Source organism: Orbicella franksi, chromosome 5 (assembly GCF_964199315.1).
Source record: "Orbicella franksi chromosome 5, jaOrbFran1.1, whole genome shotgun sequence".
NCBI lineage: Eukaryota > Metazoa > Cnidaria > Anthozoa > Scleractinia > Merulinidae > Orbicella > Orbicella franksi.
Window position 1 is genome coordinate 21304386 of NC_138149.1, and position 144179 is coordinate 21448564.

Below are 144179 nucleotides of genomic sequence, written 5' to 3' on the forward strand. Positions count from 1 at the left end.
GATCCTGTTTTTAATAATTAACAATTAGACCCGTAGCCCTTGCGGGCTACGGGTCAATAGCCCACGAGGCGAAGCCGAATGGGCTATTGACCCGTGGCCCTTGAGGGCGAAGGGTCTAATTGTTTTAGTATCACCCAACTAGTCGGACAGAAAAGTTAGTAAAATGCAAGTTGAAGAAATATTTGTTTGGGAATAAAACGAAACAAAGCGTCACGCTCGATTGCGCCAATGTCGCTACTCGAGGACTATTACTAATAGTCCTCTACTAGCGTAGCCAATTAAAATGCAGGATTTACATTAGTCCACTAGTTGGGTGATACTAAGGTAAATTATTATATAACTAATACAATATATTAAAAATAGTTCTCACAACGACGGCCCTGTTGTTGACTGAACATGTTGGGATTTCCTTTTACGCTGCTGAATAAATATAAACAGTAAGGATTGAGTTTAGCGTTTGTTTGTCCATGCAAAATATGGAGTGAGTCGTGTAAGAACGGACTTGCATGTACAGGGGTTTTTCAGACAGTTTAGCCCATGCTTGGAGACCCCGGGCGCGCATAAATGGAAAGAAGGCAAAATTTTAAGTATTAATATTTCTCACGGAAGTATGTAAAATATAGCCACTAATGAGCTTGCAAGGTTAGTAAATCTTGATATAAATGTAAACCAAACTGACTAAATAGTTTGAAATTTCTACATCACAGCTGTTAAAATTTTCAGGTACTAGAGCAGTTTTAAGGTTTTACCCCCCAAACCTAATGGCCTCAGTACAATTGGGGGGTGGGCACCATCTCTTACCAACTAAGTGTGATTAATTGTTAGCTAGAAATACACGTCAGTTGGATGAAGGCGTCTACCAAATTAACCGAGAGTCCTAAAACATGAAGTGACGGCGACTATAGCGAACTGCTAAACTGGATGAACTCATTGAATTTACATCCTTCTCTCCCGAGAGCGTGGAACTGGAATACTGTGTCTATACATCGGAAATTGTCACTCTTATCTTCTTCACCAGAAGTTGGTATTAATTATATCTTCTGTCCGATAATTCAGAAGAGAGTGCAAACAAAATAACCAAACATTTGACGCCGAAAACTTTCCTATATTTCTATCGAGTTCTAAAAATACGATTTTTAACCAATCAGCGGGTGTATTTTCTTGGGCTACTTCTATCCCATTGCCGTGCATAAATTTGGAGTTAAAAGTGTAGTTATGATATGTACCAATTAATTCCGCTAAAGATCCGTTATAAGTATTACTTTAGAAAGAGCCAAGAAGTTGTATCGAAGGGGCAAATTACTTTAGAGATTTGGTTTTCGGTGAAAGCACTAAGATTAGAAAAGAAAGTGTTTTCCTTTAGCTTTATTTCCAGCAGGCTAATGCTTCGTATTCTACAAGTACAGAATCACCTACTGTCGCTCTTTAGTGCAAAGCAAAAGGTAAAACCTTTTTAATGGATATTTTGCTTACCTTTCTTAATTCCCACCTCTTTCCACCATCATTAGTTCGACCAGAATTCCTCATAAGATAGTTCAGCATCACACATTTCGTCCGGTGGGTTTGTATTGCATCTTATCCTGTGTATAACACAGCGAATGATAAGTGACGTAAGCATGGATTAGACTTAGTAAAAAACTGCTCTATTGTATTGTATTGTAATTCTATCGTGGAGCTACCATGGCGAAAGTATCGGAAAGAACAAAAGTAAGACCCGTCAAATTTTCTCTACCCATCAAGTCCTATTCCCACGTCTTGTTCGCTGTGATATTAAGGTGGTATCTTCCCTATCGCATTTGTATAGCTTCAGTGACGTTGAAAACAATCGGGTACCTGTAACGACCATCTGATCTCCTTGTGAATTCCCACAGAGCAGGATCCTCGTGTTCAAAAGTTACAAAATGCCTTCCCATGAACGCTGTCCAAGTCAACAAGGCATCACATAGATCGTCATCGGCACAGTTGTACCGGCTGAAAATACTGAACAAGTTCTTTCCGTGAGGCACAAGTTTCCAATAAAAGTTTCTTCCAACCATAAGGATGGCCCCATGGTCTTTTTCACTAATAAGAGGTGCATCCTTCTTGTATCCGAGTCTTCTTTTTGTGTGTTGGTCTCTCAGTTACGCTTAAGAAGCCATGGAGCGATCATAACTCTCTATTTCAAACAGATAAACGTCATTAAGTTCGTATTCAGCTGGATCAAAACTACGGAACGATATTGTTACCAATTTCGGACTCGCATAGCAAACCATAAGCAGAATTTTTCACACGTAAAACAAAAGGTTTTTACTGTGGAGTACTCTTTTGATAAATTTTAGATAAAACTGCTGAGAAAATTCCGAACAAACAGTCCTACACCTTGTTTTATAGAAAATATTTCTCGTGGACGATGACAAAAAAAAGTGAAATGGGTGATATAATGCATATATTTTTGTTAAGAGTAATAATACATATATTTTTGCTATTTTTGCTAACTATATTTTCGCTGAGACAACGCCTATTCCTAAAACGTTTTTAAAAGTTGTACTACATCTTTATCTTGGTCATCGAGTGACTCAATCGAGTGGCTATAAAACTCCGCTGAATCCAAGAATGTGTACAATGGACTGGACACCGTGATGAGAGAGGGTTTTCCCCTGCAATCCAATACAGGAGAAAGTAGAGATCAGGATAGAGTCAAATGCACCTGTAATGTGGTTCTTTACTATGAATGGCTCAGTCAAAGGTCTACGATGATTCCAAATGGGCCTCGCTGGGAATGTCTGCATTTTGTTTTGTTCAGTAGGTCATTTCTAATTTTAGATGAAGTTGAATTCATAGATGGTCGATATTCTTGACATTCCACAAAAGAAATCATGACACGAAAGTGTGAATTAGAACTTATCTTTGTTCCTGTCGTTAATGTTGTTACGTTTACCAATACCTTGTAGAGCGAACATCACCAACAACACAGCAACTAAAAACAAAATCAGTGGGAATAAATCTGTCCGTTGCGAGTTTTCCAGCATCTGCCTACCATTGCATTCCACCGTACCTTCGCTTACCGCCGTTTTTTGTTCGATCTTTTCATCTGTTATCGCTGACACTCTCCGCCCGCTGGCCTTTGTCCGCTCGTTTCAACGTGATATCCTCTAAAAACGTAAGAATAAGTGCCCTGGTCGCGGAACACCTAAACATCAGAAACTCGTGCGCTCCTGCACCTGGGGTCATGCAAGACGCTCTTCTCCAAGCCATCCGATCTTTGTCGAACCGATGAAACTCTGCAGTTCGGACAACAAACACTGCGCACTCTGAGTGACTCTGCACCCAAATGAAAACCCGGGCCATTCGCGCAAAGCATTCACTTACGGGTTGCACGGACGACAACTCCTCCACTCAGTACGAACAGTACAGCAGCCTCGAACTGCCCTCAATACTGGTTCCGGCCATCCAATCGCAGTTACCGTACCTAAGGCGGGCAAAACTGGCGCTGATCTTGACTTCTCGACTTACTTCCCCGCTACTCTCTGCTCCGCAGAATAGCGGTAGCGCGCGGCAAATGCCGGAAAGGGAAGAGGGAAGAGAGGCTTCCGCCCTTTCCCCCTTCCCATCGTCCCGCGCGCGTACGCGTAGCGCCGAGTTCAAATCCTCAGCCACGCTCTTAAATAGCCAACTGGTTTGCCTCCAGCCAGTTGGAATTCTTAACAATTTTATGTTCAATTTGAATTATTTGTTTCAGTTATTTGCTCGGCCCCACTAGCCTTTGTGTCTAAATATCGCTGTATCCTTTCAGACGGACTTTTGAGACTTTCGTCGCCGGTTTCCAAGGCAGCGCGGTTTATTCTTGCAGATTAATTGTTTGCTTTTAGGTGACCTACAGGTGGCTTTTTCTCTTGCTAACACTGATAACAGCTGATTCCTCGGACGTGTGCAGAAACTGTTTGTTATTTGCTTTTATACCACAGCCGTAGAAACTTGGCAGCAACAGGACTAAACTGAATTACATCTGGTTTGCTTGTTGTCTCAATAAAGTACGTATTTCCTTTCAATGGTTACATATTTTTAAGCTTCTATTTACACATGTAACCTTGCGGAAAACAGGGAAGGAAATAACGAAAGAAACAGTAATTTGAATTTCATTGTTCAGGATAATTGTCCCTCTCCAGTTTACACCCTGAACCCCATTTGCATCGACAGCATGAGATGGAGTACGTATTAGTGAAAAACTGAGCCTAATTTTTTTAAACCTCCTCATTCTTTATCTCTTCCTCTTCCACGATATTAACTTCCGTGCTTTTTTTTTTTTCATTTATTGCTCTCGCCTCTTTAGTGTTTTCCAACTCACAATTACTGTTATGAGATTTCATACACACAAGCATTTCGTAAAACGACAAAATACGGAAATACCACAAGGTTAATGCGATATTCCTATTTCCTTAAACTCTTACTCTTGGTGTCCACTTCAGAACAACTTGATGAAGACCTAATCAAATGTAACAGTCGTCATTTTTACCAGTGATAATGACTTAACCGGGGACTTAACCACAATGACGCAAACATTGTAGGACCAACGTTTGAAATTGCAATTTGAGAAAGATAATCATATTTTCAGCAGCATCCCACCCATGATGAAACGAGCTCACGTGTAATGAAGATAATATTCAGACCAAGGAATTACGTAATGTGCGGTAGACCTCCTTGGAGACCTGTCCAATTCCTTCTCAAGTTTCTTATCATCACCAGGTTCTAAGGAGTACGATCAAAGGTTTTCGTCTGTTATTCCATAGCGCCTTTCCTGTTGACATCAGACGTCAACAAGAAGGCATTGAACACGAAGATGTTTTTCCAACTTTTTGATGCGTAGTTTAGGCAAGGTACCAGTTTAATTTTGTTTAGCACGGTGGAACCTCGCTATCTCGAAGTCGGTTGATTGTCTCGAGCTCAAGTCATTTTCCCCCGGATATGCTTTTACCAGTCATTGCCTACCGGTTCTCGAGGCCCCGACATCTCAAACTATTTTTCGTTTACCTTGAGAGTACGAGATAGCGGGACTCTACTGGTGCCTGACGCTCGAGGATGCGTGTTCAAACTGTCTTATATGCACTTCTTAATTTTTGAACTACTCACTTAAATATCAATTTTTATTTCTCTCTTGTATTATACTGTATTTGTAATTTCAGAAACAGTTTTTATATTATTTATAATTAGTTATTCTTACTTATTCCGAGTGTACCCAATTAATTTTAATTCGTATTCTTAACTGTACATTTTAAATCTCAATACATTGTAACGTAGTAGTGTCCCCAATTAGCTTCTGTAAGCTAAGTACCTACCCTGACACTTAAATAAAGTTATTATTTATTATATCTATCGCGACATGAAACACGAAAGACCGTGTTTGACCACATTTCTAAACAACGAGAAGACAGTTGAAAAACCGATACGTAGCGGAGTATTTTTGACGAACCTCGAGGTGTTTGGAAATGTGGTCAATCACTGTCTACCTTCTCAATCGAAACTAAAACCATAGTTAGTAGAGGGGACTGGCCAGTCGCTGTACTAACTATGCTGACTAAGGAGAAAAAAGTCAATGCTAATTGAGATCGCACATCCAAACACCCTCACGGTAATAATTTCCTTTAAATTTGATGAATTATCAATGAGTTTCAGAAGTAAAAAATACTTTTCTCTCTGATCATCAATTTCTTAGAAAGCGACAACGAGTTACTGATATATTTTTTAACATTTTTGATCAGATCATGTCTTTCCTTCCTTTGTTTTGTTTGTTTAGTATTTTTGTTTGGTTGTTTGTTTTCTTTTCTTTTACTTCAAGTTATGGTACCACACATTTTCACATAAACAATTCTATTAGCCTTCCAAAATCTTTTCAATCTATGACAACCAGCATGTAAAATGGCGTCATTTGGCTTTTTAATTGCCGTTGCCTTAGGTTGAGTTATCGATATCTTTGTCTTTGTTTCCGCCATGTGCGTTTTAGCAAGTGCTGATAAAAACCAAAGATGAGAATATAAAATTTATATCCGCAAATTCGAACCTGCACAGGATCTATTTCTGTCTCTTCAATAGCTATTCTTTGTATGATCATTGAGTTCACTCGAATTTCACACACAATTTATTCTTCGACCTTTCCCACGCTTTCTGGTCTCCCTAAATATACAAGCAGTGTCAAGTAGGTGTCTGCTTTCACATGAGAGAAGTATTAAATGTTTCCGTATTATGCATCGTGTAAACTGCGCGTTCTATTGAGGTCTATTAAATGTCTTTGAATAATTTGAATTTTTAGAATATTTTTTGTTTGCTATTGATTTCCTTTCACCTACGTGCAAGCTGAGGTTTAGGCCTGGTACTTACTGCAGGTTAAGAACAAAAGGTTCTCTATAAGTTCTCTGTATACTATAACTGTATTCCTCTTTACCTCCTATTGCCTTGTTTTACTCGGTGCATCTTCAGTTGCTGTTTTGTCCCAATACTTTAAAAGAGAGATCGAACCTTGTTTGCTTCCTCGATTTTATTGTGTTGGAAAGGGATTTCTTGAGAAACCTTTGTTGGGTTACGGGGAGAGTCCGTGCTAAATTGAAAATTCAACATTTCAGGAAACAACCTACGCACAAGTTCTGCTGTCTTGACCGCAATAGCGTGCAGGGCCAGAGGGGAAAAAGGAGGGAAAATATGATTAGATGTCGGTCAAGTTCCAATAAAATGAGGCACGAGGTCACCAACAGGAGATAATTTCGGCAAAAAAAACTCTTGAATTCTTTAGAAAGGTTGGCAAGTTCTACCTACAGGTTTGCCTTGTTTACACTTCAAAGAACCTGCAGTATTCCAGTAAGTTCCTGGATGGAATACAAAACAAGAAAAGTGCGGAAAATGTGTTCATAAAGAAAAATATGTAAACATTTCAAAACCTAATGGATTAGTTCGGCGCCAAATAAACATTCTCCCGCTCTGGTTTCCCTGGCGGATGCTTGATATAACTATCCAAGTTGAAAGAGGATGTAAGTTTTACGTAGATTGAGTCTGTAGACACTCTGGTCTTATCGTACACATTGTTGCCCTGGGTTTGAAATCCAATCTAAACAAGTTAAAATAGTTTCGGGCGTGAGTGTTTATTTTTAGTGGACGCATGTCTCTACCCACGCGGTGTAAAAATATGCGCTGAAGATAAACCAATTTCCTTCTGGTTGCGTCTCAATTGTATCCAGGACTTGGACGGTGAACATACGCTCTGCTTTGAAAATCAAAGTGAGGGATTTGCAGTGGGATACTTTTCCTTTTCAGCCAGGTAAGTGTTGTAACGCTGTGTGCTTTGTTTCCTTTACTATATAAAAGAAAATAAATTCTATGCTTTAAATTTCCATAATAACTATCATTTAGCTCGCTAGTCGCCAATATTACGTAAGCAATCTCTTTGTCGAGTCCTTCTATTGCGTCACAAAGAGGATTGGAGGTAGCGTTTAATATTTCGCATGATTTCAAAGCGGCGGGTTTTTATCCTTGACAAACACACTGCTCCTTCTCTTGGGCAAATCTTCATAAATAACAACTAGTTGCATGTTTATCTTCCGAATATCAAAGTTTTGCGCCCATTCATCCCTAGCCTTGCATAAATTTTCCGTGTATTTATTGAGGAGCACTATCCAGTTGAGTTTTCCTAGGAAATAACTAAGTTGCAATCTGTTTTCACTCACATGCTAATGACGAGCTTAAGGGGAACAATTTTCCACTTGCTTAGCCCCGTTGGTATGGATAGTCTACTAGTTAATCCTGGATTATATATTTTTCAAATATTCACCTTTCATATCTCAGAGAAAACTTGAGAACAAGGAGGAAAATAACAGGCCACAACCACTTTTAAATTCGGCTAGTTGTCGCGCTATCTCTTTCCGCCGCAACGTATTACACGCAGATGTCGGTCTTTTTTCCAAATATATATCATGTTACCCGATAACAAAGTGCAAAATGTTCTTGTAGAAATTGAAGTACAAAATTTAAAGTACTTAGCGGTCCCACTAGCAAGAAAGATTTATTTTCAGGCTCAACATGTCGCTTGTAGCAATGAACAGCAGGGGTTACAGGAAGTTTGTGCTTAGAAGGGTTCACGTCCTGAGTTATTTTATCCCACGTCTCATGTTATATATGAGTAACGCTTTTCAACCGTTCTCTCTCAGGAACGTATTTCCTTAGTGCCGGTACAGCTCCCATAAAATACTGGTCACTGATCAATGTTTACTTCGCTGTCATGGCTTCAAACCTTTCTCATAAAGAGCAAGTTTCGCTGATCCTGACTTCTATCTTTTTCGTAACAAGATCTTTCGACCTCGAACTAGAGACCACGAGTCCCAGCTTTTATTTTTCTCCTCAAAAACAAATAAGCATTAGTGTGTTAAGACAGTCCAAAGTCAAGGGCATGCGTCACGCGTGAACACGTGTAATTCCTAAAAGAAGCCGAACGGCAGATGGTACTGCACCGTTGTTAAACAGGAATACAGCTCAAATAAACGTCCTAGAAAAGTCCCTCAGCTTTCGTGCAGCATTCGTTTGCCAGGAAATATGGTTGCCTATTTCATAAGAGGGTTTTGATAACGCCCACTGTTTTGAGAGGTTCTCAGGTGGTTTTCAGAGGACGTTGTGCCATTAACCATAATTGTGAGAGTCAAAAGGAAATACAAATTGACGGAAAAATTTAACACTGAAGAAGTTGCTTGTTCTGAAAGTATGTTTGTCTCAGCGATTACTTTAACTTTTCACACTAATTTCTTAGATATTGGATTAATGTAAAGCTCTCGAGCTTATTTTTATGAATGACGAGGCAATGTTAATAAAACTAGCCTTGACCACCTCGAAGAACTATTAGTGCATTATACTTCATTTCAGTGAGACAAAGATTCGTTGACATTTTGCTGACTGTTCAAAATGACCTGTTAGCAATCGTCTTTTAAATGGAAATCCTTAGCTAAATAAGCTTTTGTTTCTTGGGTTTATGCTACAGAGTCCAACAGACTATGTTTTTTCCTCACCAGCCCACGGTTATGAGACATTTTTTATGTACTTATGATCACATCGAAAATCACGGACGGAATGTGGGTGTGTTAAACTATCAAGCAGTTTCTATCCATTTAAACAATATGTTATTTTGTTTTATTTCCTTCCTTTTTTTAATTAATTGCTTTGTAGCTTAATTTTAATGCATGTAACGTTAAGAAAGGAAGCAGTAGTTAAGAAAAGTATTTTTGCGACCTGGAACAATGCTAAAAGTAGTCTTTACGATATTGGCAGAGGATATTGTACTTCAATCGATATCGACGTCTTGAAAAATCTTTTTGATTGAAAACCAAAATGAAAAGTAAATCTCTATTGAATTGCTATTTGCTTACGGAGAGCTTATCACTTGTACGTGACAAAGTCACATAACTTGTTGACATAAAATAAAACCAAACAAGTTCAGTTCGAAAAAAACAAGACTCCATGTTGTGTTCCATTGGGAACCATTGACGTCAATCGGAAATGAAACTACAAATCGCCTTACGAATATTTACAACATTTTTAATTATGAAAAAGCGTGGCATCGTTGTTTTCTTTTGATGGGGTAATGCATTTCAAACCATACCTCTACTTTAGGAACACTCATTACTTGTGATCAAATGGTTTAACAAAACTCTAAGACTAATAAACCGGTGTGACTTCCTGATTTCAGCTTCACAAAGTCATGTGTAGTGACGTAATTGTTAGGAACAGGTCATTGCAAAGAGAAGAAATTTTCCACAATCATTTGACTTGTTTTCTAACGATCAACAAATTTTTGATGACCGCAAAGTTATGTATTGTGAACGAAGGAAACCGGTTACGTGTTACAAACATAGCACTGAACATTTTAGTGACAGCGGGAAATTCATTTATGAAATGAAATGTGACGTCACGTTGATTGCTGTGACCTTCGGTTTGCCGTCTAACAAGAAAGCCGCGGAGGCGTGAAAATTACGCCCCCGGCTCTATAAGAATGTTTTGAAGCTTGTTATTTCCCACTAATCAATTATACATAAAGACATTTGAACACACTTAACAACGTTCAAGCTATAAGACCCGGGGTGACGGTTCTTCCACCAGGGTGAATTTGTTATCGCAGGCACAAGAGTAAACTCTTTCAATCTTTATCCCCGGGTAATCCCGCGCTGGTACTACAAACATATGTGTCGTTGAAAGGGTTCGGGGTTTGACGAAAGCTTCCACCTTTTCCACCTTGCATGGAAAGAGTGTTTCTTTTTTATTCTTTTAAAAGATCAAAATATACCGGAAATTGAAATTTTTTGGCCTCTCGTTTTATATAACAATTACAAAGTGTTAATTCATCACCAAAACGGCAACTGAATGGATGTTAAAAGCTGCTTGGTAACTCAACGATCTCAGTGATGTACCTCTGCTATCCGGATTTTTTACAACGTGCACACTCCCCTGTACTTGTATAGCCAGAGAACGAGTAACCATAGTAACACTCCAGCAATAATATATATCAAACCCCCATCAAAAATCGACACTGTCCACAATGTTCCACTGAGTTCGACAGAAAGGGGTTATCTTTCTTCATTCAATGAGAGGCGTAATCCCTTGTTAGGTTAACTTTACGATAAAGCAAAGCTAAACTGATTGACAGAGCAGCTCCACAATTTGCGAGAGGGAAGGAACTTCTGTTGTTGTTTCACTCAGTCAAAGCAAAGTCCTTTCTTTCCTAACCCCAAGTATAACCCAAACTTAATAGGAATCTTTAAATGGTGCATATATACCCCTGTATAACTTGCCCTGACAGTTTATTTTCCAGTCAATACGTTATTCCTTAGAGTTTGTGCCCTATTTCAAGTGTTCATGACTTCCCTGATGTAATTTGTTATGCCACAGTTAAGTCTCCTTCATCATAGCGACTTCATGACATTCGGTAATGTTTATTCGTTTGTTCCTGCTTTGTCATTTTATTGTGCTGTTCACACTAGGGACATAAAACATTAGCATGAGGCTTGTCGTCATGTCGTTGGTGTGAACTGGGCCTTCGAAAAAAATTTCTGCTGAGCATTCATTTTAGCTGGACAAAGGTTCTGTCTTATTTTCACTCGGAGTTTTGTTTCGTTCTGTTTTCTTTTAAATTTTTTTCATTTAACATTGAGCCAATCGTGTCATGACTTAAATATTCATAATGCCTTTTTGCCAACCGGATGGAAATCTCTTTTGTTTTGTCGTCGGCGTCGTTGTTGTTGTTGTTGTTCAATTCGTCGTTGTGTAAAAGAACTTTGCATTACTATTCATATCATTTTTCATCCCTTGATCATCCCACTGTCATTTCCGGAACTCTTTTTTTCTGACAATGCTCCACCATGATGTTTCTGTACATCTCCCATCAAAGCAAAAATCGTAGGACAATTGTTTTCAAAGCTGTCTGTCTAGCTTAAGTAATAAATAATGTAAACCTTCCTGTTATGTTTTCTGTTAAAACTTTGCCCCATTTCCCTCAATTACAAAAGGTTTGTGGTTTCCTTTTTGTCCACGTGACCAATATTTGTGGGTTACCTAGGCAACAAACGTTAACTTTAAGGTGGTTAAATTGCTTTGGGAAAAAAAATAAAATGTATAACCCACTGGAAGCTACTGGACGAATCAAACCTGATAGCCAGTGTCTACTCACTAGTAGAATAAGCGTAACTGCCGAAAGAACATTATTGTGTCATTCAAGGTCACAAGTTATTAAGAGTCGTTGCGATTTCGGAAATCTTCGGCTCTGTTCATAACACACTCGAGCTGTCACGAATGAGTTGCTTGAAACAAAACAGTTATTCTGGTTTTTACGATCAAGTTTCGTCAGCCGCCAACTTTAATTTGTTCGTTCGACCTTCGGGTGACGTCGGTTCAAATCGTAAATTGGGCTTCCGCCATTTTGTGAGTTATTTGACGCAGAACGACTGCATCTTACACGAAACAATTCAGAAGAACAATAGACTTTGGCGCAATATATTATTGGCCTCTCGAGATTGTATCTTAATGAGATCAGAAACAAAGGAATAAACTGAAAATAAATCAAATAGAAACTTATGACGTCAAAGATGATGACATCCACCCACCCTATTAGCAGCCTTTCTTGTGCGAAATATAAAATGGTTCTCACCAAGTTGTTGCCATAATAACTCTGAACAGCGAGATGTCAACTAGTGCCCGTTATAGAACAACCGATCACAGCACTATTGCTTAGGACAAGAGGATTTCAAAAGAATATTTACAGCTATTCAAAAGGTACGAACTCATGCATTAACTCATAAATATCATTTACATTTTATAGTTCTAAGCAAACTACACGAACAAAGTTGGATAGCCTCATTGGATTTCCAACACGGACAAAGTTGGATAACTCTATGGTGTTTCTTAGATGTTTTATAGACAATAGGGTCGTGAGATATTTAAACATCGGGTAGATATTTTAATCCCTTTATTAGCTCTTGTCATCGCGTGCAGTGTCAATTCAGTCGTAAAGCGCTCATTTGTGACAGTAAATGGCACGCGTTATCCATACAGCTGCACATGAGGTCGACCTTTTCAAAATCCTAGATAAATATTTCTGGTGAAAAAGATCAAACGTTTAGAAAGCTCGTTGAGGTCTTCGTCGAAACAAACGAACCAAAGGCAGACACAGCGTTCCAGCAATTTCCAGCTTGTTGCAGAAGCAGAGCAGAAATAAATGGAAAACTCTCTACTATAAAGTCAGTATTCGTCAATGGCTACCACAACCGATTTTAAATCAGTTATAGGACAATAATTTGCCTTTTTAGCCAAGTTCATTTATACACAGTTTTAGTAAGAATTTCTTTCTAAGTATGAAACACACTGTTCAAGGATAATCACTGCTTAGGTTTATAAAGTCCTTTTTTAATATTGAGAATTAATCATTGAAAGTTACTGACAGTCAAGTGAATTGCCACTTTTAACAACAATCAGAAACTAACTGTTTGCTTCCTAGAGCCGGATTTATTAACTCATCTACAAAATAAGAAACTTTGTTGCAATCACTTTGGCTTTCCGCTTGTTGCACGGTCTGTTCAGTGAGGTAGTCAGTTTTCATGCTACATTTCACTCACGCGATGTTCTCACTTTGATGAGTCATGTAGTACAAAGTCTTCCGGTTGTTTATTGTGTGAGAAAAGTCGCAGTTGGTCTCTATTTACGACTACTGAGGTAACCCTTTATTAGCTCTTAGGACAGGTAATTCGCGATGTTTTGTTCTAAAAGTTTTTCACGCGTCTGGCGAACGTAAAATTTAACCATAACGAAAATACTCAATGGTCATGTGAGTGTCTTGTTATCAGATGATAACATACTGTGGACCGTTTCATCACACCCGAGTGTTCGTCAAATCAGATCATGTTGAATAATTTGTCTGTCCTTGCTGATGGTAAAAAAATATTGTCGACGCGGTCTTTTTTATTAATATTCGTTCGTCTGATAGGCGGTGACGTTGACTAGAAAACACTTCCGTAATAGTCTTCTAGCGCTTTTTTACCTAATTTTCCTCAAGAAACATTTTTGGCAATACTCAACTGCTCAAATTATAACTTGCTTAGAGAGTTCAAATATCTTGTGTTAAAATTGAAGGTTTATAACACATATTGACAAATATCGATTTACAACGGCGGAAATGCTTTCCGTTATTTTCGATTATGTTTCCGTGGAAACTATAGTGCTGACGAATGCTTAGTTGTGTGACGCTGTCAAAGGCTATTACAGTTTACTTACGACAGGATAAACTAGATTTCGCAGGATACAATACAAGTTTTCGCATTCTTTGTAATAGGCGGTATAAAACTTACAATAAAGAGCTACAGCTTGCTATAGTATCCAGTAAGTTCGCTTCACGCAATAATGCTTTTTATTTTTCAATGTTTTTACAAATTTTATTGACTGTTTACTTGATTCAGAATTGGGGAATAGATTTGTTGGACTACAAAACTGAAGAATAGCTATTTTCATGAAATAAATAAAGAAACTTGAACTTAAACTTGAACTTGCACTAACCATTCGAAGGCAGTTGCCCACGATCAATAAGATGAACCCATATTTTATTCGTCTTCGTCTTTAAAAACAATACCACTATTTATAGTCAGAGTGCGAAGGTAAAATCCCGCTGAGAACAAAGAGATGCTTATTAAAAACATTTTTATAAAAGAGGCCGTTTAGAGTTATTGATTTTCACTGAGCAATTTTAGGACCTAACTTTATTAAACGTTTACAAGCGGCCACGGGGTTCCACGTCAGTAAAACTGAAGAAGTTTGTTCCAACATACTCAAAACACTTCCTCCTTTTGCTCAGCAATACTTGAGTACAAGACGCCGGTTTTAAAATCACGCCTCGGAAACCGTCGTGGGTGAGGCTTTCACGAGAAACGGACGTAAGTCTCTCTATATATAAAGTGTTCTCGAATAGAATTCTTAACCAAATACCACCCTTTATAAAGCTCATATTAAAGATTTGTTTGGAGTATTAACTGTGGAGCTGGCAATATACAGGGACAGTCACCGAGCATAATATACACAGTGGAACTAACTAACGCGTCAATTCAGTGATTGACTCTCTGAATGTTATAGCATAGTTCGGTTTCGTACAAAATTACGTTCTTTCATAGCGAAATCTTTTCCAAATAAGAGGTAAGTGGATTTGAGAGGATTAAAGGGTAAAGAGGAAGGCAGAATAGAAGTTTGATACTTAAACATACAATTATTGAATTTTACAATTAAATCAAGTTTTACTTAGTATTACAAGGTCGTATGGAACGAAACAAAGCTTGACGTAGCATAAGTACCCATTCTCGAAATATTTTTGTGAGATTGTCACGATTACAGAAAAATAAAGCAATAAGGACTAAACATCTTACGCATCAGGGACTACTAGAGTACAATTTGTCAAGTTTCCATTCCGCGTTCTAAGACTTCGTGCGGGATAAGTCAGGCTAATAGTGCTACGATAACCATTCACAACTATCATGCTTATACCTGTTTTGTTGAAAAGCACCAATATTCCATTGGGCTTTATTTAGTCTTTTATTTTTAAAATCTACTATCGACGTTTGTTCGAATAATATTTGGTTTTTGTGGGAATCACTCTGGGGGCCGAAAATCTATTGCCCTTCATATAACAAGAGTTCGATGTCAATAGTTGAACGTTTTTCGCCGAAGGACATGCATTCGAGCGAAGTTACCGCAATCATTGGGGGATATGAAGGCAACGGAGATACTTTACTTATTTCTCTTTGTTTTAACACCTCAAATTGGGTAAATTTTCAAGTTTTGCCCATTTTCTGAGTGTGCGGTTGAAAATAACCTCTTGAACGAGAGTGACAGCTGATTCAATGTTCGTGGGCGTGATAAGACAAAACAAACCACACAAAGAGTGGGTTGAAAGCATCGTCCTCTTCAGCGTAGCACGATAATTGTTCAAATGAATGCCTTATTACACTAAACACGCAACAAGCAGTTGGTATTATAAAAATAACACAAATAAATTGCTTAAAGGCAAGTGTTAAAAGAGTTACGTCAAGAACGAGGCATCTTAAAAATTTAAGTTTGTTTTTAGTTTTCCGGCTTCTGGAACAATCTCTCTAAAATGTTAGCGTTCGTTTTTGGTGACCGCCTTGGCTCTTTGCTAAGTCTTTGGCGTTTTTCCATCTTAGTAAAGTGTTATCTTTAGGGTTCTCAATATTTATAAAAAATAAAAAATAAAAACACTTATAAAGAGCTAGAACAAGAATCTCTTTCGGCCATAGATAGTACTCATGACCTTAAAAGTGCTACTTTAGATTGGACTTATGAAAGCTTCTCGTATTGTCTTAGTTTGGCAGCAATAGTATTTTTGTTAATACGTAATTCGCTTTCAAATTCACCCATATCATTTTGTTGAGTCAAGTGCGAAATGTAGTGATTCTATGAAGAGAAACGTCTTTCCCGACATCACAGGAGAAGATAAATTACCACGCCCACAGACGACAAATGAGCGCTACTTAAACTGTGGACACCATAGCGTACCTATGAGCGATGGAAAAAGCTTATCAGCTCCCAGTGTTTTTTTTTTTTTTCTCTCTCTCTTCCCAACGTTAGGGTAGGCTATTGCACAACAACAAGCTAATGGCCGCGTAATAGCAAAAAGGAAAAAAAGTTTGTTTTAAGGTCAAGAATAGAATCTGAATTCCAAAGTCTTGTGACACTAATTTGCAATTTATAGGACTACATTTGTGTCAGGGTGGAGCAATATATTCACTACAGGAGAGGTGTATTTTGAAATGTGTGGGCAATTTAGACTTTGCCTCTTCTTGCTGCGCCTGGAAACGTTTTTTTATTTAGCAGAGCCTTTCAGCCTAATTACTTTTTAACAAGATTTCCGCTTGTTTTGAAGATCAAATAAATGTTCCATTTCGGCAAGTTTATTTTGCCGCGTGCCGATAGCTTGACCGATCGCCGATGCGAATCTCTGCGTGCCTATTGGTTCATTTTAAGTGATTGATACTTCAAGTTCTACAGCTTCTAATTGACTTTTTCGCCAGCACTTGCGGTGACGTAAGTGGAAAAGCCAGACAGTTGAAGTAGTGCGGTTTGCGAGGGTTTAGCTCCAAAATCACGGTAGCATCCACACCTTTTGATGAATCAGCCATACGCACGTTAGGGTCTAGGTCAACGTGAGCGTTTTCACGTTGTCCAGAGAGATTATACTCCAATCTATCTTTAGACGACACTCACTTTAAAAAGAAAAGCATTTACAAAATGGATTAGACACTGAGATCAACATTTAATCTCTGTCACTTCGATGTCTATAAGGAAATTCAAAATGTTTTGCAAATTGTACGTTCGTCTCGAGCCCATTCAAAGTGAGGGAGGTAAATATTACAAACGTTACAGCAATTCATTTTTAGAACAATAACTTTCCAAAAAAGCGTGCTTGAGGCAAACGTTTGCTCCGCTGGAAGCTTGCATTCCGCGCCTTAAAGCCACCGTAACGGCACGATCCTGAGACTACTTATGATTTCACCAATTTCAATGAGCGATAATTTACCGCAATCCACAAAATTGCTGTATATTATGTTCATTTTCTTTTTCAATTCCACAAGATTGGGCTGCGTACAAAACCTTGTTACGCGTCAGCACTTTATTCTATATATATGGACATTTGAAGGAATATTTCTTGTGATTTTGTCTTTTGACACTTCTATTGTTCTGTTGTCAATCAAGGCATTTTCCAATCAATTGATTAAGCCCTGGATATTTAACCAATTGTCACCGAGGGTATTATATTTTGCTTTTTTTTTTTTCTGCGTCCGTCACAAGACTACATAACTGTATTGCACCCGAGCTTGTCCCGGCAGACTTGGACACTCGAGAGTTGAATCATAACAGATCGAAATTCTTTATCAAAAGTACTCTTAAACAAGTTATCAGCTGTATCTCAGGTGAACAAGCTCTCGAATTTTCTCTCCTAAGTTTGCAAGGCAAATCTGCGCAGTACAGTAAGACTCCATTAGTTTTCAGCGTCGTTTACTTACGTTGTTTTGCTTATGTTTCAGTAAACAGCAAAGATTGAATTGAGTTCGCGGCATTTTGTAAAACCAATGCCGTCAGCAATGGAAACTCAGTGGTCTTCACCCAAGTTTATAACTTGCCCCGACTGCGGAGAAAGATACGACAATTCACACAAGAGAAGGCTCATTGATACCTGTGGACATCCACGATGCTATTCGTGTCTCTTTGTAGACAAACCTTGTCCACTGTGTCTGAGTGAGTATCAAGTGCAGACTGTTTGAATTTCCTTGTTACTTTATGGAATCTGCGACTGTTGATTTACTCGGGTAGACTTCTTTCGAGCCGGTCGCTTTGCTGTATGGCGGATTAGTCTGGATCTCTTGTCTCCATTGTTCAAAGGTGCCATTTGCAATTGAATTGCTAAAACAAGCATGCAAGTTTAAGCAATCTAACATTTCTGATCTTCCATTAACGCAAAAAGTTAAACTGCATTTCAATTTTGAGTCGAAGTATTCTTGTAGTTTTTGTTTACTTGCATAATTTCCACCATCACTGTAGGGAAAAACAAGGTCAGGTTCATGGTTTCGCAGCCGTTTAGTCATTCAATAACATAAGCCACGCGTGATTGCTTGTTTCATTAGGTTCAGCTGAATTTTTCTTACTGCTAAGAAGAAAGACTGAGCGCTCTCAAACATTGTACATTCTTTATTCTTCCTGACATATCACACATAAGAAATCTACTTGAGTGCTTAAAGTTAACTCCAACAGACTAGAAGTAGAGCTAGAAACCAGCGGAACAGTCTGTCACGAGAAAAAAATCGAATAAGAGAACGTGTCAAATACTTTGCATTCCTGCTATGTTCTTTCAAAGTTTACAGAGTTCGATATTGTTATCATAAACTTCATTATGACGAAGTATAGCCCATGTTACGCTCAAGCGGCGGTCTCATAGGAAAAGCGAACAAGCCTTGAACAAAGATCAATCAATGTGTTGTTGAAAACGTTACGTGACATTTCGTGTTGTAACGTTATGCTCCGCGAATCATTAAATTGTTTTACGTAAACTCTAACCACAATAACAGCTTCTAGAAGCCATCAAGACAAGGAAAGGTTGCAAATGTCGCAAACCGCAATAAACAGATTTCTTATCCACTCTTGGAGTTGTTTGTCAGCCGACAAATCGATCGCGAAATGATGCAGGGTTTGTTTAGCTTCAAGAGACTTTCAACAACATTCGCGCATAACTTGGGCACTTTACAAACGCGACAAAATTCCTGCACGCGATCGGTGGATTTTATATCCTGATGCGAGTCTCAAAAACGAACGTTTTACAACACAGTGGGAGACTAATTAAAAGGCATTCCTGGCTAGGAATGACGAGCGAGCATGTTGACAACTGCTAATTGATTCCTAAAAGGAATGTTATCACCTCTTTAGTTGTCGATAAAGAGAAAAGCACGAAAGATTAGCGCGTTGCCCTCTATCGAAGAACAACTGGATGTTTTATTTTCATAGCGCATTATTAACGATTACTTGAAAATTATCACCAAGCATTTTTTTAAAGAGGAGGTCAACATCGATGTAATTCATTGTTCCTTGAAATTTCCGGCTTTAAGAAAATAAATTGCAATCCAGTCCTTCAAGATTACATAGTTAAGACCGCTTTAAATCTGAATAATCTTGTCAGAATACATGGCACAGACCCTAACCTTGGAGACAATTAGCTACCTCACATCCACTCTGCATTTCAAAACAAACCTGGAATGCTTGCAACGCAAAGTTCTTGAACTTTAGAAATAGACATAATAACGAAGGATGAATGTCTGCCAGTCAAATTCATTCAAAATTTAAACATTCAAAATTATTCTATTGTTAAAATCAAGAAAAGAAAGAATGAAGAGATCGCTTCCGCGTAGAGTCATCATTTTTTACAGTTTTTCTCATTTTGGCAAGCAGATAAAATAGTAAGTAAATAACCCACTAAGGAAGCTGAAATTTAGACCAAGAGTGCTGTATCAGCGAGAGACATAGGGTGTTTAGTTAGCCTGTGGAGCCTCTGTTAATGACACGAATTATTGCACGTTTGTTCCTCGGTTTTAAGAAATGACACGCAACCCTCACAGCGGGACACTGGTCTGCTAAGGAGATTCAGACACGTGCTCTCACCCAACTCAGTTTGCGTCCCCTCCATTGCCGCCAAATCTGGTTCTTTGGGTCTCTCGGGGAGAGAGAGACCCTGAGAACGAGGTTGTCCATTGCCTTTAAAAGCCTTAAAATTGAGCAGCACAAGCCAAGAAATGGAGTCAAAAAATAACCATATTTATTTAAAACTGCTCCATACCGCATTTCTTTGCACTATAGCTTCTAGTGCATGGTTGAGTAGCGACTAATGTGATAACGCCCACGAGTAGCGCGTGATTCGTTTCTCGCTCTTTATACACAGATTTAGTGCATTTCATGTCGCACGGGTTTCTTCTCAGCGTGTTGTACGTTACTATGTACACTACACGTGAACTTTGTCATTTACCACTGTGCTTTGTACCTAAATGTGTACTTTGAACGGTTTCTATAATCTTCCTTTTCGCTGGCTTGCATTTAGAACTTGTTTTGTTTTCTTTAATGTGAAACTAGAGGAAGACTTGAAGAAGTCTTATTACGTAGCTTCTTGTTATAGTTAAAAATTACTCTTATTTGTTTTCTTTAACAGTTTGCCTGAGAAAATTCCAATAAAAATACTACACTTTTTCAAACCTTATGCTTTCAAGAGTATCTTGATCGAGTACCGATTGAGTTCTATTCAGCTGATTAGCGAAATTATGGAGATATGAGACCTTCGAACGGAACTAGATTGAAATTCGAAATCGTACTTTACTCAATCTCGTACTCACACTGTTATTATAAGGTCCCTCAAAACAAAACGACTATTCAACTCACACAAACAGAAACATTGTCAATGTGATTGAGTCCCTTGCAACATTTTTAAGTTATTTCTGTTTTTGTTGTTTTTTTGTCAACGCAGAACTTCCACAAGATCCCAAATCGCGTTCCAGTCAGTCGATTCAAACCGGGGGGTCTGGCTCCGATGAATCCTTGAACACCTCAAGTAACACTCTGACATCCGGGAAACTAACCAAGGATCAAAGCTCTCTCTCACACCCAGACCTCAGTGAGATTCACAAGACCCGCGCGGCCACCTTACCTGCTCGTGGCTTCAGGACAGGTAAATACTCTGAACATTTATCCTATCACACCGGGACCATAAAATTTTAATTTTTGTGTTTGGCAATGTACAAACCTAAGAAGACGAAATGTATCTTGCACAACGAACTTAAGGATAGTTCAAAGACTATTTTGTCGAGGTAAACCTTTTGAGATTAAATTCTTTTGGGATTAAAATCCCAAAAGATTTTAAGCAATTTGTTGTCTACATAATAGCTATGTGTACGTGAAAGAGAGTAGCTCATTTAGAACAGTTATAAGTTGAATTTATGAAAAGATGTTATATAGGGTGAAAAAAGAACTGTCATCCATATTTTCAGTGTTTTTCGTTCTCAAAGATTGATCGATATTATCAGATTCTTATTGAAAAAAAACAGACGGCCTGTCTCGCAGGGCCGACGGAAAAATGTCCGTATGTTCAAAACATATAATCAGTTCACTTCTGCCCGGAAATTGCCTTTCCCTGTTTCTTTTTTACCAGTTTGAGGGCGGCAAAACCCAGTTCAAAGAGAGAAAGTGCCTAACAATAACAAGACAAAAAACAACACATTCTATTGTTGTTTGGACAAAACGCGGTTTTAACTTTGTTGTTTTATTAAACGAACTAGTTAACTTATTTCCCGTGCAAAGCTTAAAAACAGAGCAGTCTCCCTCTTCTCTGCAAAAGAACTTGTCTATGATTCTTTCACTTTACTGCTTGAACTTTTGCAAGGTAACTCGTTTGATTGACGGATTGGAGGGTGAACCCAAACAGCATGACACTACTGAGTAAACAATCCTTGTTTCCGACTGGTTCCCACGCCTAAAAACGCCCCGAGGCAGCATAAAATTTACCAAACACACTTGAAAAACAAGAAAGTGAGGCCAAGAAAAACAGAAACGTCAATCAGTTTGTCATTTCGAGAGGTTGTGTTAATAGCTTAGAAACGATTCCTTCCTTGGCTTCAGGAATGTAAACGAACCGTGCCTTTTGATTGCTTTGAAAGGACCAGACCGCATGATTTGGCATAATTAGATGTAATTTGTTTAATGAAGTCAAAAGCCTATTAATATCCTTAGTTCTCGAGGCGCTCAGTCATTACATCTCTATAAATAAGTGAGGGAGAGTCCTGAACTGACCTGTGGCACTGGATACATCACTATCACGCTTCGAGTCTCGTGTACCACCCGCGAAAAGAAATCAATACAGCTACATGCCCATCGACGATTAATATCCAAGAGATCTACACTTCAATGCAAAATTCTAAAACCGCGCGGTGGATTAGAGAACGTGCCTCGGTTCAGTAGTCAATTTGCTACTGATTACTGTGGTCAAACGTCCGACGATTTAGCAATTGACTCGGCACTGCTCGTTTGTGAGAGAAGAAGAGCTGGTTGTAATTTCATTTAAGGTTTTGCTGTATTTACAATAGACTACAATAGCAACGAAGATTTGATGTCTTTGTACTCCACGACCACTGTGAACCGACAAAAGATCATTGTTAGATGGTTTGATAATGTTAAAGGAGCAGCGAAGGTTGCAATATGTTGAAGTTTAAGCGAGTGAAACCGAAGTTTTCCGATCACAATAACAACTTGGCCGTCAAGCCCGCCGTGGTCAGAGCAAGACTTATCCAAGGTTATCCTTTGAGATGTCTGTAGCGTCATTTGACAAACTAAACACCGCTACTAAAGTATTGCTACGTTGTGTGGTATATTGAAATCACTGATGTTGTTCTGTTTTCTTTCTCACAGATAACTACTTCAGGTCTCTGTATCGATACGACCCTCACGCTACAGGTAAGTTTGTAAACTTTGTGTTGTTCCTCTTTTGTTTCTTGCGTCACTAAACTTTGATAGTTCGTATCGCACCGAGTTCCATGGCTTCCTTGTCGACCCTAACACTGGTGAGTTTCTTACCGGAAAGAAAGCATGCCTTCACGTATTGTTCCATTGAACTTCAGCAAAACTTCCTCGATAGTAAAGAATTATGGCACAGAAAATGGGAAATTGGTTTTATTTACACGTGGCAGAAGAGTTACTTTAACGAACTTTACCGAACTACGCAAAGCCGTTGGTTAAGAGTCTAAAGACGATATGAGCCTTTCAAACAGTTTTTCGCTAAGCATTACGTCGGAATTGTGAATGTTCACTTGAGGTCACTATCGATGGGTATTAGATTGCAAAAAATTTCCAAATGACGACAAATCGCTCTCCGGAAATCAACATAAGCGTGTTTTCACAAAACTAGCGACAACTCAAGAAATTTTAATCTTCTTTCCTGTTGTTATTTGCGACCCCATAATTTTGATTTGTTGATTCATAGTTTATATTCCGACAGGTTCTATTTTCTGTCTTAGCAGTTTGTGTTGCTTGAAAAGCGCAATTTCCGACTTCAGTTTGCTAAAATAGTGATTATCTCAGGCTTGCCTTTCCTGTTTTCATTGTATCGTTTTAGGGATCGCAATTTGTCGAACCGTTTTTAACTTTTGTTGGCTGATATATAGCAATTACATTGTGAAAACAACGCCGAGAACATCTAAGAACAAATTTAAACGATCAGAGATCGCTATTTTCAGGCGTATGATCTGAAGGTAAACGTATTTAAGGCAATTTAGATCTGGGTATTTCTTAAGGTATTTCGTATGTAAGTTAATGGCATATTCTTCAATATGTCGGGGCCAACAATATATTTTTTTCGTTGAAACGTTATGAAAGACGTGAGGCGTTTAATTCATAAAAATTTAATATATACAGTGTACAAGGCTAATATCAGTTTATTACGCCAACAGAAAACAGTGACCTTAGAGACCCAAAGAACAGGCACAGGAACGTTCAAAATTATCATAAATCGCTTGAGAACCTTTCAGACCAGTTTTGGAAAAGTGTTGAAAGAGCTTCCAGTCCACTTGGACGAGGTGCAAGTAAGTTTCGTGACTTGTGTTTTGACTGTAGGTGACTTAATTGCCGATTGTATTGATTTGTGGAGTTCTATATCATGTGTTGGAGACAACAATACCAGCACGATGCCGCTCTGTGGCTCAATGGGTATTTTTATAAGATATTGCCCATCGTTATAGATACGTACAGTTTCACGTTAAAATAACAGAATTCCTGACAGAAGAAGGACTATTTAATTTATTGGCAGCCTACGTTTGGAGGCAAATTATGATCAAATACGTAGTCAAATTCCTATCTAATGAAGTCACGTCATTTCTGTTCATCAAATAGCTAGTATAATTTTTCACAAGTAACATGGGGCAGCGTTACTTCATGCACACTTCTCTCAGATGTTGCGAGATTAGCTTCAGACCAGGCGGGAAATAAGTTCTAAAAATAAATTTATCGCCTAGCAGGTGTTCGAACAATGCTTATTGTAACGTGTTTACGAAAACATTGTCACACTTAACAAAAAGATAACGTTGTCAGGAAGGGTTTCAAGAATAGCAAGTTCAACAAGAGATATAATGGTGAAAGCCTCGAGTCTTTTTTTTTTTAAAGAAAAACTTGGGCAGGACGTGTGAGAACCTCGCAGGGTTTCTTGTGAAGAAAAGCGGTTGCAAATTACTCATCGCTGATTTTTTGAACGGGATCGGAGAAAAGTCGTACGCATGTAAAACTGAAAGCGAGCAATATCATAACGCAAATAAATATAACCTTATCTTGCTGTTTGGCGCGTTTATACTTCGTCGTTTTTTATGGTCCTATTACAGAGTATGCTAAAAAAAATTGTCTAACCTTAGCTACAAACTAATCAGGGGTACTATACTGCACGACCTGTCGTTAATGCAAACTAAATTGACTTTGCCACTGAACAAAATATCAATCTAGCATGTGTTTCTTTATCAACAGTCTCCCCATCAAGGACTGATGACTCACCTCCTTCATCGATAAAGTCTTCTACAGACGACGTCACATCCGGTCTTGCCAGGCTTGCTGTCCCAGACCAACCAAGGCGACGTTCCGCAACGGAGGTCGCAAAAATCTCCGAGTACGTCAGCGAAAGACAGAAACGTAATTCTCTTCGGAGCGAAGGCTTACGAAAATCAGAGAATACCGAAGTCAGGCCCCGATCGCAGTCGGACCTCATTACGACCACACCTTCGGAAGGAGGCAACAAGGAAACAAGGAGTTACACGTTGCCCATTAATTTCTATGCCTCGGAATTTGAAAGAAGCCGACCATCGTCCGACAGATCGTCGGACACCTCACTGCCGTTTTCCGATTCCTGCTCGGAAAGCTCCGGTGATTCCGATCACTTGACCGTGGGTAATCCCCGCAGCCCAAATTACAGAGGTATCTCTAAGAGATGGTCATACGACGAGAATCAAAACGAACGATTAAGAATAGCTGAAGAGCGACTTCTAAATGGACTCATGGGTAGCGAAGAGGCTGCAAAGCGAAAGAAAATCACTAAAAACCCTCTAGAAAATGTCATCCACTGGGTCATAGAGCCGCCTAAACAGGATCAACCTGCAACAACGCACCCAGGTGGAGTACAAAAAGAGAGCCAGCTTCCAAGAAGGCCAGATCCACCAAAACGAGGCGACAGTAGTAAACGAATCAATGTACAGAAAATACAAGAGTACAGAGAAGTAACCAATCTTTGATGCGTGCACACGTGAGCAGATGATAAGATTAAACGTTGATAGTCTCCCGAGAGGCTAATGACTTTGAAAACGACTGACTGAAGTTTGATATTATATTAATATTATATGGAAGCGCTCTGTGGACCGCTGTTGATCGGTGGTCTGTAGGCAGGACTTGATGGGCGCGTCAGAAGACACTTTGACTTATTGAACATGATTTGAGAGCTGATTCTGCATTTTAAGTCTGTTTTATTGTTCAAAGGTTATTCTACGAAATGTGATTTTACTTGAACTTGATTCTCTTATGCACAGTTGAATCATCCATTTTAACTCTCGATATCTGCGTTAAAAATAACAATTAAGACCGCTGATGTAAGTAACTTTCTAAAGTTTCAAGTCGAATCAGTAAAGGTGTACCGCGTATGTAAGCTACAGTAAAAAAAAAAAGATGACAAGAGTAAAGTCTGTAGATAAGTATTTTGTAGCAGACCAAAGCTTCAACTTTTTTACTGGATCATTGAACTACTCTTTGAAGAACGACAGACCAAACAAGGCTGAGTTATTTAACGGTTCTGTTTAGTCTCCGTAACGATGTGCCCCACAAGTGCATTGAGCTTCGTTGTATCTTTATCTTATAGTAACCGCTTTTGCCCTCTACTTTTGCTTGTAAAATTAATGGGTAAAATAACAAAGAGTTTAATAGTATTAAACACTCGGCATTGTCAGAAACGAAAACGTGACAGACTGACAAATTCAGTACTTTTAAAGCTGATATGCATAGCTTTAGTAAGAGAACTGATAAATAATTAACATAGTAGGATCCGAATTGATCAACAATGCTTGTACATTATAAAATGGATGATTTCAATAACGTAATCGTGTAAAAAAAAAAGAATGAAAGTTGACTCAGTAACATAACTTCCTTGAAAAGTATACATTTATCAAATAAAAATCAAGTTCATTGGTGATTTGTTTTCATCGTTAATGTAATTTTCTCTTGTTTGCTTTAAGCCCTGACTTTATAGGTGATGTTGCTGAAACTTTTATCCTTTGGATTAGTTTTTTTCCATAACAATCTGAGCTTACCTTAAAGGTTATCGCTGAATCTGAAGAAACTCTTTTTAAACCATTCAGACCTGAATTCAAAACAACTGACCAATGCAAGACCTGTTTACCGCAAGTAAACTCGTCAAACTAAGGAAAGAATCAGAACTGTGGACCCCCTACATAGTTAAAGTAATTCCCTAGGAAGCACCTCGTGTTGAGACTAACATTTACACGCAAACTTAGCTCTTTTTGTCCACTCCTTTCAAAAAATGTGCATGCGAATTTTAAAAATCGTCCCAAAATTCTCAAATTTCCATGGGGCTTTTCACTTTAACCCTATGAAGCCAATTTTTGATGGCGTAAAAACTCAGGGATGGGAAAATAGTACTACCACGTTGCATTCAGGTGTACCCCCTTCTCCCCCCTTCTCCCCCCTTCCCCCCCCCCCCACCCACCCACCCACCCACACACACACACACACACACACACAAATTCAAAACCACTCAATTAGATTTTAGTACACCCTTCTTCGTCGGATTACTGTCAAATTTACTTTACTGGTCACTGAAGTTTGCCATGATCACAATATGATAGACTAAATGACCTTGTAGAAATTTCTTCATTTACCGAAACTAAATAATAGCAACGTTTTGCAGGTTAAATTTCTCAACAGACATGCAAAGCATCGTAGCTAGAGTTGAAAGTTGGCTTTGAAGTTTGCCTCGATTTTCAGAAAAATGACCTTGTTAAAGGTAATAGTACCCTGTTATCGTTGCTATGTTATTTCTATCGCATAGAAGTGAAAAGAATATAGAAGAAAAGGTCATAAAGTGCCAGTGCCCAACATGATGTGAAGTTTGCACTTCGTCACGATTAAAGAAAAAAGCCCCCTTTAGACCAACCGGACTTGTTCAATGATGAAGCATCCGTCAATATGAAAGAAAGTTACATCAACAAGACACAGCGACCCCGGCATATTAACGTAAATAATAGATCTTGCAGAGAAAACTTTTAGAATATTACATCTTTAAATATTTATAATAAACACCAAAAGTTAGCTTTTAAAACAATCGTTACGAGCCATGGGAATACCAGTTCAGTCATGCCCTTTCGATTTACGGCTGTCTCCATGGAAACTTGGGAAAGTTTACCTCTCATCCTAACCGTACGTGGACACACACGACATAATTTAAAAAAAGTTTTCACCAGGTAATAACAGCGCTACAATGGGCAAAACTGATTTTATTTCCGTGTCAATGGTTTGAAATAGAGAAGTGAAATATTACATTTACAGTACAACACAGTTTAAGTTCAAGTTCCAAAGCTGTTTACGTTGTTTCAATGGAAATAGTCTTTATCCGCGTAGTCACGCAGTTGTCACGCAACTTTACTCTCCTCTAGTAGAAACGTCCCATGACGACCAAATGACGGCTGGTGAGAATTTTCCATTTACAACACATTTATAGAAATTTCGGTTGAATTGTAAATGGAAACGGAACAACGCCAAATGAATGTCAGTGGTGGAGGCTAACTGGCATCCCGACTTCTAATTTCTTTTTCGCGGGGGAGACTGTTCCTCAACCTTGCAGGTTGAATGTCAACAAATCAGACTCCACTGCCCAAAAGTGTTAAAATATCGACTATACTTTAAAAACGATTACAAATAATAGCTTCATATTAAATGTTCTTACAATTTTAGACGAAAAAAATACTTGCAACAGCGTTAGCCATTTCAATGCATACCATGTATTCACATATTGTTTTTGTAAAAGTTGTCTTGATGAAACGCTGTTTTAGTTTTGTTAAATATTAACAAGGACATGTAACATGTTCCTCGTACATTATCTGTTCAGCGAAACTAACAGTGTTGCAATAAGGAAGGTTAAGTTAAGGATCCGATGAACCTCTGAGATGGCTCATTGGTGCTGGTACTTGCCCTAGTGTCTATAGCATGAACAGACCATATTCGCATTCTCGGTATTGGACTGGAACTAGCTTGCAACTGACGTTAATGCGGGGAGTCTTTTCAAATGCAAATAACATTTCTCTCTTTTTAATGATACTCCCCGGCATCAGCCAGCAAGCTAGTTCCAGTCCAACACTGAGAATATGAATATTGTTTACTGAGGTAACCAGCAGTATTGCTAACATCCCCCGCCCCTCGGATGAGATGTTAGTCCATCGCAGGTTACCTCCTCCTATTTTGTTAGGCTTTCCCAACTGCTCAGTTACTGAACACGTCATTTGTTGTCAGAGGAAGGAAACAGAACACAACATTCGTTGCAACAACGAACCACTAACTCCACAAAGCAAAGAGTCTGGGGACAAAGAGATTCAAAGTACTACACCTAACCTAGAAGCAATATTACAATATGTAATGTGTCACATTATTCTCACCTTTTGAGTGGTTCTTACTTATGATCAATTGGAGGACAGACGCATGGATGACGTCATTAACATTTTTGGCTTGTTTGTTTCTTTATCATATAAAACAAACAGATCCCATGTTGCCGTGTGTCTGTTCAAAAATTGACTGTCGATCACTGGATAAGCAAGCTATTTACCTTGCGACCGGTAAACATCCCTCGCCGACCAACGCCATCGAGCTAATTTCTAAAATTTCAATGTGACAAACTGAATTGCAACAGTAAAAAAAAAATGTGTGATGCTATTATTAAATAATACGACAAAATATGAGGATCCTCATATACGATTCGCTCAAATGCGAAAGATACGTCACGAGTATAATTTGTAAATCACACCAATGGATGTTTAATAAGCACGAGTGTCCTAAACGTTCATATTTTGTCCACTGAAGTGTCTTTGTATAAGCATATTCAGCATTCTGTTTGGAGTCAGAGTGGTATTCTTCAGAGGAGCATTTGTCATTGGACTTGTTGAACGTCCAGATGTCAGCCACTCGTCTATGGAGGCACGTTCGTATGTGTAACCATCTTACAAGACAAAAAATGGAATTAAAAAAATTAAACCAGCCGACTTATTGACTGTCTTCACTGACTGACTGACCAACTATAATGGGCGGAAAGAAGGACAGAGAGATGGATGGACAGACAGACAGACATACGAACAGACGGACTGACTTTCTGAGCTGAGTAAGGTCAACTGACCCTACTGATAGGCTGTTCAACGATCTTATTGGCCAGTTCACCAAGTGACTGACTGACCGACTAATGGGCGGCGAGACAGATGGGCAGATGGATGGACATACAGACTGGCTAACTGACTTGACTAAGATCGACTGACCCAGCTGATAGCCTGATCGACGACCATCTGATTGGCCAGTTAACCAAGTGACTGACAGACCAAAACAGTGACTGCTGATGGACTAAGACAATGCTGCACTGAAAGACTGACGTACGGATTGACTGACGGCCACTTGACAGATTGATAGACTCCATGACTGACATGACTGATTAATCAACCAACCAACCACACTGACAACTGACTGACTGATTGACTTCACTAACTATTTAAGAGCATAACAATCATACAAGCTCGTTAAGAATCAAAAACAAGACACACTGTCCAACAACCATTTGAAAAATAAAAACTCGCTAAAAAGAATCATAAGTGATTTAACTTTAAAATGTGATTAAAACTTTTCAACTTAAATACGAGACACATGAAAAAAGAATATACTGCAATAACCCAATTTGCAAATCCTACAAAATGTGCCAACCTGCTGCAATGACTGGGTCAGACATGATGTCTCGTGTTATAGGACACAGGAATTCATCTGGAATGTCCTCCTCTAGCTCCTCTTTCTTGATATCTTTTATTGTTCGCAAGATCTTATTGCGGTGACCAGCTGGACCTGAAGTTGTGAACATGTCAAAACAATCATAATAAACCTGTGTTTGAATGTCATAATCAGTGGTCACTTCAATTTAGGACTCTTATCTGTCATCGCTTAGGGGTTCAGTATTTTTCTGACAATAATTTTTGGAATTTGATATCTGGCCCCTTAATAGGAGGTGGCTGCTTAATAGGGGTTAGACTGTAGCTCTGAAATATCAACCTGGCATAATAATCACATCCTATCCTCAGGAATGACTAAGAAGGTGGAACTGGATAAACCATGCCCCTTGAGAGAGCCTGCAAGCAACATCACCACAGAAGCCTAGCACTGGAAACCAACAGGAACACGCAAGAGCGGGCGGCCCAGGCTGTCATGGCAACCGTCAGCCAAAAAAGAATTGAGAGAAAGACTGAGCCTCACCTGGGGTGAGGCTGCAAAGACCGCATGGGGACCTTATGCGCCACATGGTGCAGAGAGGCCAAAGTAAGTAGGTAAGTACCCTTAGGAACTGTCAGTGCATGTACGTGTGAATTCGTTAAGTAGCTGTTTCAGTAATCAGCATATAATTTCTCAACAAAATGTCAACACAAAGTAACCGGGCAGGTTGTGAGAAAAACGCGACTGAAACTGTTGAAGAACTTTAAAAAGTTCTCCCTAAACAATATTACTTTCAATATATATAAACTACTGAAGACAAATCAAAATGAACTCAAATGACCATCCAGCTTGTTCCTCACCTATCCCAAGGTCTGATGCTAGTACTTCGCCAGTCATGTTGGACAGTTCCACACCATCAATGGCATTTTCACGGAATGATTCACAGTACAATTCAAGGTCCAGTGACATTAGCCAGCTGCAAACCTCCTCAACACTCCAAGTCACAAGTTTCTTTCTCTGTTTCTTTGGTTCCTTATAAGAAAAATGGACGCTTTTTTAAAAGAAAAGGAAGACAAAGACACATGCATGCAAGGTAACTTGTCAGCGTACCTCAGTCTTTGCTTTAAAGAACAAATCAAACAGGATGTCAAGTGAACATAGTCAAACTAAAGTGAAACAAAAACATAAATATTGAACATGCAAAACAATTTTTGCAACTGCGCAGTCGAACATGTCAATTTCTAACAAGTGAAGACATTACAGTTTACTACATTTTGTTTCTTGACACAGTGAGAAGTACAAACAACATGGTATTAATTAATTGATTTCAACTTGACTGTACTGCTGTTTGTACATGGTCTAAATGTATGCCACTGAAGAAACTCTGAGTTTTTCTAAGTTACTGATGACAGTTAATAACATTATCACTTTAATAAGGCAAAGGATCCTGATTGATTAGTTTGAATAATTTTAGGAAACTTCTTCATACTGAGACCATAACAATAGTTACCATACTCCATTGATCGCATCAATATTTCTTTTTTTTTTTTAACACAGTCAGTGTCCCTTAAATTACCTGAGGTTCTTGTTTTTGCAGTGGTGGTACCTGTACGGTCTCCCTTGCACCACAATATCTGCCTGATTGGTCCAGTTCACCTTTAAAAAAACATTTATCATAATTTAAAAACTTCATCAACCTTTTTTTTAAGTCAGGCACAAAATAATCATTAAACCACTGTCCCTCCCTTACAGAGTCAAAATGGTCAATAGAACCTTGAAACAATGGCAACGTAAATTTAACAAAGGTCCTGGTACAGTTTTACACCCAGATTCCCTGTCTTGCATCAGTATTCCATGTAGCATTTCAACATTAACACATCAGTATCAGTCTGTAAGTAAAATGTAACTGATCAGCAAATAACCAGAAAGTGGAACACAGGTTTGAATGCTGTAAGGACTCATATTCTGGTGATTATACTGATTGTTTCCTTGAATTCCAATAAAACCTTTCTAAATGGGTGCTGTATTGCACAAACATTTCTTCCAAACAATTTAAAACACTTCACGTCATTTAAAGCTATTCATACTTCTTACAACAAAGCTAAAACTAACCACTTGAAGTAAGACAAACTTTCCATAGCTTCACTGTTCTGTCGTTGGATCCTGTAGCTAGCCAGTTACCATCCAAAGAAAAAGTACAGCAAGTAATATACCTGGAAGAGTAATTAAATCAACATTTTAATATAAATATCACCTCTGACATATATAGCAGAATGTCATGACATTTTTATAAGAAACTTTATGACATGTAAAGTTCTGAAAGTAATGACTCCCTGCAACAGATCCTCCATAAGTAGCAATACACTGACTGGTTGTCAGCATATATCCTCAAAAAGTGAACCCTCAAAACTAGGGGCCTCAAATCCAAGTTACCTTATTATGAGAAACAAAGGAAATAACAGATAACTTAAGTTGTAACATAACAACCCTTATTCCAATGTCAGTATGTTACTATGTTTTTGATAAAATGTGACATTTTTCCAACAAGATTTATCATTTCTGCTAGATACGTAAAACACCTTATTTTGAATAAGATGAGCTGAACAACAAAGGTTATGCATTTAGCTTAACCAAAGTGGCAACCCCACAAGACTTGCAGCCCTCCAAAAGAAGCAATTATACAAAAAATGCTGATAAATCCAAAAGTACAGAAACCAGTGAGAGGTGTTACTTCAGAACTTCAAAGTGAACCTCAAGCAGCCCAAAGGGCCACTAAGCAGAACACCAACTTATCATAATCAGACGCTCCGCTTTTAGGCTTGGCTAAATCTATATATTAGGTGTAATTATCAGGTTCAGTGAAAACTGAAATGTATTTCAAAGTCCTAGCATGTTTATTTTCCATTCAAGAAATTTAACAGCAAATAACTTAATGGAAAATAAAATATGACTAGAATTTTTTCAATGATCCTTCAACAAAAAAACTAATAGTAAATTATTTCAAATACCTAGTGTGTCCATCCAGTGTTAGTAATGATACTCCCATTACCTGTGAAAGAGAGTTTTACGCAATTACTCTAAACTCAATTAGTCACCTCATTCTGCAGGTAGCTAGAACATAGATAGATTCCAGGGCTGTTGATAAGGGCTGTAACCCACAACACTTGTTGCAGCTGACTATGTTTGATGGACCCTTGATGTTACTGGTGAACTGGCCCGTAGTTGATACAATTCACCCATAAAGTAGCAAGCTTGCTACGGATGTGAAGATCAAGGCTACAAGTGAATTAAAACTTAATGACAGCCCTGTTAGATCTTTTGCATGTTACACCTTTTGCCACAAAGGTCAAGCAATCAATCATCATATCTATCTCAACAGAACCATGGTTTGTAAAAACCTAAAGTAGTCTGAAAATAACTTTCCATTAGGTGCTGTCAGTAATGCTGGCTTTGAGCACAAGATCCACAAACCAGAAAAGAAAACTGCTCTACAGCCCCTGACTTGCCAGGCTTTTGAGCAACTGGGTTGCCTAACAATTATTGCCTAAGGCAGTTATCTACATGTACACATTTTCCACAATATACCTTACACAGGTTTCATGAAGCTAGATAATGCAAGTTTAGCAGGGTATCTACCATTCTGTATACTTACTGGATCCCAGAGGATAACTAACTTGTCTGAAGATCTGAAACATAAAGATATTCAAAGTGGCACTGATTTATATATATTACATTTTTGAGAAAGATAGAAACACATGGATGACAGGTTGTTTCTTAGGAATTAAACAGAATGAACTAGTCTGTGTAAGTGAACTGACCAACATCGCGTGCAATACAAGCATCTCTCACCCATTAACAGGAAGAGAAAAAAAACAAACATTATCATACATTATACAATGTATGGTGCAAGCTCAAACAAAGAGAGCAATCATTGCTTTCCTGTCAGAATTAATACAGGAATCTCAAGATTTTAAGTGCAATTTGGAATAAATAAGCATAAGTAAATTTTTTGAATTATAACAGGTTAATTCAATTTAATTTTTATTTCAAACACAACACTAGTCATGTGATTACTTAATAATACCCTTGAAAAATGGACAAATTGCAACCTTTGGCTATGGAATACTTTTGCAGCATGCAGTGCCCATCTTTGGAAACTTCTGAAAAAATGTTAGGGGTGGTGCATGGTCCTTCAAAAACTCTGGGTCTTGCAAAATTTTAGTCAAATTTCGTGGGTCTCACAGTCTCGTTTTTTTAGTGGTTACGTGTATCTCGCAGTCTCGATTTTTATACGAGGCTACACTTTTTGCACTGGAGCACTTTTTCCACTGGTGTTACACTAGAACTGCACTGCTCTTAACCAACCACAAGAAATAAATGCTTAAAGTGCATCATCAACGAGATAACAAGCCTGGTAATTGCTATAGAAGACTGAAGGCTCTAGTGGAATATTGCTATAAACTGTACATACATTCTGAGTTCCCGACAAGAATCTAACCCATGACCTCCCGAACACCGGGCGGGCGCTCTATCCACTGAGCTACGAGAACTCATGGAGAGCAAGGTCATTTAACTGAGTTCATATATGACAGGTGACCTGCATACTGCTAGGATCAACGCTATCGAAGTCATTGTGAGTAGTGATAAGTTAATAAAGATGGTAAATTTTAAGCTCAGTAATGAAATGTGAAGGTGAATTAATCAACATGACACGAGCGTGGGACAAAGAAAAATTCTCAGTCCCCGACAGGAATCGAATCCATGACCTCCCTTGCTCTCCATGAGTTTTCGTAGCTCAGTGGATAGAGCGCCCACCCAGTGTTCGGGAGGTCATGGGTTCGATTCCTGTCGGGAACTCAGAATTTTTCTTTGTCCCACACTTGTGTCATGTTGATTAATTCACCTTCACATTTCATTACCGAGCTTAAAATTCACCATCTTTATTAACTTATCAAACATAGTTTAGCACCCAAGTTGTTGCCACCATGTTATAAAGCTAGAGTTGCTCGAGGCGGTAGTGCTTCTTTCATGCTCTCCAAACTTCCTGCGTGCAACCATAACTTGATATAGATGAACGCATGCTAAGCATGAACCAATTCTTTAAGAGGATATTACATGGCCACGCTGAGATAAGAAATTTCTGTCTTCAAGTGTTGAAAAATATTTCCCTTGTGAGCAGAGCAAACAAGTGAAATATTTTTCAACACGAGAAGACAAATTTTGTATCTCTAAGTAGCCATGTAATGTTCTATTTATTATATAAACACCAAAGAAATGACAAACATTTCACTTTTGCTAGAAAAGGTGCCAACTATTTTGTAACCTAGCAAAAGCTTAACAAATTGATGTCAGTTTTTTATGTGTCTGTCCTCTTATTGATGATAAATTGCATCATAACACGGTCAAAGTGGCTGTGGAACCAAGAGCCACAGGCAAGTGGTTCCACAATAACAAGACCCTAAAATGGTCAAATGCCAGGAATAAATGAGGGGAAAAGACGCCATAACTTGCTGTAAACAAAGATAAGTGAATTTTATTCAAAATGACGTGAACATTGTCAATAGCTTTTCTCGCTTTTTGATTGGCTACTTAACAAAGTCAATAAAATCTCATTGGTTAAAAAGTTTACAGTTTGACAGCTGAAAGTTAAACTTAAAAGCTTGCATAAATTAAAATTTTACCTGTCTGTACTCTTATTGATGATAAAAATGAGCTAATCAGCACACAAGAAATTAGACAGCTATTGTAAAAGATCTCTCCACTTGTGAAAATAACATGTTATTTCCACACAAGGAGATATCATGTTTTTGCGTGAACGCTCACCTGGTATTTCATTGGTGTTTATATAATAAATGTGGATATCTTCCTGGCTGAAATAGTATATTTTTTAATGGTCCTTTCCCATTAGAAAGACAGCCTTGAAAGTGTACATACCCTGACGCCAGTATTTTGCCATTAGGAGACATGGCCACTCCATGAACCGGCCCTTGATGACCACTTAATGAACAACGTTTCCGTATATGGCACTCTTCTGAAAATGCTGAAATTAAGACATAGGAATTAATAAAACCAATAGAAAATACCAGCAAAATGAAAGAAGTAAGATGACAAGAACTACAAAACAAAACAAATTATACATGACATTGCTTTGATGTACCATTAATCTTTCCTTGGTGTCAATATCATGGCAGAATCAAAGCAGGACATGTATGGTATTAATACCTGACGCAGTGAAGATATCCCAAAGCTTCACAAGGTTGTCATTTCCACCAGTAGCTAGCATGAAATGTGGGGCACTACCACTTGTGTCTTGAAAAGCAGGGTCTGTCAAAAAGAAAATTGAATAAGTATAACATGTATCATTCTCTATTATTGACTGAATAACAAAAATGACTGAACAACCACTACTCTGATCTATGACTGGGGATTATGTCACAACAAGCCCCTTCTACTGTACAACCACTTAATGAAAAGTGATATCTTTGCTTCGAGGGTGAATAAAGTTTATGATGATGATGATGATGATGATGATGATGCAATCGTATCAGCTGATATGTAGCCAAAAATGACATACAGCTGTAGGCTAAGTTTGAATGATCACACAATATCTGGATTATGTGTACTAAAGTAATCCACGGTTGAGTGTCAATCAATACTCTCGATAGATACCCTTGATTGACATCTCGATCAGTACTCGATTGAGACTCAGTTGACACTCAGTGAACAGTCGGTTGAGTGTCGACCGACTCGAGTGCATCGATCAAAATTAGTTGATTGTTGACCAACTGTTGACTGAGATGTTGATGGAGTGTCGACTGAGTCAACCAAGGTGTCAATGGAGTATTGACTGAGTGTCAATCAAGGGTATCGATCAACACTCAGCCCTTTTGTGCTCTGTAGACATGATCCCAGTGTTCAACAAGATTGAAAAGGATAAGTGATTATTAAAAACAAATTGTTGACAATCAAATCAACTGTGTCTGTTCAGTGCTTTGGAAAATAACAAGTAAATCGTCTTGAGTGCACTTCTGTATTCTACAATAACATATATCACAGTATGGATGACAGATAACAAGGACTTCCTGACCAGGATAAAAATGTATGGGCACCATCACAATTTTGAGAATAAAGCCTGTAAGTATGTGTGTGGGGAAGATCAGAGAGAATACCAGTTAAGATCATAATAATATTGGTAAAATTGCCAATTTTGGAATGGCTAGCATTTATTAAGTGACAGATGTGGGCATGCAAGTTTGAAAATTCATGAAGAGTTGCATAGAAAAAAGTTGTATACTTTGTATGGGAAGGTTTACCATCCAGCAACAAAGAAAGAAAGTTTCATGAAACTTTTTTCAAACTTTCAAACCAACATAAAATCTTACACTGAATCATTTCTGGTCTCAAATTGAAAAGCTTGCTAATCACACAAACTTTCCATTTTTTGCAACCATTCTGAGCTGTACCATATATACCTGTTTGATTGATAAGGTCATGTGATAAGTTCTACAAAGGACCTCTTTAAGAAAAGTTAGAAAAATAAATTCTGCAAGACCTACTGTATGCTACTGAGTTAAGAACTGCATCCTTCAATAACATTCACAGTTATAATTAGGTATCTCAGAAAAATTCAACTTGCTTCAAATAACAACTTCCTCTGTTTAATGAAAACAGTTTAAATACATGCACTATAGCAATATACATGTATTAAGCTTACAGTCTGTGTCAAGGCCAAGACGACGCAATGTAACTTGAGTCATAAATGGAGATTCCATATTCAGTACTGTAAGAAGAATTAAAAGAAACTTTATTTGTATCATGTTAGTTAAAATGAAGAGAAGAAAGAATTAGTTTAATGTGAAATCTTTAATGTAATTATTACAAGCTATTTGAGACACATCTTGCATTATTAAAATATTTCTTAGTAATAGTACAATGCCACATAAATATTTGTCCATTAAAAAAACAAAAAAAAAGACTAACCAAGTTTAATCTTTACTGCATATTTTAAAATATTTAGAAGTGCTTTTTAACAAGAGTTAACATCCAGGTAAAGACTTAGATCATTCAAAGCTTGACATAAAAGAGTCCTATTCTCAAAAAATAGTTCTGATAATTATATTGTATATTATCCGTTAAAATTACCCATGGTTAAATTTGGAGCAATGATGCCTATGTTGTAGTTAAAAATTAATTTTAGATCAAGATAATTTTAAAATAGCTACTTCAATATAAAGAAAAATAGACATAAAACTAGTTTGAAATCATTCGACCTAAAATTTATTCTAAACTGAACAGAAAGTTTCAATGAGTTTTCTTTTTCGACAGGAATATCACTTTACTTGTTTAACCCTTCATACATGTTACTTTGGAAAATTTGGTTAGTAGAAAATTCAGAGTTAGACATTGGTCTATTATTATTATAAATATTAGTCTTCATAAGATAGGAAATGACTTTTAAAATGGCTTTGGTAATATCTTCTTGATAATTAAGTGTATTGACACTGAAAGAGAAGTTAGATGTTTACCTACTAGAGCCCTGTCTGTTCCCAAAAAAAGTATTCTTGGGGAGGCCATTACTTGACCTGGGCTTGACGCCAACAGTTGTTACAACTTGTAGCACAATGTGAGAATTCTTCAAAGCCAGTTCAACTCAAGGTGCAACTTACCTGGTCACATCGGTGACAAAAATATGGGTGTTTGAGGATTCACTATGTGCTTTTATCCAGTCAGAAAAAGATCTCAAAAGATTCTAAAGCTAGTGTCAGTCAGTGCCAGAAGTAGTTTTATTACAGGTGTGGGGGTGACAAATACTAGAAGTATTTGAGACTTTGTGAGATGGTTAGACCAATACATGAAGGTAAATGTATTTTAATAATGCTCTTTCTCATAAGCCCAGCTTTCTCATTGATGTAGAAGTAATAAAAGCCTTGAAAGGGTGTCAAAAAAACAGCTGAGATGGTAAGACCCAGGAAAGGAAGGTCTAGGAGTACTGCTACATACAATACTCCCCTTGGAAGGGATGCTAGTCTACAAATTACACACTAGAATTTAGCCATATTTCCCAAGCATTCACTGCCACCCATTTATAGCTGTTTTGAGAAATGTTACCATACAGAAATTAAAATCCTATCCAACAGTGATATTATGGGAGGTGGCAGTTCACTTTTATTTCAAGGGAATTCAATAGGCAATGAGAGCATCAATCCCAACAAGCACAGTTATTTCTCTGGCCATCATGTTGAAACTCTTAAAACTGTGATATACAAAGCTGAACTACCACTGCCTATAATAGTGATGCTGATGTTTCCAAGACTCAAATATCAAATAGGTCATATTTGTATTCACGGTATTAGACGATTAATGACGATTATTAACGATTAAAAGAGATTAATGTCATTTGCATCTAAAAAGACTCCCTGCATTAGCCTCACTTGCAAGCTAGTAGTTCTAGTCCAGTACCAAGAATATGAATACGACCTATTTCAAAGTGTCCATGACTGGCAGACTGGCTTCTAAAATTCACTGACACCAAGACAACATTCTTTGTGCCTTATTTTGAGTTCAGATCATTTAAATAAGAAAGACACCAAGAAATAATTACATGTAAGCATTCATATTGCTTTGTTTGACGCATCCACCTTATGCCACTTACCAACACTTTATACCACACAAAATTTCACCCATTGGAAAGTGAAATGTGAAATAATTTACTATCATAGAAACTGCCTTTAGTTGGAGAAATCAACGCATTATAATCACGATGTTACACCTGCATCAGAGAACAATCTTAATAAAACCAATACAATGACATAGTGCAATGAAACCACTATAACTGAATACATGTATCTAAAACACTGGACTTTATGACCATGAGTTAGTTGGCTAAAAATTATCTAATACCATAGGGAAGCACCTGAATGTGGGGAAACAATAGTCACATCCAGCCATTCTAAAGTGAATGGTTTTATCACATTCTTATCTCAAGTTTGTGAAAACACGTCATTAATAAATAACCAACTTAACAAAAGGAAATAAATTTATCTAACGAGACAAGTAGTCTAATATGGAAGGACTGTGACGTACATGTATTGACAACCTTTCTTTGACTTCTTGATTGAATTTTCTGGCGACAAGAAGCTACAAGAAGCAAGCGCCCGGGAGCAAGCGTCCGTGTTTTCAATAAAATCTAACATTTCGGTTTTTTTACGATGGACTATTTGGGCTGAAATAGTATTGAGCAGAATACGTTTATTCACAAATGAGTACAATACTTAGCTTAAGTTTCAGCTTAGGAAGTTAAGTTATAAATTATACCTTAATAATATTTGGGTCAAAAAGAAATGTCTAGAATTGACCTTTTAACAACACCAGTTACCACAAATTGAAGAACAGTGAATGGCACTTACTAGCTGATCCAAAAGTGGGCGAAAAACAACAATCTGCAACTCCCATATCATGGCCTTCTGCATACAACTTCATCAACTTTCCACTCTGGGCATCCCAGACGCACAAATCTCCCATACTTGTTCCTGTTATTATATGCAAGCTATCTGGCGTAAAGCAACAAGTCAGTACACTACTTTCCAGTCTTTCCACGCTCCGGATAAGCTTTCTCGAGGAAACATCCCAAATACAAAACGTTTCATCTGCGGAGCCGGTCACAAGAAATCGAGAGTTCGGCGAGAAGCGACAAACGCGAACACCGCTTTTGTGCCCCTGAAGAACAGCGATCACAGAGCCTGTGTTAACATCCCAAAGGTGAACATTACAGTCTGTCGAGGCTGTAGCGAGTAAAGTTCCAAACGGCGAAAAACGGCAAGAATTAACCCCGTACGAATGCCCAAGCAAAGGTGATATAGAGACTTCACTTCCATCCTCGATGTTCCACAGTCGCACGGTTTTATCGCCAGAACTGGAGGCTAAAACTTTGCTGTTAGGCGAAAAACTGCATGACGTGACGTCTGTGGCATGCTTTGAGAAGGTGTTAACTAACACAGCCATTTGTAAGCACGAAACAGCTACATTTTAGGCAAATACAGAGTTCTTCAAGGTGTCTATGACTATTCGCGATGACCAAAATAGATGGAGGTCGCAAATTACGTCACTCGACACAAATACGAGCTACGCCGACTGTAACCGATGAATTGCCGATGAGTATCCGAAAATAGACTTGTTCCCAGTCTCTACTGAAATGACTCCTCATGATGACTCGTCAAGAAATTAGGGCCTGTTTACAAGGAGAGAGGGTTACCCTAGCACTCACACATTTCCTTTTTTTTTCCCTTCGTCGTGTTTACAAGGCAGCCAGGGTTACCCGGGTAGGCAGATTACCCGGGTAGGCGGGTAACCCTATCTACGTGCTAGGGTTATGGCAGGCGGGTTAACTTTTTCCCTTGTAAATACTCCAGGTAGGGTTAACCCGCCCACCCGGGTTAACTTTCTATTTGTTTCCAGACCCTTTGAGTGTAACCGGGTTGTAGGGTTACCTAGGCTCGATTTCCACCGCTTTCTCGAGTCCGGTCTACGTTCCCCGTGAGTTCGGGGGAGGAGCGCGGGCTCCTTTCCCGAACAGCGGCTGGTTATCGAGCCTAAGGGTTACCCTACCTGTGAAATTTTGCTTGAGCTAAGAAGGGGTCAAGGGGGGAGCGTTTTTTTTTTTGTTTTTTTTTTTTTCTTGCTTGCTTGCCCTGCCGGCTTTTCTTCCTTCTGCGATTTTTTTTTCCCAAAATAAGGGGGGAGCTGGGCCTCGCGGGTCCCTCCTCCAGATCCGCCACTGACGCTTTGCTGAAACATAGCTTAAGTTACGCCTACAAAACCCGAATTCCAGGTAGAGTGAACTTGAAATGCATCTGTGAAAACGATACTTCAGTACTGTATCCTCAAGGTATGGAGGGGTCTGCTAAATCTGCGAGCCAGCGAGCCATGCGAGCCACGGTGTGAGCCATGCGAGTCATGCGAGTCATGCGAGTCATGCGAGCCATTTATGCGAGTATTTTTTTTTTCTTCAACTGGTCTGGGAGGTCGTCGACTTTTCGCCAAGAAACATAGATCTCGCGCCCGACTATCACTAAACTATCGCTATAAACCGCTCGCCCGCCATCTTGAAAGTGGAGATGACCCTGGGGACGAGTATAAACGGTACAACCTCGCTCCTAGGGTACTCTCTCTTTTCGGGCCTGGGAAATTAATTTTAAATAAAAATTTAGCTACAAAAGTGCCTACAATTGAAATATTCCCAAAAGAAAATCCTAATCTCGCTTCGGTTACCAGAACTATTGCTGGTGCGGCAAATATGAAAAATGCTCTAAACATCTGCACATCGTGCCAAGTCTTGCGTCATAGTAATGGCTACCCTGAGTGTGATGAATTTTTTTCTTTGTTTCATATTTTTGTTGTTTGGAGAAAATTTTGTGTATTCCAATCGCCCAGGATCCGCAAAAAATAAAAACGATGCGTCAAAAATTTATTAAGGTTCAGGACTAAAGTAGAGAAATTTTCTGAGAGAAACGTACGGCTCCACCGCCCCACCGCTACTCGAATGGGTAAGTGAATGGTATCCATTGGCACCTGTCATTCATTGATATCCACGTTGAAAATCATTCAAGAAAAAAGAGAACAGTACTTCAGGGCAACTCCGTGTATTGGCGTCAAGAATGGTGAGTGAATCGCGTAATTTTAACAGGTTCGCTCTTTAGTGAATCAGAGTTACCAAAACTTTGTCGGTTGGCTGACTGCTGCATGTGGTTGTCCCTTCCCTTAGAATTTAATATTGCAAGAATTTAATATTGCGATCTTATTCATCTTGTTCCGTTGCTCTTGTTCTTGTTCTCATGTGAATGTAAATGTAACAAATAAAAAATCTTAACATTTTTACTAGGGCTCGCATGACTCGCATGACTCGCATGGCTCGCCCTTTGGCTCGCATGGCTCGCTGGCTCGCAGGTTTATAAAACTCGTATGGAGCTAATTAAAAATTTAATTCTTTACTGTACGTAAATATTTCGGACCTTACAATTTTCGACGCATAAAAATTCTCCCTCCCGGTCGAACGGTTTTATTTTCGGACACGTTTCTTGTCCGAAATCAAAGTCTCATTGAATCTTTTTCGCAAGTATTATAATTTGTTTCCAAGTTGGAAAATTGGAAATGATGATGACGACGACGACGACGATGATGATGATGATGAAACAGAAGAAGGGTTACATTGCTGGGAAAGGTGTACTTCGATGATTCTGAAGCTCGAAGAGTGAAATCGGAAAATTGACGGAAAAGATTGTTTTATATTTTTTGTCGCACATTGCTTTGTCTAATAGGTGGATACAGAAGCCCATCGATGGGCCCCTGGTGGATGACGTACTAGAAATCGAAAGTCCTATAATTGAAAAATTACCAAATATATGAATTTTTTCTTAATGCGTGTGTCATGTGACCGTTGCTTATTTTGAAGCTCATTCTGGTCCACTGTATCATGTATCTCGTCTGGTAGTTGGCATGGGTTTCCTCTCTCTCTAAAGACCTCTAAAATAGTTCCCCAAACACAATTGCCTCAGATCCTGTACGTTTACAGATCTTTATACCCTTCCTACATGGGCCTGTGGGATAGGTTCTGTTCAGATGTGTATTCACTGTTCTTCTGCACGCAGAGCTCAGAAGGAAAATTCCAGTCAAACGTGTTTTCCCGGTGCAGTGATAACGCAATCCTACAGTTCGAACCACCAGGTATACATAAACAAAACAATTCTGGATGTAAGTTTCATCTGAATTTTTTATATTTAAGATATTTTTATGATAAGTTATTTCTACATATATGAATTCCTCAACGTTTTTGCAAGCCTGACCTTTTATTTTTATTTTTAGCTATTTTTGGCTCAGGAAAACCTGCCACCCTTCCCCGTGATCTAAAAAAGCGCCGAAAAACGTGACCCAGCTCATGGAGCAATTTTCCAAATTCTGATTGGTTGAACCAAATCATGTGACTTTTCCGTCGCGCCAGTGTAGACCTTCATTGATGTATTTTTAAGAGTACAAGGTTCAAACATGCCTTTATGATCACAGAAAATCTGCTGGACAAGTGTTTTAGTAACTAAGCGAAGAGAATCTACATGAAGCCAAGAAGGGAGAAGAGTATTGTTTTCACTACATAAGTACATATTTCATTATGCGGATCACAAGAGTCTTGTTTGAAGATGTCGCCAAGCTCATTCAGCGATACAGTCGCTACCAACAGTCCTCCTTGTCGATTGAGCAATTTACAACTTTCGGTACGTAGATTTACGAGTTTTATTTCAATGTACTATGCTGAACAGCAATAACTTGTCAATGATTGAGTAAGCTTGGTGGAGTTAAAAATCGTTCGTGAATACTACGGCTCCTGCAGGTTGCTTTCATGTATATAGACGGTGATCTCGAAGAATAGAGCATTTGTTGGGTAAAATTATGTAAATAGCCTAATACTTCGCCTAACAAGGAGTCAGTGATGCTTTTTTTCGCTGTTATGGATGATGAAACTTATTTGTCACGCGGCCGATTTCTGCCACCCAGGTTCTTTTCTGTAGAAGTAATAATAGCCCTTTCGATTCATAAACGCGAGATTTTTTCAAGTCAGTTCGTTAATTTTACGCGCTTAGTCGAGTGATGACTTATTCCGTGACTTTGCGCTGAAGGAGCGAACAATGTTTATGCTGTTTACTACCTACTTCAAAACTTCAGAAATTTTCCCTTGTAGTGTTGAAACTATGCAAGTTCAAATGACCGGCGAGGATTACCCTTGTTTATCTGGAGTCGTGTTTCGCTGCTCTCAAGGTCATTTGCATTCTAAACGATGGTGACGTACAGGCAGCGCCCCCAATACGCCCCCATACCCGGTAAAATAGTTGTTAACACATCCGTTTACGCTTACTCGTGAATCATGTGATAATCACAAGGTTGGAGTCGTGTCTCTGATCCTGTTTTATGTTAAAAAGTATAGTACATAATCATGCACTTTTAAATATTTCACTTTGAGTTTCTGTTGTCAGACATGGCCACTGGCATGGCTTGGAAAGTAATTCAGCTGACTTCCTACAATGTCTTTTCACAGTTTTGTCTCCAGTTTCAATCTAGCAAATTTTAGAAATGTTCTTGAATTTTTTTGCATTTAAATGGTAGTATCTGGTCAAATTTCTTGGCTCAGTTTTGGCATCTCCATAAACATCATTAAAATTTAAGTAAAAATAATGTGGGTTATTTTTGGCAGTCTTATAAAACAGGTTTTAGCCTTGAAACACTAAAATAAACAAGCCTATAAGAAAGGAAAGTTAAAGAAGAACAAATTTCAAGTGCTTGCTTCATGAGTTGACAGAAATTTTGTTTATAAATGGTAATTACTTTTGACGCAATGATATTGTTCATGTACAAAGGTCCTCCTAAGTGGCTCTTAATGTTAAATTGTGTTGTTTTTTCAACATAACTTTAGCAACATATCTATTTTTTTAAACATTGTTCTCATGAAACTAATGGATGGTCAATATAAATATTAGGCTTAAAGCTTTTCATTTTGACAACATAATTGCTTTAATCCTCATTCTAGTGTCACAATTTCATCAGCAAATCATTTTAGAATGTGCAAAATTAGGTTTAGATCAAGGAAGTGCTAAAATGTCAGAAGTAATATTATTAAGAAGGCCAATCCCATACTAGTAATCCATTCCAAGTTTCATTAGACTCTGTTTACCTTTGTTGGTAATACTAATGCTGGAAATTTTTTTTCTGTGACCGGCAAGTTTTAAATACAATAGTTGGGTTAAACAGGTGTTGGACATTTATCGCGGCTTAAATACAAAAAAGCTACTTTACTGATTCAGAGAAGTTTTTTATCTATTTTATAAATTATCTATTTTCTTATAAAATTTAAACTAATTAGATAGTGATTGGATATCAAGTCATTTTTAAGTAGTAAGAAGTGCATTGTGTTATTCTTTAGTGTACTTTTGTCTCTACTGCATGAGTTTTAGTTGTAACTTTGTGAAAACCTTTGATATGGAGAGGCAAGAGTGAAAGGTTGACAGTTTGAGAAAAGCTTTTTTCTAATCTTGTTTAATTAACATTCCATCAGACTAAAACATTGACATTCTTTCCTTTGAAAGGCAAGACTGCAAAACCAGTAGAATCTTTCCAGTTTGGTCGACATGAATTACCTGTGCGGCTTGCACACATCATCAGGGAGATTGATCTTCTTCCTAAGAACTTGTTGAAAATGCCATCTGTTGAACTTGTTAGAAGCTGGTGAGTATGATTGAAGTTTCAATATCTTTACTGTACCCTGAAGTGATGGTTTGTATTGCATGTTATTCTGAATTGAATACTGTTGATGGTTGACAAAAGTCCTTTGGACACTGATGTAATGTAGCGAATTATCCGTGTTCTGCAACTGAAGCTTGAAAAAGCACTGCCATTCATTGCTGTTCCCCTTCCCCATGTCAATACAATGTTGAAACTCAGGAGAAATTACAGGTACTCGGTTTCAACATTGTATGTGAGGTAGGGAGAGAGGCTAGGCAGTTGAAGTTGTATTTGTTCGTGACTGTTTGTCTGAGGTGTGTGCAAAAGCACCAAAAGTGTAAATTTCTCCTAAGACTTTTATTCATAAATATTGTAGTGTATTGTAGATTACTGCCAGCATTCTTATCACATTTTTCCAGCATTATTATTGGTATACTATCTGCTTATTGAATGAGCAGGAGGGCCAGATGGGAATATATTAAATCAAGTTCACAATATATAGATTTAATACAGCATGGTCAGTGTGTCCTGGCCGGTATTTTTCTGTCTGGCCTGGCCTAACTCAGTCATGTAGTAGTGAGTAACTATTTTAGTATAACAACACTTTTGCTTAGTTTCATTTGGTTATGTGATGTGAAAGTATTGTTGGTGAAAGGTTTGAATTACCTGTAGATAACAAATTACGTGTACTGCTGTGTGGGGGTTTGACGGATTTTTGTAGTAACACCAACATAGCAAGTACATGCACATTAAAGGTTGCTTATCTGATTTATTATCAGGTATGTTCAGAGTTTTAGCGAGTTGGTTGAGTTTCAAAATGAAGAAGAAACAGATGAAGTTACAAACAGGTAAAGTTTTGCTCTTAGAAAATTTGCAGTATTTTAGCTAGCTGATGAAACAGTTTACAAATTTGCATTAGTTTTTCACACTGCTTACTGGTAGGTAGATTAAGTTGAAAAGTGTGCAAAAGTAATATGAAAATGTGGATTTAATTGCTGCTTGCTAGGCTGTGAGTGTTCATCATTTTTGGTAATTGTTTTGTAGCCAAATGGTGAAAACAGAGATGGTTAATGAAATTGTGAATGACAGGGATCAATGCCTCACTTTAGTGTCAAACTTTTGTATTTCAATAGATTCACGCAAAGTTTGATGTACATCAAACAGCGCCATGACAACGTTGTAGAGACCATGGCCCAGGTAAAGATAATAATTATTATAGCCTAGTTTAGATGTCATTTCTTTAATGTATCAGTTTTATGACTGGAAAGGATTGTGCCACTTTCTTTAGTGTGTACAATGTACTTATTCTACTCATCGTAGAATGGTCCCATGGCAAATCTGAGCTTTTAAAGTTATTTCAGTCTATAACTTACAGTATTTGGAGATTTACATTCCTAAATGAGTGTTACCAGTGGTGTTGGACCTTTAGAGAAAAAGTGATTATAGCTTGTTTGGATAACATCACAGAACAACAAGCATAGATGTGTGACAGTGTGACGATGATGATGATGATCATCATCATCATCATCTTTATTTAAAACAAAATTGTCAATTTAAGGTTTTAGAAGAGGAGGTGCACTAAAAAAGGAGGCAAAGCCTAGCTAGATGATTACTGTCTTTTGTCTTTTTCCGTACATGTGAATTTGGAACTGAGGTCTTCTGTAACATTTGGTCTTCTATAATTCAGGGCATCATGGAACTTCGAGAGAAGGAGGGTGATGATGCCTTCCATCCATCAATAGAGTATTTTCTAGGTAATGTAATTAACATGACACTCTTTGTAACAGAATCATAGAATATCTTTCCATATTAGGGCTGTGCTCTAGAAGCACCCAGGTGCCACAGGTGCCTAACTTTTGACTTTAGGCGACTGAAAAAACTCACTTTTTTCATATAAGTTTAAGTGCTGGATATATATTTTTTCATGGTTAGGAACCTCTGGGCTTTTCACAATTTTTCCACAGCCTTGTATATGGAATAGATTTCTTACTCCAGACAAAAACATTAAGTTTTTTACAAGTGGAAAAATGTTAAGATTGAGTTCTATGACTAGAAAATTACATGTAACTTCAAGTTATTTGTTAAAATGGTTTTTACACCTGGATATGGTAACTGTCGTCGCATGGCTGCATTACCATTTCTTTGTTTGTTTGGTCACACAGCTGCGCGACTGGTTACCATGTGACCTGGCAACAGTTGAAAACATACAACATAATAAAAGTTGCAAGCGATGTTTCCATTTCAGCTCATTGTTTATCAAACTCAGGCTAAATTAAGGTCAGAAATCACTCTAAGTATTTTGTCAATTATGTATTCCACTAGTTTTCTCAAAGATTATTCTCGATGCTGATTTATTATCTGATGTTTCGTTGCGTGCGTTGTCTGTAGTCACCAACCGCCAAATATATGATTTGTTAAATTCAAAATAAACATCTGCTTAAAAATACTGTAGTTGTAGTCAGGCATAGTAATAAAATCTTAAAAGTTGTTGTCGCTGACTTAAAAATCTTAAAATAGACATTTCGGCTAAAATACTATAACCTTCTTCAGTGATGAAATGAATGTTAATGGCGTCTAAATGTAAATGAGATGTTTATAAGAATGTGAGGAACTCGCTAGTGATTAATTTAGCATTTTGTTAATGTCTGGAATATGCGCGTGGTCATTAATTGAGTTCGGTTCGCGAATGGAATGCCATGTTTCCAAGAACAATCTACGCGACCACAAGGGACAGCGGTCTATGACCTTGACATTATTAAAATCAAATTCGTGGTTGTTTTTCATACAGTGTTGCGCCAAAAGAGAGTTCTTGTCACATGTGAGGACGGCTCTTTTATGTTCTTTTGTTCTGGATCTCAGTGCTCTGGATGTTTGACCAATGTAAAGTTTTTCATAGTTTTTACAATTGATTTTATACACGACACCAGTTGACAGGTCTTGATCGAATTTGTCCTTCGGTTTCTTCAGGATCGAACCAACCGTCTTGACGGGTTTATGAGCAACATTTACGTCAAATTGTCCCAAAGTTCTTGCAATTTTTTCAGAGATTCCTTGGAAATATGGCAAAGTAACAAAGCCTCTGTGGCTTTGAAGCTGATTATTTTGGGGCTGATTTAATGCTTTAGGTGGTTTGGTTCTTTGGCAGCTTTTTAAGAATTGGTCTGTGTAACCATTGGTTTTGAGTGCGTCCACCATGTGTTGTACTTCGGATTTTTTGTCTTCATCAGTTGACGGAATATTCTTTGCTCTGTCAAGAAGGGTTCTGGCCACTGAGCGTTTGTGTTGCAAAGGGTGGTGAGAGTTGAAATGGAGATACTTGTCGGTATGGGTTGCTTTTCTGTAAACACTGGTTTTAATTGATCCATCAGTATTTCTAGTTGTCTTTGTGTTGAGGAATGCGATGGATCTATCACTCTCTTCTTCGACTGTGAATTTGATGTGCTGGTTGATCGAGTTAAGATGGGAGTGAAATTCAGTGAGATGCTCACGGGCAAGGCAAACATGGCCATCGTCGACATATCTGTACCACCACGTAGGGGGGTGTGGTGCAGTACTTAACGCTCTCTCTTCGACGTGTTCCATCACCAAATTTGCCAAGATGGTGCTTACAGGTGAACCCATGGGACAGCCGAATATTTGTTCGTAGAAAACGCCACCAAAGACAAAGTAGTTGTTGTCAAGCACAAATTCAAGCAACTTCATGATGTTGTCCACGGACATATTGGTTCTTTCGGGTATGGTCAAATCAGACTCAAGTCTGGTCTTAGTCACCTCGAGTGCCAGTGCCGTGGGAATAGATGTGAAAAGCGATACAACATCAAAAGACACCATGATCTCATGCGGTTGTGCAATTAGAGATTTTTCTCACGAAGTCGTTGCTGTTCGTAACAGTGAATTGGTTGCGTTGTAACGGAGACGAAATAGAAGCTAGGTATTTGGAAGCCTGATAGATGGGGCAGTTGATGGAACTGGTGATGGGTCTCAGTGGGACCTCGGGTTTATGTATCTTTGGTAATCCATAGAAAGTAGTTGATGTGGCATCAGTGCTTCGGAGTTTGTAGTACAATTTGTCGTCGAGTTGTTGCGCACCAGGATCATGGCACTGGCACTCGAGGTGACTAAGACCAGACTTGAGTCCGATTCGAAAACTAGTGGAATACATAATTGACAAAACACTTAGAGTGATTTCTGACCTTAATTTAGCCTGAGTTTGATAAACAATGAGCTGAAATGGAAACATCACTTTCAACTTTTAAGATTTTAAACATCTGCTTAAAATGCTTGTTTGCAGCCTGATAGGTATTTTCATTTACAGTAACTGATCTTAGAGACTATTTTACTGGAGATTAGACCCACAGGCAAACTTTTCTGGATCAATGTTGGAGATAGTGATTGCAGCGTGACAGGTCAAAATGTCTTGTGATTAGCTCAAGTGCCTAGTCTTCAAGATGTTCTCAATTTTTTGCAGGATCGAGCTAATTTTTGGCAGACTGACTTGTTTTGGCATGAAAAGCATTGTTGCGTAATTGTTTTTGTTGATTTGCACTTTGTTTTTGAGAAATAACGTATGCAAAAAAAACTCAGTTTTCCGAGCGGCATCTTTTGGAGCAAATCCTTCCAAGGTGGATTTTGACACATTGCAAACTTAAACGGTCACTTTTAGCAGCTTCGACAGCACAGTTTTTTTTTTTTAAAAATGTTTTGATTTTTGAAAGAAGTAGAGAAATAGACAGGAAAAAAAATCGACCAACCTCGTATCGAACCGGTTTCATGACAATCAAAGTCGAATCTGGCCTGTTCAGCACTTTATTCGCTTGCGCTAACGAAGCAACAGTAAGAAAAGTGGGTAATTATATGAATAATAAAACTAGCGGCAAATACCACGCTTTGCTGACTTCATCATTTAGCAAAACACAGGTGTCTTTTGTTTTGTGCTCAACAAAAGATCTCTAAAAGATACCCTTGGAAAACTGAGTATTTTGCATATGTTAATTCTCGAAAACGAAGCGCAAATCAACAAAAACAATTACACAACGATGCCATGTCAAAACAAGCCAGTCGGCCAAAAATTAGCTTGATCCTGCAAAAAATAAAAATCGACCCAAAATGCTACATACGCCCTTTTTGCACTAAAGCCTTCAATTATAACCTGCATAGGTATACAGTGTAGGTGACCATTAGAGAAAGTTGCTCTTACATTAGTTTGCTACTCTTCTGTAGTATCAGTATAATCACTATGAATTTTTTTTTTTTTCTCAAGGGACTTGGGGTTGCTGACCATTAGAATCCATTTCTTTGTTAATAAATAGTCCTAACATATGAAGAAGCTAGTCATAAAAGGGGCTAAGTGACGATTTTGGTTGCTTTTCTTTTTTCTTGCTCCAAATTAGCTGAATTTTTGCATGTGGTCTTCAATGTAATAGAAAAATGTGGTTCTGTATTTTTGTCGCTGGTTTTTGCTTTGTTTTCGAGTTAAAACGTAGGCAAAAAACTTGGCTTTTCCTAGCCATGTCTTTAGGAGTTTATTTGTTGAACAGCAAACAGGCAGACTGTTGTATGAAGTCAAAACCAAATCCCACAGCATATAGAGCGGAAATCTGGGAACGGATTGTTTACACCGGTTATTGTGACATGAACACAACACGTGAATCGATCGAGCGTCAAACGAAATGCCATCAAACAAAAAAGAGATGTGCCGTATTAGAGCTCTGTCAACTAATATCTTAAGCATTGTTTTAAAGTACCTTGTGTGCCTACCTGGTGGTTGAGAGGCATCATAAAGCCTCGATAAACCCGTAAGTCATCAGCACGTTTTAAAGAATCAAAATGTGTTCTGAAACTTCGAAGGCAGCTGATATACCGTAATCGTGTTATCGGCGTTCGAAGTCAGATCGAGCCAGGTAGCAAAGTCCAAGAGCAGTTCTTGCCCAAGAAAAATACCCTCTGGTGAGTTGTGGCCCATTTGCCAAACGTTGCTAGCGTCAAAGTTTGGAAAGCGAGAACTGGTTTTAGAGTGATAAAATTTGTCTTGTATCGACCGCCATGTCTTCCCGCGCACGAGGTGTAAAGACCCTTCCCGGCATGCATTGCGATTACGTTCTGCGGACGTTTCTCGAACTGGTAACTAGATTTAAACATAATAATGGCCAGCAAGTGGCGATCGATTGTAACAGATCTGTGATCCAGTTTGCGTTGATTTTATTTCAAATCGGCATGATTTGTAGTGTTTTGAGCTTCTGGGATCAGGGGACATGCAGATGTATGGAGACCCGTACGTTGCGCAGAAGGGTTAATCTGTTAATCTGTCAGCCCTATTTATAGAGCGTTTTCACGTGGAGTCATCAAATTCTTAAATCCAAAACTAAACAGCCGCCAAAGTTGTCCTCATCAGGCATAAGAGGTACCAGCGCATTTTGAACTTGGAAGTTATGGCGGTGCGTGACATAAAGCTACGATCACGTTTGTCGAAAACTATGTTTTATCTCGTGATTTTTTAGCCATTGAAGACGTTGCCGTATTTGAAAAAGTGTTTATTGAAACGTTTATTTGTTTCATTTTATTTTTATTTACACCTTTTTTTGACCTGAAATCAGCATTTTTGAGCTTATACGTTGCGTGAAATTACCATTTTCAGGAGCCCATCATGGGCTCCTACCATTTTGCTGTTTTCTAAGTGAAACCAACATCCTTGCCGTCACGCGTTAACGTCAAATTAACATTTTAACCTATTTAGACCTGAAATCAACATCATCAAGTTTATGCGCTGCATAAAATTGACATTTTGCTGGTTTCTAAGTGAAACCAACATCCTTGCCGTCACGCGTCAACGTGAAATCAACATTTAAACCTTTTTTGACCTAAAAGCAACATTTTTGAGCTTATACGTTGCGTGAAATTGACATTTTGCTGCTTTCTAAGTGAGATCAAAGTCCCTGCGGTCACGGCGGGCCGATCCTTTGTTATGATAAACCGAGGCGAGACTTCGACTTATAACAAAGGCTTGGCTTGGTTATTATAACAAAGGATCGGCTCTGTTTATCATAACAAAGGCCCGGCTTCATTTATTTGCAGCCTCGGCGGGAAAAGGGCGTTAGGTATTTTAATCAAAAGTGAACTTTGTCGAAAACGCTCCAAATTTCGCATAGAGTTTTGTTTAGGTATGTTTAGCAATGTCCCGTAGTTTTTGCGCTAAACCTTGCTTCGTTTTCAGGATATTGCGTATGCAAAAAACCACTCGGTTTTCCTAGCGGCGTCTTTATAAAGCGAAGACAAAACCAGCGGCAAAAATACAGGAACACGTTTTTCTATTACATTGAAGACCACATGCAAAAATTCAGCTAATTTGGAGCAAGAAAAAAGAAAAGCAACCAAAATCGTCACTTATCCCCTTTTATGACTAGCTTCTTCATATTTACCCCAGTCCAAGCTTTTTGACACTGATGACTGATAATTTCTCATTTTCTCACAGATCGTTTCTACATGAATCGTATTAGTATACGAATGCTTATCACCCAGCATTGTAAGTGCACTTAATAGTATTGTGTTAACAGTGTTGTGTGTTCTGGCAGTCACTTACTCCTAGTTGTTTTTCTTCTAAAGTTAGTTTTGGAAAGTTTTTGGTACAGTCAAGAAAATCCCCCTAACAAATTATTGTATTGTTTTCATCTCTACCCCTGACAATGTTTTAATTAACAATTATTCCACAAGGTCATGTTGAATATGAGACAATAGATGGTCAACGAGCTTGATAGTGCTGAGTTGGCTATAATCATCTCACATTCAGCTAGTGCAAGTGGAATAATTGTTTTATTAAAAATGCCCCCAAAATATCGAAAACTAAAACAATGCCCCAAAATTATGGAGCATGGTATAATTGCTCATACATGTATACCATGATTGCTTAACCAATGAAAACTCTTGAATTGCATAATACAATGATCCAGTGGTTAATAATAATTTTATTGTATAATACAAGTATTATAAGGGGAAGTACATGTAAGATGGTACATGTACATGTACAGTACTTTTCAAGCCTTACCAACCATGGTTTTACTTGTGACCTGTTGAACTAGTTACATACATGTACCAGTCAATTGAAGCTGCCCTTAGTTTGCAAACTAAGGTAAATTTCCTGAAATACTTGATCCTGTCTGAACCACAGCTTTTTGTATTTCAGGTGGTATAATGTGTGACTCATCTTTATGTGTTTTTTACTAGTGTTGTTATTTGGTCAGGATGCCAGAAGCTCTAAGAGTAATTTCATTGGTTGTTTTGACCCAACATGCCATGTTGCATCAGTGGTAGAAGGTATTAGTTATGTTATTTTCTCATGACCTGAATCATGTAATCCTTTATGTAACTGTAAACTAGACCATCACAAAGAAACCAATGGTCATTCAAAACACAGTTCTTTATTTTCTGTAATCTAGGAGTCGTGGGTTTTATATTTAATTGATTAAGTTAGAATAGTGTTCCATTGCCTGTTGGCATGTAAAACCAGAGCCAAAGTTATAACTTTCGTTAATCACAGAGGACACAGAAAACATAGAGAACCAATGGAAACTCAATGCAAATGTAAGTAAATAGCAAGGAAACACAGCATTGGAAAACATGTGAGCAAATCACAATTGGTTTTGAGAAAGCAGTGCAAGTTTATTAAACAATCACTAACTCTAAGTGTAGAAATGAAAAACCACAAACCATAGATGTGAATTACTCTTGACTGTAAAATGAAAACTGCTCTATTAGGGCAGGTTTTATTCACCATTTCCTTGTGTTGTTTGTTTTCCCAGATGCTATAAACAATGCCGCCTACTTGTGTGAACAGTTTTACTGTGCTTCCCCAGAGGTGGAAATTTCTGAGTGTAATGGTAAGCAATGATCCTTCAGCTCGTTTTAAGCTGGTTTGTAATTATTATCATGTATATTGTATGTGTAAGATGCAGGATACAAGTAGGGAATGGACAACTTGGAAATTACCAAAGGGGACATGTTTATATTTTAAACCGGAAGTTTGGATTTCAAAATGGGAATTGCCCACAAACAGTTCTTGTTCATATCATTTTACTTCAAAGTTCCTCAAGTGTACAATATGATCCAATGTGACCAGTTAACATGACCTGCAAGATGAAAGTTTGACTGGTTAAATCCTCAATGAGGCCAGACATTGTACGAGGACCGCCTGTTAATTCCAGTTCTACTCTTGACCCCTCTGGGATGACAACCATTAAAACTCCCTGGTGATGTACTGTATCAATACCTTGATGATTCTATAGCTACATGTATACCTGTATCTGTAATACAAATGGGTTGTTGACCAAGCATGAGGTCAAGTTGGCCGGATATCTGCCAATTTCAGTTTTAGTGTGTTTATGGACTGAGAGTTGACAGAGTTGAGGTCCATAGCCACGCAAGTTGTTCTTTGCACATCAGTGGATGCTATATCCCATTTGGCAAACTGGAATTTCTAGCCTGTAAGGAAGAGTTTATATGGTGTAGCAGAGTTCCTGCGTACGTACGCCCGTCCGTATGCCAATACCTTGAAAACTAAGAGAGTAGCACCATTACCATAGCTACACCTTTGATTTTGGGCGTCCAAGCTATTGTTGATTGACAGCTGTCACAACAAGCTATCCGCTGACCAGTATCACGTGACTACATCGCGAGCTCAGGTTTAGAGCTCATCGAGGTTGCATGTTTTTTTTTAAAGTTGACCGCTGACCAGTTACTGGTTTACTGATTGGATTGTGGGCTCAAGCCATGTTATTTCTCTGGGGGAGAAGGAAGGAGTACTCGCAAAGGCAAAATTTCGGCACAAATTAACCCCTGGCGCATTGTTGACTTTTCTTCTGACATATTCCTTTCTCTTGGAAAGCCCCTGATATACGTAATTTCTACAATCTTGGTTAGGCTTGTTGGGTATAGTTTGTTAAAATTTAACTGGAAAAAATAGCAAAACCACACGTTGAACAATTACATGCTCACAATTGATCATTTTTGAGTTTCTGATTAATGAAAAAATAATTATCTTTTTCCTTTATCGTCAGTTGTTGCCATCAGGAGCTTTGCTTTTAGGCATGGCTAAATCTATATATTAGACAAGTTCTGTTGTTTTTAAACAGTTCTAAACATTTCACATCAGTCTTCAAGCCAGTCAACCCAGACTCCTGTACTTAGCACTTGATGTGTATCATCAGTTTTAACATACTGGTATATTCTGATGAATAATTAATTATCTTTATTTCTGTGCAGCTATTGATCCCAAAAAGCCAGTTCAAATGGCATATGTTCCTGGACATTTGTATCACATGCTTTTTGAATTACTAAAGGTAGGTCCTTACTATGTGGTAGATTTTAAAAAAAAAAATGTCCATTTAAAAATTGTCCTTTTATTTTCACACAGAGAGTGTTTAATTTGCCTGGCTAGTAACACTGAACAGGACTTGTTTACAGTCCAGCTTATATATTTCATTCATCTTTCAGAATGCCATGCGAGCAGTCGTGGAGCAACATGGAAGCAGTGTTGACATTCCTCCACTAAAAGTATTGATAACCAAAGGAAGACAAGACTTGACTGTCAAGGTTTGTAATTTAACTGATAAGTCATCGAATTTCTAGCCACCAGCTTAAGATTTTTCTCAAGGTGCACTCCCAATTCTAGAACAGTCTTGGAATTCATGTTTCGCTATTTTGAGTATAATAATCAAATATTTCCCAGGTAATATTGCTTCTGATGCATTATTCTTTTTCTGCATCAGTTTTGTACATGTATTTATATTTTTAATCATTCAAACTTGTTTTTAGTCCCAAGAAGTTTAGTCACTAAGACTAAACATATTCATGTTGTAGCTATTAAAGTAAAGGCAACAATATGCATGATGTCCCTGGACTAACAGGTCAAAAAATGTTGTTTTTGAAGTCTTGTCCCTGCATCAGGAGCACTACATGCTTTATTCACAATCATATAAGAGAATGCTTGAACAATGAAAACTCTGCTGTAAAGAAACACATCTAAAAGTGCCAAAACAAAGTCTGCAAAGGCATCGAAATCAAGACCGTTGTACTGAAAAACAACCCAGCAAACTTACGCCTGTTCAAAGCACTTTACATTCGAAAATACAAATCTGCTCTCAACTCCCGAGAGGAATGCAGCGAATTTGCAGACCTTTTGTTCTAATGACTATTTTACCATATCTAGAGAGACTCTTTGTACAGTGACACTTAGATCATTTTACCATTTTTATTCATATTTGTACCTTGTTATTTATCTTATACATTTTACTCTCCACATTCATTCGCTTTTCACATGTTTTTACTTTACATTTGTATTTAAACCTTATGCGGAATATTTTTCTAATCTCTGATGATGCATGGATCAGCGAAAACTTGGATTTTAAAAGATTTTAACATCAATTTTACAGCAGTTACAGGCTTCATTTGAACCTTTGTCACTTAATTATCTTGTCCCTGCACTTTTCTTGTTTTAGATTTCTGATCAAGGAGGTGGAATACCCAAGAGTAAAATTGACCAAGTATTTGAGTACCACTACACTTCAGCCCCAGAACCACTGAGGAGTGGTTCTGCAGCCCCTATGGTAGGAAGAAAAACTTTTAACTACATGCAATTCTGTACCATGCAGGAAAAAAAACTGGCTAATTGTTTGGAATCTTTGTTTTTTTGGGGACCTTCTGCTAACACTTTACAGTCATTTTAATATTTGTACAATAGACGGTGACTACACATTCTCCTGCTTCTGTTTCTCTGTTCACAATTTTAGGGCAACATGAAGAAATGCTAGTCTACTCTTCAATTTCTGACATGAGTGTTATTTACTTGCCAATATAAAAAAATTACTGGAAAAAAAGACCTTTTTAAAAGCGTTTATCTTATCCAGAACCTACCTTTTCATTTATGCTAGTTGAGGTTTTGATAAGACTAGGGAGCTTGAGCAAACCACAACAATGACAGCAATGAGAACGTCACCAACCCAAAGGTTCAATAACCAAAACAATAGCTCTGCATGTGCTTTATAAATCTTTGTACATTTCTTTGCAAAACAGGAACGTGAAATTGCCAAGTTCTTCGTAGTCCAGGAACGCGAATGACAATGGCTAATTTTTTGTATTTCCATTTGGAACTGAACGCTGTCATTGCATATTTAGCCTGAGCACGTTTTGAGAGCCATTGGCATACTGAACAGATCTAGAAAGTTGCGAATTTTGCTCGTAAAATATAAATTCATTTTTGACAAGGCGTCGTCTTCGGCGTCACTGTTGTCGTTGCTTGAGCTCCCTACTGGTGTGATTGTAACATTTCTTCTTGTTTGCAGGCTGGTTATGGATATGGCCTGCCATTATCAAGATTATATGCCCGATATTTTGATGGAGATCTACAACTTTACTCTATGGAAGGTTTTGGCACAGATGCCGTGATCTGGTTAAAGGTATAGCAGCTTGATTCAATTTATAGTTTTGTAGTTTATACTGTGGAATCCTAATTTTTTAACCTCTGGATCAATTAATGTAGTTTTCTTGCTCCCTTGGTTAACAGGACAAGTCCACAGTCAATGTTTCGATTGAAGCAATTTCTCTTGCCTTAGGGAGTTCATAAATGAGATTCCGATGTAAATTGATAAGTTGAAGTGATCTGTGCTCTTTTGCTGATCTAATTGAATAAGTGATTGCTTGATTGTTGGCTAGTATTTCTGTTAATAAGTATATTCGTAAGCTCATTGTTATGTGTAATTACATGTATTTCCTTCCTCCCCCCAGTACCCCTTAGTGCTCTTTTTTTGGAGGCTGAGTGAATACTGAGCTCACTGGGAAATAGGATATGTTTTGCAAAATTCTTGAAATGCTTCAACTCTGTTGCTTTGGTTTCCAGGCATTATCAGCAGAAGCAAGTGAAATTCTACCCCAGTACAACAGGAGAACTCCCAAGAATTATGAAGAAGTTAGGCTATCAGCTCAACACTGCCGTGATTGGAGCTCTTCAAAATTTTATGGACACGGAAATAAATTTCTGTCAACATATCAAGGACAGGTGAAAGCTAGGAGACTGCACAACAGTCAGAGGACAGCTAACTCTACATAAACGAGTTATAGATTGTGCATTTTTGCAACACAAGGCTTAGTCATTGAAAGGAGTAGAATATCAGTTTAGAAGAAAAGCATCACTCAACTAGATCAGGAACAAAGACCCTCTTGCATTTCTTACATTGATTTTGTTCTTTTTATCTGATTGATCCTGGGTCTTCACCATATGGTCATGAATCACGTGTTCCCTTGCTATAGGTATTTGTCAATATTTATTGAAAACCAGTGCTGGGGTTTAGGACTAACACAAGTTGTTACAATACCAGACAAAACATTCTTTGTATGCTGCTTGCTCAGTTTATCAAATTGAAAAAAGATCAATATGAGCGCACAAACAACCTCCGGATTGTTCATTCATGCAAGTAGATTATATTATTAATATTTATATTCAAGAGATGGTGCTCCTCTAAGTAACATTACTCTATCTAATAATATAAATATTAGCATAACAACCATTGTAAGTTAACATCCAGATACTGGAATTTCTTTCAGTTATCTCAAATCTTTTTTTCGCGCGTCATGGTCAAGGGACAAGTTGACTATAGTATGTCAGATGTTTGAGAAATGAGCTTGAAAATCCTTTTATAATGCATTTACCAAAAAAACGTACCTTGAACAAATTTTAATTGTTTATGTAATAAGAAAAAGGTTTATTTGAAAATCCGCTCATCTCCGGTATATTTTTAACTTTGTACGTGGGTTGTTCAATACAAGACATTTAAAACTCTCAATTCATTGACATCAAGAAAAATCACTTTTGTGTTACATAGCCAGAAATAATTTATTATGTGGGTAGAGGTTGTGCCACTGGCTTACAAGTGAAGTTATGAATTTCTTGCTTTACACTGATCAGTGATATTTTGCGAATTTTCAAGAAAAGAGAAGACAATTTTCATGCTATAACTATGGAACAAAATTAGGGTGCAAATCTACAATACAATGTAATTAGGTAAAAATGTGTCCTCTTCTGTTGTTTCGCTGTGACTGAGCTCCCCCTTGTTGATGTATGATGTGCTTTTTCCCAGCAGAGGGCAGGGACCACCAGAAAAAAAATTAGTTGTTTCTTTACGACCTCCTCAAAACCCTACCCTAGGAGGGACCGTGATATGTAGCAGACTTGTCCGTTGTGTCATGAGTGAAGGTCGGCACACACGAGGGGACTTAGTCCTTGCGACTAGTCCCTGCAACTAGTCCCCTGAAGAGTTTACACGAAGGGACTGGTCGCAGGGACTTGTCCCACGAATAGTTCATACGAAGCGTTTTGAGGAACAAGTCGCAGGGACCTGTCCCAAAAATTCAAACCAGTTTGAATTCGAAGCAAAAGTGGCTAGTTCTGACGATGGGACTGGTCCCTCGTGTGTGCCGACCTTAAGACGTTTGGTTTATCCCCCGAGTCCTGTACCTTTTTCCCAAGAGAGGAGACTCTGAACGAGTCAGCTCCTTAAAGGTGACGAACCTCTCTCGCAATGCTATGTAAAAAGTCCTCCACTCCACAGGTTCACTGGGGTGTAAAGTTTAAACTCCTTGCTAATTTCTCTTCCTCATCACCTGGTAACAACAACCTGTTATTGACTGAAGAGGGAAGAAAGCCTGGTTCACACCTGTGGGATAAGCATAGCGCTAATGAAATAAGCAGGTTCCCACTTGTGAGATAAGCGTAACACTAGTGAAATATGCACAAGCGTAAGCACAAGAAAAAGAAACATGTTCCTTTTTTCTTGTGCCTGTGCCTATGCTTATCTCGCAAGTGTGAACCAGGCTCAAACATACGTGCTTTTCGAAGCTATAACACGCAATCGTTCTGATTCTTCAGGTTGCAACAAGCTCAGACCCTACATTCTCCTTACCCTTACACCACAGTGCATGGGGGCTGAAGTAAGTCTGGATTTAGATTGGATTTAGCCCTTATATGGGAATGTGCAAGGAGGGTTGAGGAATTCCGGTCCACTTCCATGCTAGGCGACCTTTCAACGAAATTATCAAGTGTACAGTGTAATTCTGCAATTTAGTTCCCAGGGCCTTTGTTGAGCCACCGGTTCGATAAGCAGCACCGATAACTTGTGAGACTCGAGCTCAGTGCATGCTGGAACCTGTTATCACTCTAAATTTGGAAACTACACTGATTTTAGCAAGGTACAAAGTCAGCGAGCTAAATGCCCATAAATCTCGCATCTAGCGAAAAAAATTGTTGGTTGTAAATCTGCGGGATTCTCAAAGGAAGACATGAATGTCGGCCACTCCTAGAGCACAAGCTGCCGCTTATATTGTCCAGTAAACGCGAAGGGTGCGTTTTGTAAAGAAAGAAATTGACGCTTACTTCGTGAACATAAATATAGAAAGGTGCCGGGTTGGCAGGTTTAAAAACCCACAGTAACTGAGATGCCTCTTATTGAAAGCGTGGAACCTAATAGTCATTAGAAGGTACTTGTTATGAAGCCCGACAAAGTGTTCTTGTTCTATGCGTTTTTTCGAGCACAAAACATAATAGCTGTTTCTGCTAGAACAACAAGCAGTTCATTGGGAGCCAATGGCAGTTGAGAAATAGTAAACGATTTTTTAGTCCAATAGTGGAGACCATAGGCGTACGAGCAATTTTTTCCGGAGGGGGGGCGGTGATTCACTTTCCCGTCACGCAATGCTCCTCCCCACTAACGGAGGAGCGTTTCGTGACGAGACTAAAAACGGCTGCGAGGGAGGATTGTGGCTTGGATTTTGCTGTGGGCTTTCCGAAAATGCTAGCAGGCCACCCAGGCCTTACTTCGCTACTAATCACTCAAACAACCATTTAGTTTAACACTTTGCGTCTAGAAGCTAAAACCTCTTTCAAACGTGTATAAATTATTTATATGATATTTAAATCTATCTATCTAGAGTATATGTTGACCTATTTACAGGCAAATGTATTGATATAAAAGGCTTCACAAACAGAGACAAAAGGAACTTAATTGAGAGCAATGCACGAGGAGCAGAAGACACGGCTAAGAACAATGATCTGAGAACCCTCTTTATGACAACACGGAAACGTAGCGGGATAAGATGCAATCAGAATTGCCCAGTTAGAAGTGAAGATGGCACTCTCTTGACAAAAATGGAAGACCAGCTTCAGCGATGGAAGAGGCATTTTGAATCCGTATTGAACAGACCAGCTCCAAGCCGATTACCAGATCTCCGACCTGCAGACGTTCCTCTAAACATCAGCACAGGACTTATTTCCAGGGGAGAAATTAGAACAGCCCTCACTTAATTGAAGAATGCCAAAGCTCCAGGGGTGGGTAACATCCCTCCTGAAGCATTGAAGGAGGGAGGTCCTTGTACTGTGGAAGCACTGCATAGAATTTTAAATTTCGTATGGAGAAAGAAGATATTCCAGACGACTGGAAGAGAGGTCTTCTAGTAAAGCTGGCAAAAAATAGGCGACGTTAGTTTGTGTGGTAACTGGAGGGGAATAATGTTGCTCTCAATACCCAGCGTGGGAGGCGCGGTGGCCTGAGTAATGTCCAGGATTGAATGCAGTTACGGAAACTGCGAAACTTGCAATAATTGTCAAGACCATCGACAAAATCTACGAAATTTATTCAAAGGGTTGCAAAGAAGGCCTCACCAAAGTTACGAAAACTGCGAAAATTACGAAATTTACGAAAACTGTGAAATTTGCAATAATTTCTTTCCAGTTAGGCTCCCGTCCACACGCATCCGGCGAACTCGGCAGCGAATCCGGATACTTTTAAACCTGCTCTCCAGAGTGGAAAGAAATAAATCTGCAATGAATCTGATACTTGTTGACGGGGAATCCGCATATTTTCGAATCCGATGATGAGCAAAATCGTGTCTGGCAGTCTCTTTTTACTATAAATCAATATGGCGGCACAATGGCAACTTATCGGTATTTTTAGTGTTTGAGTTTGATATATAACTTTCCGCATTTGAAAACAATTACTATGCCTTGTATAACTATTTATTAAAGAATACTTGGAGCTTTGGTTTTTGTTGTCCCTTAATATGGATTTAAATTTAAATTTTTTTCACTCTGAAGTGCATATTGCATATTACTTTTATCCCCAATTAGAAGTATGATAGGTTGACATTATAATTGTCACAAACCGATTTTACCCATATTTTAATGAATATGTATTGTGAAAGACAAGTTGAATACCATACAGTGTGCAGGGTAATAATTCCTTTATTGTTTACTTAACGCATTTCAGCTTGGCATATACTTACTATTGGCATATACTTGTGCAACCTATCCCTTGATACTCATGACTTATTTTCCCATAGAGAGGCGACTAGGCTATAACATAGCTGAGTGCGTTTTAGAATAAGAAGCCTACTTGTAGAACGTCAGTGCCGTGATAGTCTTGTTAATCCGCGTACAACAAGCGCTTTGAGAACGAAACATTGCAGTTTGTTATCTCTTGTGGTGTTACGTTAAGCGCATACATTTTGCTTTCGTGACCTTTCCCAAAAGTCGCTTGGAGGTCCTTGGATAGCAATAAGAAGGTTACTTGTGCAAGGTATCCTTGGATACTTACGACAGTGTGCACAGAACAAACGCTTGAGGACGACATGTGCACATTATTATCTCGTTTAGTGTTGACGTAAATGTCATATCATTTTGCTGTCGTGGCTTTGCCGAAACTGGCTTAGGAGAGTGTTAGAACAAGGTTAATAAGCCGTGTGTGACGAGCAGTGGAAAGGAATATTCTCCTTCCGCATTATGTTCCCATAGACAAGTACGCTTAAACATCGCTGTGTGCATTTTAGATGGTTTTGAATACGTAACACGCTTTTAGAACGTACAATATATTTTTAGTGAACTAGAAACGCTTATCTCATGTTATGTTTTGCCGGTGTTATGTTAATTCATTTGATTGCGTTAAATTTCTCATAACCCGTTTTACGATTCTCGGAGAAAAAGCGTGAAAAATATACAGTCTATACAAATTTACAGAAACATGCTTGTCATCTTTGGCGGTTTGTTCCTGTTATGTTAATTGCAAGAAATTGCTAATTTTGTATAATCTGAGCACCGCCACTGGTAAGTGGAATTAGCATTACAAAGAAGTGTAAAAAATCGCAATTTTCGCAATGAGTTGACGAAAAATCGTGAAGTTAGCGAGAAATCGCAAATTTTGTAAGTTTTGTAAAATCCGCAAGCCGGTGCTTGCTGATGTATTAGCATAAAGTTGTAAATTTCGCAATAATGTGCGGAAAAATCGTTGAGGCAGCGAATTTTTGTAAATCTTGTAGAGTTTAACGAAAAATCGCAAATTTTGTTAAATTTGAAACTCAAACGAAAAATCGTAAAATTTGTAAAATTTGTAACTGCGTTCGATCCTGGACATAAGTGACTTTAGCATAACCCTTTGACGGACTATCAAGGTAAGCGCAATCTGATTGGCTTTACAGACACCTACTATTGATTGATAAACGGTCTTTGCGGTTTTTACAGTTCTTTATACGTTACTTACAAACAAGGCGTCGTACCAAACCGGCAATATGAAGGCTGAACCTGACGAATTTTACAACAACTTACAGAACGCAAAGATAATTATAAGCAATTTTTAGTGAGAATACACTAAATCTTGACATTAAAGACAATGTCAACTTCAGTGATGTTGATAAAGTACAAAACCAAAACCCTAATAGCAACACAAAGGTTATGTTTTTTTAACATGCGTTTTATCGCCATGTTTATCACCGCAGTTTCCGTGTTATTTCTTATCAAGCTACGATGGCCAGAGAAAAAGACCACAACAACAACTAGCTTTATTTGCATGACCATAAATACATACAGTGTTGCAAAAGCTTTAGTAACCTAAAACTAAAACAGTAACGATTATCGTGATCATATAATAATGTTATGATATAGCAATCAAGTTACATTGGTTTGATTTGAAAGCAGAATACTGCGTAGATCAAAGCAATATGAAATAAATTTTGCTAATTGAATATTAATATAATGATTTGAAGAAGTCATAAGTTCGCCAATGGCTTGTAACGAAGATAATTGTACAAAAGTCGGAATGATATGTTCTATTTTTTATATAAAATTTATTTCTTAGAATAGAGTATTTATTGCAATATATAAAAAAGTGAGATTCGTCTTCAATTTGATTAGATGCACAAATAGGGCAGAGTCTGTTAACCCTTTGAATACCAAACTTTCGCCAAAAAATACCGTTTTAACCGTTTAGTCAGGTTTTTTAGCTGCCATGACGCTAAATAAGCCTAAGTTTTGCTAAAAAAGCTTGTTTTTACTAAAAGGGGAGATTTTTCGAGGATTAGGTACAAAATTGAGCAAAACTTCAGTTACGGGCATGCGCATAAGCCAAAATTTGGACTTCTTTTTTTTTGCCATTAACCGTTCTCAATTTCGTTTGTTGGCCCTTTCCTTTCTGTTTTTCTCTGCCCTTTTACACTGGCTACCTTTTGCATTGTATGTTCTTTCTGGCTGCAGTGAAAAGTTGGATGTTAATTACGGGCGAAGCCTAGAAATGGCCAACATAATGTTTGATTTTACCGTTAGTTAAGTACGTAAGATCAAAAAAAAAAACGAGGGAAATCACAATATTCAGACATACTTAAAATATTAAAATAATAACTATTTTTACCAGCGTGATGAAGATCTTGCGACATGAGAAAAATTTGTTTAACAATAGAGCAATTATCCTTACTTAGAAGATATGAGGAGTAATTCGTGATTTCCTGATTGATAGCTATATAATGAGAGGAAACCTACCAAGTTCAGCTCTACATGCTACATTGGATACTTTATTGCTTAACTCTAAATAACGTTTACAGAATTGGAGATGTGTTTTTTCGATCTGGGAACTTTCCCAAGACTTGAGATCAGATTTTGCATATGCACCCCAGACTTCACTGTTATATGTCAAAATTGGGGAGATCATTGCGTCGAAAATTTTATTCGCTAGGAATGGAGGTAGTTTGCTGAAATTTGCGTGTTTTCTAAGACTGAAAAGGGCATGAAGGGCCTTTCCTTTAAATTTAGCAAGTGCCAATGAAAAGTTACCCGTTGAAGAAATGAATGTTCCCAAATAAGTATAATTTTGAACAATTTCAACAGGCTGATTGTCGATATGAAAATTAGACTCTATACATTTCTTAGCACGTTTTTGAAAGATCATAACTTTGGTTTTTTTTGGATTGATACTTAACATCCATGTTCTGCAATAGGATGACAGAGTGTTAAGGCAATCTTGCAGTCCTATTTTTGATCTTGACAATATGACTAAATCTTCTGCATATAAAAGTGAATTTAATTTTGCGCCATTTGGTAGGACAAAGGGATCAGATAGAATTTTTTCAAAAGAGAATGATATGTCATTAATAAAGAGGTTGAACAGTAACGGACTCAAAATACAACCTTGGCGTACCCCTCTTACGTATGGAAAGGGCCGTGTTTGATTTTGACCAATTTGTATGGAACATGTAGAGTCTGAATACAAGCTCTTTATTAAATTGAAAAAACAGCCACCGATATTAATTTGTAAAAACTTAAATAAAAGTCCGTCATGCCAAACTGAGTCGAAAGCTTTTTTGAAGTCGACAAAACAAGCATAGATTTTTTCGTTGTGGTGATGCACGTATTTATCTACTAGATAAAAGAGTATTTACGATATGTTAACATACCCCGTATGTTAACATACCTCGTATGTTAACATATCCCGTAGCAATAAGGACACCAATGCGCTGACGAATTAAAAATGAATAGAGCATTTCATGTCACGAAGCACGGTCAAAATACCATTAATTACAAACAGGGGGAAACCCAGTACCACGTGAACATCTGTTTCAGTTATAATAAAACAATCTTACTTTGAACCGCAGAGCAAGCAAGCTGACCCCACGTGGACTGTAAGATCACTGGGGCGATCTGCGTGATACATAATCGTGTGATGATGCATGATCGTATGATTGTCATGGTATAGCCCTCGCGCAAAGGAATCAATCTTTCATTCCCGGGAGGGGATACTCCCTTATATGGGCTATATAAGTATGTGCGGCCCTAAAGGGTAGGGTTTTTCAGCCGTTTTGGTCATAAATAGGGTATGGTTTCAGCACTCGAGTATGGAATTGGGTATGTTCAATAGAAGAAGTTACTTCTTCATCATTATCAATAAGACCGAAAACAAAAGCCCTTCAAAACTTATGTTTAGGGCAACTGTGCCAGCCGCAACGATCATAAATAGGGTATCGAATTTTAGGCCAGGTCATAAATAGAGTAGCAAAAATCGCAGATCTTGGTCATAAATAGGGTAAGGGTTTTGGGAAGTGGACCGCACACCCCTACCCAACTTTTCTGGAGTACCCCCCCGGGCTTTCATTCCATCATGTTGATTGCTCTCGGCTGGTACGCGTTCATTTAGTGTTCATGTATAAAAACTTTGAAAATGGCTCTGTGCAAGTAAAATTAAGTTCATCACCTTTTGAAGTGTACCTGCTTTTAGCTACAACCAAAATAAACAAACGAGGCACGAAATAACACAGAGTCACTGCAGTTAAAATAAAAACAACTAGCATGTGCTTTCGCCATTTCTTCCTCCAAACTCGCACCACAGCCACATTTAAATAAGACATTTGCAGCCAAAACGAGAACGAGTTAAAAACGAAATCGATGCTTAGAGCAATGGACACGCGAATAAAGAACTCTGCTATAGACCCCAGACCTTCGTCGAGATACGTGAATTTGTACAGCTGTATGAAGCCGACTGCCGCTATCATTGCTGTTGATTCTCCGAGAATCATCTGAATGCTCATGTCCGCAATAAGGCGCATGCTTCTTGGCGTGCGAAATTTATCTGCTCTCAACGTTTCTTCTGCCTCCCTGTCTCGTTTCAGCTTCCTGTAAACAAAGTACCAAAAATAATCTCGTACGACAATGGTTAACCTTTCGAGCAAATCCACAGCGCCGTGTGCAAAACTCAGCCAAACAAACAGTCTACGTTCGACGAGGTCAGCTTGCAAGATACGAAAAACGATGGCGGAGGCGGTGAACAGGACGCTTAACAACACGTGTGAGTCACCGGGGTGAACAAAATCAATTCTTTGCGCCGCCAAACGCACGATGACCTTTGGTATGGCTGTTATTAGTGGGAGCCCGCCAGCAATAATAGTTCTAAGGATTTCGTTATCTTCCTTTGCGTACAAAGGAATCAGTATATAGACGAAGGAAAGCGTAAGAGGGATACCAAAAGCAAACTGAAGTGTCAGCATCGCCGCAACCTTCAAGGCCTTCTTGACTTTCAAATTCCTTAATGTCTGTGTTTTATTTGCTATTTCTTTGCCGAGTAGGAAACTATTCATAAGCACAATGAACACGAACAAACCATTCAATGGATATGATTTCCAGGATTTGTGATAATTTCCATAAATATAGAAATAAAGTCTGAAACAAGTGTCAAAAAACGCGCAGAGGAGATTGAGGGTCAGCAGATTGAGTTTCTTGATTACAGGCCATCCAAATATCAACAGTGCAACAAAAAAAGTCCACATTTGAATAAAGTAGGCTCCAATTGTCCCCTCAGTAACAACAAATGCCTGAGTCTTTTCAGGAAGAGCCGTCCAGTTTGTAGACTTCCAATTAAAGCATAAAATATCTGAAGCAAAATAATAAATCAGCATCAAAATAGGAAGCAAACCAAGTGCCACTCCACCGACAATCTGTATGTAGAATGCGTGATTCATTGCCTCCCAAAGCGACATCCACCATTTTTTCGGTCGAGATTTTTTCCAACCCATTTTGCTGACGTCTCCTGGGGGTGGATCGTACTCCTGAAAAATCGTGTCTTGTTGATTAAACTTCTTAAAATCCTCCAAAAGATCCTCTCGTTGTCTTAGCGGAGTGTCCTCGAGTGCTTCCTGAGCTCTGCAGGACTCGATCACACCAGCCGTGAACTTGTCGGTAAAAGAAACTAACAGGCCTTCGAGAAAGGACATAGTGACTGCCATCTTTACAGAGAGTTTATGTACGATACTGACGTTTCCTGATTCTTCTTGCGTCCTACAAAAGTAAAAAGTTCTTAAAGCTTTCCGAAGTCTCTAAAAAAAAACTGGCAGAAACGTCAAGTTAACTTTGTTTTTTAGTTGACTGCATGCAGTACAGGACGTTTTTTTGTTTTACTGACGGTAATAGAACACGAGTCACAAGCTGTTTTGGCTGTGCCACGAGCATCATGCGATCAACTGTTTTTGCATCATGGGACTCGGCTGTTGTGTTAGAAGAGCTTTTACTTTAGCCTAACATGTAGACTGACTATCAAGGTAAGCGCAATCTGATACAGAAACCTGCTATTGATTGACAAAGAGCCTTTGCCGCCCTTGCATCTCTTTATACGTTACTAACAAAAAAAGGTGCGGTACCAAATTAAACAGACAATATGAAGGCTAAACCTGCAGAATTTTACATCAACTTACAGAACGCCGATAATTATCAGCAATTTTTACTGAGAATACATTAAATCTTGACATTAAAGACAATGTCAACTTCAGTGATGTTGAGGAAGCACAAAACCCTTATAACAACACAAAGGTCATGTTAACATATCCCGTAGCAATGAGCACACCAATGTGCTGACACGTTAAGAATGAATAGACTATCTCATGTCACGAAGCACGATCATGATACCATTAGTTATAAACAGTGGAAAACCCAGTGTCACATGAATATCTGTATAATAATAATGAAACAATTTTACTTTGAACTGTAGCGCAAGCAAACTGACCTCACAAGGAGTCTAAGATCAATGGGGGCGATCTGCATAATGTATGATCCCGTGATGGCGCATGATTGTCATGTATGATCGTGTGATTGTCATGGTATAGCCCTCTATCAAAGCAATCAATCTTTCAAAGCAATAGTTCTTGGTCAGTAAAGTTTAGTTATGCCATCATATTGATTGTTCTCTGTTTACACATGTAACTCACTATTCAAACAATGCAGTGGGAGATAAACTAAGAATAAAGCCAGGATCCGAGCCAGAATCCGAGCCAGGATTCGAGTCAGGACAGTGTCGAATTTGTAAAGCCCGCGAGTGTATTTATATAGATATATATTTTTATTTATTACTAGGTAAATGAAAAATAGTTTCATGGGAGAGAAAATCGTCGTTTGAATGAAAAACTATTTCAGTTTACGAGAACATCCAGGAACACTGAAAGTTTTTGATACCTTAGTAGACTTACTAGTCAATTTCTTTTCAATAATACTAATACATTTCATTTTGGCGGCGCCCAAGTGTATTTCTACCAGAAAACTTGACTTGCCACGGGGATTCTAATAGTTGGATTTGTTCACTAAAAATGCCGGCAAGGGCTTCGATCGTTTTTGCTGTAGGAATGTATAAGGCTCCTTTTTGTGTAGAGTTTCTACAGCTCTGATACATTAATGTCGAGTTTGATTTTATACAGTGCAAAAAATGTTGAAATTTTAAGAAATAAAGAGGGCGTTTTCGTGCCGAACACGGCAATATTTAGTCGTGCAAAGAAGTTTGATCGGGGCAGATTTTGATCACCTGCTATGTAACCTCTGCACGTAGCGCAATCAACAAAACAACGTTATAATTTGTTATTTTTGGCAAGCTTCGTCCAAACACTTGATTATACCCACGTACCTAAAATTTACTCCTTGTTTACAAATCGTTATCAAAAATTTAGTCGGTGGATGGTTTGCCGGCCGTCTCTTGTCCGTGCGGTAAAGTTACTTGCCCGAGAGTAAAATGTACTTGTCCCAGACGAGCGGACGGGATGGGAGTTTCTTCGAGTCCTGCACTAGCTATCAAACTTTCTGGAATACAAGTTCAAATGTTCAAATTTTCAGATTTCAGTATATGTGTAATACATGTGGCAAGACGCCGCCCAAAGCAATCCTGGAGGCGAAGTGTGTAATACGAGCTCGCCAAGAAGAATATCACTTGGATAGAGGCAAAGAGAACTGCCAAAAATTGAGTCAGGTGGAGGTCCATGGTTGACGCCCAAGGCTCCCCAACAGGAGAGAAGATGGCCTAATTTATCGTAATGCACAAACAAACAAACAACAAACAAAGATATGAACTGTAAGAAAAGTTCTTTAAAAATTTAAAATCTGGTTATTGCTTCTGCGGGAAGATGGATTATTTTTCCAGTGCTGGCAAGAGTTTGAAGTGATATTTCATCAAAGAAATTAAAGCTTTAGTTTTTAACGCACATTGACCTGTATTTCTGAGGCGTTCTGAATAGATATTTCCCCGAAATTGGTACTCTGGATTTAAAGATGCGCCGATACTCTGGGGCTTTCGAATCGATCCGATACGTGGAGCGCGCGGTCGGTCTCGCGAGCGTGCGCGAAAATATTTTCGTGGCAGCTGATGTTCAAGCCCGCCCAAGCGTGAGATCTTGTTATGGCTACACTAAATGCAGATCGCCGATCAATCTTCACTGAAGCCGCTTTGTCTTGCACGTTAGGCTTATTAATTGACAGGAATCCTTGAAATAGAACTTTCTCTTTTCGCAGCAGCTGTATCAGAGCGGTAAATCGTTTGCCATATCTTATCAGTTAGGCTTCAAAAGAGATCGCCAAACTAATACGCGTCGAACAACAACTTATGAATCAGTGTGGTGCGGAAGTTATAGCACTCACTTCACCTTCATTTCATTTCATTTTACGTTCCAATTTGGTTGATTGATTCTGAATGCATTAAATCAGATTTCAACGTAAAGGATGCGTTGCACGCACTATATCTATAGTGGACAACAAGATACCCCTGCTGTCCACTATAGATATACATTACTTTAGTCGAACACAATCTTGTAATTACTGCATACAAACTCAGTCATCTGCAATCCAGTAATTACTGAATACAGCTACTTTAATAACATTCCAGTGATTTGGAGAGCGGGCCAAAGTGATTACAATAGCTTACCTCGAGTCTGTTAATGGCTACCAAATCACTTTCTATGGATCTGTTAGTTAACTAACGAAATCTGTATCATCGACTTCAAAGAAGGTTGCTTTGAATGCTAGAAAATACTACCATTCAAAATACTACCAAATCATTTTCTGTGGATCTGTTAGTTAACTAACGAAATGTGTATAGTCAACATCAAATAAGGCTACTTTGAATGCTAGAAAATACTACGATTTAGCAATTATATACTGAATACAAAATGACAGAAATGAAATATTGCGGAGCCCAGTGATTTCATCAGGGAGACTATCAAAGTATGCGTTCCGGTGTTAGTTTCCATAACGGATTGACTTGGTTGTATTTTCTGTAGTTTTTCTTAAGTACATAACTGCTAATTTGTCCTGTTTTGTAATATTCAGCGCAGTTATATGTCAGAAAGCAGTCACAGCACAAGTAACTGAAGTTTACTTAGAGTATTTCTGATTGATATCATCTTTTATGTATGCGTTGCTGCTAGTAATAACACGCTAAATGGACCTCAGTTGTGTCCGCCGTAACTGCTGTCTGCATTAACTGCTTGATTATTTTAAAATATTGCTTTCTATGCCCCTAATTAAGAACCAAATTCACAAAATACAACCCGGTAATCGGTTATACAAACATCAGTTACCTTATGTATTTCTTCCGTGGTCTTTGCTACGACTGCTGTGTAACATCAAACTGCCTCAGTTCTTCGCTGATCATCACTAAATATTGTTATCCAGTTATTATGTACTGAACATTAAGTATTGAAGATACAACCCAGTAATCCGTTATGGAATTAAACTATCAAATAGCCATGTATACGTTTGTTCAAGTGACATTCTTAGTGGACCTTAGTCGTTTTTGCAGTGATTGCTCTCTAACGAACATTAAACTGCGATGATTACTAAAAAATATTGTTAACCAGTAATTATGCACTGAATTAGTATAGAAAATACAGCCCATTAATCCGTTATGGAAACTATTTAACATCTCTTTCTGCGTTCGTGCAAGTAATAGTCTTAGAAGACTTCAGTGGTTTCTGCTTTCACTGCTGTTTTTTTAACTGCGTTCATTCCTTAAAACTATTACTATTCAGTAATTATGTACCGAATACAAACTAAACAAAACTATCAATACAACTCAGGAATTTCTGTCAGGGAAATTAAAAATCATCTATGTATGCGTTCGACTTCAGTCGTTTCTGCTGAGATTGCAGTCTGACATCAAATTCACTTCGCTACAAAATATTACAGTTGCATTCACATGAACAAGTAGGAGAGTCAGCGTCAGGTCTGGCTGGAGTAGAGCTAGATCTCGGGGAAGGCAATGCTCTGGTCGTAGACGGTACCGCTCTGCCTGGTAGACCGCGTGCCAGCCTTTGCAGACGACCCTCAAATACCCTCAACGGTGAAATGTAGTTGTCTTCCAGCCAGCATCTCTTAAAGAACATGATCTTAGCTACTCTCTTCCTTTCTCCTCCAATTAGAACGTTGTCTGACACAGCCAGCATGTGAGTGACTGAACTCAACTCAATGAACTTATTTCTGCTTCCCCCACAGTCTTCGCTGGGGAAGAATACTTTGCCAATCAGCTGATCTGGGCTGAGAAGTAGCACCAGTGCCAACAAGGCGTCGATTTCTGTGTCATTCAATAAATGGTAACCCATATAGTTCCTCAGCCTGTTGAGGTTAGGATCGTCAAGCCGAATAACAATTGCCACACAGTCAAGGTAGTACATCAGTTTGGCTGTTGGACTTCCTGGCACTGTAACCTTGGTCCCCGCGTTTTTTATTCCAACTCTTTCCCCAATAAGTGCCGCCATATTGTGGGCTTCAGTTTGTCTACAAGATAACAGAGCTTCCATTTGAATCTCAAACAACAGTCTCGACTTCAATTATAACGTTCTTATTGGTGCAGATATTTTTGCATTTTTTCACACCTTAATTCAATAAGAACGAAAATCGTTTCGAGTCTTCAACGGAGTTTGAACTTCCTAGTATTAAGAATGACCCAAAATTACTTAATATTTTCTTTTCGTCTTGTATCTGGATGATAGTCATTCGTTGAAGACTTACGGGTTAAAACTGATGCATGCCGGATAAAAAAAGCCAAATCAGTCGAAAGATAACGTATGAAGAAGCCTGCTGTAAAAGTCATAACACTCATATTCCCTTCTGATCACCTGTTTTCAGTTGTCAGCTTTAAAGCTGCGTCGTTTAAAGATCTCATACGGCTTAGTGGCTTTGCGCGCGCGACATTGAATTTCTTATTCGATTGAAAGACGAACGGAAGACGATGCACCGTTACTCTCGGCATTTTCATTGAGATCAAGGCGTGCGTCCCTCTTTTTTAGTAATTTAAGTGCATTCTCAGAGAACAAAATGATGGCCATACTCGAATGGTTTTGAATGAATTTTGCACAGTCTCTTACGACGAAAAGCGAATGGTAACGAAAGTGACTGTTGTGAGAGGTGTTTGTCATCGTCGTTTAAAATGATTGAAAGGATACTGAGTTAAGTTGATCGTCTCTTGTTAGCGTTACACCAGGGCTAGGGTCTCTCTATTTAATGGACCCTGAGAACAGTTCCTTGAAGACCAACAGGCAGCATACTTGCATAATTTTGACAGTACATTATTTATTGGCGAACTCCAAATTATTTGACATTGCAACTGTGATTCCCGACTCTGATAGAAATGACGTCCGACCCACTACTTGTCGACGTCTACTTCGGTTTCCATAAGATCGTAAAACTAGTACAAGTCCAATGAACAAATCATAAGTGCCAACCGTTTGACTTGCAGTTTTGGCTGATTAATTAGCATGGTCATGCAAGCCTTCGCTTGAATGCAAGAACCAATCTCGCAGCCTGTTGAACCTTACCCTTACTTTTCCAGTTCTTTGCTTTTCCTTTTTAGTCCTAACTGGGTTCAAAATGTCGACTAAAGGGCTTGTAGATAGCAAATTGCTCTCATGTTATTTATGAAAGAGTGATAAAAAGAGTCCTACCTGTGACTAGTTCTGCCCTCACTGAATTTATGTTGGACGCCATTGATTAACATATGCATTAAAATGATCAGCTTAACAATTCCGTTGTTTAATGTTTTGACATCCCGGCGACAGTGCAGTGCAGCTCGTTCGTGCAAAATGATATCCTCTCCTCTGAAAGTGCTTTTCGTTAGGGACTATTAGTTTGATGGCATGAGCAGTTACTGGATAAGATAATTTGAAATGCGACTGGGGACAAGCACCAACAAGCAACTCGGAAATGCGTTGAATGATTTCTATTTCCTTAAACTTGTATACTTAAAAATTAACAACAAAATCAGACTCCGGCAGATAGAACTATGCGTTAACTTACAAACATATGCTTCTGCAAGAGCAAGAAAAGATCTGGGAACAGAGTAAACAACAGTATTAGAATTTTCCTTATGAGCAGGCTCTTGTTGAGCGCTTCCCGAGTATTATCAAGTACATGTAAAGGAACACCTACTGTTAACAACGCTTGAAACTGCGGCGGAAATCTTGAACGTCCTGCACACTTCAGTCAGCAATACGATCAATCTGCAAGAACAACGAAGTAAACAATTGCGCAGGAGGAAAATCGAGAGGACAGACCGAATCGCCTGAGATCGAGGTTGAAGTACTGAAGTTTTTGTTCACGTGGTTTAGATTGACGTCTCAGCGTCATACAAACCGTCTAGAAAGACTGTTGTAATTAAGGTATCAGTAAGGGGAAAATTTGCAATTTTGCATAATTTTACTTTTTTAAGCGGTTGGATAAATCTTAAAGTAATCTTTTAGATAAAAAAAAACTCCACGAAAAAATCTTATATCTGCCGCTAGTTATTGCGCGAGAAAGATTGTTTTGCATATTAATTACTTAATTGAGAGTTGACAAGTTCTGTCAAATGAATTAATTATCGAGGCAAGAAGTCACATGACATCAAGATCATGCTGAGTTGACACGCGATTCGCGCGCCATAATCAGTGCCGGATGTCTTCGAAGAAGACAGAGCGATCTTGCCCGTTTTCATCGGCTAAAGGAAGGCCAAAGAAGGCGAAAAACACTTTCAACAAAGAGTGGGCCGCTAAATTAGCGGAAAGCGGCAAAGGGTTCGTTTTACAATCAAGAAAAATTGCTGGATGAACGCGACAACGATCGCAATCACAAAGCCAGCGAGCAAGCCGAAATGAGCGCAAGCGGCGCTAAAATACTGTTGCGAGAAACTGTCGAAGCAGAGGAGATTGACGAAGAGAAGTGGACGAAATTGACAGGCAGATCGATTGTACAAAATTAGAATCAGCAGTGCAACATGTTTTTTTTCTTACCCAGCTATTGTCATTTCTTCCAGTATTTTTGCCTTTGCATCAACATCAGTCGATGTAGTCCCGTTTACGGCGTCCTCTCCAGCGTTTCCCTTTGTGCGCTTCCATTTTCTCGGGAACCTTCTACGGGTCTTTGGCATGTTAACAGTGACATGGTCATAATTTTGAAGATTAGTCAACCGATACGTGAAATTTCGAACGTTAATATAGTAAATCAAAAGATAATTTCACGTTTACTAACTTTGGAATTCTGACTTCACACATGAAAAAGCGGTTTATTCACTGGTGAATAATTTACCGCGCGCCGTCGCGGAAATTTGTACCTGTTCCATGTTAACTGTCATAGTCCTATTGTTATACAGAAAGTTGATTCCTCTGCGGTGTCTCCCATGGTGTGATAATCTCATAACACTTGGATGCCGCCGAATTTTATTTTTTCTCTGTTTCTCGAAAGTAAAAAATAGGCGAGTTGTACGTGCATTTCGAGTTCCAGGTCGGCAGCCCCTGGACCAAATTGGCTGAAATTTGGAGAGAATGTTGTCAGAACGAACGCCGACAAAACCGTGTCTGCGAATTCTGATTACTCTTTTCATTAAAAAGTTATGCCTTTTTTTTCGCGGGCAGTCCTATTTTTTTCCTTTTTCTAACTTTATCCTCTTGTAAAATAATAACAAACGCATGTGCCAAAAATCTGAGACACGGTTTTTGAGGTCAATGTGTGAAGAAACGGATGCCATGTTAATTGTTTTCTCCGACCTAAATTTAGCGGACGTATACCTTGATTTATGGGTTCGTGAAGCTTTGTAAATATATTCACATTTTCGAAACACGGTAAATTTTTACCGTTTGAAACAGGTCAGGTCATAATCTGTAGTTATTAAGCTTCCAGTAAATATACGGTTTATATGGGTTTTTGTTGAAGCCACGAACGCTAGAGCGGACCGCGCGCGGATGGTCAAATGGGTTATACTGATACCTTAATTTGATTAGATAAGACGTGTTTGCATTGTGTGTGTATATTTGGCTAATGGGGTAACTGATACTATTTAAAACGATTTGCCTGCTGACAGGTACTAGGAGAGGTCCAGATCGTAAAGTCTGACTGGTAGACGGATACTTTTTTTCTGCAGTTAAGCAGTTCTTTCTCGGGAAAGGAAGTATACGCCATGCTGGAATGATTTTAATGGCTCTTGATCATCGTCTCTAACAACTGCTCTTTGAAAGGAAAATGAACAATCACCTATGCAAAGGCCAATGTTATCTATTTTTAGTGTTACATTCTGTAGTTTTGAAACGTTAAAATAATAATGTAATTGCATCAAAATTGCTTTAGAACAACTTTCCATTGAGGGTGGAAAGCAATCCACATTTGTTTTGGTTTTGCTTTGCTACGCCTTGCGATTGGTTAGCAAAATTCCCGCCACTTTCATGTCAACCAATGAGGAGCGTGGTGATCACCGCGCGTGATGTCGTGTACGTAGTACGTACTCCTATTTGCGACGAATTCTGATTGGTCGTTCTCTGCTTTCTTCTGTTGTTATTGGTCAAGCGGAGTAATTACTTTGGTTTTGGCTCTGCGAAACAGCATGTTGCTAGCTGTTCTGATTAGTACACGAGGATACGTAAATGCCGAGTCAGGACTGGAGCTGGGACTCGAGTTAGGACTCGAGCCAGGACTCGAGCCAGGACTCGAGCCAGGTTTCCCGCCATTTTAACCACGTGTTTGTCACATGAACAGTGACAGCAAGCCATTTTTTCAAGCCGTGGCCAAAGGAAAGCTTCATTTTTTTTTTATGAAAGCCTTTACCTCTATACTGATAATATTGTTTTCAGTAATACCCTGACCGTTGCTGGGTTCCCTGTATTGTTCATGTATTTTTCCCGCCGTTTAGTTCCCGCGTTTAAGTCACGTGACCTTTTCCAATGTGCATGTAATGGCGAACGTCGGCAAACGTCGGCAAACGTGATAGTTGTGTGTTTGCGATTCACTCGAAGTAAAGACGGATAAGACGAATAAGACGGATAAAGACGCGGACGACTGATGGAATTATATACAAGCAAACAGGAGCGTCTCATTGGAGGGTTAGTCGAATTAAAGTCAGTGAACTAGAGTGAATCTTGTCTATTGAAACCGAGAGAATTGGACATTCGCCCTTCCAGTTTCTTTGATTCGCTGAATTACACAAGGTGTTTGGAATTTGTTTGGCTTCAAATCGTCGCTCTTGGACCATCGTTTCGTTTCTGTGGTTGGTTTTTGGTACCAGCATTATTTGGCCTTCAGTTGTAGTTTCGAGTTCTTCTATTATTGGTGGCGAACGATTTCTTTGTCGAAACTGCAACTTGGAAATTGCATGATTGTTTGCGATGTCGATGTGGGATCTTAGGAGCGATGATGGCCGAACCACGGCACATGAACACGCGGAAACTCCAGATGAGAAGGCGATGCGTTGGCCTCAGGTTTATTCTACAATGTCAGGAGCCCAGGGAAAAGAGTCGGGCTATTCTACAAGGGAAAATGGAGGGATTGATGTGCGTGTTTAAGAGAAAATTTGGAATGGAGAAGGAAACTTGAAATTGGACCGGAATGTTATTGAAAGAAGACAACCAAAGCTAACCGAAAAGGGCAAAGCTTATCGGCTCACTGAACGAAAAAGGGAAAGAAACAAGCTCAAAAGAGAAATACAGTCACGGATTGCCAACATTGGAACACTTATGGGACTTGATAAAAATTTGGAGCTAGACAGTGAGGAATCTGTGAAATTAAATGAGTGTTTAAAGAGTTTGGTGATCTTCATGAGGAGATACAAGAACTTCTCAGTGAAGAAGAACAAATACCTGACACTCAGGTGTATGACAACCTGCATACTGAAGTAGAGCTTATTTGTGAAACTGTCCAGAAATGGATGATTGATGATGGTCGACGCAGTAATGAGGAACGGAAGTCTACTAAATGGAGCGCAAAAACAAAGAACTCTAAAACTTCACATGCATCAAGCACTTCCTCAAGAGCAAGGGCTCTCCAAGCTAAGGCAGAACAAGCAGAGTTAGAAGCGAGGATTGCTCAACTTGGCAATGTTGAAGCTGCGAGGAAAGCAGCAGAAAGGGCAAGGCTAAGGGCAGATTTTGCTGCTGTCGCTGCTATTAGCAAAGTCTACGAAGATGCGATTAAAGAAGATGAGGAGCAGTATTTGGGCTCTGATGACCCTGGTGAAGACCCAGAGTGCTACCATTGGCCTGCATTGCATGGACTATACCCACAGGAAACATTTGTCAAGGAAGGGCACAGCAGTCCCAGAGCACATGATGAAGAATTATTGAAGCATCCACATGCACCTGATCCAGCAGCAGGACAACGGAAAGATACCTTAAATACAAAGGCACCAGAATTTACCTTGCCAAACACTCCCTTGCAGCAAGACATTATTTATAGCAGTGGGGATACCGTGAACCAAGCTGAAGGAGACTCTCACACCATTGCGAAGGCCAACTACGGACCTCGAGCACGGACGTCTGGGAAAAGATGGAGCTCAGAATGATGCAGCCACCACCTGCACCCACTCCATTTGTTGGTGATCCATCCTGGTACCTGCGGTTTAGAGCTAATTTCAAAGATGAAGTAGAGAATAGAGCTTCACTAACTGATAGTGAGAAAATGAACTATTTAATGACTTACACAACTAGGAAAGCGAGGGAAGTTATTGAGAACTACCAAGGCCTACCAAATGGTTGTCACCTGGCTCTACGGGTGCTGAAGCAGAGGTTTGGACTAAATGCTATGATTGTTGAGGCACTCAAATCTTCTGTTATTAGTGGTCCCAAAATAAGAAATGGTAACAGTGCGGCTCTTCTAACTCTTTCCGACAAACTTCAGGACTGTTGCTGGCAATGATCGAATTGCAGTCAAATGAGCTTGATTGTACTACGAACATGCGATAAATTTTTGACCATCTACCGGACCCCTTGCAGGCTAAATAGAGAAAGTCAGCTAAGTTGTACCATGAAAGGACAGGTGGCAAGGAGCCAACACTGAAAGAGCTTTCTGCATTCATTACTGGAGAGTCCCAAACCGAGAATAACCCGGTGTATAGAAAATCAAGCACCCCGACGGCAAGAGTTGGCAGTTGTAACAGATCCAAGAAACAACTCTTCATGTTGAAACCAGCAAGTGGGAAACCATTTATCACCATGACAACAGAGGTTGCTAAAACACATGCTAGTATTAATTAAGGGCCGGGAGAGGTCTTACCAGCGGAAGACGATCAAGTGGTTGGAAGTGGCCGGAGCCAAGGTGAAGCTTGTAAGGTTTGCAAGGGAAAGCATAGAATTTCGAGGTGTTTAGTCTTTCCGACAAAGAGTTTACGTCGGCGGCGTAATGCACTGTGTTACCGTTGTCTATCTACTTCTCATGTGAGGAAGAGGTGCCCCGAAAAGAACGGTTATATATGGAAAAGGACTTTGCTCACCCCTTAAGTCACCATTCACTGTTACGTGCACCTGGGCTGACAATGCGTGAAGTCATGGAAACTGACAGGAATGTTGATCAGAGTATTCCTGCAAGGACTGACCTGACTGTATACAATGCAACTAAGGAGAATTCGAAGCGAAGTTTTGTGCTGCTGGAAGTAGTACCTCTGTCTGTTGTTGCTGACAATGGAGCCATTGTTACCACTTATGGTCTGCTAGACACAGCTGCCGTTAGTTCCATGATCACGTCACAACTTACAGAAAAACTGAAGCTTCGAGGTACTCCCGAGAAAGTACTCATCAATACTGTGACTCGGAAGAATCATGACTGTGAATTAGCCAAAGTTAGCTTCCTGGTCCGCCCAGCTGATCAAGATGGACCCTGTTTCCCAGTCCATCATGCTTTGACAGTAGAGAGTTTCAATGTGTCAGACCGGTACTGCCCAGATAAGCTGGATCTGTCAGATGGTCCCACCTTAAGGAATTGGAGTTTCCGAATGTTCCAGGGGACTTGAACGACGTCTCAGTCCTCATTGGTCAGTATTGCTCCAGTGATTTGGTTAAACGTCGGTTCACAAACTGCTGTTTATTAAAATTCTTTAAAACTCTATAAACACCGTGAGAACTAAAATAAAAGATACAAATAAACTACACATTAGCTTGCGAAAATAACAGGATATAAATACATTTAAAATGCTTCGAAAGTTACAAAAGTGAAAGGAGAGAACTTAAGATCGATTTACAGCAACGGTAAAACGATATTGTATACAACTTGACTTTATCTGAAACCTTAAGACTCAAATTTACAATTCACAAGCGATGAAACTGAACTAAACGACTAAAGATACAAACCGCTTACATAAACAAACTAAAATAGCGTAAAAAATAATTACCTTGGTGCTGCCTTGATCACCAGAACAATGATAAACTTGGAGAAACTTGTTAACTTGCAGTGAATTAACAGATCTTGTGTCAACTGATCTTGCTAACGAAAAAACTACTCTTTTATAACGCTAGTTGGGTGTCGCGGCACTACGCGTAAGCTTTCGCGACACCACAGAACTTACTAGAAAGACCTAGGGAAAAGGGTAGCGTACACGCGAAACAAATACGCATGAAAAAGCCTTAAATAACTGAATACACGTTCAAATAAACTTCCAATGACTTAAAAATAGTACTCTTAAGGCTACAAAGTATAGTAATTGAGCGTAAAACAGCTTAAATTAGAAACCCTTTGAAAACTTGCGCAATGTTGCGCGTGCAAATTTGTTGCAGAGGCGCGCGCCACTTCAAGTGTCGTACATCGCGCGCGCACGACTTAACTGTTGCAGCTACGGTCAGGACGTGCCACAGGCTCACATAGTGCTACATTACTGCTGGGGAGACAATCCTCAGTCTGAGCCGTATGCATCGAAGACCCCATTTGGATGGTGTGTAGCTGAGCCAACAGACAGAAAGGAAGATGAGAGCAAGCCAGTTGCACTTTCTGCTTTTGAATTTGACTGGGCTGAGGATGAGTCAACCATGTAACTCCCGAGCAAGTAGAGAAGTTTTGGGCTTCTCAGTCGTACAGATTTGGAAATGATGGTGACAGTGCCAACAGTAATTTATCCTCACTGCATATCTATTGTTGCGATCACGGTAGACTAAGTTATGGGAGGAATCCGCTCCCGGCCCCGACAATTGCCATGCTCCACCGGCACCGTTTGCTGTCCAAACCGACGCACAAAAACGAGGAAAAACACCAGGACACCCCCGAGAATGCTAAACCTGCTTTATTCTACAAACCTGCTTTCCATAACTCAGACCCCCCTACTCCCAACTTAAAACGTACTGTGCAAATACAGAAAAACGCTTAAGCGATTAAACTATTGGTTGGATGTTTGCCGGGTGAGAGACCGCGGCAGCGACAGTGGAAGCTCGGGGCATGACAGACTCCAAAAGGTTAAGAGTACTAGCCGCGTGAGAGACACGCGCATAGTGCCTGGCCATGTTGCTACTTTTCCACCCCAAATACTGGGCGATCTCCTCCGGAGAACAACCCAAGATGCTAAGGGTGTTAGAAAGCCCGACCCTGAAACCATGGGGCGTTTCCCTACTACAAAGTTTCGCCTCGGAGAGATACACACGCAAACGATTATTATCTGCCGAACCAAGAAACGGCCTCTCCCCGTCAAATTTCCCATGGTCGGAAGCTCGGAAAAAATATCCCTCGGACAAGGAGACCCCTAGCGCTTGGCAGGCACGAACATAACAATCCAACCAAAAAACAGGGCAAACATCCGGGTCTCGAAAGGGGACAAGAACAAACTCACGGGGAGATCCCTTGCGAACTGTTTTCGTAAGAGACAATCTAATTAAAAAGCCTTCCCGATCCCTTAACCTGAAAACTTGGCTGCAAGAGAGCCGCCCTAAATCCGATGCTCTGTCCCCAGTGAAAAAATCCACAACAAAGAAGGTGGCATCCCTAACAAGGATATATTTACTAACAAGGGAAAGCGACGCACTTGCCGCTATTTTCACCCTAAAGTGACCGATGAGTGACTTGTACTTCGTGAAGAAAAGAGGGACTGCCTGTTTCGGAGTGACCGCCAAACTCGCTTGCTCTTTCCTGGTGAATTTTAAGTATTCCTTTACCAGCGAGTGCGAAACAGGGTTTGCATGATTGAAACGGCCTAACTTATTATAAATAGCACGCACCCTTCCGATGAGGGAATCCGCGGAACCGGCCGCTAAACGGCGGGGGCATTTACAAACTGTCCTATCATATGTCCTAACGTGAACAACCGCTCTCCCTGTTCTGTCTTTACTAATAAGAAATTTAACGATATCTTCGGAGGTGGTGGAGGGCATGGCCTTCGGGGCGAAAGAGAGGCGAGGAAACTTGACAACTGTCGCTCCAAGGAAGACTTTTGCTTCTGATAGGGTTTGCTACTTGACAAAGATTTAAAGTTCACGAAACGGCTATTGATCGCAGACATGGCCAGACCAGGTTGGACAACCAGAGTAAAAGGGGCTCCAATTGATATACCAACAAGCCTGGCAAAAATTCGCATCATGATCGTTTGGATAGAGACAAGACGTACACCGCCGGGCTGCTTTCCAGGGGCGTGCAACCTGAAGAAAAGAACTGTATGTAGGTAATATGCTCGTCTTAACAAAATTGGTGATGCCATTATTTAACAGACGCAACGAAAAGCCCGAACGTCCCATTGTAGCGGTCTAGGGAACCAGCCTGGAGCCGTAGCAGAAGGATAAAACAAAACCAAATCGTCGCCCTTTCGCCCCAGGAGAAATCGATGAACGCTCGTGGCTTGCAATAACGCCCACCAGTACCGACGGGGCTGGATATCCGGCACGATTATCGTGAAGGGGTGCTGATACTGCTGGTCAATAAAGAAACGGAGGAGCGGACCGATAAGCACAAAGGGGGAAAAAACATAAAGGTTTTCCCTGATAGGCAACTGATGCGCAAACACATTGATGCCGGATGACTCAGGGGTGTCGCACGGCGTGAAATGCAGAACACGATTACCAAGCTGATCACGGCGGCAGTTACTGTCGAGTGATATGAGATCAAAGGTATGTGGTCCAAACATTCTCTGGACACGGGACCACGTTTCCTCAGAAAGGGTACAATCGAGGTCTGAATGTCGACGCGAGGGAGCGTCGGCCGGGTTCCCGGCCCGAAGGAACGTATTGAATGTCGATCAAAAAGTTGAACTCTTGGTTGCATCACAAAATAGCCTTAATCACGTCATTTATCTTGGAGTTACTTCCACCCTCGCTCTGTCATGACCCCAACAGAGCTCTGCTATCCGTGTGAACATCAACGCGGGAATTCCGAATCCTTGACTTGAAAGCATCTAAAGCACACAACAAGGCCTTCGCCTCCAAAAAATGTATGCTGCCCGATTCTTCTCGCCAGTAATCTCCAGCCTCCATTCTGCCGTTATCCGTCATCAAAACGCCTCCCCACGCTCGTTTAGAAGCGTCTCAATACAAAGTGACAGCGAAATGTCTCTCCGATCTCCATGGCAAACAATCCGTCCAGTCATCTAAAAATCGCCAATATTCCAATTCAGATTGCAGCCGCTTTGGAATTACGTACAAGACCAGCAACGGCTTTGAAGATTTCGCGAAGGTACAGCTTGCAACCAGCTACAGCCAGGTTGAAGGAAACAGCCTTACCGGCAAAACGCTGAAGGGTTTTTAACGTTACCCTCTTAGAAGCTAACATGTTTTCCCTGAGTACCTTAAATTTGACTTTTTTCTCCTCTGGGATCAGGAAAACTTGCCGAATAGAATCACAGGTGAAGCCAAGGAATGTGACAAACGTAGACGGACTGCATTGAGATTTACTCAAATTGACAAAATAGCCGGCCTCCAATAGCAAGAAACAGAGAATATACGCCGCGGCCTCAGCGTTCTGGTGGCTAGAGGCCCAAGGCAGCTTAGACGATTGTACTAAAAGCTGACCAACGTGGCGATCATCTATGTACTGGGAAAGTGGAAAACCGTACGAACGTGCCGCACCAGAGACTGCAAGGCCCAAATTGTGATAGGGAAAAGCACTAGCCTTCCAGCCAAATGGTAGCGTACAAAATGTAAAGTAAAAACCCTGCCACTGCAGGCCGAAAAAGGTACGGGAAGACGGGTGGAGACAAACGTGCTGGTAACCGCTTTTCTCATCGAAGGTCGTCTGGTAATGCCCCGGCAAGACATACTTTGGTAAGTCCGACAAATGGTCCAGTTTAAAAGGAAGATCCTTGATTCACAAATTAAGGTAACGTTCGTCATAGCAAAGGCGAGGTTTTGAGGGCTCAATGGTGAGGGGAAGGAGGTGAGACCCGGCCAAACTCGCCCCAAACCGACAAGACTTCGGCCGACACCCATTGCAAAATGGTAGTGGAAATGAAATCCGAAAATCGGGCGCAAGACTTGGAGTTTTCCAACACGATTGGAGGAGGACGATCTGAATCAAAACTTTGACCATTGAAATCGCCCTTGAAATGGGCCAAAAATTGTTCAACTTTGACCCCTTCGTTAATTATGGCCATAAGGTCGACGTGCTCATTGTCGACATCGGACAACAACTTCTCCCAAACCGCCGGGTGTGCGTGCAACGATTCCGCCTGAAAATCATCCGGATTTCCAAATCGGAGATTACGCAAAACCCCAAGAGCTGGATTCTTCGCCACCATTGATGGGGAAGCCAAGGGGTCAACGAAAGGCTGGGTTCCCTTAAAAATATCACACCAAGAAGTCTCTACTGTCTCGCGGACGGTAACTGCGTCGCCCAACTTTCTCCGAAAAGCAAAGGATGCAACCTAAGGGAACAAGTCAAAAGCGGACAGAGATAAGGAACAGGGAAAACAAACGAGAACCCAAACCTTCGTTGACCCCAGGCTCCGAACCAGGTCCAGAATCGAGGCACAGAGAAAGCTCCCCCAAGGTCAACGAGGGCGAATGGGGCAGGGGCACCCTGGGGAACTAAAATATATGAGGACAAAGGCCCAAACAAACTGCAAAAAATGGCCTACAACAAGCCAGCTGACCACACAAATTGAGACAACCGATGATGAAATAAACTTTATTAAAGCAATATCGAAGGCGCCAGCTGACAACACAACTGGAGTACGCCGAAATACAAATGCCAGGGAAAAAATGATAGAAAAACAAACTAGCTACAGAGCAGACACTTGACAAAACAATGATCGCTTACTCAAACGCTGGGCTAACTATTACCGCCTCTGAACCCCCGTGGGGAGCGCGATAAGTGAACTGAGAAGGACGGTGATTGTAAAGACATTCGCGTGCCATGTGGCCCAAGCGATTACAAGTAAAGCAACGAACATTTCCGTAAGGCCTCGGGCGGGTGAAACGAAATCCACGCGACTGAGCTGCCGAGACCCTAGAAGAGGATTTCAGGATGGAGGTGGCCTCCTTCGCTATCTTGGCCCGCACAGGATCCCTCACGAAACCCACAAGAAGCCTCTGCAACGACCTCTTTGTCCAGTTGATCCAACCTTGCCCTAACTTCATCGAGAGCCTCCGCGTACATGTCGGCCTTCTCGTGTGCCTCATTCCTCGCGAGACGAACCAAAGACTGTAGCAGCTCGACCGCTCCATATCGATCAAACATGTTTAACGGGCGGTTTAGGTGCCTGCGGAGAGTTATCAACGCGTCCTCCGTGCTCCTGCGCGCTTTCTCGTCCTCCAAGGCTTTCAACTTCCTCTCAAGAATTTGAATACGATCGACTGGCTGAGAAACAAGAAGGAACACGAGGAATGAAAATCACATCTGCTGTCCGGCTGACCAGAACAGAACAAGAACATAATCAAACCGAAAATAGCCCCGGAAAAGAACGGCTCAAAATCGCCACAATCAACCCCCCATTCCTTATAGAAACGCCTCCTGCGTTCCCACTTCAAATCCTGCGCCTATACACGACTTTCATAAATGGCGGACCGCTCGGATGGATTGGTAACTATAGCATCAAAGCGAGGCTAGAAAGGCCTCGTATAAAAACATGGCGTCACTCAAGCGATAAATTATGGTAATGTTTTCCACATCTTTGGAACACGTATAAAAAACTGGCTTGACTCTCTGTTCTTTGTACAACTCAAACTTACTTTTCTATTGTAAATTCTTGTGTGAGAAGTGGAAAATGCCAACGCATTGCTGCGTACCTAACTGTAAATCGATATTTGCGTTCTTCTTTCCATTCAGTGCAGCCTGCTTGCTCATGAGTGCCACTCTCAATTGCATGAATTTTGTCTTCATCAACTGTTAAATTTGCCAGGAGTGATTTCTCTCCATCAGTCAGTACTCGAGGTACAGCCATATCAGCTTCACTGGAGAGAGGAAATCGTGGATAGTTGGCAATGTTTGTGACAGGAATATTATTTCTGGGAACAGCAGTTAGGTCAGCTTCGGCAGAAAAATTTGACTCAGTGAACGAAGCTTGATAGCTCAAAAATGAACCAACAGGGCTCTTGCCAAACTTTGTGTCCACAACTTGAGCCTTTTCATTATTTAACATTTGAGCAAAACCCATGTTGGCATCAATTTCTGCTAGTTCAGTCTTAAAATGATGTTCGTGGTTCTCAACATACTAAAGCTGCTTGCGAGCTTCATAAAGAGTACACTTCACACCATCACGTGAAGTGCTTGGCTCATCCAGCTTTGTTTTTTTAACATTTACCTCCAGTACAGGCTGGGGTACAATGTTTTCTCCACCACCCTTTTTGTGCCACTTCTGCAGTTGTGATGTGCATGCAACAGAGGGATTCTCATCATGCTCGTCATGCAAATGCTTAGTTGTTTTCGCTTCAAATAAAGTGAATTTGCATACCTTGAGCATGAGCGCCGAAATGTGGTTGCAAAATCCGACTTCGCCAGCAACACAGGTGCAACTTGAATGTAAAACATCACCCTTTATGATGCACAAAGCAAGCTTAAGTTGATGAGGAGGATCATTTTTCCGAAAGCTGCGATAACACTTAGCTTTAAAATAAAAGCGCTGCTGGTCACTCGCTGCCATTATTTCGTGGAGATATTCGTCTTCCAGAAATGTCTTAGCTTTTCTTAAAGTGGTTGGCACAGAATGGTGATCTTTATTACCAATGTTTTTACCAGTTCTTGCAATATGCTCGTTCATTTCTGCTCTGGTGAACACTGGCAATTTCGACAGTGAATTACTCCATCCTTCTGTTGGATAATAGACTGAACTCGGGGTTTTGTCACCTTGCAACTGTGATGCATCCTTGCTTGATTCACTTCGATTTCGTTGCTGTTTTCTCTTCGTATACAGCCCATTTGGATCAGGATCCACAATATTTTTATCTCTTCTTGTTTCAATGTACTGCTCAACTCTAAAAAAGAGGAGAATTATCAGGAACACGTTATGTGAAAGACGGTAGATCGAAGACGGGAAGGTATGTTAACAAAAGAGTGTACCGTAAAGTATAGTAATATTTCTCACCTTTTCACAAGCTCCGCTTTGGTCTTAAGGCCTTTTCCTGGGTCACCTCTGCACCGCAGCCAAAACTTAAGCTCTTCGTTTTTTAATTCGCTTGGTTTCCGTCAAGATAACGAAGCTCCTGGTACGTCATCTTCTGTTAAAACAGCTACATTTGTCGAAGTTGTTGGCATGTCGGCCATGTATGTTCGCGTGTTTCCTCGAGGCCTTTCTAGCCTCGCTCTGATGTTAGTAGTTATCATTCCGTCCGAGCGGTCCGCCATTTATGAAAGTCGTGTATCTTCTGCTGAGCTTCAACGTTAGAACTCCCAAAATTTACACTTTCCTCCTCAACACGATTTCTCGCCCCACACTAACCTTCTTCGAACACTGTCAATTCCTTTAAAATCCTTATTTCCCTGTCAAAGCCCCTCATCCATTTCCCATTCTATTCCATTCCGATCCTTATCACTTTCCACTTCACCAATTTCTACTTGTCATCAATTTACTCTTTCTTCAATTTCTTCGCTTTCCCTTTATTTCCTCTCCGTCTTCCTGGGTTCTTATCATATTCTTTGCTCTCCTCATCCCTTTCTTTCCTCCTTCTTCGTTTTATTATTTTTTTTCGTTCTAGTGCTATCTGAAAGGCGCTTCTCTCCCTTTTCCTTACTTTCGATTCCTTTCTCTTTTCCCTTAACGCCATCCAAAAAAGCTTTCAAGGCGTTTCTACTTCTCCAGTCTTCTTTTTTCTCTTTCTCTCTCTCTTTTTCCTTTTTTTTTCTTTGCCATCTAAAAGCGCCAGGAACATATCCATGTCCTAAAAACGCTTCTGCTTCTCTCTTTCCTTCCATCTTTTACCTTTTTTTTTTTTTTTTTTTTTTTTTTTTGCGCCGTCCAAAAAGCGCTGAGAACATACACACGCCCAAAAGCGCAAAAGAACAAAGGGGCATACCGAAACCGAGAACAACGCAACCATGACAACGTGCTAATGAAATGGGCGGAGGTGGCAAAAAAGCGCCGAGAACATACACAGGCCCAAAAGGACGTGCGAACAATCGCGGAGGGAAAACAAACAAGGAAAAAACAATATACGCATAACGAGAAAACGAACCTAAACGGAGCACCGCGATAGCGAGGGAGAAAAAACTCCCCGCAGACCAAAATTAAAACACGACATAAAACTGCACGAAGAAAATAACAAGGTAGAAAATAAAACAAAAGAGCGAAAGGAAAGCCCACGCGAAACGGCGAACGACCAAGATGCAAACGAACGCCATCCTACCAAACTAGCCTAAACGGGGCAATGAAACGTAGAGGAACGAAACCAACGCAAACAAATGAAGATAATGCAACCAAGTGGTGGAGAACGCTGGCAAAGAACGCGAAACACGGAACGCAAAACACAAGAAATAAGTGAAGCAATTACCTCATTTTCTACCACCGGTTCGGCGGCTTCGGCGGGCGGAACAGCCGGTTCTGCAGCGACTGGGTCGTCTGCCGGCTCAGGGCCAGGCCCCGGGAGAGGGGGCAAAACAGGTTCAACCATAACTGAAGAAAACCCACGAGCAAAGAACAGAAGGCTGGTGGCGGTGACCACAAAGAAAAGAGCAAAGCGTCTACCCACGGCAATCTCGTCAAACTACGAGATCTCGCACTGCGCGGCCGGATTTTATGTTCGAAAGGCCGCAAAGGATCATACTAGACGCCACTAACCTAGACCCTCGGGATTAGCGGAATGTAGCGTGTTATCGCGATACGCTAATTATATATGCAGTGAGAATATTAATTGAATTTGTCTGCCCACTAGGTTTTCAAAACTAACGACCGCTTAAAGTTCAGGAAATTTTGAAAATATTCCAGTGAGTAACTAACATACTCGCCTTCGTAAAGTGCTCTAATAAATTCACGTAAATCTCCTACCTAGCTTCAAGATTAAAGTTTTGGTCCTTTGTAGCGATCCTAGAAACCTACATAGCATTAAAACTGCCAGCTTCTTCTTCCGCCTGTAGGTTTGGGGTGGAGATGGTTCGCTAAAACTTGTACCACATGTGCGCTGTAAAAAGGTACATTTATACGTTTCTCGTCTGTATCGAGCGTGTGTTCGCCTAAAATGGGCCGCAAAGCGAACAATAGCTTTCTTCTTTCATTTGGTGCCTTTCTGTCATCGGGCTTTACATGAATTAGCGGTGGAAGTGAATTAAGGGACGGATCATTAGAAAAGTGATGGGGGTGGGGGAAAAAATTATGTAAGGGAGAGGGACTGAAAAAAAGAAGAAGTGAAGAAAACAAAATTCCTGCAGAGTGAATTGCACTCTCGGGCTTACAAACTGAACCCGATTTGCAAATGATTATACAACATATATGTTGAAATCCCATCTGGAACTCGGAAATTTTTTTTTCCGAGTCGATGTGATTTCTACATTTAATACTCACTTTGGAGGGTGGTTGGTTGCATCTTTAACATATTTGTAATTTTCAAAATTTAGTGCCGCGTACAGAATAGAGAAAATGTTTCTGTGACTTTACATTTAAACTTTTTGGCTTCCACCGAGACAAACTAGATCACGAGCTTGATGTTTTTGAAGCTCTCGTGAATGGGATCATTTTCATCGACACATATAAGGACCGAAACTTGCACCTCATTGAGCCGTTATTGATGTTTCTGAGACTACAAAGGGGAGTAAAATAGGCCGGATCGAATGGGGAACATTCCGCATTTGTTCTTGAATTTTCCAAGCAGACCTCTGACTCTTTGCCGGATGAAAGTTCAATTGTTGTAAAAACGTTTGTCGTTGATTTAGGATACGTTGAAGGGGATTCTCAACCGCAGTCATTTCTTTTATCAGCCTAGTTATCGATTATCTCTTCTCTCTAAGCCGTCTACACGTCAAATTCGCTACATTATTACAAATCAACTGAGCCATTCCGGTAACACATTCAGGTGGCTTTCATGTCACACAGACGTGTTTTATTTACCTCAAAATCAAATCTCTTTTCTCTATCCCTTAATATCAACGCGCGTTACATCGACGAATTAGCTCTTTTTCTCGGTCTTTTCAGATCCAGTTTTGAAGAGGCTACATTTCGCCTAAGAAGATTGCCTGAAAATCACCTCATATGCTACAGTCAATGTCAAAATTGAAGTTGAACACCACCAGATTGGGCATCAAATAATTACGTACGTTGACTGTTCCGAAAGTTACGGCTACTGAGGGTGGCAAACCTATGAAATAAGCCACAGAGTTAGCAAGCACTCGGGAGCTAGTACTACCATCAAAGATAGTTGCGACCTCAAACTTAAGGACGGTGCCTACTAAATACAAAGGTTTTGTCGCCAGGTTAGGAGCACGCGGAAAAAGTAGATCTTTGCAAGGGCTATTGGGATCCACGAAGAAAAATGGGGGTAGCCACGTATTTTTCCGAGATAATTAGCCTTGAATCTCAACAAAAATGCTGACGTCAGCATTTTTTCTGAAAACAGAAGGAGACGGTATTTCTTCACAGCTTTCTTTTGAATTCGCCTTTACATACAGAAAAGCAACACATTTATAAAGATCAAAAAAATACATGGTAAATGGTAACACAAAAACCATTTTTGGTATGTTTTTAATAATAAAATCGTTGCAACAGCACTTTTAGCGTCTCTGACAGCCTTGCTCTGTTTCAGCTAAAATACAGTCTAAATATCTTTTGCTCACAACTAGAAACTAATCACGTGCTGAATAGGCTTGCCACTTCCATTTCATAACATCAAATATAGAGGTAACCACGCGTTTTTTAAAGTTATTGATCATTTTTGAAACTTTTTATGGTGCCCGTTACATTTTTTCCTGTCACCTCCCCAGTAAGTAAAACATTTGCTTATCTCGCGCTTGTTTTTCACGCGCACTACGCCATCTGCAGGCACATGTTTACAGTTGGATTTCAGTATAATTTTCGACAGATAATAGCTAGTTTTTCAGCTGGAAGACGTTAACAGTTAGTGGTAAGCGATATGCTGCTGTTATGGTGTTCCTGATTAAGTACAGATTCATTAAACTTGATTTGGTTCAGTAGGAAAATTTTGCTTTCAATTTAGTCGTGCACGTGGTAGCGTAGTTGATTGCGTCACGTCAACCCAGCGCGCGCGTGGCGCTTAAACCATGCCTTGTGTGATACGCAGAACGTGTGCGCACTAACAAAAGTAGGCACCGTCCTTAACTCCGTTACGAAACACAGGTGAAGGTAACCCGGGACGTAACAGATACAGAAAGCTGATGCAAACTAAATTTGATTTTTGTTTAAGATGATCCTAATTTTCATTCATATCGCAGAGTCATCGTAATACTTCGGTGTAACATAAACTCATTCCAAAAAGAGTTATTCCTTTCCGCTTCCCTCCATATGTATTGAGAACATTTTCACTCTACTAAGATGAATCAGCGCACATGTGGTGCAAGTTTTAGCGAATCATCTCCACCCCTCCTCCCCCATCCCCCCCCCCCTCGAAATATGCGATATGTTCAATGGGAACTTTACAGATCTGTCGTAAATAGTTTCAGCATATGCGCCATACGGTGATGGCTGAAGGAAGCACCGAACATAGATCTCCAAGTCAGGTTGGGTTTATTGAGACTTGTACTGAATTCTCACGCGCTGCGAGAAATATCTAATAGAAAACCATACCAAAAGGTAAAGCCTTTACCAGAATGTGTCTTGTTTTTTATACCAATTTCAAATGTGAGCTAATTTTCCACTCAGAGACAACCATTTCTGAGACAGGAAAAGATAAGTTTGGAAAACTGCCATTGAAAAAGCTGAAACGATGCTCAAATCGGAAGTAAGATAGTACATCCTTGATATCAAGTTGAATACGAGGAAATTTTCGACTCCAAGTTCCCAAAGAAATGAAAATGCATCGTCATTTTAGCATTTAGCAGGCTTTTTAAAACGCAACTTTAGGGGGGAAGGGTTCGCTAAACCTTGCACCACATGTGCGCTGATTCATTTTAGTACAGTGAAAATGTTTTCGATATATATGGAGAGAGGTACAAAGGAATAACTCTCTTTGGAATGAATTTATGTTACTCCGGCGTGTTCCAATGACTATACGTAACATAAGGATCAAACAAAAATTAAATTTTTGAAAAGCATTTGTAATGCTGTTTCCGTTGTTCCTCGTAAGGGAGTCAGTGACGAAAAAATCTTTCCCGAACTCTTGAGTACAGCCCGAGGGCCGTAGGTCGAGGGCAAAGAATTTTTAAATTTTCATAACATACAGAGTTTTAAAGTGCCACTATGATCAAATTCTCGATACCCATTTTTTTACATTCTCGTACACAATAATTTTCCTTGTTCCAAGTCTTGGTTGAGAATTGGAGAAAATGACGTCATTTTCTCAAAAATACCACACGGGTTGAAATTATAATAACAATTAGTACATCAGTTCGCATAAAGAATAACAAAAACTTTGGCTTCTATATTCGCGCAATTTTCTACATTAATTGTTATCATAATTTCAACCCGTGCGGTATTTTTGAATGAGAAAATGACATCATTTTCTCAAATTCTCAACCAAGACTTGGAACAAAATTAATGGCGGCCCTAAATTCTCGGAAATAAAGGTCCAAAATCCGCGAGATCTAATGTGCGTAATGGATTGAAACTTGGCAAGATATCTAGGAAAGACCTATTGTGTACGACAATGTAAAAAAATGGATATCGAGAATTTCATCATAGTGGCACTTTAAGACGGAAGCAATGCTGACTTCCCGCTGGCAAATGATTATGCAACAAATGTGATTTTCAAGATTTAGTGCTGCGTACAGAATAGACGAAAAGTTTCTATGACTTTGCATTTACACATTTTGGCTTCTAGCGTGACAAACTAAATCACGAGCTTGAAGTTTTCGAAGCTCTTGTGAGCGGGATCATTTTCATCAAGACATGAAGGAAGGACCGAAGCAGCTTGCATCTTAAACTGAGACGTAATTAATTTTCCTGAGACAACAAAGGGGCAAAACATAGGCCGGATCGAATGGGGAACAGTCTGCATTTCTTCCAGAATTATCAAAGTATACCTCTGACACTGCATGGAAGACATAAGAAATTTAAAGACTTTTTGCAGGATAAGTGAAGGGACAGATTAAGGCCCAATTGCTGTAAAAACGTCTGTCGTTGATTTATGATAAGGTGGATGGGATTCTCAACTGCGGTAATTTGTTTCTGCTCAATTAAATCTGTTACGAGAAGCGGCAATAGAAGTAAAAGATAGAAAAAGCTGATTCGAGCTACATTCGATTTTTGTTCTTACAGAGTAATTATAATGCTCTGGTGTTACATCAGTTCATTCCAAAAAGAGTTATTCCTTTCTGCTTCCCTCCATGTACACTGAGAACATTTTACTTTACTGACATGAATCGACGCACATGTGATAAGAGTTTCAGCGAACCCGCCCCCCTCCCCCTCTCCCCTCAAAAGTTGCGATATAAAAAGCCTGCTAAATGCTAAAGTCGGTGACGATCCAAGTTTATTACTTTGGGAACTTAGAGATCTGGCATAAATAGTTTCAGCATATGCGCAATACTGTGATGGCTAAAGGAAGCACTAAACTGATAGAACTCCAAGTCAAGATGGATGTACTGAGACGTGACATTGAATTCTCATGCGCTGCAAGAAATATCCAACAGAAAACCGCACCAAGTCTTTACCTGAATTTGTGTACGTGTTTTTAAATTTTAAATATAAGCCAATTTTGCTGTCAGAAACAACCATTTCTGGGACTGGAAAGGATGAGTCCGGAAGACTGCCATTAAAAAATAAGAAGTGTTAACACTAATACGAGGTCAATGTCACAGTAGACGAGATGAAACGATGGAGTCAGGTGTAAAATACTAATACATCCTTAATATCAAGTTGAATATGAGGAAACATTCGGCTGCCGTCAAATAGTATAAAAAAGGTTCGCCGTTGGATTTGCAGCCATTCTCAATCGAGAAAGGTACAAGTCCTCTGCTAAAAGAAGAACGAAGAACTGTCGCCATTTTGTTACAAGAGTAAAGAAATGGTAAGTTTTTGTGAGAAAATTAATAGTTGGCTTTAGCGTGGAGAAAGCGTATAGCAGTATGTAGTGCATGCATCAAATTGTTTCATTTACCTTCGAGTGAATTCTATCACCTCCATTGTCTAACCAAGAGAAATGTGAAGTAAAATCCATACCGGCCTTGGTTAGTTATTCGTGCCTTGTTATCCTGTGCAGTTAAAAGCTTGACCATACCCATAAAATGTATGTTTTGTGTGCAGTCTATAAGGATACGAAAGTCGCTGTTGGCTTGCTTTTTAGCGACCTCCGCTGGAAAAAATATCTGATACATTTTCTCTTTCCTTTCACCAGGAGTTCAATGTCTTCCTTCTGTGTTTTGCCGTCTTTGTTGCTGCCTCATCTGCGGCGACTGTCTGTAAATGTGAAGACAAAGAGGTACATAAGAGTGATTGTTACACATTAACTTAAAGTTTGTACAGCGTTATTATGTATCGTAGAAGCGATATAAAGTTTACGATCGTCTTACCCTCACGAGTAACAGCTTCCAAAAGAGAAAGGATTTCGAAACAACCTTCCAACAGCTCTTAAGTTGCCGCGAAATATGATGTGGGAAACGGAGAAGTTAATCATTCGGCAATTAATCTTTGTGATGCTGAGCAGTAAACGCCGGCAACTGATGTCTTGCATGCACCAAATATATAACTTACGCCGAAGTGTTCTTCCTAAATATTAAAAGAGCAAAGAGTTACTCTGATATGTAATTATTTTTCATATTAAGCAGGATCCCGTTAGTAAACCAGTGTCAAAATACACATTGAAGATGAACAAAGACGGCAAGGATTATGAGGAACAGGTTGAAGTTGACACTGAGAAAGAAACAGAGACTTTTCACGTGCCAAAGACTTCACCCGATGACGAAGCGGGAGATATCGTCTATGACTTTAAGAAGGTTATAACATGATTGAACTGTTCATGTATTATACTACATATACTACAGGTTATTCTAATGTCTGTTGACCAAGGACTTTCTTATGCTATAAGTTTCACCTCTCTTGGTGTCTCTGTGGGTGTAAATCAGAATCTACCGGAAATCGTGGATACTAACATTGATAAAACCAAGAAATCAATAGTCTATATAGACTTAAACAAACCAGTTTTGAGTTAAGATTAATTATTTAAGAAAACTGCCTTCCTTATGTCAACTTAAACCCTAAGCCCTCTTCACTACTGATTAGCCACTTTAATTCAAAAGCTGTCGTAATTTTTAGCAAATCACGTATGACCTTGTTTTGCAGAATATGACCATGGTCCATTTGCCAGCGACCAATTCCTGCTTTTTGAGCGATTCAACCGATGATGTTCCTAAGCCAGCCGCCTTAGTGAAACTGCTGGTAACTTCAAGTTTGTATTGCTTACTCCACAGTAACGAACCGTGATAGCATTCGAAATGAAACAAATAAATTTCCCGCACTCCCTGAGTATAGTCTCTTCCTTTATAGCTAAGGCAAGCTGACTAACAGAGTCTCAATGGGATGGTGACTTATGACGAACGATTAATATTTTGTCTTTTGTACGGCTTGTTTCAAAAGGTTAAAAAATAATTTTCATTGTATAAAAAAAGTTAAAAAATTATTTTGATTACTGACAAACATATTAAAGCTCTTAGGACCATTTCGCGAAGAAAAAGGTTATTATCATACGAATTACTGCCGAATATTGAAGGAGCTCAGTCACGTGATTTTGAGTCATTTTGGCCACGTGCAGGATTACCATTAAAATGAAGGAAACCTGAAAATGATAGTTTGCTATGTTCTGTCAAAGTTAACATTGTTATGGCTAACGGTTGTAATTTTCAAATATTTACACTTGAATGCTAAATTTTTGAACAGTTTTAAGGCTAACGGTTAATCCCATTGCCGATGACCAGGACAAAAGAAATGAACTATACAGAAGATATTGGTTAAGTGACAAAATGAACTTTTTCTTGAAATATAACAGGACGGTTTGAGACCTCTTCGGAACTATTCTTTCATGAATAGTACCGAGGATAATAGTACCGAAGATAAATGTAAAAACAGAAAGCATTCGCCTTCATCGCTAAAATATATTTTCTTTTATGTCACTTTCTGACTAGGGAGGCAAAGGCGGTCAGGTTGAGATACCAAGAGAGCAGATTGAACTGAAGTTGAAGGTTGTCGGAACTCTTGAAGACCGTTCTGAACTGAGTGATGAAATGGCGGATCTGTGCGAGAAAATTCCCATTTACGTCGTGGTAGAGGGGAAGGTGGATTCAACTACCGCTGTAAAACCCACGAAAACAGAGCCCGCGAAACGTAAGTGAAAACAATTGAGAGATTGACTGTAACAATACATTATTTATGATTAATTATCGATTTGTATCACTTAGTGTGCGATCTAGTTTTTCAGCACGTGAGATTGATATGAGATAAATTGAATCTTTTTATCCACTCATTTATCTTCTTATTTTGATCAGTATCATGATAATTTGCATCATTTGCGATTCAGAGAGGTAGTGCGCATGAAGTACAGTCTTGAACAGTTGATGTTTACTAGCGCCTAAAATTACTATTCTAAAAGAGTTCTAAGTTGTAAAGGTTTAGGTTTTGTTTCTTTTCTGTTTAGGGTCCAAACGTAACCTCGTGAGGCGTTTTGTCTGTCGCTTGGTGTGTCGCCCTGTATGCGTAAGGATTTGTGCTGGTTGGTTCTGCCGTAAAGTTTGCTCCAATGTGTGCAATACTCTCTGTGCATGGGCCTTGGTCGCCCTTGGATAAAGCTCGCTTTCCCTGCTTTTGCCGAGAAATTTATGTCACGTTTCCGCTAATACATAAATTCTTCGCTTCGCAGAGCAATCAGTTATAGCATTTTGTTTAATTTGACTGTTGTTCACCGCGTAAATCTGTGGTTAACACCGTAGTACTGTATGATTTAATTAAGTAAGCCAGGCAAATAAAGCCATTTAGTTCACCATAGTCTTAACTTGTCTCTATATTATTACTAACGCGCGTTAGAGTTCTCAAGAATTGCTTTAACCCAATAGTACGGTGCGCGAAATTATTGCATGGAAGACAGTCGCAAATTAAAGAGAATTGAACAGTCGCAAATTCAAGAGAATTCAACAGTTGCGATTCCAAGGGAAAGTTCATTCATACCAACAATTCGTTCATTCGTCTTTCAGAATTTCCTTTAGTCCAAAATGTCAAAAAATTGCCAGTAGAAGATTGTCCCGGTGACGCAAGGAAAAACGGCCCTGACGATTTCTAGAACTGAAGAAAAAAGACCAGCTAGGACACGTGTTCAGTTACAATTATTGTTGTTTCCAATAAACTGCCACCATTATTAGGGTCCAAGTTTCTTCCTCTTTTTACCTCATTCGTCTCACTGAATATTACACTACCCTCGAGAGGTTCAAAAACATGAAGTATATTATTCATTTTGTTACGCCAATGACGGAAATGTTTGATAAGTAATGGTAATAGGGCTGAGTGGGTTCCAATTCATAATAGTAATTGAACCAAGTGGAGTGCAATTTGGTCTGAAATCATACGCGCGCTTTCAAAATCGAACGAGCGCCCATTTGAAATCACAAGTATGATTTCAGACCAAATTGCACGACACGAAGTTCAATTGCCACTTTATTAGATCCGTTTTGAAATCCCATAATGTTATCCCCTTAAATTTTAGAGTTTGGTGTATTGTTCCAGTAGCCGGTTTGTTAAACATAGCGCAACCGAAAATGCCTATACATCTCATTTAGTATGCAAAACGATGTCACGTGACGAAAACTCATTCTGAAGTCACAGAAGTCAGAATGAAAACAGTCTACTTCATGCATAAAAGTTCAATTCTCGTCGCCTGAATCAATGATGGAAGGCCTTGCTTTCTTTTGTGGTTGAGGCTGAGACTTCTAGTTGTCTTTGGAGAGGGAATTTGAAGGTGCAGCTAATACAATTCTGCGATGGATTTCTTTTGAGTTGTGAAACTCCCTCCTCTGCATTATTTTAAGGGATTCCAGCTCGTTATCATCTCCGTTTCTTTTTGTGACACAGACCTGTTTTGCCTGGCTTCGGTACAATAACATCATTCGTAACTCGTTCCACAAAATTGCTTAGTCGTCTGCTCCCCTGTCGCGTTTCGAGGGTTGTCGTGATTCTCATTTCCAGTTTCCTCGGTCTGCGCTTGGATGCCTGGAATAATGACCCCCATTTGGCACAAACTAAGTCGACGAAAAAAAAAAAGACCGGCTTGCAGTTTTAGACTCGAGTGCCGGCGCGAGTCCCAGCTGGAGTCCTTATTCGAGTCCTAACTCGAGTCCTGGCTCGAGTCCAAGCTGGAGTCCTGGTTCGAGTCCAGGCTCGAGTCCTGGCTCGAGTCGTGGCCCGAGTCCTAGCTCGAGTCCTGGCTCGAGTCTTAGCTCGAGTCCTGACTCGAGTCCAGGCTCGAGTCCTGGCTCGACCGAGTATCGTAAAGCGGGTTACTGGGGAAGTGAGCAAAGTGATATGAAATTAACACAACACCAACAAAACATAACATGAGATATGCGTTTCTTGTGGACTGAGTATCTGTTCTACGCTCTACAAGCGTGCTAGGAATTTAAAACGATCTAAAACGCACACAGCGATGCTTTAAAAGCTTTCGTGTCTATGGGAAGGTATAGCGGGAGGAAAATGTTCCATTCCACAAACATTAACCTTGTTCGAAAACTCTCCTGATCTTCCCTCCGGCAAGCGAGTTTCGGGAAAGGTCACGAGAGCAGAAGGATATGCGATTAACGTAACATCAAAAGAGATGACAAACTGCAATGCTCCGTTCTGAAAGCGTTTGTTCCATGCAGATTAACATGAGTATGGAAGCATACATTCAAGTAAGCTTCTTATTCTAAAACGCTCTCAGCGATGTTTTAGCCTACGCCTGTCTTTGGGAAGATAAAGCGGGGGGGAAATATTCCACCATTTTTCTTAAAGCGAGTTTCGGGGAAGGTCACGAGAGCGGAAGTTAGCAGAGTGGAATTGTATGAAATTAACCTCACAGCAAAAGAGATAAGAAACTGCAACGTCTTGGTTCTAAAACGCTCTTCCGATCTAAAACCAAGTTTCGAGGAATGTGACGGAAGCGGAAAAAACATAACACCGAAAGAGATAGCAAACAGGCCAAATAGTTTCCATTCTAGAAACTACTTTTGCGAAAAATAACAGGAATATATGTACGCGTTACATGTAAATACACAAAAAATTAGATTACCCCGTATGAAGAAGCGAACTTTCGCAACTCATTTAATGCCCCCTTTCTGAAAGAAGAAATCTGAGTGAATCATAACGATTACCTTAGAAAACATATTTAACCAAACTTCAATCTTTTTCCAAAAACTGGTGTAATTTTCACATCGATCAGATTAAGGGAAGGTTGGTAAAACGCCAATTGAAAACGATAGGTATGGTCCAGAAAAAAACTGTATCGAACCACCTTAACTCAAAGGGGCAGTGTCATGGACTGTTAGTAAACTCTGGAATCAAAAGTCTGAGACCTGTTTTCCCATAACAAACGAAAAATAATAGCCAAATTTTCTTCAAAACGGCCAATTTTGCTCACGAAAACTATTTTGAAATGTTTTTGGTTACGCATAGCCGAGATAAAAATGAGTGCTAACCCGATAAATTCGGGCCGACGTTTTCAAGTTCTTCTCTTGCGTCTCAGATGAAGTTGGAAAAAGTTACTCTGGTTTGTTTCTTCCTCAACAGTTTACTTGATTTCATCTCACTGGTGATCCAGAACCAAGTCATAAATGAAAAGGCCTCTGAAAGTTGATTTAATAAATTTTGGTCGAAATGTGGGATAATTCCCATGATACCGCTACCCCTTTAATCACCACTGGAGTAACTGATACTGGTTGAAAGAGGTCCAGATCGTTTAATCATACGGTATTCCGCGTGCTACGCCTTACGATTGGTGGGAAAAACTGCCGCCACTTTTATGTCAACCAATGAGGAGCAAAATCAAAATCAATCGTGACTTATTGCACGTGGTTCGAGTTGTCGAGGGTAAAAATGTAGAGAATGACCTGAAGGGAAACAAAAATTGTTTCGAGCTGGCGCAGGAGGTCCGAGTTATAAAGTATACGAGTTACCGAGGGTGAAACTGCAGTAAATGTATGACGGAAATCCAGAGGTTCGAGTTAGCCAGGGTTGAGTTATCGGGAGTCGACTGTATTTGCAACGAATTCTGATTTGTTCATTATCTGATTTCTCCTTTTGTTATTGGTCTGTCAGGCAGAGTAATTACATTGGTTTTGGCTTTACCAAACAGTTGCAAGCTTTTATATTTGTTCTTTCAGTGCCCACTGGGAGGAGTGTTTATTTATCATCTTTGGCTGCTAATAGGCTTGGTGGAATTGGGTTTCAACTTTTAAAAAAGCCCTTTTTCTTCAAGGCTATTTGAAAAAATCACCAAAGAAAATCATGGCTTGTTATTTCGAGGAAACAGTTTGCAGTTTGCTCTTGGTGCTCTATTATTTCGTTTTCAACAAAACTACTCAGTTGTAAAAAATCACTAAGACATTGCCTCTTTAAACGACAGTTCGAACCAATGTTATTGGCCCTGAAACCTTCCCGGCCATATCCAATCTCAGTTCTTCCATCACGTACCTTTGTATGATGAAACACACCCTGATACTCGACTGGTAACCGAGCCGCCAGGTATAAAGCTTACTAAATCTTACGCGTTCGCTCCAGCCATTGCAAGGTGATTTCAACTTTCGTGCCTAGATACATTTTCACTGTACTGGTCTGCTGAATCAGAGGCGTTCGCCGACATTTTTCAATCTTCAGTCTTCTTTTCAGTTGTCGTTTATCAAGCCCTCCTAGCTTTCTCGTTACTATAGATGAAAAGAAACATAACGAATAGAGCCGCTCTCTCAGGTGTGCAGGCGGCCCCATTTCACGTTAGAATTGGCCACGTTGTGGCTAAGTATACTTCGACTTTGCCGTCCATTCATTCTCCGCTTTCAAATTTTGTGCCTGCACTTGTCTGTGTGCTCAACTCCCTTTCCCAACTCATCTTTTGCTCGTTTCTGTTCATGGAGTGAATCGACTGAGTAAATCGAAACCTTCCCAAACAGTTACTGCAATAGAGTGCTAAACGACACACACTTTCTTTCAGTTTCAATTGATCCTGTTTTTGTCAAAACTACACAAAAAAATGTTTCAGCAAGTACCTTAGCTAAGAAAATATAAAGTTGAGAGATCTCCGGTGGATTTGTCCATCAGAAGGTCCTAACCATTTCACGAAAATTCAAAAACATTCAAGTGTCGTTTTTTTCGTTATGAGGGGCAAATTAATTCTCCACTGATTATGTAATTCAGCAATTAACATCGTACAAATTCATTACTGCTAACACAATCTTGCAATTGCTGCATAAATATTTATTGAATACAGCAACGTTAATGACACTCCAATAATTTGGAGAGCGGGCCAAAGTGGTTACAATCTCGTACCTCGAGACTTACTTCTGGTGATGGCTACCAAATCATTTTCTATGGATGTGTTGGTTAGTAACTGAAATATGTGACATCAAATAAGGTTGATTTAGATACCGCAAAATACTACACTTCAGCAATTATGTACTGAATACAAAATAACAGCTAGAAAATGGAGCCCAGTGGTTCCTTGCGGCCAGGAAAACTATCAATTATCTATTTCTGCGTTCGTGTAAGAAATGCTCTAAATAAACTTTACTTGTTAGTGCTCTCGAAATGCTTTTTATGGCATATAATTGCGTTGATTACTACAAAATATGACAATTCAGCGGTTCTGGGGATGAAAAACTATAGAAAACACAACCAAGTAATCCGTTATGGAAACTCTTAATTATCGGCTATTCTGCTGCAAGCGAATACTATATGAATAGACCTCAGTTGTGTCAGCAATAACTACTCGGTCTGATATTAAACTGCGTTTATTACTCTACAATATTGCTATCCAGTAATTAATGATGCACCGAATACAAATTACAGAAAATACAACCCAATAATCCGTTATAAAAACATCAATTACATGTAATGTATTCGTTCAGTCGTTTTTGCTGTAACTGCTGTCTCACATTAACTTCCTTGATCACCACAAAAAAAAATGGATTGTTATCCGGTAATTATGTACTGTATGACTGAACACTAAATATAAAAGATACATCCCAGGCCCATCTCAGTAATCAGCTATGGAATTAAGACGTTTTGCTGTGATTTCTGTTTAACGAACATTAAACTTCGATGAATACTACAAAGAATTGTTGTCCAATAATTATGCACTGAGCACAAAGTATAGAAAATACAACCCATTGATCCGTTATGGAACCTATCTACCAAGTACGTATGCGTCCGTACAAGTAATAGTCCTAGTAGACTTCAGTGGTTTCTGCTTTCACTGCATTTTGACATAAAACTCCACTGATTGCAATTGCTTGAAAATATTGCTGTTCAGTAATTATGTACTGAATCCAAAGTAAAAAACAAAACAATCAGTATAACTGAGAAATCCTCGTCAGGGAAACTAAAAATCATCTATGTACGTGTTCGACTTCAGTCTTTTCTGCCGAGACTGTGGTGTCTGACAGCAAATTTACTTCTCTACAAAATGTTGCAACAACATGACGAAGAAGGAGAGTCAGGTCTTTCCGGTATAGAAGAGTATGATCTTGGTGGATATAATACTCTGAGGCGAGAGGGTGCTCTGGGGCGAGATGGTGCTCTGCCTGGTAGACCCCGTGCCAGCCTTTGCAGACGACCCTCAAATGACCTCAAAGGTGAAATGAAGTTGCCTTCCAACCAGCATCTCTTAAAGAACATAATGTTAGCTACTCTCTTCCTTTCTCCTCCAATCAGAACGTTGTCTGACACAGCTAACATGTGAGTGACCGAACTCAACTCAAAGAATTGGTTGGTGCTTCCCCTACAGTCCTCGCTGGGGAAGAATACTTTACCAATCAGCTCATCTGGGCTGAAAATTAGGACCAGTGCCAACAAGGCGTCTATTTCTGCGTCGCTTAGTAAGTAGTACCTCTCGTAGTTCCTCAGCCTGCTGAGATTCGGATTGTCGAGCTGAATAACGTGTGCCACACAGTGAAGGTAGTACATCAGTTTCGCTGTTGGGTTCTCGGGCACTGTAGCCTTGCTCCCTGTCCTTTTTATTCCAACTCTTTCCCCAATAAGTGCCGCCATATTGTGGGCTTCGGTTTGTCTACAAGATAACAGAGCTTGCGTTTGAATCTCAAATAATATATTCTTGATTTTACTACTGTGACTAATCGGTGCAGACGCGTTTTAATTTTTTCACAACTTAATACAAATAGAACGAAAATGCTTTCGAGACTTCCAGCGGAGTCGGAACGACCTAGTATTAGGAGTCATCCAAACTTACTCATCTTGCATCTGGATAATGATCGCTGCTCGTTGGAGATTTACGGGTTAAAAATGAAATGAAAGATGCATAAGAGATCACCAAATCAGTTGAAAGATAACGTTAGAAGACGCCTGGTGAAAAAGTCATAACACTCATTTTGCCTTCATCTAATTTCAGTTGCCAAATTGATTAACGCATAAATAAAATCATCGGCGTTAGAGTTGTGTCATTTACTATACCTACTTAACAAAACTATATCTTTTATGGCCCAGTGAGGTGCTTTCCATTGAATTTCCTACTCGTTAACTCTGAAGGACGTCTCTAAAGTCAATGTAATTTTTGAGCAGTTTAACAACTGAAGGTTATCAAACTCTCTCACAAGAAAGTGAATAAATGGAAGAAAACGAACGGTAGACGATGCACCGCTATTCTGCATTTTCCGGATCAAGGTGTGCGGTCTGCTTTTCCATTAATTTCAGTTCATTCTCGAAAAACAAATTGATGGCCATACTCGAATGGTTTTGAATGTATTTTGTACAACCGCTCACCGCGAAAAGCGAATGATGATAACTATAGTAAAGGTTACTGAACTCTCTTGTTAGTGTTACACCAGGGTTTGGAGTTCTCCACTTTATTGAGAACAGTTCCTTGCAAGCAAAACAATCAGCATACTTGCATAATTTCAAATACTCTGATAGAAAAGGGACTCTGATATTTAATGTTTCGACAAACTAAACAGTGCAGCTCATTTGGACAAACTGATCTCCTCTCCCCTGAAAGTGCTCTTCGATAGGGATTATCAGATGAGCAGTTAACTGGATTAGGACCTTTAAAATCGGACGGGGGACAAGCACCAAATGTGCAGCAACTCGAAAATACGTTGAATGAATTTCTGTTTCCTTAAACTCTGTGCGCTTAAAAGTTCAGCCACAAGTCAGGACAGATAAAGCTATGTTGGCTTACAAAAGTATGTCTCTGCAAGAGCAACAAAAGATCTGGTAACAGAGTAAACAACAGTATTAGCATTTTCCTTATGAGCAGGCTCTTGTTGAGCGCTTCCCGAGTATTATCAAGTACATGTAAAGGAACACCTACTGATATTCCTGATCTTTACTTCTTTAGAGATCCAGAAGAGGCTGAGAAAGAATATCAAGGCAGTACTTTCAGCATCAGTGCACAGAGGGTCACGCAACATTTTCACGAACAACGTCTGTGATTGGTCCGTGAAAATGACGTATTCGTGGTCGAGCTCTCTTGTCATCAAATGTCAACAAACATGGCGGATTCGGCGGAAAATACCACTATTCGGTCCGGAAAAAAGAAACCACAGAGGACGTCGAGTTTGCATTAGACAAAAACTATCACGGCATCACTGTTGCGCGACAAGTTTGACAAAAATATTGCTCGTATTTCCGCTCCTTAACTCTCCTGTTAGCGTTACACTAGGGCTAAGAGCTATCTGTGCTATAGACCCTGAGAACAGTTCCTTGAAAGTAAAACAATCAGCACTTGCATGATTTTGAAGGTACGTTATTTAGAGGCGAACTTTCAAATCTCTTCAGAGTACAACTGTGATTCTACGATAAAAATGACGTCCGACGCACTACTCGTCGACGTCTACGTCGCTTTCCATAAAATTGTAAAATTAGTTAACGTAAGTTAACACTTTTGGTAGACTAATTAGCATAGTCATGAATTACCTTCTCTGAAATGTAAACAGATCCAATCCCGCAGCCTGTTTTATATTTCCCTTCCTTTTCTAGTTCTTTTTTTCTTGTTTAGTACGAAATGGGTTCAAAATGCCCACTAAAGAACTGGAAGATCGCAATACCAGTCTCATGGTGATTAATGAATGAGTCCGGTGAGAAAATTCCCATAAAACTGTAACTCACTTTGCCCTCGTCAAATTTCAGTAAGGCGTATTGCGAATTAAAATAAGCCGATTCTAAGAAAGGTATTCAATCTTTTGACATCAGTCGGTGCAGCTCTTTTGTACAAACTGATGCCCCCTCCTCTGAAAGTGCTCTTCGTCAGGGATAAATCCAGCATGAGCAGTTAGCTGGATTAGGTCGTTTAAAACGCGATGGATAACCAGCCAACATCTTCAGAAACCAAATGTGCAACAACTCGCAAATTCGTGGAATAAATTTCTATTTCCTTAAACCTGTGCGCTTAAAAATTCAGCTACAAGTCAAGACAGATAAAGCTAGGTTAGCTTAAAAAAGTATGTCTCTGCAAGAGCAACAAAAGATCTGGTAACAGAGTAAACAACAGCATTAACATTTTCCGTCTGAGCAGGCAGGCTCTTATTGAGCGCTTCCCGAGTATTATCAAGTACATGTAAAGGAACACCTACTGTTAACAACGCTTGAAACTCAGTGTGGTGGATATCTTGGAAGTCCTGCACACTTCAGTCAGCAATGCGCCCAATCTGCAAGAACAAGAAAATAAACAAGTGTGCCGAAAGAAGAGCAAGGCAACGTGACACAGCTCCTGAAATCGAGGTTGAAGTATTCAAGTGTTTTTCACCTGGTTTAGGGGGCGTCCCAGCGTCCTACAAACCGTCTAGAAAGTATGCTATATGTAATGTGATCAGATAAGACGTGCCTGCATCTTGTAATGTTGGCTAACGACTGACTGAGGCCCAGTTCAGACGTCGTGCTTCTGCCGTGCCGAACTAAATTGCAATTTGGTTCGACTGTAGCACGGCAGGAAATCAACTCTGATTCAGACGTCGTGCCAGAGTCGAATCAAATCCAGGGTATACTGAAGCCTCGTAACAATTCTCCTCCTAACTCCCCGAGGGAACGAAATCTCGCCAAAACACACTGACATAATTTATGAATTTAGTTTGGCGCGACAGAAGCACGACGTTTGAATCGCTGCCGTGCCAGAGTCGTGTAGCACGGCAGAGCTTGTCGAACTTAATTGCTTGCCGAACTTAATTCAAAAGTTTGATTCAGACGCCGTGCTTCTGCCGTGCTTTTGTCGAACTTAATTCCTGAATTTAGTTCGGCACGGCAGAAGCACGACGTCTGAACTGGGCCTGATACTACATAAAAAATATTTTCCTGCTGACACGTTTTGAAAGAGGTCCAGATCATTCTGTCAGTAAGGTCAACTGCAATGATTTCCGTTCTTTCTCGGAAAAAGAAATAGACGCCCTGCTGGAATGATTTTGAGTGGATTTTGGTCAGCGTCCCCAACAATTGTTCTTTGAGAGAATGAAACAATCACTAAAACTCAAACGTCAATGTTATCTATTTTCAGTACTACCAATTTCTTTAGAGTAGCTTTTCTTTGAAGATGGAAAGCCAGTCACATTTGTTTTGAGATCACTGATTAGTCAGCTTCACTCTTGTCAACCAGTGAGAAGCAAAATTAAAACCAATTGCGCCTTGCTCGCAGATATTTTCACGCGCTTGGCGTCGGAGTACGTGCATGTATTTGCGTCGAACTATAATTACTTCATTCTCCGTTTTTGTCAAAACTTTTTCATTGGCCATGCAGGTGAAAAATTACCTTGGTTTTGTAAATGACTGTGGATAGATGAAAATCATATATTTCCACACCGGATTAATAAATGAAGATAAGAGTGATCATCCAAGTTATGAACACTACTCAGACAAAAGTGAAAATGAAGCCTGAAAAAAAAGTTGTAAGTTGTTCTATAGCACACAGAAAGGCGAGAGTATTGATCATCTTACAGATCTTGGACTGCCATTAGCTTGGTAGAAATGAAATGCAACTAGAAAAAAAATGCTAATAGTTTTCTACGCTCCGCCCTAGTAAGGAGGCCTAAATATTTTGCAACACTATTATATGACAGACTGCTGATTACAGAACGGATTCTTGTAAAGGCTATAATCCTAAAACGGTTATTCCGTCAAAAAATAAAAATAAAAGAATATAACAAGTATTTTGAAGTAACCTTAGTTTATCTTCCATAAACTCATGAAACTATATTGCTCTATCCGTTAACAGATTTTCTAGAGATGGTATTTAGACTGATTACAGCCAAATCAGAAACTCTAATAGAACTATAAATTATAGCTATTTATACTGACCAATTTCTTTGCACGTGTGGCAACGAATAATTACATGCCAGAAATCCCTTCTCTAAAATGAAATGTCATCATGCGTTTATATGATCAAAAGAAGGATTTCTTGTTTTTAAACTCGTGGCTACGCGAAGCGTAGAAACGTGTTTCTTACGGGGACTCCGATATGCAAATATGTCACTCACTCATTCACTCACTCAGGTGTAGACACTGTTCATAATTAGTCGGCCCGAACGAGAGCGCCCGACACCATGTTGGAATAGTAACCGAGCCCGACGCCATATTAGAATAGTAACCGTGCAGTCAGCGCGTGCCTCGCTATCGTGTTTGCGCGGTTACTACTCAAAGCATGCATCGTGCCAGCCCGAATTGATGATTTTGTGGCTTTTACACAGGCGACCATTAAGGTGGCCGAACACAGTTTTCGCGCGCGCTTTTGCTGATGCAATTCAGCGCGCGCACAAGGATTGCAAAAAACAAACATGCTGTTAATAGAGCGATCATTTTATTTACTCAACACCCGCACTATCTGTGCTATTTTTCTCTATAATTGAACGCAGTGTATTGAAAATAATTGAACTTTAACAAAGGAAATTCTAGATATTCCAGTAAACCTTCAACAAGGGATAATTAAAGATCTCTCTGTTAAATTATTAGCAAAATGGTGTTAACTTGTGAGAATCGTTACAAGCTTGTTACATGCAAATTATAAAGAAAATCTAATGACTAGATTTTCTGCAAATAAACAAAACCGATTTTAAAGGCCTGTTCATATTTATTCATGTTACCATGGCAACGGCACATACGTCAGCTTAACCATCAAAGAACCAAAGTTTGTGTTGTTAACTCGCTTGCTGCCATTTTCGGCGACCGAGGGATCAAGGGTTTTAGAGAAAAAGGTGAATGAACACAGGTATCAAAAACTGTTTTCAGCCACCTTAATGTTAGGTGTTTCACTAAATTGAAGTGGAGTTGACTTCGAATGTTCGAATTAGTACTATGGCCAACTTGAACGCTAAATTTCATGAGCATTTGACTCGTCCAGGCGTTCAAAACGACCAGGAGATGAGCATTTGTTTGCTGGAAAGTGACCTATTAATGTGGTAAGCTTTGATGAGAATGTGTCTTATTCGAGGATCTTAATGAACTTATACGAGCGAAACGAGTACTCTATGATTTCTTTGGCACGAGTGTCCTCTGAGACCCAAGAACCCTTAGCCTTTACCACTCTCTGTTCACCTGCAATTTTGCCACCCTAGCTATTCTGTAATATGTGTGCAACAAAAGCCAACGAAAAAAGCCTACGCTTTGTGAGATAAGTGCGACCTTGCGTGGTACGAACCCGGCTTGTTTTGACAGCCTTTAAAAATACACTAGTAATTGCAAATTCACCAACATGTCTCATCTCTATATTACTTAATCCAGGAGTTTGACGATAGGTCTCCTTTGATTGTTATGAGGGTCAAACGGTCAAATTCTTTAATGAAAATCCTTACTCCAGTAATTGCTACATGCCATTTGAGCATTTTAATACAATCCTGTGATTCCTGTATACAAGCTAAAGTGCTTACGATCAGACGGCCACACAGTACATAGCGACATTCCAACAACAATAGGTGATTTGCATGATGGCGTCATTTGACTACAACTACCAGAATCCTCCACTTTTTCTGTTTCTTATGCTAATTAGGGCAACTGTTATCCAAACCTCACTGGGAATTCAAAATTTAAATAAGAAAGAAAAAATGAAAGGAATTCTGGTAGTTGTAGTCAAATGACGACAACGCGCAAACCTGCTATTAGGGGGAGAAGCCGACTGAGAACGGTTATTCCTCGGCCGTTGCGTGACAGTTGATCAAAAAATTGTCCGATACAAAATTAGCTAAAATAATCAATACAAGAGATAAAGTGTACTTTATTTCTGTTGTTGTTCCACCCGACTGGATTAGCTCCACTACACTCGGGTGGACAAATTGCAAAGGTTTATACAATTATAAAAATAAAGTTGTTGTTGTACTGGAAAACAAACCTTCAACCTCAACTGTGACAATCCAGTTACTAATTCAAACAGACTACGTCACTCGCGTAATCTTTTAAACTACAGATTATACAAAAACCTCAGTCTCTCACAATCTAGGAAAAGTACGAACGTACGCTTTATTGCGATGTATCAGTGACCATTGAACATGTAACTACCGCAAAAAAGCAAACGAACACCATTTCTTAAATCTAGTCATTTATGTAATATAACCCTGAATATAATATATCACAGCAGGCCCTCTGTAAATTACACTGCACGTTTGCTATCCCTTTCTGGATGGGCGACAGCGCTGTCACAATGATTTGGGTATCCCCGTGTTTTGGGTACCCCCGTACCCAAATCCCTAGTGTTTTGGGTATCCCCAGTAGGGATACCCAAAACACTGAAAGCGTTAAATACCACAGACTGGGGCAAGCGAAATCATCCATAATTCTGCTCAAAAACCATTTATGTTCTTACGAAGCTTTGTCTCAATAAATAAAAACTTTCTTAATCTTGATATAAACACATAACGTCGCTGAAAATAGTCGCAATTTATAAGACTGTCTGATCCGAGTCCGCATTTATAACGGCATACAAATTCACGCGCCAAAGTTCGTTGTATCAACATGCGCTTAGTGCCTATCGATAACCCTTGAAATGCACGTCATTTTAGACAAGAAAGGCGCATTCTAAACCTCGGATAGTTCGGCGATTGAATAAAATCAATATGCGAGCGGGCACACTGAGATACGGCCGTCACGCAATATGCAGGTCTCAAGCTGTGACTGACCTCTGTGTATGTTGCCTGTCTGAAATAAACTTTGTCTCAGACTTGTTTATTTATCGCTCTTTCCTTGATTATCTCTCCTATTACTTCCCTTTCCAATGTGCCTGCTTGTTATTGTTTCTTTAATTCAGGGTAACCAAATCTAAAAGGCAAAGCAACGTTACAAAGACGAAATTAATTCCACTGAGGAAAGGACTGAATCGAAATGCTGCAATGTAAGGGATACCCAAATCCCTAGTGATATGGGTATCCCTTTGTAGGGTGTTTGTTTGTTATCGTTTCTTTACTTCAGGTAGCCAAATCGACCGAAGGTAAAAAAGCAAAGCAAACTTACATAGACGAAAGTCATTCCAATGAGGAATGGACTAGAAATGCTGAAATGTAAGGGATACCCAAATCCCTAGTGATATGGGTATCCCCTTCCAGAGTGTTTGTTTGTTATCGTTTCTTTAATTCAGGGTAGCCAAATCGATCGAAGATAAAAAGCAACGCAGACTTACAAAGACGAAAGTCATTCCAATGAGGAAAGGACTAGAAATGCTAAAACGTTAGGGGTACCCAAATCCCTAGTGATATGGGTATCCCCTTCTAAAATGTTTATTTGTTATCGTTTCTTTAATTCAGGGTAGCCAAATCGACCAAAGATAAAAAAAAAAAAGCAAAATTGCAAAGACGAATGTTGCAATGAAGAACGAGGACTAGATTGAAATGCTGAAATGTAAGGGATACCCAAATCCCTAGTGATATGGGTATCCCCTTCTCGAGTGTTTGTTCGTTCTCTTGTTGTTTTTTTAATTCAGGGTAGGCAAATCCACCTAAGATTAAAAGGAAAAGAAAACTTACAAAGACGAAAGTCATTCCAACGAGGAAAGGACTAGATCGAAATGCTAAACTGTGAGGGATACCCAAATCCCTAGTGATATGTGTATTCCCTTTCAGAGTGTTTGTTTGTTATCGTTTCTTTAATCCATGGTATAACCAAATGAACCGAACATTAAAAGGCAAAGTAAGCTTACAAAGACAAAGGTCATTCGAGTAAGGAAAGGACTAGAAAAGCTAAAATATAGAGGATACCCAAATCCCTAGTGATATGGGTATCCCCTTACAATATGTTTGTTTGTTATCGTTTTTTGAATTCAGGGTAGCCAAATCGACCGAAGATAAAAAGGCAAAGGAAATTTACAAAGACTTCACCATTCAACGAGGAAATGATTGGAAATGTTAAAATGTAAGGGAGAGCTGAATATTTGGTATATGTAAATCTTTAGTGATACTGGTATCCCCGTCCAATACATGGCTGTGTACCGAGAACATTCCAAACGAGAATACAGCTTTTTAAACCGATGCAGTATTTCACCGGTTACGTATGTCATACGGTGGGCGATCATTTTCACCGTTGGGCCAGCAACTGTCTTTCTGTCCCATCTCAAGTGCTTCGGGAAGCGACGAGCTAATTGTTCTTCCAAGTTTTAAATTAAAGTTTTAAGCTTTTTCTTCTTCTCTTTTTACAATAATTTTCGAAGTTTTTGCAAAATTTTCGCAAAACTAACTTTTCGTTTTTGGAAGACCCTGCCGGATATTTCTGGCTTTTGACATATTCTAAAATATTTCTATATTTTTCAGAATCCATCCTTCCAACATTTTCCGTATTTCCCGCGAAAATCCACGCAAATCCCGACTCGCATCTATGATTTAGACACGTGGAAAAAACTCAAGGGAATAGAGGCCTTATAGAGGGAGTGGGGAGAAGGGAGGTTGAGGTAGAGGCTAAATAATTCATATCCCGTTAATGTTTGGACTAAATATTTTGTATCCCGTAAATTTTTCTTCAGTCGAAAATCAACAATTTTAATACAAACATCTCCGGGGACACTCTCGGTCTACTTTAAGGCATAAATTTCTTTTTGTTACTTTTATTTCGACAGGAGGCCATCTCAGTCCTTTCCAAGTTGAATGGTGAATGGTATATTCGGTCGATTTGGCTACCCTTAATTCGAACTAAAGAAACGCTAACACCTAGTCATATTAGACGGAGATACCCATATCACTAGAGATTTGGGTATCCCCTACATTTAGGCATTTATAGTTCTTTCCTCCCTTGAATGAATTTCGTCTTTGTAAGTTTTGTTTTCCTCTTCGTCTTCGGTTCATTTGGCTACCCTGAATTAAAGAAGCAATCACAAATAAACACTCTGCGAGGGGATACCCATATCACTAGGGATTTGGGTATCCCTTACATTTCAGCATTTCTAGTCCTTTCCTCATCGGAATGACTTTCGTCTTTGCAAGTTTGCTTTGTTTTGTTTGTTTTTTTTTTTTATCTTCGGTCGATTTGGCTACCGTGAAGTAAAGAAACAATAACAAATAAACATATTGGAAGGGGATACCCATATCACTAGGGATTTGGGTATCCCTTACATTTCAGCATTTCTAGTCCTTTCCCCACTGGAATGACTTTCGTTTTTGAAAGTTGCTTTGTTTTTTTATCTTCGGTCGATTTGGCTACCCTGAATTAAAGAAACAAGGACAAAGAAACACTCCAGAGGGGGATACCCATATCACTAGGGATTTGGGTATCCCTTAATTTTTCGCATATCTTTTTTCTTTTCCCCCCTCCAACGCCTTTTGTCTTTGTGGGTTTGCTTTGCCTTTTAAATCTCCGGTGGATTTGGCTACCTAACTTAAAGCAACGATAACAAACAAACACTCTAGGAAGGGATACCCATATCACTAGGGATTTGGGTACCCCTTACAATTTAGCATTTCTAGTCTTTTTCTCCCTTGAATGAATTTCGTCTTGGTAAGTTTTCTTTTCCTTTTAATCTTTGGTTCATTTGGCTACCCTGAATTAAAGTAACGAGGACAAATAAACACTCCAGAAGGAGATATCCATATCACTAGGGATTTGGGTATCCCTTACAATTTAGCATTTCTAGTCCGTTTCTCTCTTGATTGACTTTCGACTTTGCAAGTTTGCTTTGCCTTTCTATCTTCGGTCGATTTAGCTACCCTGAATTAAATGATTGCAAACCAACACTTCAGAAGGGGATACCCAAATCACTAGGGATTTGGGTGTCCTACTTTTACTTGTTTCCCCCTGTCCAAAGATTTAAGCCTTGTCTACTTCATTTATATTTATTTTGGATTTCTTCCCAAAACAAAAAAAACCTCGTTAAATGGCATAGAGAAATGTTCGCCGGCAAAATCTAATAGGAGGGATGGTCAAACAAACTTTATTTCAGACAGGCAAGATACACAGAGGTCAGTCACAGCTTGAGACCAGTGTGCATATTGCGTGACGGCCGCATCTCAGTGTGTTCGTTCGCATATTGATTAAATGTAATTGCCGAACTATACCAGATTTAGAATGTGCCTTTCTTGTTTAAAATAACGGCACCAAGCGCATGTTTATACAAGGAACTTTGGCGCGTGAATTCGGTTCTGTATGTCGTTATACTGCGAACTCGGATCAGACAGTCTGTTCTAAATTGCGACTATTTTCAGCGACGTATTGTCTTTATATCAAGTAAAATAACGCTTTCATTTATCGAGACAAAAGCTTAGTAAGAAGATAATTGGGTTTTGAGCAGACTTGTGGATGATTTCACTTACCCCAGTTTTAAGCATTCAGTGTTTTGGGTATGCCTAGTGGGGATACCCAAAACACTAGGGATTTGGGTACGGGGGTACCCAAAACTCAGGGATACCCAAATCACTGTGACAGCTGCGCAAGCCATGAACAGCATGGAGAGAATTAACGAGTTGAGGCATGAGGGGAGGAACTGGGGAGAGGCGCCTTTCCCTATTCTAATCCCCAGTCTCCTCTTGTTTTCTTTCTCCTCGCTACAGTCTCCCTGCACCGTTGATGGCTGCTTCCCTGACTATCACCAAAAAGGGACTGCTCGCAGTAGTCCAGCAATAGCAGTTACGATCCACCCATTTTAAAACTACATGGAAACCTCATCAGCACCAATCCAGTTACAGGTGAAGAGTTACACCGCGGCTCGTGCCGAAGTAATACCCTTAGTAGAGCTCAATAGTTTCGGCTGTTTGTTGTCTGACTAAATTGCGTTGGTTATGAAAAGACATCACAGTCAAGTAATCATTTACTGAACACAAACTAAAGAAAATACAACCCAGTGATTCGTCATGTAAAATATCAATAACCTGTGTATGCGTGCCTAAACGTAGTGGTCAGTGCACTTAGGTCCTTTTTTTCTGTGACTTATGTCTGACGGCATTACACTACGTTGTTTGCTACAAAATATTAAAGTCAAGTAATATATGTGCTGATCACAAACTAAAGAAAATACATACCAGCAATTCCCATCGTGGAAACTATCAATTACCTATACGCGCGTTCATCGACTTCAGTCTGCTGTGACTGCTGTCTGGCATAAAACTGCGTGGATTACTACATTATATTACACATGGTAGAAGGACGAGTTGGGGGAGGTGGGGGTAGTGCTCTGCGGGCGGATGGCGTTCTGCCTGGTAGACCGCGTGCCAGCCTTTGCAGACGACCCTCAAATGACGTCATGGGTGAAATATAATTATTTTCCAACCAGTATCTCTTAAAGAACATGATGTTAGCAACTCTCTTCCTTTCTCCTCCAATCAGAACGTTGTCTGACACCGCTAACAGGTGAGAAACTGAACTCAGCTCAAAAAATCGGTTGCTGTGTTCTCCACAGTCTTCACTGTGGAAGAATACTTTACCAATCAGCTCATCTGGGCTAAAAAGTAGGACCATTGCCAACAAGGCGTCGATTTGTACGTCGTTCAGTAAATAGTAACTCTCGTAGTTCCTCAGCCTGCTGAGATTGGGATCGTCAAGCTGAATAACACTTGCCACACAGTTAAGGTAATACATTAGTTTGGCTGTTGGGTTCGCGGGCACTGTAGCAGGCGTTGTCGTTTCTCTAATTCCAACTCTTTCTCCAATAAATGCCGCCATATTGTGGGCCTCGGTTTGTCTACAAGATAAGAGAGCTTCCATCTGAATCTCAAACAACACAGTCTCGACTTTATAACTTACTTATTGGTGCAGATATGTTTGCAGTTTTTCACACCTTAATTCAGGAAGAACGAAAAGCGTTTCGAGACTTCCAACAGAGTTTGAACTCGTAAGTATTAGTGATAGTTCAAAACTGCTCAACGTTCTCTTTTGGTCTTCCATCGGGAAAGATAACCTATAAAGAGGTCCGGAAATTATAGCGCTCATTTTGCCTTCATCTAATCTTGCGATTTAGTTGCCAAACTGATTAACGTATATGAATAAAACACAATTGCACTGTTTACAGATTTACAAATAACAATACTATGGCTGATATGGACCAATGACGTACTTTCCACTGAATTTCCTCTTTGAGGAGTAACGATCAGTTCTAATAGACAGTTAAAACTCTTTGATTAGCGTGCAATTTCTCTTCGCATTTTTACTGCTTGATTGAGCATAAATTTTACGAGAATAACCAAAACGATCACCAAAGATGGAATACCCTGATGATTGAACAGATTCTCCCAACTTATACCATAAGACCCATCTGGAGTTCAGTGAGGAGAATATTCATATTGGTGCCATGGCTTAAAGGGTTAACACTAATCCGCGATCAAAAATAAAACGAGGTTTTCATTTCGCCCTTTGAAAATGTTTTTGGAATTCGATTTTAAACTTGGATAAAAAAAGACACCAAGTCAAAATCTAAAGGGCGAATATCTTTTGCAATAATATTTCTTGGCCTGGCGATGAAAGTTGAATCAAATTTCACCTTTATCGCCAGGATGGGCTTCATCGTAGTTTTTACGACCTGGCGCTGCTTCAGAATGTTATCAGATAGGAAGGTTATAACAAGGAAGTGGATAATTGCAATTAAAGAACAGTGAACGATGCGCCGCTATTTTACATTCTACAAGCAGTTGCAAAAAGGTTGAGACTGACGCAAAAATTCACTTCTTCTTCCTAAAACCCCTTTTCCAGGTCAAAAGGAAAGTCACAACGCCCCTCCCTCCCCTCCCCCCTTTTTCAATGTTGATACCCTTCACTTGAATGCCAAGTGAAGATCGAAACATCTTTGCTTGGGGGAGAAGGGGGGTGGGGATGCGTTGACCTGAATGACACGCACTGTTCGGTTATTAACAGTGAGTATCAAAAAAAAAAAACAGTGAGTGACTTAACTCTTTTTGCAAGTGCTTGTAGCTCAAGCCGAGCGGTATTTCTTCTTCAAAAACTTCAGTTCATTCTGGGAAATAAAATGGCGACTATACTGGAGGAGTTTGGACGTTTTTTGTACAACATTGCAGGATGCAACTGGGTGAAGAGACATTAGGAAGCTTAGGTACTAACCCTCTCGTTAGAGTAATACCAAGGCTAAAAGCACTCTACATCCTTGTAAATAGACCCTGGGAATATTTCTTTTAAAGCAAAACAATCAGCATACTTGGATAACGTTTATTTATTTACAGAGTGTGTTCATTGTCACGCAATAAAATATAAAATAAAAAAACATTCAGTGGATAAAGTCAAGAAATTGTGATGTTATAGACGATAAATAAAGAAGACAGTTCTCCAACTTCAAGGTGTGTGCGTTGTCCCAAAGTTGAGATATTCGTCGAAATGTTCCGCGCAAATTATAGAGCCTAGTATGGAGCCGCCTTGTTGGAGGACCTCCTTAGTCCTCCATTATGGCGGCCTGAAAATAGTGTAAACATCTAGAACTTACTTTGGCTATCTAGACAACTGATTATCTGAACCGAACCAAAAAACATTTACACTAGCACTTTTCCTAATACTTTAACTCCTAAAATGGCTAAAAATCACGAGATAAGTGTATATATTTCGACAAACGCGATCTTAGCTTCAGGTCACGCACCGCCGTAACTCCGAAATTCAAAATGCGCTGGTTTCCAAACGAAGGACGCTATTGAGCTGGAAAGTTGTAAACAGATATAAATTTAGTACCTCTTATGCCTGGTGAGGATAAAACCTTTAGGGGCTCTTTAGTTTTGGATTTGAGAATTTGATGTCGTCACGTCCACACACTCTATTGGCGAACTTCACATTTTTTGAGAGTGCTACTGTGAGAAATTAAATGCTACTCGACGTCTGCGTCGGTTTCCATATATAAGCTCGTAATATTAGTACAAGTCCAGTGAACAAATCGTAATTGCGACTAACTTTGCCATCATTTTATTTAGTTGGGCATGTCTATAGACATATGCATCAAAATGGTCAACTTAACGATTGAGATACTTAAAGTTTTGGCAAATGACAGTGCAGTTAATTTACCTTTTGTTGACAAAATAACTGTGTCCTCACTGTTGAAATTGCTCGTCCATAGGGAATATCAGATTGTTGGCATGAGTGTCACTTGGATGAGTTCGTTTAAAATGCAAAGGGGGGAACCAGCTAACATCTACAGAAAGCAAACGTGTAGCTTGAACCTCGGACATTCGTTCGAAAATTTCTACTTCCTTAAACTTTGTGGGCTTTAAAAAGCCAGAAACCCGACGAACAGATAAAACTCTGTTGGCTTACAAATATTTGCCTCTGCAAGACTGAGCGCGAAGAGATCTTAGAAGGAGGAAGGAACAATGTTAGGTTTTTCATTATAAGCTGGACGCTCCCGGAGTATTATCAAGTACATGTAAAGGAACACCTACCTTTAACAACGGTTGGAACTGCAAGAACAAGGAAGTAAACAATTGCGCAGAAAGACAAGCGAGTATTCAAGTTTTGCTCACGTAGTCAGTTGGCGTCTCAGCGTCATAAACGTATGTAATATGATAAGTATGTTAGCCTAATGGGTAACGGATACTACTAAAAAAGATTTCCCCCTGACACGAACTCAAAGAGGTCCAAATCTTTTTAATCATACAACGTTCTGCAATTAAGCTCAACTGGAATATTTTCCTTTCTTTCTCGGAAAAAGAAATAGACCCCGTGCTGGAATGATTTTAAATGGATTTTGGTCAGCGACTCTAACGACTGCTCTTTGAGAGTAAAACAGTCACCTACTCAATGTGTCACGTTCAGTAGTTTTGAAACGCTAAAATAACAATCTAATGGTATTACAATTGCTTTAATAGAACAGCTTTCCTTTGAGGTTGGAAAGCAATTCGCATTGCTTTGGTTTTGCTTGGCTACGCTTTGTGATTGGTGAGAAAAACTTTTGCCAGGAGCAAAATCAAAACCAATTGTGACTTACTGTTCGGACGCATTTTCCCGTGCGTGATGTCGTATACGTAATACGTACTCGTATTTGCGAAGAATTCTGATTGGTTCGTTCTCTGCTTTCTTCTGTTGTTATTGGTCATGCGGAGTAATTACTTTGGTTTTGACTCTGTGAAACAGTTGCTAGCTGTTTTATTGCTACACAGAGAGGAGAATTTATTGATCATCTTGGGCTATCAGTGGGCTTGTTGGAAGTAGATTTCAGGTTACCAAATCTTGTGCTCTCAAACCATCTGAACCATCTTTAGGTCTTTTCACCTTTTGTTCCTTCATTCAGTTCAAAGTTTTATTATATTGGTCTTCTTAATCAGTGGAGTTCACCCTGATTTTCTTCAGTCTTCTCGCCAGTTTCCCTTTTTTTCGCCACTCTTTTCATAGATGAAAGAAAATAACAAATTGAACACAACACAACCGCTTGTTTTCGTTCAGTCTCTCCACTTGCGCAGAGGTGTATCTCTCTCAGGTAACCAGCAGGTAAGCAGGCTGCGCATATTTCACGTTAGCCAGAGTTGGCCTCGTTACGTTGTGACATTTGACTTTGCCTTTCATGTATTGTTTCACGGTTGTACCCGCGTTTGTCTACGTGCCTAACTCACTTTCACAACTTATCTCTTGTCCCGTTTCTGTTCATGGATAAACGAGATCTGAGTGAATTGAAACCTTGCACGAACAGTTACTACAGTAGAGTGCTGCACGACATCTGCTTTCTTTCAGTGTTATTTTCACATTGTCTTGTCCAGTTAAGGAGGGTTTCAATGGGGTATGGATTTAGCCAGTAAACAGCAAAAAAGGAGATTAGTCAGTTAATTTATATGATATTATGACTGTTATGAGATGTAGATGGTCTCCTTTTGCAAAGTAAGCCCTGATTGAAATAAAATCAGTAAAATGACACAATTGTGTTTACTGTATTGCACAATCAGTGCTCCGTTGATCCCTTTTGGACTCCTATGTGTATCAGCGATGTTGAAGACCTTTCTGACCATATATGGTCAAAGAAGCACAGCGAACACTAAGAATAATTTCTAGAATCCAGGATTCTCGTATTTACTTTCTCTTTTTCTGCAAAATGATTCACGATTACCCTTCACTTGTGCGTAAGCTCTGAACTGAAAAGAAATACTATATTAATAATGCCTTTAGGGAAAACAGATTTAATATCTAAAGAAACAGATAGGCCAACTAATGCAGTTGCGTAATGGAAACCTGTCGAGTTGAAGATTGCAAGTTGTGGTTTAATTCTATTCTTGTAGAACGTTTCTGATGTAATCTGCATGTAATTGGTCGCAACACAGTAAACATTACATAAATAGTTTTAAGTGTTCCGGCAGACTGTTCAAGGTTTCATGGCCTGCTATAAGGTCCTAAGGTCCTGGTATAGGGTCCTAAAGTCCTGCTATAAGGTCCTAAGGTCCTGGTATAAGGTCATAAGAAAGAGTATAGCACCCAATGTCCATCTAGGCCTCAGAACCAACCGTTTTCCCTTTGCTGATGCCAAATTAAGTGGTCCTTTTCTTAGCCACTTTTGTTGCTGTCACCATGCCGACTAAGAAAGAAGACGTAAAAGCGCTTATCAAGACTAACAACGACAATATCAGTGATCGCCAGGTTTTAGCATCCATGTCGGTCAGACAGAATTGTAGAAAGTACGGTGTTTGGACGATGTGTGGGTTCAATCAATCGAGATTTCGAGTCTCGCCCTCATCCAGAGGGTAGCGTTTTTATTCACGAAAACTGTACTTGGTTCTGTTATTGAGGATTTTGTCCCCGCATCTGCCACAGATATATTGAATTTCTTCCCACTTTTTGCCCAGCTGTTTCGTTTTTGTTTTTATTCTTAAAATTCACACTTTTTTGGCTACGAAGACGTTAGTTTAAGGCAACTGTTTCCATAAATTTCTCTTTACTACCTCCGCTCTTGGCCAAGTTTACGACAAATGGCGATCAGATGCGCAATGTAGAAACGGTCGAAACGTCGCGACCCACATTAAAGTGAATATATCGTGAGACAAACAAGCCCGGAAACTAATTTATCGGGGAGAAATAAATTTTTTAAATAATGGTTAATTAAATATAATGAAAATATCATTACTGAGTTACTTTGTCGTAAAACTTCTGCTGCCTAGATTTCATTAAGGCCAGACCTATAAACTCTTCAAGAACCGAAACTGAACCACTTTTCGAGGAATTTAGCAATTTTTCGGTTCGAGCTCTACGGATTAAGGAATAGAGGTGTGAATGATCATCGCAGTTATAAATACTACTTAAGCGGTGGTGAAAATAAAGGTTGAAAAAAAATTCAGGCTTGTACGGAAGTATGTTGGTTCGTAATTAACCCGTTAACCAACCCCGGAGAACCAACAAAACGACCAGCTCCCAATTGGCTTGTAAGCTCAGTTGGTAGACTACGGTACAGCACCGCAAATGATCCCCAGACCGGAAATGATCCCCAAATTGGACCGCAAATGATTCCCGATGTAGACCGCAAATGATCCCGCTGGAAAATAAGGAATGGCATGGATTTTGGTTCCATGTTTTTATTTCTTTACTTTATTTTCATCGTCCGAACGATAACTTTGAATAAATGTAAAGAAGAAAACTACAATTTAAATATAATTCTCATGATAAATAATTCCATCTCATTTTCTCTTGACAATTCTTCTGAAAAATCACGGAAACAATAAAAGCTCGTAAACAGTAGTGATACCATTTCTCAATTGGCTCGATCTACAACAACAATAGCTTAATACTACCCTAACGAAGACATAAACAACTTGTATACATTTGTGTTAATACCACGTCACCAGTAAGGGCGATCGTGACATATTAAAGACCTTTTAGTCCTACGAATGATATCCTATGAGCTAGAAAGTCCGCATCTCAACACTCCAAGCCGGTTTAGCTTTCGCACCTTCAATTTACAGCCAGAAATTCCATACTGATGATGTAAACGTGTACTGAATCTGGACAGGATTCCTGATTGGTCAACTTGCATAGTTGAGCGATCTAACACTTACCATCATTACCCGTGGGTAACACTTACCATCATTACGAAATAAGAGTAGAATGGCAGCCGCAAGCCGTTTTCGTGTAGGATTTCCAGACCAAAGATGTCTTGCTTCATGAACAACCTTAACCTGATACGTAGGTTACACCACCACAACACGATATCCGTTAGAATTTCTTGCCACTGACGTTCAAAATCGGTAACAAGAGTACCCTGGGAATCAGAGGTTTTCTATTTCGCGTGATTAACCAAAACCGGAAACCGCACTTAAACGTCTCTGGCACCCAGGGTATGACCAAACGTGCAAGCGATAAAATTAGACACTAATTATCTGACGTTATTTATCCGTTCGTAATTTTCGCTTCGGTTAAATTGTTATGAAATGTTGTGGTATAGGCAAAGCCGATTACAAGGCATTCCGCAGAGCTTTTACGGTACTCTATAGGAAGGACTTTTTATTATGAGAATTATATCTACATCGAGAATATGGTTAGTAATGACTTGTTTTTTTATTTATTTATTTATTTATTTATTTATTTATTTATTTATTGCACTAACATTACATTAGATACGAATAATGCCTACTCTACTTACAGTGTTAACGTAACTTACAATTTAACGATACCAACAAAACTTACAATACTAACATTATTTACAATTTGTTAATATCTTACATTACTTTCATGTAGGGGGGTTAGTTACAATAGGAGGCTTTCTCACATATTGATTTGTGACTTAGATTTATGTTTCTCGATCTTAATCAGTCATGACTTGTTTCTGTTTAGGTTAAAAATTAAAATCTCGACCCGAGCAACAAACTTCATACCATTCCTCGTTTTCCGGCGAGATCATTTGCGGTCCACATCGGGGATCATTTGCGGTTCGGGATCGTTTGCGGTCCAATTTGGGGATCATTTCCGGTCTGGGGATCACTTGCGGTGCTGTACACTACTGCACCGGTATCGCAGAGGTCATGGGTTCGACTCCCGTACAAGCTTGAATGTGTTTTTTTCAGGCTTTATTTTTACTGCCGTTTAAGTAGTACAGTAAATGGTTTCAACCCAGGAGTATCAGTATTTCGTATAGTACAAAGTCGGTGAGCTAAATACCGAAAAATCTCGCATATGGGGAAATAATCGTTGGTTGTAAATCTGCACGATTTTCAAAGGAAGACATGGATGTTGGCCGCTCCCAGAGCACAAGCTACAGCTTATATTGTCCAGTAAACGCCAAAGGTGCGTTCTGTGCAGAAAGAAATTGACGCTACTTCGTGAACATAAATGTAGAAAAGCCCCGGGTTGACAGGTTTAAAAACCCACAGTAACCGAGATACCTTTTATTGAACAGCGTGGAACTTAATTGTCAATAGAGTACAATAGAGGGTACTTGTTATGAAGCCCGACAAAGTGGTTTTGTTCCCATGCGTTTTTTCGATTTTTTGGCTTTCACCATTTTTGTTTAAGCAGAAAACATAATAGCTGTTACTCCTAGAACAACAAGCAGTTCATTGGGAGCCAATGGCACTTGAGGAATAGTAAACGAAAGTTTAGTCCAATGGTTGAGACCATAGGCATACGGGCAATTTTTTCCAGGGGGGGGGGGATGGCGGTGAATCACTTTCTCAAAAAAAGTTTCCAAAGTTTTCCAAATTTTTTTTTTAAACAATCGAGCACAAACAATTTTTGAAAGATCACTGCGTGTTATCTTTTAAAAACTTTTACTTTTCAACTCCGCACTGACACTTTCTTTTTCCAATTCGTGACATTTGATAAAGAGCATAAGAGGAAAAAAATTGCGTGTTTGGGTCCTATTAGCCGCGTGACGCGAGACAGGAAATCATAACGTGATGCGTGATTTGCTATTTACAAGCACGTGATAAGTGAACGTCCTTTGAACTAGAAGGACAGTAAATAATAGTAAATAGAGTCTTAAAAGAGATCACCAAATCGTAGACTACGAGTAGTCACTCTTTCGCTTAGTCCGTCGTGCGTGACGCGAAAGAAAACTGCGAGAAAAAAATGTCCGCGTGAAATCCTGGGGGCGAGGAGAGCAACGCATAATTCAAACTCTTGGGCTTAGGCGGTAGTCCCTCCTTTCGCGCGCTCCTCGCCTGCAGGATTTCGCGCGGCCATTTTTTTCTGGCGGTTTTCTTTCGCGTCACGCACGACGGACTAAGCGAAAGAGGGACTACTCGTAGTCTAGCATCGTAATGTTTCAGAGTTTCCTTGGCTAAATCATTACGGAATTCAGTTTGAGAGTATCAAATTTCGAATAATCCCTGTATGAAATGCATTTATGAGATTTGTCGGCTGTAACTGATATTTTGCGTATTGCATAAATAGGATAATGGTCAGTGAAACTAATGTAGAGAACCCCAGAGCAGGCAATTTTGTTGGGGCGGGTTAGTCAATATAACATCGATTAATGGTGCACTTGAATTGGATACCACTGTCGGTGTTTTGATAAGTCCAGACAATTGATATGTCTCAGTATAAATGGACCTAAGAGTAATGTAATTATTATTATTATTATTTTGATTACTTGAAAGGTAGTTACAATTTAGATCGCCAACAAGGATTATTTCTTTGTCCGCAGAGTCTTTTCTACCATGATTATCTCTTCAAGGCTTGCTACATGGTCTTCGAATTTCAAGACAGATACCCTCAATACCTTCTAAATCTAAATCTCAGAATAAGATAATTAATCATTCACCTAATGTAAATGGCAACACCACCGCCCTGACGGTTTCTATCCTTTCTTAAAAAATCATACCCATCAATATAAAATAAACTTTAACCCTCAGAGCGAGCAAATCAGCTACTTGGTTACTTAAATTTGATTGAAGCTCTTCGAAATGCTTAGGAAGACTCACAATATGGTGGGAAATAAATTTAAATCCTCTGTTGATGGGAAGAGAGTAACCTGATCAGATGTCGCTGTATTGCATTTGGAAGAAAACTCATTTGGGCACGCAGACTAAGTCCACAAAATATTCTAATTAGAGATATTACGGATTGCAAAGGATATGTTTTTAACTAAGAGAGCTGTTCTCTTTCTGTTCAAGTGAATACCATCGTTATTAAGAGCAGCTTCGCCTAAATATCAACTAGACTTGGAAATAGCGAAAAAATCGAATTTCTTCAAACTCGCCCAGAATGAAGCCCTACGGGCACTAGTTACAAAAATATCGTTTTAAGTTCGATAAATCAAAAATTATTTTTTTCCGCAATTTTTTCGTTTCGATGCCCCAAATCGGCCAAAATCCATCGAAAATGAGCGGCATATTCAGAGGCTCGTAAACTCAAAAGTAAAAATCTTCATTACAAACTGATTGCACGTCGTATTTGTACTTCCTTTTTTGTCTATTTAGAGCTAAATAGATCGTGATTTGATTAGAACTTAAATATTTGACGAATTTTCTAAATTAACGACCCAAGACAGCTTTATAAGAGGTCTACATTTAGCCTATTTTCAAATGCTAAAAAGGCGTTCTGGTACACGGCTTTTCCCAAAACGACTAGTTTGGTGTGAAAGAGCATTCTTTCTTCTTCAAATTAGTGAAATAAAATTTTTGGGTAAATAAAATCGCGAGCGCTGAGATAGCGAACTAAATGCAGCACTTCTTCCTGAAAACGTGACCTTTGACCCGAGCGTAACGAAACCGATTACTGCAAGAAAACCCGGAAGAAAAGCAAACGCTTCGTTATTTTGAAACAATTTCTAGTGATATCTCTCCGAAACCATGATTGCAAGAAACCATTTCCAGATATGAAATCTTACAGGGTCAAAAAAGGAGCTAAAGGGCGCATTTTGATACAATAACTTTGTTTGCTGAGAATTGAAGTCAATGACCGTTAACGAATTCCAGTGAAATTTGCAAACTTGAAGTATGTTAGCCGATACTTACCTGAATATTTATATTAATAGAAGAGTCGTCTTCTTGGATTAACCTTCAAAAGAAGCAGGATCCAGATTTGAAAACCTCTAAAAGAAGAAATGTTTAATGTTCCGTGACCTGCCCGCTGCTATAAATTAGCTTAAATTCCATGCACATGCCGACCGCATGTTTGTCGTAAAACCAACTGAACTCCACTGACAGTTTCCATGGGCAACCCCAAAATAAACAATCCCCAAAAATGTAAAGTGAAATTGGCTGTCTTCATGAACAGTTAGAAGCTAGAGTCAAGTTCCATTACCTTTTAAAAGTGCTTGAATTTATTTGTTTGCGTCGACTTTGTCCACTACTCTCACGTTCGAATGCCGCGAATCGGTCACGCCAAAACAGTGCAGACCGTGCAGACTGCAGACAACACCGCGTTCAAACGTCGGGCATGCGCAAATTGGTACATTTTTTGGCAGCCGCGCGCCAATTTCCCGCGCAAAAATTTAAAGGAAAACATGGGAAACAACCGGTGTCACGCAAAATTTACGAAAAAAATTGAAAAGTTCATAGAAATCTGTAAAAGGAAAAGAAAGCAGGTAAAAGGAAAACTTAAGACTTTTCAGACACAAAGTTTATTAAGTTACCGGTATTCTGTTGATTTACCATTTTGTTTTGAGCTTTACCAAAAAAGTTTATAAGTCTTAAAACCCGTGTCATGCTACGAGCCGACGGCGTAGTATATTTTTATTTGTTTTTATTAATCACACGATGCGTGACGCCGGAAACGGACGACAAACGATGTGTAAAAGAAGGAAAAATGGGAGAAGAAAAAGACAATTGCAGTGATTCGGCTTCGCTCAGACGAGCTGGAAAAATTTTAGCAAGAACTGAGGGATTCCATCCGGATCCTTGATTTGTCTGAAGCACAGGAACGAGATGAATCGAAACGGCAAACGATGTTCATGTCCATCGTCATGGGGGCATAGCTGGCCAAAATACCGATCCCAAACCGACTGTACCTGGTCTTTGACCAGGTGGGAAAAGCTTTTCTAAACTACAAACCTGGAAAAGCTGGTGCACTAAATGCAAAGTCGAGGCGGACAAAAAATTCAAGGAGCACGGAAAATACATACCACGGAAAAGAAAGACCTGCAACAGGCAGAAGGTAGAACAATTTTTAACTCTCAAGTCATTTCTGTTAGCTCTCGTTGTACCGGCTAAAACATAAACAAATACATAAATAACGAGGAAAATGTCTTTTATAGGATACCGATGACCCATGAAAAGAACAGTGTCATGAAAATATTTTGGCCACCTTTTAGTTGCTGCATTGCTCGCACATGCGCAGACGTTTGACCGCTGTGTTACTGCAGACACTTATTTGGGCTTTTCATTGTGACTCCTTTTTTGGGTCTAGTTACAAAATAGTGTTGAATATATCTGTCTGTCATTTATCCACAGGCTGCACAAGCGCAGAATTGACTTTTGATTCAATAGACAAACGCGTACAAGACTTTGTACGGGAAACTTACTCAGTCTGCACGGTCTGCAGTGTTTTGGCGTGACCGATACTACGCAGTATTCGAACGTGACAGTAACTACTGAGTGAACAAAATAGAATCAAGCACTTTTAAAAGGTAATGGAACTTGACTCTAGCTTCTAACTGTTCATGAAGACAGCCAATTTCACTCTACATTTTTGGGGATTGTTTATTTTGGGGTTGCCCATGGAAACTGTCAGTGGAGTTCAGTTGGTTTTACGACAAACATGCGGTCGGCATGTGCATGGAATTTAAGCTAATTTATAGCAGCGGGCAGGTCACGGAACATTAAACATTTCTTCTTTTAGAGGTTTTCAAATCAGGATCCTGCTTCTTTTGAAGGTTAATCCAAGAAGACGACTCTTCTATTAATATAAATATTCAGGTAAGTATCGGCTAACATACTTCAAGTTTGCAAATTTCACTGGAATTCGTTAACGGTCATTGACTTCAATTCTCAGCAAACAAAGTTATTGTATCAAAATGCGCCCTTTAGCTCCTTTTTTGACCCTGTAAGATTTCATATCTGGAAATGGTTTCTTGCAATCATGGTTTCGGAGAGATATCACTAGAAATTGTTTCAAAATAACGAAGCGTTTGCTTTTCTTCCGGGTTTTCTTGCAGTAATCGGTTTCGTTACGCTCGGGTCAAAGGTCACGTTTTCAGGAAGAAGTGCTGCATTTAGTTCGCTATCTCAGCGCTCGCGATTTTATTTACCCAAAAATTTTATTTCACTAATTTGAAGAAGAAAGAATGCTCTTTCACACCAAACTAGTCGTTTTGGGAAAAGCCGTGTACCAGAACGCCTTTTTAGCATTTGAAAATAGGCTAAATGTAGACCTCTTATAAAGCTGTCTTGGGTCGTTAATTTAGAAAATTCGTCAAATATTTAAGTTCTAATCAAATCACGATCTATTTAGCTCTAAATAGACAAAAAAGGAAGTACAAATACGACGTGCAATCAGTTTGTAATGAAGATTTTTACTTTTGAGTTTACGAGCCTCTGAATATGCCGCTCATTTTCGATGGATTTTGGCCGATTTGGGGCATCGAAACGAAAAAATTGCGGAAAAAAATAATTTTTGATTTATCAAACTTAAAACGATATTTTTGTAACTAGTGCCCGTAGGACTTCATTCTGGGCGAGTTTGAAGAAATTCGATTTTTTCGCTATTTCCAAGTCTAGTTGATATTTAGGCGAAGCTGCTCTTAAGATGGTTTTCTAAAATGTTCGAATTATCGATGAAACACCAAGAATATTGATGACACGACGAGCTCAACAAGTTTTTTACCGGTCTCACTTTGTTGTTGAGTGTGGAATCACGACAACAACTGAGGCTGGAGACGAAAACCTTGCGTTTTTTAGCTGGGCCGTCAGCCTCATTTGCTAATTCGATGACGTTGTTTGCTACTGAGCAAGGATCACGATTAAGGTCGTTTGTTCCGATATGAATTGCCACTTGATCTGGATCTTTCGCTAAAGTTGGAACCCAAGCCCAAAATGATGGTAGATTTAGTTCCTACCCGTCGCTCGCCAACAGCTGAGGATTTATCGAACTGAGGGGACGCGGCGTTTGTAGGTGTTGGCCGAGTTTGGTCATCGTTTAATAGTTTTATGGCTGTACCAAGGCTATCCCGTTCATTTTCTAGGGTTTTTATTGTGTTTTATTGTGTTTTAATGCCCGTGCATTCGATAAACGTTCATATTCGAGCTGCTATTTTAATTTCTTGACCTCATTTTGAAGAGCAATATTTTCTTGAAGTAGGCGTTCTCGACTAGGTGACGAACCGTTGGTAATTTTCATATTTCCCTTCGAGGGAACAAGATGCTGAAGTTCATTACGTTGTTGCTCGACTTTCTGTAGATTGCTTTTAACCATAGAACAACCCTCGCATGTGGAAGGGCTTGGCAAAGTCGGGGTTACAGACTGCAGGCTCTGCGAAGAGTTGAAGGAGCAATCCACGACCATCCACCACAGTTGACTCGTTTGAGGCCGCGATCGGACATTGCTGAGTGTCACAATTCGGCTGAATAGCAAGCAGGTTTTCCTTCGATGCAAAGAGGTTGCCTAGTTTTCTCACAAGACAGCGTAACCAGACCCCTGGGTTTGGACGGTATGAGACGAAGAATACCACTTCTATCATGAATGAAAACATTTTATCGGCTGGATCCTCTGAGATTTCGCCATCTTCCGTAAACTCGAGTTATGTCTTGACCAGACAAATCAAATCTTTAAAATCCCCATACCACTTGAATTGATCCTTCGTGTTCAAGTAGTTGAGTCGACTAGCCAAAAATGCAATTGATGACGAAGTCTCGTTTGCAAGAGCCATTTTTAGATCCAACGAATATTGCATGTTACATGTAGCGACCGTCGCTGAAGTATGTATCACATTAGCCTGCGTGACAGGTGTCCGAAGGGGAGGGAAAGGGGAAAAACGAGCGCGCGAAGCGCGGGAGGATCGAACGCGCGAAGCGCTTGAGGGTAGGGGACCTCCGCGCTCGTTTTGACCCTTTCCCTCCCCTTCTAAGGTCTGCCACGCAGGCTAGTATCAGGTGAATAGCCGGCTTGGTTCCACATGAACTGATACAAACTGATTTAATGAGAAATGGTTGCAGAACCGATTTAATCTGAAGCGTTGTCATTATTAGCTCATTCAAGAGACTGGTCACATACCCTGGTATATTCGATGGTAAAAATGTTGGACAAAACGAGCGGCTTGTCGTTGTGCACTTTAAATCTGGATGTCATGAATTTCCTTTTAGGTATGCGAATCACATACCGTGGTATTCGATAATAAATTGCACACCCAAGATCTGGATGTCATGAGTTTCCTTTTGGGTATGTGAATCCCACGCAGATGATCTCTTACTAATAAATAACAAGAGTTTTTCTCAAATGCGTTCGGGACGACGATGCAGGTTCCTTCTGATAAATCCGACAGTAAAAATAAGTACAGTGAAACTTTATTTAGCCACCGGGTTAGCCTTCGTGATAGTGCTAGTAACATTTAACGAATATTAAACTTGATCGAGGTCCTTAGAGAGTTCCACTCCTAAATATTTATTTTGTTTAAGGTGTTTATTTATGGTGCATTTCTCCTTTGCGCGGGGCCTCCCCCGATTTTTTTCTCTTTGGACTCGTTGAAGAACGCCGTCTGATTATTGACTTCATTAGGAGCCTAGGAAGCTTAGTCCCAGCCGTCCACACTACACCGGAGGAATTTAAAAACGCAACAATCACCGGTCGTTTTATATTGTTGCTTGAGGAAATCTCGGCCAGGGAAATCACGTGGTTTTCCTGATCCTATCGTCTTCGAAAAGGTCCGTTTGAAAATGTTTTCCGTCCACACGAAAACTTAAAGTCGGCGTTTTCAAATTCCTCCGGTTTGAAGAGCGTTTTCGAAAAGCTCCGTTTTCGAAACGGATTACTCTGGACCGTAGTCCTAACCGTAGAAATAAAGCTGTATGCGTTTTTAAATTCCTCCGGCGTAGTGTGGACGGAGCCTGAAGCAAACCACGACGTCAATGAGCACCACCAAACAAAAGGTTTCATGAGCAAAACAATGGCTGTACAAGTGCGTTCGGTAAACCTTTGCACAGTTCAGAGCGGTCCTTTGCAAAACAACAGCGCAAAATGACCGCGAATGCGAACAATGAGTTGAACTGCTAACTTTTCGTATTTCCATTCAATTTTACAAGGCGTTGTCCTCGCGGTCGCCGTTGTCTTGGTTAAGTTCCCTGTATTTGCATCTCGGATGCTAGAAGGTCGATGCACTTACTTAACGTGGGGTCTGTCATCCTAAGTGGCGGCTTTGTGCTTTGTACATGTTTTATCCCAAGACCAAGCGAACGCAGATGAGAGTATCGTGCAAAAACAGTAAAAAATCACATAAATTGGAGCTCTTTACCAAGGTTCTTTTTAATTCAGCGATTAAGTTGTCGAGCGTTTTGGTAGGAAGTTTTGGCTCCTGCTGAAACAATCTCATTTACGTTACTTCGCCGATGGAATACCTTTCCATCTTTCCCATTACTACACGGCAATCGTTTGCATCTTCTCCTTTAGTTTAGCTTAAGGCTTTGAGGACTTAAAGGTCATCTTTATCAATAACGTCCTTGAACATGGCGAGTTGATACTCGGGGCTTTTCCGCTCCAAACCAAGTAATCGTTACAATATTTTTCTTTCCATAGCTTCCAGTTCTCGAGGATCTCCCCACTTAATTGACCTCAAATCTGAATGTTGCGGAGACAATGATACCTGGTGGAATAACATTGAAAATTGTAATGCTTTAGGCGGCGAAACACCGGAAGTTGTTTTCGCTCGTAGGCATTCGTAGACGGTAGAAGTTGTCAACGAATTTGAACTACCCTTTCGCTGCAACGTGCAATATTAGATGGCAGAGAGAACCTTAAACGAACTTCATCGATCAAGGCTTAACCTGGCTACTTTAACTCAAGATACACAAAGTGAAAGCGTATTTTAATATATAGCTGTATGTATAGCATAAATTACAAAGCCGTTACAAAACATAAGCGTGCATATAAAGAATATTTGGCAAATTAACATATTATAGCCTTGAACTAAGGTATGTCCGCCATTTTGAATAATCAAATCCAGCTGGTGTCAGAAACTCGTTGGTCCGGCTTGGCAATGACGTCAGTGCTTTCTCATTGGCTCACAATCAAGTTTTATAAGTGCGACACCGCCCGGATGGTTTGGTGGCCAGTTAACTCCACTGCAATATATACACATCTCTCTTAAGGCTGGTTTTCACTAGCGACGGAGTCGGAGTCGGTGTCGCAAGAGCGCTTATGACCTAGTGAAAATCGAAAATCGGAGTCATAAGCGGAGTTATAAGCTCGACGGAATCGGAGTCGGAAGAATCAGAACGTTTCCATTTCTTCCGATTCCGTTTACGACTCCCTCGCTTATGATCCAGTGAAAACTAGATTGTCGGAGTCGGAAGCAGAAGCGGAAGAACCAACCAATTACAAGGCCCAGAATGGAGCATTGTAATTGGTTTATTCATCCACTTCTGCTTCCGACTCCGACAATCTAGTTTTCACTAGATCGTAAGCGAAGGAGTCATAAGCCGAATGGGTGTTCTGCTTCCGACTCCGTCGGTTTGATTCTCACTAGATCGTATCACTCTACGCTTCTGATTGTGACTCCGACTACGACTCAGTCGCTAGTGAAAACCAGCCTTTAGTGTCTCTCAAAACAATACCTCCGGGATATACAATGAAGTATTCTTCCTCAACCACCCCCTAAATATCCCCCAATATCCCCTCACAGCCTTCGTCTCCTTAATACCCCGCATCCTACATCTCATTAATCCCCTGCATATACCTACACAGCCAACATCTCATTAATACCCCACATATACCTACACAGCCTACATTTTATTTGCTCCCTTACATATACCTACACAGCCTACATTTCATTAATCTCCTACGTATACCTACACAGCCTACGGCTCATTAATCCCTGACATATACCTACACAGTCTACATCTCATAAATCCCCTACATCTTCCAACACAGACTACATTTCATTTATCCCCTAAAAATACCTTCACAGCCTACGGTTCATTAATCCCCGACATATACCTACACAGCCTACATCTCATAAATCCCCTACATATACCTACACATCCTACATCTTATTAATCCCCTACGTATACCTACACATCCTAAATCTCATTAATCTCTTACATATACCTACATTTCATTAATCCCCTGCATTTTCCTACACAGACTACATTTCATTTATCCCCCACATATACCTACACAACCTACATCTCATTAATCCTCTATATATGCCTACACAGCCTACATCTCATTAATCCCCCACATATACCTATACAACCTACATCTCATTAATCCTCTATATATGCCTACACAGCCTACATCTCATTAATCCCCCACATATACCTACACGGCCTACATTTCATTAATCTCCCTACATATACCTACTCAGCCTACATCTCATTAATCTCCCACATATACCTACACAGCCTACATCTCGTTAATCCTCTATATATGCCTACACAACCTACATCTCATTAATCCCCCACATATACCTACACAGCGTACATCTCATTAGTTCCCTGCACTTTCCTACATATCCTACATCTCATTAATCTCCTACATATACCTACACAGTTTACATCCCATTAATCCCTCGCATTAAACTACACACCATACATTTCATAAATCCCCACATATACCTACACAGCCCACGTCTCATCAATCCCCTACATATACCTACACATCTTACATCTCAATAATCTTCCACATATACTTACACAGCCTACATGTCATCAATCCCCCACATATACCTACACAGCATACATCTCATTAATTCCCCACATAAACCTACACACCATACATCACATTAAACCCCTACGTATACCACAACCTACATCCCATTAATCCCCCACATCTACCTACACAGCCTACATCTCATTTATCCCCCACATATACCTACGCAGCTTTCATCGTACTAATTCCCAACATATACCTGCACAGCCCACATCTCATGAATCCCTCACATTTACCTTCGCAGTTTGCATTTCATTAAATCGTTTCTAGAGTCATTACTAATTATATTTAGTGGTTATCAACTCATGTAGAACCAAGTAGTCTTAAGATATCTTGGAACAAGTAAATTGACAATCGTTATTCAAATTATCCGTTCACTTGCGTTCAGCCGTTCGAACTGATACCGTAAAGGAACGTTTTCGCGTGAGAGGTCACATATGTGCTGATGCATTTTTTTGTGGTTGAATCGGCAGAGCTCTTCTTTTAACGTCGCTTTTAGGGTCGAGAAAGTAAAATTTGCGATGTACTTACTTCTTTTTACGTGACGCGTGATTGGTGGAAAAAAATTCTCTGTGATGCGTGATTTAATAGAAAAATTCAGCGTTATGCGTGATCGGTACCACACCTTTGCCACCCGTTATGGAATTTCGACACGGCACCGTTGACATCGAAGCACGAATCAGTAAAGACATGAATGAAATTGCTGCAATGGTCAATCAGTGGGCATTAAGAATGAAGAAAAATCCCAAATGCTTGCAAAAATAAAGTTTTTGTCCCGGTGACAATGCAATACACGAAAAAATAATGGGTGTTAAGAAAATGCCCACTCGCACTACATTTGAGTGTTGAATCTTACCTTATTGTGTAATTATTACCAGTATTTTTATTCTCTGCTTTTAGTGACATTGTAATTTCTCGAAACAAATGGAAACGTTTTAAAAACCTTTTGGCCAAATTTCTCTTGTTACCCAAAAAAACTTACTTGCCCAATTTTGGGAAGGCTGCAGCCCCCTCCCCCACCCCCCGGCTCGTACGCTTATAGTGGAGACTGAGCTTTAGCAGTCCCCGCCCAACTATTACAGTCCCATCTCTCTACAGCGGCCACCTTGAGGACAAAGGAAAGTAAGCTTTGTGCAGGCTATTATGTCCCCACTATTATCTTTTGATACAGGGTAGCTGGGATCACGGTGCATCAATGGAACTGACGAAACCACTTCAGGTGAGGATTTATCGGTCCTCTTGATGAACTATGATCCCACTGATCCCAGGAGAGAGGAAACAAAAAGCAAGTACAAAACACAGTTACGAAACAACTCTCTCCGAAAGGCATAGCAGCAGCTGACAGAATCTTGTTTTTGTCCAGTTCTGTTTGATCTAAGATGACGATTATTTTTATCCCACAAAACGATTGAACCCTAATGAAATAATTCAATTTTTTTCACAGACAAAGGACTCCGAGTAAAATCTGTTTATGTCATTGCTCAGGTGATAAACAGGGCAAATTGCCTTTTCATTTTTTTTTCCGCTTATAATCGATACCTTAGACAATACCTAAAGGTAAGTTGACCGAAATAGAACTCACAATAGATTTTCTTTCAAACTTTACCTGTCGCCTGCTTATATCAAGAGAACTTAAAATTTAAAAAAAAGAAAAAAGGGGGTCCCCGTATTCGTTTAGGAGCAGAGGGACCTTCCATAAGAAACGTTTATTTTTGAACCATTTACCTTGCGATTTAAGTGAGCTGAAAAATGGGGAGAAAGTGAAGCGAGAAATAGAACAATGGATTAGCCTGCGAGCAGGCTCGCCTTTGAGTCACATACGCAAGCGGCGAAGAGCAAAGCGATCCGGCGGGAAGGAGTCTGGTGAAGAGGCGCCAAGAAACACTTTCTCGTCGGCTTCGCCGCTCGATGTCGCGCACGCGACTACGCCGCGCGCTTGTGCTCCAACGTGAGCTTGCTCGCAGGCTACTGAGGCTAACGCTGGGAGTCTTTTCAAATGCAAATAACATTTATCTCTTTTTAATGATATTCCCCGGCATCATCCACCCAGCTAGTTCCAGTCCAATACCGAGAATACGAATATTGTTTATTGAGGTGACCAGCAGTATTGCTAACATCCCCCGCCCCTCGGATGAGATGCTAGTCTATCGCAGGTTACCTCCTATTTGGTTAGGCTTTCCTAACTGTTCAGTTACTGAACACATGTCATTTGTTGTCAGAGGAAGGAAACAGACCACAACATTCATTCCAACAATGAACCACTAACTCAACAAAGCAATGAGCCTGGGGACAAAGAGATTCAGAGTACTATACCTAACATAAAAACAATATTACATCATGTAATGTGTCACCAGGAGCCATAATCGGGGACGGAGACCGTAAGTCTCGGGATTCGCGCGCACCTATGATATGGGACAATTTTTCTATTTTTAGAACAAATTGCGCCATCCTGACGTCATATATCCGCGCGTATTTACGCACATGTCAGGGGCTCTCGCGTAGATGTTGTCACGTTGCGTGATAAAATGGTGAGAGTTAGAGATTCTCTTGCGTATTTTTCACAGCGATGGCAGGGAATAAGGCAGGGAATACGAACCAGGGCGCATATATGTAGTTTAATGCTCTGAGCTAACGGAAAAGGTGGGTTTTTCAGGGTCGAAAACAAGACTTCAATCTCGCGCTAGGAATGAATAGTAAGATCTGCTCGCGCTAGTTGTAAGCTCACGCGTATGCTTAAGAATATAGCAAGAAAACTCTCTACTCTGGTATCGAGTTAATTTGTGAGTTTCTCAGACAATGTTTAATCATAACCGAAACCTGTTTTGATGGTTTCTTATTGTCTCTGCTTGTTTGGTGAGTTTGCAAAGATTTTTGAAAGGAAAGTCTGACGCGTACAATTAGTTCATTTGCATAGTGCAGCTCGTGCACTTTCAAGTCCGAGTCGGTGTTTTCAACAAATCTTGACAAAGATTTCTTTCGTTATCTTTTGTGCTGAGATGCTGCAACAAATTTCACGAACGCAAAAAAGGCTACTAACATCATGTGTGTTTCTTCAACATAAGCATAGTGAAGTTTTACACTGCGGAAATGAAAATAGGCAAGAAGTTTTGATATTTTGAAGTTGATCAACAAAATCGAAATCGTTATTCGAAGTTGATTAAAGAAAGCGTCATCGTAACTTTACTGATTATTTCTGCTTTATTCGCATATTTTCAGCTTAGCTTTTAATATGTTCTCAAACATTTATCAATCTTAAACATATTTAAAAACTATAGAGTTATTGTTTGAGTTCGATGTACGTTTTAACACGAAAGTGCGGCGGAAGTACAATTTGTCATATTTACTGACTGTACAAACCACGCATCGGCGGGCGCTCTCATTCATCGACAACAGAGAATTTACTGGATTTTTACACGAATAAAACTGAGCAGTATCTACGGACGTAAAGTTATTGAGCCTTGGTGAAACATCAAGCGTTGCTTACAATTCAGGCGAAACTCAAACTAGCAATTATTTTGTTTTACTTTTCGGTCGCGATAGACTGGCAAATTCCTCGCAAGCGTGTGGCAAGAGGAGCTGGGAAACTATGAAGTCTTGAAGCTCTGCTATATCTAAATATATCCAGCTAGTTTTTTGCTGTGTAATGGAAAAGCTGTTAATCTTCAACATATGTGAAATTTAAAGTGGATTAATGTACAGCTCATGTAAAAGAAGCATCCGTCGGAACACAACTTGGTCAGCGATATATATATCTAAGCTTAAAGTGGAACATACCTAAATTCGACACTGTCTTACTTCACTCAAACTGGAGCAGCTTACGACGAAAATACTTAAGCAAAACTCCAACAGACGTAAACGCGTTGAGTTGTGGGCTAAAAACATGAAAAATTTCGGGAATTTCGGACGTTATTTCCCCCGCGCGACATCCGCAAAAATCCTCGCAGCATTTACGCGCGTGTGCCGCAGGCGATGGCGCAATTTGTTCTAAAAATAGAATTATTGTCCCATATCATGGGGACAACCCCAATACTTGAAATGGCGCGCGCTTACGGTCTCCGTCCCCGATTATGGCTCCCGGTGTCACATTATTCTCGCATTTTGATTGATTCTTACTTCTGATCAATTGGAGGACAGACGCATAGATGACGTCATTAACATTTTTGGCTTGTTTGTTTCTTTATCATATAAAACAAATAGATTCCATGTTGCCGTGTGTCTGTTCAGTAACTGACTGTCGATCACTGGATAAGCAAGATATTGCCACCGGTAAACATCCCTCACCAACCACCGCCATCGGGCTAATTTCTAAAATTTCATCGTGACAAACCGAATTTCAACAGTAAAAAAATTGTGAGATGATATTGTTAAATAATAAGATAAAATATAAGGATCCTCATATACGATTCGCTTAAATGCGAAAGGTACCGGACGTCACGAGTATAATGAGTAAATCACACCAATGGATGTTTAATAAGCACGAGTGTCCTAAACGTTCATATTTTGTCCACTGAAGTGTCTTTGTATAAGCATAGTCAGCATTCTGTTTGGAGTCAGAGTGGTATTCTTCAGAGGAGCATTTGTCATCGGACTTGTTGAACGTCCAGATGTCAGCCACTCGTCTATGGAGGAACGTTCGTATCTGTAACCATCTTACAAGACAAAAATGGAATTTAAAAAATTACACCAGCCGACTTATTGACTGTCTTCACTGACTGACTGACCAACCATAATGGGCGGAAAGAAGGACGAAGAGACGGATGGACGGACAGACAGACAGACGAACAGACGGACAGACGGACAGACGGACTGACTTTCTGAGCTGAGTAAGGTTGACGGACCCTACTGATAGACTGTTCAACGATCTTAATGGCCAGTTCACCAAGTGACTGACTGACCAACTAATGGGCGGAGAGACGGAGGGGCAGAGGGATGTTTTTGAATTACAAGCTCCTAAAGCTGTAATTAAGGGTGTTTTAGGCGGTCCTACTGTTGCTATGGTAACCTGCTGTGTCACGAAAATCATAACAACGTGTTCACCAATAATTGGGCAGTTTTTTGATACCATGATTGTAGCATCAAGTGATAAAGAGTGGTTATAACGATCCATCAAAATGTAAGTGTTGGAAACTGTTTTGAGCCACCTTAAAAACAAGAAACATGGAAAAAGAATATACTGCAATAACCCAATTTGCAAATCCTACAAAATGTGCCAACCTGCTGCGATGACTGGGTCAGACATGATGTTTCGTGTTATAGGACACAGGAATTCATCTGGAATGTCCTCCTCTAGCTCCTCTTTCTTGATATCTTTTATTGTTCGCAAGATTTTATTGCGGTGACCAGCTGGACCTGAAGTCAGTGAACATGGAATCACTTCAAAACAATCATAATAAACCCGTGTTTCAATGTTATAATCAGTAGTCATCTCAATTAAGGACTCTTATCTGTCATCGCTTAGGGATTCAGTATTTTTCTGGCAATCATTTTGGGAATTTGATATCTGGCCCCTTTAATAAGAGGTGGCTGCTTAATAGGGGTTCGACTGTAGCTCTGAAATATCAACCTGGCTTAACAACCACATCCTTTCCTCAGGAATGGTTAAGAAGGTGGAATTGGATGAACCATGTCTTGAGAGAGCGTGCAAGGAACAGCACCACAGAAGCTTTGCACTGGAAACAAACAGGAACAAGCAAGCGCGAGCGGCCCAGGCTGACGTAGCGACAGTCAGCCGAAAAAGAACTGCTCGATTTCGCCGCTCGATGTCACGTACGCGACTACGCCGCGGGCGCATGTGCTCCAACGTGAGCCTGCTCGCAGGCTACAATGGATGTATTGCATCAATTTAAGAAGTAGTCGTATCTATAACAAAATTCTCGACCGTGATTAGTTCTTCACGCGCCTATTTGACACATAATGGGCGCGCGATCACGTGGGTGTCAAATTACAGGTATCCAATTTGATTTTTTTCGTAATTGGATCACTGTAATTGGATACCCACGTGATTTGCAAATCAATTACGCGCTCTTTGATAGTTTCCCTCGCACTGTTTCCTACAGTTTTCAAAACTTATTAAAAGCGTTACAGGCTTTTTCGCTCAAAAAAAGATCTCAAAAGACATTTTTAATTCCAAAATTTATTATAGATATTATTAATTAGTAATTAGACCTTGTGTAGTACAATTGAGGGAGTAATCGTGCTTGTAATTTTAAATCGGCCTCGCGCTTCGCGCTCGTCCGATTTTGAAATTACTCGCTCGATTACTCCCTGAATTGTACTCTAGTCGGTCTAATTACTATTACTAATTTGATGTACATTTCTTGATAAAGGCATTCATATTTACTTTATAGGGATTTAATATGCTTCAAGCACGCAGTGTTCCGGGGCCACACATTATCTTTTACGAGTGCTAGCTATGCTCTCATTTTCCGTGATAGTTTTTTACTCTGCAATGGAAATTGGTCCATATTCACTGTATATAAAGAAGGTGATCTCAGCATTCAAACTGAATAAAAAAATCGTTATGTCCCGTAACTCGTTTCCCGAGAAAAAACGATGATTTGTCTCTCGCAGACCAAGCTGTTTAGAAAAAGCCACCTTTTCGTATATGTCGTGTATGCGCAGGCGCTCGTGAGCGCGCGCTAATGACGCGAAAATCGTGCGCAGAAGTAATGTGCAATGCAATTCCGAGGAATCACCTTAAGGTAATTCCATCGAAATCGAACTCACAATAGATTTTCATTCAAACTTTACCTGTTTGCTGCTTATATCAAGAGAATTTAAGATTTGAGATAAAAGGGGGTGTCCCCGTATTCGTTTAGGAGCAGGAGGACCTTCATTGAACCCCATAATTCCTGAAATTATCTGCTTTCAGAAACGGTTATATTTAAACTAGTCACCTTACGCTTTAAGAGACCAGAAAAATAGCGAGAAAGTTAAGCGTGAAATACAGCAATGGATGTGTTGCAACAATGTTAAGGAGCAATTTGATGTACGTTTCATGATAAAGGCATTCATATTTAGTCGACAGGGATTCAATATGGTCCAAGCACGCAGTGTTCTGGGGCCACACATCATCTTCTACGAGTGCTAGCTATGCTCTCATTTTCCGTGACAATTTTTCAGTCTGCAATCGAAATTGGTTCATATTCACTGTATAGAAAGAAGATGATCTCTGCATTCAAACTAAATAAAAAAATCGTTAGGTCCCTGTACCTGTTTCCGAGGAAAAAAAATGATGATTTGTCTCTCGCAAGCCAAGCCTTATAAAAAGTCACCATTTTGTGCATGTTTTGTATGACGCGAAAATCGTGCGCAATAGGGATGCGCAATGCAATTCTGAGGAATCACCTTAAATTAAGGTGGCTCCCTATAGTTTTACGATTGCTCGAGCGCATAGGACGAAAGCTCAAGTAATCTGCGCTCTCTCAAAGGAAAACGTCAGTGTTTTTCGATTTTTTATGATGTCGACATGAGCACAAAAAGCGAAACTGACAGTGAATTTCCTCGCGTTTCCTTCGATGATTTTTTTTTTATAAAATTTGGCTCAGTTGTAACCACATGCAATTCCTATAAAAGACCCTATTTTTGTTAAATCTGTCAGAGCTAATCTAATATATTTAGAAGAATGCAAATTACAGAATATTGAAAAGACCGTCCGAACAACCTTGACTTTCTACCAATTCAAAATGTTAGGCAATATCATTTACATGATGTGGCAAAGTACGAAAAAATTTCACCGAAGGAAAGTATAAATATTGCCTGTCATTAGATGAGATGTTGTCATGGTAATGGCCTTAATCCAAAAATTTGATAACAGAAAAATAAGCCTTATTTTAACAGTACCCATACTGGTAAATCTCTACAGGGAAAAGTTTAAGATAAATTAACTAAGTTTCCTTTTCTACCTCGCGCTCTTTAAAGGAGGGTGTTCGTAAGTACTCTAGAGAGCCACCATCCCTACTGCGCATCCCTACTGCGCACGATTTTTGCGTCATTAGCGCGCGCACATGAGCGCTTGCACACACACAACGCAAGAGATTTCCACCAAGCTAAGCTTGACAGCGAAATAAATGCTTGTTTTCTCTTAAATAAGCACCGTAACGTATCTTTTTTGATTGCATTAAATTAGTGTATAATCCATTGCCTTTCCACTGAATGAGTAGGGAGGCGCGGTGGCCTCATGGTTAGTGCGCTTGTCTCCAGATCGAGCGGTCCGGGTTCGAACCCTGGCCGGGGACATTGTGTTGTGTTCTTGGGCAAGACACTTTACTCTCACAGTGCCTCTCTCCACCCAGGTGTATAAATGGGTACCGGCGAACTTAATGCCGGGGGTAACCTTGTGATGGACTAGCATCCCATCCAGGGGGGAGTAGAAATACCCCTTGTCGCTTCATGCTACAGAAACCGGGATAAGCTCCGACCTGGTGGGCCACTTGGCTCGTATGCAGACTTTCTTAAAAATATTACTGCCAAAAATGCTTACTTACCCTTTCACTCGTGACCTGAATCTCACTACCCCTAGAAGACGCACGCTAGAGAGACTTTTTGTCAGCTCTGATCCAAGAAGTACATTTTTGGCAAGAAACACATATCAAATTGTTCCTTTAAGACATGCAATACATCTGTTGAGACGTTTCAGTATTAACTCCGTGTGTTTGGCCATTGATACCCCGCGTAGCGGCATTCAGAAAAAGAAAAACGCACTTAATGGGTACCACCGCACGGATTTTTGACGCACCTTTCACGAGTTATGACTCTTAAACGAGCACCGTACCAAATGTTTTTTAT

At 39.7% G+C, this 144179-nt stretch overlaps 9 protein-coding genes across 17 annotated transcripts; 3 read left to right on the plus strand and 6 right to left on the minus strand.

Annotated features, from left to right (window-relative positions):
* Positions 1 to 7263: 7263 nt before the first annotated feature.
* Positions 7264 to 26802, plus strand: LOC145486717 (uncharacterized). Of its 4 annotated transcripts, none has more exons than XM_081465427.1 (6): positions 7264 to 7282; positions 17577 to 17787; positions 20552 to 20752; positions 22486 to 22530; positions 23523 to 23654; positions 24583 to 26802. In XM_081465427.1, the coding sequence occupies exons 2-6, from the start codon at positions 17622 to 17624 to the stop codon at positions 25338 to 25340; spliced, it is 1302 nt and encodes a 433-aa protein (XP_081321553.1). In that variant the 5' UTR covers positions 7264 to 7282; positions 17577 to 17621; the 3' UTR covers positions 25341 to 26802. The 4 variants fall into 4 exon arrangements, with proteins under 4 accessions (XP_081321553.1, XP_081321552.1, XP_081321550.1 ...); XM_081465426.1 differs by lacking the exon at positions 7264 to 7282 and adding an exon at positions 11640 to 12270; XM_081465424.1 differs by lacking the exon at positions 7264 to 7282 and adding an exon at positions 16948 to 17462.
* Positions 26803 to 27588: 786 nt separating this feature from the next.
* Positions 27589 to 43088, minus strand: LOC145486736 (WD repeat, SAM and U-box domain-containing protein 1-like). 2 transcript variants are annotated; one of them, XM_081465448.1, is made up of 11 exons: positions 40470 to 43088; positions 37778 to 37843; positions 36286 to 36387; positions 35998 to 36103; positions 33716 to 33749; positions 33072 to 33112; positions 32176 to 32276; positions 31640 to 31719; positions 30924 to 31095; positions 30067 to 30201; positions 27589 to 29320 (listed from the first exon to the last, which is right to left on the minus strand). In XM_081465448.1, the coding sequence occupies exons 1-11, from the start codon at positions 41062 to 41064 to the stop codon at positions 29157 to 29159; spliced, it is 1596 nt and encodes a 531-aa protein (XP_081321574.1). In that variant the 5' UTR covers positions 41065 to 43088; the 3' UTR covers positions 27589 to 29156. The 2 variants fall into 2 exon arrangements, with proteins under 2 accessions (XP_081321574.1, XP_081321575.1); XM_081465449.1 differs by lacking the exon at positions 37778 to 37843 and having other exon boundaries at positions 40470 to 43077.
* Positions 43089 to 43260: 172 nt separating this feature from the next.
* LOC145486737 (pyruvate dehydrogenase (acetyl-transferring) kinase, mitochondrial-like) lies at positions 43261 to 62312 on the plus strand. The gene is made up of 13 exons (XM_081465450.1): positions 43261 to 44324; positions 46188 to 46326; positions 47103 to 47171; positions 47457 to 47520; positions 48011 to 48077; positions 53792 to 53842; positions 54541 to 54630; positions 55116 to 55193; positions 56575 to 56651; positions 56806 to 56904; positions 57810 to 57917; positions 58653 to 58766; positions 59207 to 62312. The coding sequence occupies exons 1-13, from the start codon at positions 44222 to 44224 to the stop codon at positions 59414 to 59416; spliced, it is 1269 nt and encodes a 422-aa protein (XP_081321576.1). The 5' UTR covers positions 43261 to 44221; the 3' UTR covers positions 59417 to 62312.
* A 4709-nt stretch (positions 62313 to 67021) lies between these two features.
* LOC145487242 (uncharacterized) lies at positions 67022 to 69753 on the minus strand. The gene has a single exon (XM_081465969.1). The coding sequence runs from the start codon at positions 69388 to 69390 to the stop codon at positions 67801 to 67803; it is 1590 nt and encodes a 529-aa protein (XP_081322095.1). The 5' UTR covers positions 69391 to 69753; the 3' UTR covers positions 67022 to 67800.
* A 2496-nt stretch (positions 69754 to 72249) lies between these two features.
* On the minus strand, positions 72250 to 78618 carry LOC145487180 (uncharacterized). Its single transcript, XM_081465907.1, has 2 exons — positions 75839 to 78618; positions 72250 to 74188 (listed from the first exon to the last, which is right to left on the minus strand). The coding sequence occupies exon 2, from the start codon at positions 74167 to 74169 to the stop codon at positions 73585 to 73587; it is 585 nt and encodes a 194-aa protein (XP_081322033.1). The 5' UTR covers positions 74170 to 74188; positions 75839 to 78618; the 3' UTR covers positions 72250 to 73584.
* A 6703-nt stretch (positions 78619 to 85321) lies between these two features.
* LOC145487260 (uncharacterized) lies at positions 85322 to 89223 on the minus strand. The gene is made up of 2 exons (XM_081465999.1): positions 89127 to 89223; positions 85322 to 89016 (listed from the first exon to the last, which is right to left on the minus strand). The coding sequence occupies exon 2, from the start codon at positions 88800 to 88802 to the stop codon at positions 88257 to 88259; it is 546 nt and encodes a 181-aa protein (XP_081322125.1). The 5' UTR covers positions 88803 to 89016; positions 89127 to 89223; the 3' UTR covers positions 85322 to 88256.
* Positions 89224 to 94736: 5513 nt separating this feature from the next.
* Positions 94737 to 99153, plus strand: LOC145487011 (uncharacterized). The gene is made up of 6 exons (XM_081465717.1): positions 94737 to 96147; positions 96475 to 96558; positions 96905 to 97072; positions 97419 to 97514; positions 98258 to 98456; positions 98767 to 99153. The coding sequence occupies exons 1-6, from the start codon at positions 96145 to 96147 to the stop codon at positions 98913 to 98915; spliced, it is 699 nt and encodes a 232-aa protein (XP_081321843.1). The 5' UTR covers positions 94737 to 96144; the 3' UTR covers positions 98916 to 99153.
* Positions 99154 to 103450: 4297 nt separating this feature from the next.
* LOC145487405 (uncharacterized) lies at positions 103451 to 108780 on the minus strand. Of its 5 annotated transcripts, none has more exons than XM_081466173.1 (3): positions 108061 to 108780; positions 107888 to 107962; positions 103451 to 105369 (listed from the first exon to the last, which is right to left on the minus strand). In XM_081466173.1, exon 3 carries the CDS (start codon positions 105348 to 105350, stop codon positions 104760 to 104762), a length of 591 nt encoding a protein of 196 aa, XP_081322299.1. In that variant the 5' UTR covers positions 105351 to 105369; positions 107888 to 107962; positions 108061 to 108780; the 3' UTR covers positions 103451 to 104759. The 5 variants fall into 5 exon arrangements, with proteins under 5 accessions (XP_081322299.1, XP_081322301.1, XP_081322298.1 ...); XM_081466175.1 differs by adding an exon at positions 106627 to 106667 and having other exon boundaries at positions 107888 to 108780; XM_081466172.1 differs by having other exon boundaries at positions 107888 to 108780.
* Positions 108781 to 116122: 7342 nt separating this feature from the next.
* Positions 116123 to 121004, minus strand: LOC145486749 (uncharacterized). The gene is made up of 2 exons (XM_081465460.1): positions 120065 to 121004; positions 116123 to 117378 (listed from the first exon to the last, which is right to left on the minus strand). Exon 2 carries the CDS (start codon positions 117357 to 117359, stop codon positions 116817 to 116819), a length of 543 nt encoding a protein of 180 aa, XP_081321586.1. The 5' UTR covers positions 117360 to 117378; positions 120065 to 121004; the 3' UTR covers positions 116123 to 116816.
* Positions 121005 to 144179: the final 23175 nt, after the last annotated feature.

Bases quoted from the DNA above. Each gene is read 5' to 3' on its own strand.
- LOC145486717 (XM_081465427.1), top strand. From the start codon at position 17,622: ATGCCGTCAGCAATGGAAACTCAGTGGTCTTCACCCAAGTTTATAACT. The intron at 20,753-22,485 runs GTAAATACTCTG...TCTTTCTCACAG, and splicing joins TGCTCGTGGCTTCAGGACAG to ATAACTACTTCAGGTCTCTG. The intron at 23,655-24,582 runs GTAAGTTTCGTG...CTTTATCAACAG, and splicing joins TCCACTTGGACGAGGTGCAA to TCTCCCCATCAAGGACTGAT.
- LOC145486736 (XM_081465448.1), bottom strand. From the start codon at position 41,064: ATGGCTGTGTTAGTTAACACCTTCTCAAAGCATGCCACAGACGTCACG. The intron at 31,720-32,175 runs GTTAGTTTTAGC...GTTTTTTTAAAG, and splicing joins AGTTTGTCTTACTTCAAGTG to GTGAACTGGACCAATCAGGC. The intron at 29,321-30,066 runs GTTGGCACATTT...TTGTCTTGTAAG, and splicing joins TGACCCAGTCATTGCAGCAG to ATGGTTACACATACGAACGT.
- LOC145486737 (XM_081465450.1), top strand. From the start codon at position 44,222: ATGCGGATCACAAGAGTCTTGTTTGAAGATGTCGCCAAGCTCATTCAG. The intron at 53,843-54,540 runs GTAAGTGCACTT...GTTTTTTACTAG, and splicing joins AATGCTTATCACCCAGCATT to TGTTGTTATTTGGTCAGGAT. The intron at 55,194-56,574 runs GTAAGCAATGAT...ATTTCTGTGCAG, and splicing joins GGAAATTTCTGAGTGTAATG to CTATTGATCCCAAAAAGCCA.
- LOC145487242 (XM_081465969.1), bottom strand. From the start codon at position 69,390: ATGGCAGTCACTATGTCCTTTCTCGAAGGCCTGTTAGTTTCTTTTACC.
- LOC145487180 (XM_081465907.1), bottom strand. From the start codon at position 74,169: ATGGCGGCACTTATTGGGGAAAGAGTTGGAATAAAAAACGCGGGGACC.
- LOC145487260 (XM_081465999.1), bottom strand. From the start codon at position 88,802: ATGAACGAGCATATTGCAAGAACTGGTAAAAACATTGGTAATAAAGAT.
- LOC145487011 (XM_081465717.1), top strand. The intron at 96,559-96,904 runs GTACATAAGAGT...CATATTAAGCAG, and splicing joins GTAAATGTGAAGACAAAGAG to GATCCCGTTAGTAAACCAGT. The intron at 97,515-98,257 runs GTAACTTCAAGT...CTTTCTGACTAG, and splicing joins CCGCCTTAGTGAAACTGCTG to GGAGGCAAAGGCGGTCAGGT.
- LOC145487405 (XM_081466173.1), bottom strand. From the start codon at position 105,350: ATGGCGGCACTTATTGGGGAAAGAGTTGGAATAAAAAGGACAGGGAGC.
- LOC145486749 (XM_081465460.1), bottom strand. From the start codon at position 117,359: ATGGCGGCATTTATTGGAGAAAGAGTTGGAATTAGAGAAACGACAACG.